We start from the raw sequence: 106,759 nt of genomic DNA on the forward strand, positions 1-106,759 counted from the left end.
TTAATAAAATATCAGGAGCAAGCACAACAAATTAGTGTTGTTTGTTTGTAATTAAGTTCAAATTTACACCCCGATCATTGAAGCTATGTTTTTAGCCTTCAGAGTTTCTACTGAGCATCTGGAAGGCTCAGAAATTAGAACAGATTGAACAGAAAGAGACCGAAAATTAGCAGAACGAAGCAGAAAACTAGGGAAAAAATAGATAGAAAAATAAAAGAAGGCGCGTGTGTGTTCATTTAGTAAAGCCACATCAAGCTATCTGCTGAGTCCACTGAGGGGAAGCGAACTAAAAAAAGGCCAAGAAGAAAAAGAAAGTTTTGTTTGTTTGGAATTTCGCGCAAAGCTACACGAGGGCTACCTGCTCAAGCCGTCCTTAATTTTGCTGTGTAGAACTAGAGGGAAGGCAACTAATCATCACCACCCACCACCAAATCTTGGGCTACTCTTTTACCAACGAATAGTGGGATTGATCGTAACATTATAACACCCTTACGGCTGAAAGAGCGAGCATGTTTGGTGTGACGGGGATTCGAACCCGCGACCCTCAGATTATTAGTCGAGTGCCTTAGCCACCTGGACATGCCGTCCGAAAAAAGAGAAAAAAACACGAAATAGCAAAAATAACTACAGAAAATTAATAATAAAATATCATGAAGTGAGAGAAAATAATTTAAGATAATATTAAAAAAACGAGACATGATATTAATAATAAAAATAATTATAATTAAAGACAAGAACGACGAAGCCATTAAAAATATACAAAAAAATTACAACAACAATATCAAAGAAGTGCAAAAGAACGGGAGATTACTTAGACACAAAAGAACATTAATGGCACCAGGAAAATGAATTAGTAAATGCAAAAATTAAACTAGCCATATCACTTTTTGCACCTGTCTAAGAATGCCAACCTAAAGCCAATTTACCACAAAATATAAAACAGGAGCATCTATTACCACTACTACTCTACCATCTATTACTACAGGACCTATTTGAACTGTTCCAATCATGTCACAACCAAATTTAGTTCTGGTATTACCAGTTTAACACCGCTTTATCAGGATGTCAGCGGAGTATGATGGAAAGGCAACATATCAGGTTTATTTGTTTGTTTGTTTTTTTTAATTTTGCGCAAAGCTATGCGAGGGATATCTGCGTTAGCCGTCCCTAATTTTGCAGTGTAAGACTTGAGGGAAGGTAGTGAGTGATCACTACCCATCGCCTAACATATCAGGTTCATTTTAAAATAATTTTCAACAAGTTGTTCTTTTTGTGGTTTATTTAAAATGACCTAATTGGTGGAATATTGAACAACAAGCTATTCTTCTTGCTGTGATGGTTAAGACGCTCGACTCGCAACCTGGTGGTCGCAGGTTCGATTCCCCATTCCAACAAACATGCTCGCAAATATGGAGACGTTATAAGTGACGGTCAATCCCCCTATTCGTTGATAAAAGAGTAGCCCAAGAGTTGGCTATGGATGGTGATAATTAGCTGCTTTCCCTCTAGTCTTACACTGCTAAATTAGGGACGGCTAGAGAAGATAACCCTCATGTAGCTTTTCGCGAAAATCGAAACAAAAACAAATCTTCTGGTACTTCTTCAACTGCCACTAGGTGCTGTGTGGCTCATTTCATTCGCAAAATTGATATAAAATCTAGAAAAAAAATGCACGAAATATTACCTTATCTAAAAGTTAAGAAGGGGAAGACCCCAGGGAACCGGCTTTTTAAATGGGCTCGGGAGAATTATATAGATACATTTAAGAAAAAATGGAAATGAAAATTTGAAACAAAAAATAAATACTAATTTCCTGCTGTTATTAATAGGATAAAAGAAAATGTGTCTTAAGAGTCATCAGAGCTTATTGACTATATCACAATTATAAGTTGGCAGAACTGGCTACTAAATAATTGAGCGTTTTATAAGTTAAAAACAAAAGATGAAGGATGGCATTTTAGCTAAGAATTTTTTAAAACCATATATAGGTTCATACTAGAACAGGCACAATACCCGTGTTTGTTACGATAAATAGGCATGGGTCTTTTTTTTTTTTTTTTTTTGCAAAATATACTTAATCAACCCAACAATTTTAAAATTTTGGAGACACATATGAGAAATAGAAAAATAACTTTTAATATATAATACTCGACCATTGTAAACTGTAAACATTAGAATACCAACAGAATAAATACTTGTTTTCTTAGCGATCCTCAAATTTCCTACTTCTTTTAGTACCGTTCATTACCGCTAGGGTCCACACATATTGCATCATAATAAGTAGTTGTTACGGTATGAATACATTTTACAAACTGTCAAAACATGGTTATTATACACTTTATTTGCGCATCATGCTCAGAATAAAAGTAAAACATCGGAACGAAGCTCTTAACACATTACGTATAGGACTATAGCAAAGAAACAAAGTCCTGAGAGACACTGGGTTGGATAAAATTGTAATTCTGTCTCAATCTAAGAGTTTGGTTGCCAAAAACATCCACGAAATGTTATAATTAACAAAGTAAAAAAAAGTACTATGTATTATTAAACAGAAATGGACTTGGAGCTACTCTTTCTGATGTAGGCCCGGCATGGCCAGGTGGTTAAAGCACTCGAATCATAATCTGAGGACCGCAGGTTCGAATCCCCCCCACACCAAACATGCTCGCCCTTCCAACCGTGGGGGTGGTAATGATTAGCTGCTTTCCCTCTAGTCTTACACTGCAAAAATAGTGAGGCTAGCACAGATAGCCCTCGTGTAGCTTTGCGCGAAATAAAAAAAACAAACAAATAAACTTTCTGATGATATTTGGCGTGACTCCTCTTAAAGATCAACCAGAAATTTGTGCAAACATTGGAGAACATAATGTTACGTGATCTGTTATAAACTCATTTTACTTTCATGCTTTCCAGCTATTACTGCGGGATTCGAAGCATCGTCTAAAGACGTAGAATGGCTTTTAAACAGAGTTTGCTGACGACCTAAAGATGTTTTAATTGTTTAATGATGAACATCGCATTGATTTATTTATTTTCTTTTAAAATGCAACGATATATTCTCTTGTTTATAAATTTAAAGTTTCTTAATTTTATCATCCATGTTAAAAAGTGTTTCTTCCCAAAAAAAATACGTGTCCATATGTGTTTCGTTTTCATGTAACACCAAAACCTAATATTGTTATTTGTGTTAACTTTCATGTTTCTAAATTTTTGAATTTGTGTATAATCTTATATAGACTTTTATTTTTGTAATTATCTAACTCGTTAGATCATAGCTGATAATTAATGGAAACGTTACTGAAGAACAAAACTTAACTCTTTTTGTTGTTGTTTCAGAGGCCGAAAGGAAAACGAGTTTGGTGACATTTTCTGTCAGGCACAGATGAATTCACTGCTTCTGACAGTTGCTTTATCATCTGTCTTACTCACAAGGGTCGTATAAAAGAATCCAGATATATTCCTGCACCCAACCCTTGTTTTTAGCTCTTCTTGACTCCGCTATTTTTTTCACTTCCAATTTTCTTCTTAAAAACGAAGTTTTTATACCAAAACCCAGGAGTAACTATTTGTCTTCTTCCTAAAAAAGGAAAGCACAGGTGCCGAAGACAGTAAGGACAGTTTGGTGAACGATATACAACACTTATGTTATCGACGATCCTCTGGAACCAAGTCAAATCGTCCAAAGAGAGAGTCGTCTGTTTCGCGAGGCCTAACTTGCACTTAGAATCATTATTTTGTTTTCACAAGTTTTTTGGTACATTAAAGATACTGAGACATTCGTTAGACGAAGAAAAAAGCCAAAGAATCACGATAACCAATAGTTTTGTTATTCAAAATATTTAGTTTTAAAATGTGGAGAACAAAGCGGGATAAATTACTTTGCACACGAATTACTTATAAGGAGTAAACGACACTTCTGTAGACGCGTAAGCCGAGAGTGGACAGTGGCTAGTGTGCCAGATAAGGGATATTTCGTGTTCTGTTTTCTGCCTTTAAAAGAAAAAAAAGAAAAAGAAAATAGAGATTAACATTTGGAATTTTAGTGTCGTGGATGTATGGTAATCCACATGAAGTATATACTATAAGAAAGACTATATAAAAAAATATAGTTCGGCCAGTCTATAGAAAAATCACTCATACTGGACTTTACATTCCCTGGAATTTGGCACTTTAATTAATACAAAAACTCAACATAGTATAAAACCTAATAAACACAGCTACAAAACTCTGCTCATCTGACAACCTTAATGATGACGTCAATCAATTAAAACACGACTTCGTCAACGTAAAGATACTTTCTACAAAACCGTCGAGAGAATTATACATGGAAACCACAACCAACGGTTCAGTTGCTTTAACACAAAAGTTAGTTATTCACTTTCTACAATCTCAGCTCAAATTTCTCTTTATGTCAGTCCCACAACAAGAGTGCCAAAATTATCTCGAAAACAAACAGGAAGATGGATAAAAAGAGCATATTCTTACCAGTATTTTTTCTTGGTTATTTTAAGTTTCTGACTGCGTATATTTTTCTCCAATAATTTCACGCACGAGTAATAAAATAAGAATAATATAACGGAAATTTATCTGATATTAGGTATATCGGCAAAACCCAACAACAACAATGTATATATCAAGAGCTATATTATGCATCAAAGTTATTTTTTATTTTTAGTCTATTGATTAAACTGTATTTCTGTGAACGTATAAATACTTCTTTCACTTCGATATACGACCAGCCATGGTCAGGTGGTTAAGGCAATCGACTCCTAATCTGAAAGTCGCGGGTTCAAATCCTCGTCACACCAAACATGCTCGACCTTTCAACCGTGGGGGCGTTGTAATTTTATGTTCGTTGGTAAAAGAGTAGCCCAAGAGTTGGTAGTGGGTGGTGATGACCTACACAACTAAATTAGGGACGGCTAGCGCAGATAGTCCATGAGTAACTTTGCGCGACATTCAAAACAACCAAACCACTTCAGTTTAGGGCAACAGCACTTATATTCCTATTATCTTTTTAATTAAAACTGAGTGACAAAAATATTAACTCCGCTCAAATGACTTTGAAAACGAAAAAATACAAAAAACCTTTAAAAAAGCACTACAAGTACAAGGTAATCTTGGTTGATAATGGCAAATTATTTTAGGAATGACATAAAGAATATACTAGCTAATTTGACCGAAAATTAAAGTCGCAACATTTCTTAACGTGAAAATCAGATATATAAGCAAAAGCTAAAATAATTAGAAGTTTTAACGGTAAAACGTCACTTAAGAAGTTATTTTTAATCTAATACGGAACACGTTTGTTAGTTTTTTATATATATATATATATTAGTTTTCCCTCCTTCTCCTTTTAAACAAATACTCCGCGTCTTTGCTGGATCAGTCGTCTTTAAACTCAGAAAGTGCATCCCGTCACATCCTTACAAACAATGAAAGTAGGCCTAAATACTAAAAGAAGACAAGTTGTTGTACGTTTGGCAGACGATCAAATTTTAGACCTTAACATCGTTAAAAGCTGTTTACTTAATATTCTGTTAATGGTTTAAGAAAATTATTTGAGGAATAAAATTTAGTATCCACGTTATTAAAAATGTCATTGTTTTAATAATATATTTATGTATTTGTAAACTGGGCAGAAAAGGTGCATTTCACGTGGACTAAGTGTCATACATTTACACTATAATTAATTTGTTAAATACTCCTTTTACAGTTAATTCACGCTTGAATAAAGAATATGTTCAAGTGATAACGTTAGCGCGAAATTTATTTTTCATATATTCTTTATTATTTTAATCAAACTATATATATATTTTTATTAGAACTAAAATGTATACTCACTAATGAGAATGGACAGTTGAATATATGTTATAAACTATTTTTTAATTTTTTTAATTTAAGCCTTTGTTAGAGGACGCAGAATGTTTAGATCAAGTAATTTTAGAATGTTAATCCTACAATACGTAGAATGTTCGTGAATATTAATGATTTAGAAGTTCTGCATACAGTTTAGAAGAATACATTATAAATACAGAATCAGTGATGCATTGAGTTTGTTTCAGTTTCTAAAGTGTCAGCCATAAAGTTATCAAATTGTTTTGTGATAGAGATGCCAGTGAAATATTCCGATCAGTGTTAGTTATTTGCATGCACTAAGTTACTCAGTAGTTCAGCCTTGAATTGGTATACGTAAGTTTATTTGTAAGTTATTCGTAATATCAGTAGCAAGTACATTTCTGTTGGAAATGAAAATGTTATTTGCGAACTTAGGTCAACAATTGCGTACAAGTGACAGCAGAATGTGTAATGTTGAAGAAGAAATAAGCTAATTGTTATTGGCTTTCATCAAACAATTTAAAAGAATCCACCCAACGAAACATTACAATACTGCTCAAATTATCTAATTTATAATCAAGGAAGATGTTAGTCATTCTGCAAATGGGGCTCCATAATGATAAGAAAACTTAGAAGTAAATTAAAAGGCATGGCATCGGGGGCTCTTCCATGTGTGGGGCCCCTGGCAATTACCCAGTTTGCCCCAGAGGTAAGATCGCCCGTGCTTATTAACGCATACTTTTGAAATTTTCTCAGCATTATTTATATACGCTTATTAGACGATAAAGACGATTAGTATATAGAATCTGTTATACACTCTAGTGATATATATTTAACTCTCTGCAAGTAACTTAAATTTTAATCTTTATCAAAATTATTCCAATTTTATATATAAAAAGTAAGGAACAAAACAAATGTCCTTACTTCACTGCTAGCCTCAATGCTATCTATCAGTTTATTAACGTCGAGTTTTTTTTACTGCCAGGATATGCTGTTGAGGGCCGTATTTTAAATATTGTAATATCTTGTTCACAAGAGAGCGTTTTTACATCATATAATACTTGAATGAAGTCCAGAAGTTTTTGTTTTTTGTTTTTTTTAATATTAGGCCTTTGTGGAATCTTGAAGCTTCAAGCTGTCTGCAGAAATCTGGTACATTATTGAAATGCCAAACTGCGTTAAATCAATTAACAAGTTCATATCAGTAACAGTTTTAATGATTTAGATATTAGGATTAGTAAATCTGTAAGTTATTGAATTATTTTCTCAGCGTGCTTGTTATCGACTAGCGAGGGGATTTATGCATCTTAGCTGTACATTAGTTTCATAATCTCTGTGTAATTGTTGTTTGTGAAATTAGGCCAACCCCTAAACACAACCCGCAATATATATAAAACCCTCATTCATAATTATTTGCACAACTGGCGTATAGCCAGACAAAAAGAGTATACCCTAATCTCACATTTTGTAGGTAACTGAAATATAAATTTTGTGAAATCAAGCATGATCAACTAAGAGGCAAAAAAGTACATTCAAACATTGGGAACTTACTATGTGAGCCAATCAAAATTAAGACCATTCATTAAATTAACTCGTGGTGTATTCATAGAATAGTTGTTGGTTAAAATCAGTTAGATTAATAACTTCATATATATATCAAAGTCAGTGCGTATTGGTAACACTATTTTCCAACAATGGCTTTTATGTCTTGTCGCTAAGCAACAAAAACATAACCTAATATTGTTGCTAGTCTATGTACTGGAAGTATAAAATGAAATGCGTAGAAAACAAAAGTGGAAACATATTTATTGATTTCTTAAATTAGTCTCCGTTGATTAAAGAGTTTCTCGTTTTTTATTACAAACGTTGGTGATATCTATATACAGGGTAGCCCGTAAGTCCCTTCCCATCCATATATCTTATGTATCCAGGGTGTCGCCAGTATTCTTGCGCTCATGTACCCACGTACTTGTCACAATACGCTCTTCAAATGTAAATAGGCTTACATCGGCCATATTTATCTGAAAAAAAAGAAACAAATTTATAATACATGCGTAATTGAATATAACATAATAACATATAGATGGGTAGGGACGTACGGGCCACCCTGTAGTTTAATTAAGAAACGATTTAAGTTTAAAATAGAGTCGATATTTTTATTTTCATGATAAATTTTAGGTACTTGGTTCTAGGTTAAGTGATCCATTGTCTTTTACTTTAGGCTATACTACCAACACTGGTTACACGACCCCCTTACACTCCCGTCACTAAAATCTTGGTAGACGCAAACAGTAATCGAAATATTCTATCTGCACAAATGCTTTTTTGAATCCTTCTATTTCGAGAAATCGGGCGAGACGTAACGTGATACACAGTGGTATTTGTATAGAGTAGCTTATTACTTAAAAACTATTTAAATGATATTGAAATGTGGAGACATGTTTGTAAAAAATTAAGTTGCTTTTTTATTTTGTTCACACTTATATCTAGAGTTGATAATTATAACCCAGCAAATATAACACAAAACTTCTTGCAAACAGACTAGAATAGACAATAGTCGGAATATAGTTAGCTTTTATTTAAGCACCAAAACTGGACCTGCGCATTTGCTTCTGCAGAAATTGAACGCTCATAATTAGAGTTATCAGCTTATCACTGAGTCTTGGGGGTGGGTGGGTGTGAATAAAAGTAATTTATAACATTTTCTAGTAATGGGTTAAAACATGAAATTATTTCGTTCACTCTTAAACCGTATTGTGTTTATCATTTCTTTACAATAACCTCTTGACGTCAATCGCGCATGACTTAGGGATCCTACAGTTCGGTTATTTATATAACTCTCCACGAGACGGCGTTGGTTGACAAGTCAACACGGCAGACATTGTGCAGAGTCGTGTGAACCTGTGCGCATGTGTAACCATACATATGTATGAAGTTTTAATTATTTACTAATCTGATTCACTTTCTTTTACTTAACTTTTGTTTTCATAGCTATATCACACCTTATACCACGAGCGGGGCAAACACCCTGGGTTTTAACCAGAAATTTCTGCTTACGAGGAAAGTACGTCAGGTTACCATTTACCAGAGAACAAGTGGGATTCACCATAACACTATAACGTCCCCACGGTTGAAAAGGTTTGTTTTATTTTTGTTGTTAATGGGCTGTCTGTTAATGTTGTAAGCCTTCAGAGTTATGACTGAACTACTGTGTGTTGGGGGGGGGGGAATAAAATGGCGAGTACGTTCGGTACCCGGGTAAAATAAATTGATCCTACCTGTTTTGGGACTTACAGATTTTTTTACTGATAAAGGACGCTTTTTTTTCTATAAGTTTATAGATTCTGATTTAATTTGGGATGTAAAATATACTCTAGATTTCGGAGGTGACTGAAGAAGTAGGATCCTCATTACGGTGGGGATACACCGTCTATCACTCTTAACCTCCGTCTGCCGGTTTCGCATGAATAACAGTTAAATAATAAAAATAACAGAAATATATCTATATCACCCTTCACTGCCTGCACCAATATCTCACATTATAGCCTGTGCAGTGGGGACCATTTCTCTTGGCGCAGCGATTTTGATTTTTCTTTAAAACAAATTAACATTAATTAGGGGTTTGGACTTGCTGTTTTTAACACAGTCCTTCCTTTTGATTTTGTTTTTATTTTACTTAACTGTTCAGTATTAATATTCTTTCTGTGTGTATATATATATATATATACGTGTGTGTGTCATGTTGATTTCTTTGTACACAGTTGAACTACTGGTGTAAATTATGATTCATTTATACAAATATTGACACTTCTAAAGATAATGTCCCCCTCTGATACAGCGGTAAGTCTTCGGATTTACAACTTTAAAAACAGGGTTACGATTCTCTTCGGTAAATTCAGCAGATAGCCTAATGTGGTTTTGCTATAAGAAAAAAAAACACACACACACACTAAAGATAATATGATTAATATCAGCGCCACCTCACTAAGTATGAGTCTTGATTATTATAGAAAATAGTTCTATCTTGACTCATTTATCTACACTCAGACTGCATGGTGACATGTCTGTAGGTCTAAAACTCATTGGTCTTTAAAAGACAGCTTTATTTAGATGGCTTACTTTTAGTCTGTTTGGAAAGTAAGTTGTTAATCCAGAAGAGTGAGGAATGAGCCAGTTTGCTTCATGTGGTGGTTGGTTATGACTAGCTGCCTTCCCTCTAGCCTTACATTGGTTAATTAAGGACGGCTATCTCAGATGACCCTCGTGTAACTTTGCGCGAAATTAAAAAAACAAAACAATTATCAGATACATCTTTCACGCAGGTGTCGCGTGCTCAGGTACTTAACACATGCGGTTTGGCTTGTTATCCAAATATAGTAAATTGACGTCATGACTGTACGTTCGTCCTATTTTCCGTGAAAGTTTCATCCTGTCATTTAACACGATGAGGGGAAAATGTGAAAATTAGAATTTTTTTCCAGATAGTTTCAGAAACATTAAACGTTTTAAAGTGAACGGAACCTTGTTTTACAATTGCGTGTTCAGAGAGACGCCCGTCCCTCAACTGACAGGGTTTCTCATGTGAGACATACCATAATTAACAGCGACTAAAGTACCATATTAAGAAAATTTCGCGAGGAACAAGTGTGATCAGTGCCCCCTTTACTATTGTAATTTTAAGGATTAAAAGTTTTAAACAATTACGTCACTGAACTTGCCGTTCAAACGTTCCACGTGATAGTTCTTGTAAACCAAACAAATAAACACGGTGCTAAACGTTGAAACAGTTTTTCATAGATACATAGCACTTTACCGATCCGTGAAATTTCATGAAAACAAATCGCAGTTGACATGGTATTCGTTTGTACATTTTAGGGTGGTTGTGACCTGACCCCTGGTGTTGAAAATATTGAGAAACCCTGCTGTTATTTGTACCATTTTTTAAAGTGTACAACACAGTTGAACTTAACTATGAAATAAGTGGCAACCGCTTATTAGTGAAACACTTGTAATAACTTGCTGTTATTTGTACCATTTTTTAAAGTGTACAACACAGTTGAACTTAACTATGAAATAAGTGGCAACCGCTTATTAGTGAAACACTTGTAGAAATATATTAATGATCATACATTGTACTCATGAAGCCTAAGTGTAGAGAATGTAGTTTCGCAAATCTACCACGAAATTTAGAATGTGTAAATACCACTACATTTCTTCAAGTGTTGCTCTTTCAGACAGTTGTCGTCCATTTCACAGTCGACTCTGTATGAGTACTTACCAAAACTACCTTTCAAAGAACGTAATTAATTTGTTTCCTGGGCAACGATAAGGAGTTAGAGCTGAATTTACCCTAAAATGTGCCCTGAGCTTTCCCGTAGCCCACGAACAGTGCTTGATGTTACATATGTCCACGAAATATGAAAGTTCAACTTATCAAATATCTGTCTAGCTCACCTCAGCCCACTTATCCAGAAGAAGCTGGCTATGTGCCCATTACGGCTATCGAAACACAGGTTATTGCTGTTTCACTAGAGGACACTTGACATACGTTAAGCTAACATAAATGTAAGGCGAAGTAATGTGAGATGTGTAAACTGGACATAGCTTTCGGTAGTTTCAAAGTGAACGTCAAAGGTCTGAGACTCCCAGATTAACCAGCCACAGCCGTCTCTAATGTATATCTGCTGTCCAGAAGGAGAAGAGTCTGCCAATAACACCCGCCACCTATATAACTACTCTTTACCGAATAGCGGGATTGGTTTTTACTTGGGAGCGTTTTAATGACATAATACAAGCTTAAACCTTGGACTTTCCGAGTGTGGTCCATTACTTAGCATAAAGAGTCGAACATCGAAAAGGTTTTTTTTATTGGCAAATCGCCTTGGTTCCAAGTGGTGTCGATCTCTAACACACCTTATCTTTAGTTGACCATAAATTTAAAATGATATACTAATGAAATTTCTCTTCTTCGAAGACCTGGAAAAGACAAAACTGTTTAATCTCATTTGTAGAAAAAACTTTAAGCCTATTTCTAAAACTGCGAACTATCTGTTAAACAAAGAGTTGTTAAACACAGACACACAGACAGACATTGTGTTTTCTTTTCCTGTTTATTGCCTAATTCCATTTGTTTCGGATTTTCGAGCAAAGGGCTGGTTGTGTATTTTGAACTGGAAGACAAGATAGAGTAAACACGTGCATCCAACACTAAACTCTTGGGGTACTCTAATCACATTCAGTAGTGGGATTTAACCTTTACTTTTATGGACTGCCCTCGAACCCAAGTGCGTTTAAGCGTAGAATTGTGAATAATCAATCCTGTTTGACGCATGGTCTGGGCAGTCGAACGTGTGAACCACACCCGACCTACTTGATTAGGATAATTTTTATATATCAAAAAAAGGAAAATATATATGAACTGTATGTGTTGAAAATTCCTTATATTCCAAGGAGTTCTTTTTTTTACTTTGCATGTACTAATTTCTAGTTAAACAATAACAGAAAATTAAGAGTAAATGATAATATTGCGACAGGGGTGAAAGTTAAATTTATACAGTGGTCGAATCTGCTCAGTATTTCGTATATTCGCAGGTGGTCACAAGAACCACGTGAGCAGGTGCATGGACAGAATAGCGCAAGAAGCACGTGCTTGTGAGTTTGAGTGTTACATGACGGATGTGCACAGGTGCAGTAGTGCGTGACCTCTCACAAACATGCGCGGATGAGTTTTTCTTTTTTCTCTTCCTTTATTTGGATGGCAGGTAGAATACAGAATGGTGGGGTTACAAGATTTCTGTTAAACTTTCCACTGTTCAGGAAATAAAAGGAAAGATAAATGCATGAACTTGTTTACTTGTTTCAGAATTCCGTGCAGAGCTGCCCAAGAGTTATCTCTGCGTAACCATCTTTACACCTGAACCGACAGATAAGAGGGAAGGAAAGCTGCTAGCCAGAAGTACCTATTTTAACTATTGAATGATCGAATGGCGGAGGTTGCTCTGGTGGCAACTGGGCCCGGCATGGGCAAGCGCGTTAAGGCGTGCGACTCGTAATCTGAGGGTCGCGGGTTCACATCCCCGTGGCGCCAAACATGCTCGCCCTTTCAGCTGTGGGGACGTTATAAAGTTACTGTCAATCCCACTATTCGTTGGTAAAAGAGTAGCCCAAGAGTTCGCGGTGGGTGGTGATGACTAGCTGCCTTCCCTCTAGTCTTACACTGCTAAATTAGGGACGGCTAGCACAGATAGCCCTCGAGTAGCTTTGTGCGAAATTCAAAAACAAACTGGTGGCAACGGATAAACCATGTTCCACAGCGTGTCACTGTTAAATATTATATCGATTTATCATTTTTTACAGTAGGGTACCTTCGGTGGATTCAGCAGATAGTCTGACGTGGCTTTACTATAAGAAAAACACACACACCCAGTAGGATCCATAGCCCGACTTTCAGATCGTAAATAAACTAGCCTTAAGCCATTCTGTCTAGCTAAAGTTACATTTGTAAAGAAGTACAGTCAGGTAAAAAGATATATTTATTTCAGATATCAAACTTACCTTCCGCTACCTTTTATGTCTTGTAATATGCAGAAGTAATTTTCTTTTCCAAACTCTTGACCACTGCGAAATGGAACTTTACGTCTATAGCCTTTTCTTATTATATTAACTGCTACCACGGAAGGACAGAGGTATGTTTATAGACTTATCGAAACAACGGCTAACAAAAACCATAAAAATTAATATAATAACAGTTAACAAAGCAGTAGTGAATAATATAACAACGGTTAACAAAGACATAACTAATAATATAACTATTGTTAAGATAGACAAACAATAATATAACAATGGTTAACAAAGGCACAAACAATAATGCAACAACAAATATTTTCTTGTCCCCCCAGGCCAGTGTTGAAACAAATGTTAGGTGATTACAAAGTAAAATATTTTAAATTATTTCTGGAATTTGTTAGTAAAGTTGTAAGTACTTTATAGTAAGATTTGTTTAAGAATATAAAAGAAGAAATAATATCTGATTTGTTTGTCTGCAGTTCTGCCATTTAGTGTTTCTAATGTCCACAGACAAGTAAAAGTTCTTTACCATTAATATATTTATATAATTCCTAGATATAAGTTTATTAATTACATTAAAAATTATTTTATTATCTCTACATAACAATGAGATAATTAAAACTCATATCCTGACAAGCTCTATCATCATTAAAGACGTAGGCTCGAATATTATTTGTTCACAGTTTTAACTTATTCAATAAATTAGTAAAATAAAAGTGTTGGTTTGATCAGCAAAAACCTTTTTTTTTTTTTTTTTAAGCAAGTCTTAGACTTACATTTTTATAGAGGGAGCAATTAAAATAAACGCGTGTATTAAATAGTACACTAGTTGCCCAGTAACAGCACGCTTCAAATGTGGGTAAAACCTAACAATTTCAAGTTTATTGGAATTGGCTCCATCTAGCAAAAAGAAGCGCTTGTCTTGGATATGGCTGTATAGAGTAGTTAGCTACTTACCATTTTACTTACTTCTGGAGGATTTGCGTGCAATCATTAAACACTGTGAAAATTTGAGGTGAAGCGACGAACTTCAACTTGATTCTCTTGTGACTTCGTAACTCGAATTTCACAATCTTTACGTCATAAAGTATTGTTACTTTGAGCAAGGAACCTCCAGAAAAAAAAAAACGTCTTTCAAATGAATAAATAAATTAATTAATATTATAAATAACATAGGTTTTTCTGAATATTCTTTAATTTCTTTTTAGAATTATTTCGATAAATATTTCTAAGTCTCTTTTTTTGTAAAATCAAAAAGAATCATTTACCCAGATGGCATCTGGCTTTAAAATAAACAGTTTTTACGTGTTTTTTTAATGATTCCATTATGCTTCCAAAATGGTTAAGGCGCTTGACTCGTAATCTGAGGATCGTGGGTTCGAATCCCTGTCACACCAAACATGCTTGCCCTTTCAGCCTTGGGGGTGTTATAATGTTATGGTCAATCCCACTATTCGTTAGTAAAAGAGTAGCCCAAGAGTTGGCGGTGGGTGGTGATGACTAGCTGCCTTCCCTCTGGTCTTACACTGATAAATTAGGGACGGCCATTGCAGACAATCCTCGAGTAGCTTTGTGCGAAATAAAACAAAAAGCGTGTAAATCCATTCATATTTTATCCCAACATAAGATTTATGTTAGGGCTAAGGCCAGATCAATGCCAATAAAATCGATTAATTCAACATGACTTAACTGAATGCATACTCAGGAAATTATATAAAAACTTTTATCTATCACATGAACTCCTAATGAAATAAGCCATGAATAGAGTGGAATTTATAAAAGTAATTTGTGAAAACTAAAATTCTAGATTAATTTAGATAACTCCAACACTGACTATTTGTACGTCATCTAGAGAATCCGTTAAGTTTAAAAGCGTGGTGTACGTTTCTTAATTAAAAAAAACAAAAAACTCTATCTACAGCGGGGTTAGAATTTTGGATTTTAGATGTTGAAAATCCACAAACTTACCACAGAACTACCAAGTAGAAGTGAATAATTGAAACTAAGTAATTTTTTTCAGCTGTTTTTTAGGTTGAGTTGAGTAGTTTTTATTTCGATAAATATTTACATATTAAAGTTGCTTATTATATGACAACTATTTACAATAAAGTGGAATACCTATCTATTTACATATCTGTCTGTCTGCCTGTACTTTGTCTGACAGAGATAACCTTTTGTATTTTCTTTTATCATAAGAAATGATTAGTTAATTTAAAGAGATTTCTTCTTTTGTTCTGGTATCATCGAAAGGGGTTTACAGATAAGTAGAATGGCTGGTCTCTGTTCATTGTTCTTCCAGTAACTACAGATAAGTAGAATGGCTGGTCTCTGTTCATTGTTCTTCCAGTAACTACAGGTAAGTAGAATGGCTGGTCTCTGTTCATTGTTCTTCCAGTAACTACAGATAAGTAGAATGGCTGGTCTCTGTTCATAGTTCTTCCAGTAACTACAGATAAGTAGAATGGCTGGTCTCTGTTCATTGTTCTTCCAGTAACTACAGATAAGTAGAATGGCTGGTCTCTGTTCATTTTTCTTTCAGTAACTACAGATAAGTAGAATGGCTGGTCTCTGTTCATTGTTCTTCCAGTAACTACAGATAAGTAGAATGGCTGGTCTCTGTTCATTGTTCTTCCAGTAACTACAGATAAGTAGAATGGCTGGTCTCTGTTCATTGTTCTTCCAGTAACTACAGATAAATAGAATGGCTGGTCTCTGTTCATTGTTCTTCCAGTAACTACAGATAAGTAGAATGGCTGGTCTCTGTTCATTGTTCTTCCAGTAACTACAGATAAGTAGAATGGCTGGTCTCTGTTCATTGTTCTTCCAGTAACTACAGATAAATAGAATGACTGGTCTCTGTTCATTGTTCTTCCAGTAACTACAGATAAATAGAATGACTGGTCTCTGTTCATTTTTCTTCCAGTAATTACAGATAACTAGGATGATTGTTCTTTGTTGATTGTTATTCTAGTGATTATAGGTAAGTAAATGGCTATTGATTTCTTTAGACCAATCGCGACGTGAGAGTCTTATCGATTATTCTAAAACCCAAATAGGATAATAAAAAAAAAACGTTCATTGTGGTAAACGAAAAAAATAATTTGATCAAAGTAAAGGGTTTTTTCCCCCGATTTGTAAAAAATCTTTACATGCTGAAAAAACATTAACATTATTTTTAAAATTTGTTGTAGTGTCAATAAAACGATTTTACAGGTTCCATGGTAATTTGTAACTGGAGGCTTGATTACATTATGAGATCATCGTAAAGATTAATTACGTTTAAAGTTTGTAAACAATGGTTCTTGGTGATACAGGACAATAATAGTAGGATGTGATTCCTCAGAAGATGTGCGCTCAAAGGATTTGTCACACTAATTTGTCAGTCTTTTAAATGTGTTGAAATATTTATTTTTTAGCTACGGCAAAATGACTCATTAAATAGTCCCGAGTTTTTTTTTAAAGTAGAAACTTTAAGCTCGTAGCTTTTTCATCTATTGACCGATTTGAGGTCTAATTACAGTTTTGGACCCAGGAAGTTAAACTCTTTCGGTTAATGTATTTGACCACGCTCAAGGTCTCATCGATTAACTTATTCTAATCTTTCCTAAAAGTATTTCAGTTTGAGGGTATGCTGGTAGATATCCTGATGAATAAAAAAACTGAATCAGACAAACGCGCGCGCCCCACGCTTGGTATTGTTCGCGTACAAAAATATAGCTATTAAATGTATCGTAGATTGATATACTCTGATCCTGCCTAAAATAATCTCAAGTGCCGCAGCTATTGAGGATTTTCTGTTGTTTTTGCTTGTCATTAAGAACAAAATCAGAGAAATGGATATGTGTGCTCTGCTTATTGCATGTATCGAAAACCGAATTTTAGCGATACAAACTGGGAGATTTACCACTTAGTCACTGGGAGGGGGCTTCTGAAATGCAATTAAACCAAGTATTAAATCTGTCTTATATATACTAGCGTCTAAATTGGTCGGTATACATACCCTTGAGGGTGGGGGGTAGCTTGATGTTTCCAGTAATCAAGGGCAGTACCCGGATGTTCTATATACTTGTTCTATAATTATAGATACGATACAGCTAAAGACATGCGTATAATACATTTTGAAACATGGTGCTATTTTTTTTTCTTTTTTTAGACTATATATCATGCCACCACACCCTCCACCCTCATTACTAGACACATGCATTGTATAGAACGGTGATGATTATGTTGGGTTTTATAGCTGTGGTTTGGAAGCTATCGATCTGGGCTCGAACCCGTGCAGCACCAGAAAATATTACACCCTAAGTTTTTATACGTGGGATACCAAGGATGCTGTGTTTATTTCCATTTATAAAACAATTACATAATAATTCATTTTACAACGTGCCTGTAAGTCATGGAGTCCGTGGAGCAAAGCTACAAGCGGGGGGGGGGCTAATTCATGGAGTCCATGGAGCAAAGCTACAAGGGGGACTGTGACCACTGTTGTTAATATTCTATAGCCCCCTACCCACATACCAAGAAGTTAAGAGAAAGGCAAAAATAAATGGGCAAAGCTCGAAGTATGGAACTTACAGCTTCGAATTTTAATAAAACGCTCAGGATATTTGTTAAAATTTAAACTTAACTATTTGAAAATAGGTTTTAAAATATACATGGTCGAGGAATGTGATGTACTTGATTAAAACATCGGCACTGGCTCGTGTTTCCTTCTTGTTTTTCTTTTGAAATTCGCACAAAGCCACATCTGGGTTTTCTGCTCTGATTTTAAGCTGATAGACTGGACAAAAAATGGGTTAGTCAGTAGATTTCTTATATACTTTGTGGTAACGGGTCATAAACCCTCTGGTTCACTAACCAGCACGTTAAAACCGTATTTCATGCACGGTAAAGACTGACACAGGGGTTTGATTTCTTTGTTGTTTTAATTCTCATACGCATGAAGTTAAAACCCAAAGACTATTTATAAACATGAGTTGTATGTTATTAGAGCCTTGGGTGCGTTTTACGTGTTACAGTCAAATATCGTCATTCGATTAGGCTTACCCAAAAGTTAAAGGTGAGTACCAGCAGAAATTTTCCTTTTGTATATTTATACGAATGCCCTACCTCTCAAAAAAAAAAAGAAGAAAAAAAGAATGCATGAGAGCGTTTATAGAAACACGGTGCAAACAGTGCAGGAGATAAAGAAACTTTAAATAATTTGTTCGTTTGTTATATAGCACGAAGTTAACCTATGAACTATCTGTGCTCTGTTCACCATGGGTACTTAAACATGATTTTAGGCATTATAGTAATCTGGCTGATTTATCGTTGAGCCACAAAAAAGAACTTTTGAAGTTTGGTTTGTTTTAAATTTTGCACAAAGCTACACGAGGGCTATCTGCGCTAACTGTCCCTAATTCAGCAGTGTAAGACTAGAGGGAAGGCAGCTGGTTATCACCACCCGCCGCAAACTCTTGGGCTACTCTTTTACCAACGAATAGTGGGATTGACCTCACATTATAACGTTCACGGTTGAAAGGGCGAGCATGTTTGGTGTAAGAGGGATTCGAACCCGCGAAACTTTTGAGGGACAAAGAATAATTTTGTGTTTGGAACGAATTTGTACTGATTTTGGAAAACCAAATTAAATTTCAATATTAATATATACCTAAGCTGGCTTTATGGTAAATCCAGATGGACATACCGAATGGTCTAAAGTTCAGTTACAAAATGTATGGGTACATTTTGTTGGCATGGATGGAACTTAAGATGGCATAAAAATAACATCTTCCACTTAATCCGTTAATCTAAAAGAAGAAAGATAATTTTATTTTGATTATTATGTTATTTTCTTAGTCAGTGGACTATCTGCACCCTGTCCACTGCAAATATTTGTACTTAGAATATTAGCGTTTTAAGTCCGAGAGCAAACAACTAACCCACCGATAGACTGAACTAATTAATCGTTATACTTAATTTTAATACATCTGTGTTTGAAAACCTACGTTGTTTTTAATTATTTTTCTATGAACCAAAGTTTATTAAGTATTATATTTTTCTATGAACCATTGATATTTTCGAAATATCAAAAATATATATTTTATTAATAATAAGATTTTACTCGTTATAGTTAATTTGAACTTTTACGCATGCATGAGATGTTTTTTTGTTGTTGTTTGAAATTAAGCACAAAGCTACACAATGGGTTATGTGTGCTCTGCCCACCACGGGTATCGAAACCCGGTTTTTAGCGTTGTAAGTTCACAGACACTGAACCACTGGGAGCAGATGTTTTTGTATTTTTTATTTAAATATTAAACGCCATCTGATGGTTGATAAAACAACTATTTTGGTGCCACACACTCAGCTATTTAGTAAATTAAAAGCGCGTTGTAATGTCTTTGAATAAACATATCTTTATTGTGTCTCTTTTAAACGTAATTCTTATAGTTAGCTACAAATTTACTTTTCTATAATAATATTTTTTTCAGAAGAACTTGTTATGTATAGGTAAACGTGAAATAAACAACTGTAACAATGTGGTGTAACAGTTATTACAGAAAGTTAAGTACGTTGTATTAATTGAAGATGTAAATTAGGTGGTCGTGTGACAGCCACAGTCGATTTAAAGTCGTGAATTAAACTGAATGTAACACGACTACGTTGTGACAGTTTAGAGTTTTGTAGGTAATGCGATGCCACCGAAGAGAGATACCTTTTTGGAAACATATGTAAACGTCATAGAAACATGTTAAAGTTAAGGATTTAGAATTTTCAAGACTGGAATAATACTTGTACTTGATGGCAGAGGAGATAAAAGGAAAATGGATCATCTTGATGAACCAGGATTATTCACAAAGCTACAACAAGGCATACTCAGCTTTGTAACAGGTAGGAATGCATATACACAAAGATCAATGGTAAAAGTCATCCACATGCTCCAGACAACAATATAAAACAGAATAATGAATGATCTGCATCTGATGAAGCGACACAAATCACATCTAAAGAAGTTGCTTCCATATGTTATTGATTCAACCGTCAAATACCTCAAGCAGTTGAAGGAAGAAATGGGTGTTAATGCAATTCCATACAACCGTATGTAAGTAGATATGGAAAGTAGTAGGGTTAGAATATTAATTTGCCTTTAAGTACTGGTGGGCTTTCTGTGCTAACCGTCCTTAATTTGGCAGTGATAGACTAGAAGGAAGGTAGCTAGTCAACATCACCCACCGCCAACTCTTGGGTTACTCTTTTACCAATGAATAGTATAATTGACCGTCACTTATGACATTCTCGTGGCTAAAAGGGCGAACATGTTTGGTGAAGGGGATTCGAACCCTAACCAACAGCCTGTGATAGACCGCCCTGGATGATAAATATAATTAAAATTATATACACATTTTTACGGTGATCATTAAGATAGCATGTTATTAGCAACTTAAAACTGTGAGCAATTATACAGAGGTTCCCACTCGACCCACTGAAGAGCCCTACGACCAACAAACATCCACCAGGTTACGTGTACATCTAGACGTTTTACCTTCTTATAAAGATTGGAAGGTATTGTTTCATGAGATGAAGAAATGTTTTTATTTTACTCTTAGTTAAAAGACAACTCTCGAAGAACGGTAACTTCTCCTTCCACAGTTGAGCACGAGCCTCGAGTTGCTCGTGAATTAGACAGAATTGGGCAATTCTTAAATTGATGCTCCACATGTATTCTCCGGGGTGTTCTTCTACCACCATTTGTTATGAACTGAATTAGAAAAATAGATGTGTGTGCTCTGTCTCATTGCAGGTATCGAAAACCGAATTTTATTGTTATAACCTGGGAGATTTACTGCTGAGTCACTGGGGGGTTGAGTTTTGAAATGCAATTAAATCAAGTTTTAAATCTATTCCACAAATTTAGTCTGAAAAAAAGTGCTCATATATATTCTGTTGGGGGAGAAGAACACTTTAACGTTTCCGGTAAGGCGTGCGACTTGTAATCCGAGGGTCGCGGGTTTGCATCTCCGTCGCGCCAAACATGCTCGCCCTTTCAGCCGTGGGGGCGTTATAAAGTTACGGTCAATCCCACTATTCCTTGGTAAAAGAGTAGCCCAAGAGTTCGCGGTGGATGGTGATGACTAGCTGCCTTCCCTCTAGTCTTACACTGCAAAATTAGGGACGGCTAGCACAGATAGCCCTTGAGTATCTTTGTGCGAAATTCAAAAACAAACAAAACGTTTCCGGTAAACAAGGGCAGTACCCGGATGTGATACGTACTCGCTCTATAATGACAGAGACCCAAATTTTATGAAAATCCAAAATATTTAGTCTTGGTATCGTGAACGTTAAAGATTGACGTCACCAAACACATAAGTCACACTCAAATATTTCAATTGGAATCTGTTTTTAAGAAATTGTTCTCCATGAGTATGGAAATCGCTGCTGATACTTTCAACACGAATAGTTGTGTAGAAAATGTGGGCTGTGAGGGCGGAGCTATGAAAGCTCTCGTAGTCTGTCTACTTTAAAACCGAGGGTGCGCGGCAGTCGTCGAGCTGTGCCAGAAACCGTGCAGTTAGAGCAAGTTCGATAGTGAACTGAGTTTCAGTCGTTCATCGTCCTCGTGGGTAGTTCGTTATACTTTCTTTGTCATTGCAGTCGATTGTTGGTGAACTTTGATCTCGTCATTGGAGTGGGTTAGTCGTGGCAATGATCGCGTGTTTCTGAACAGAAGCAGCAACGAGAACAAAAGAAACAAATCAAAGCTATCTTAAAGTTGTTTTCTACAAAACTTAAAATTCATTTAATTAAAAGAAAGTCAGTTTTTGATAACTCATCTGTTTGTTGTAACTGTACCAGTGCCATCATGTCCGAAAGTTATGTTCCACTTCACCCCCATCTTCCAGTTTCTTCTGGGATCCAACAGAGGGATACCACCTTCACCAAGATCTTCGTGGGGGGTCTTCCTTACCACACCACGGATAAATCTCTTCGACAGTTTTTCGAAGGATTCGGTGACATTGAAGAGGCTGTCGTAATTACAGACAGACAGACAGGCAAGAGTCGAGGCTATGGATTCGTAAGTGGCAAAAATTTCTTATAGAAAATTGACTTTTGTAAGTTTTTTTGGTTTTGTCTTGTTGTTAGTTTTAGTGATTTATATACGTCGTAGTAATCATTCCTTTAAATAAAAGCTTTCATTTTTGCGCCAAATGGATTATTTCATATTATCTTTAGCCTTTTAAGTGGAAAAAAAAGACCGTTTGAATAATTTTTAATAATAGTTTATTATTTACATAGTAAATTATTTATTTATTCCGAACAGCCACCAGTTGCTACATTTAGCACGACTGGTACTAATACGCCTAAGGATGCTGGTATTAACCCTAGTTTATGTTCTTCGTATTACTAGTACTATCAGGTTTAAGGATGCGAATATTAACTCTAGATTTGTCTTTTAATATCATTAACCCTAAAAGGCCTAACAATGCTCGTATTAACTCCAGTTTTGCTATACACTCACCTCATTTTTTTTTCATTATGAATCAAACAAACAATAATATGCGCACATAAATGTGCGCACACACACACACATTGTCGTACTGTTTCGCCATTAACATTTTTGAAAGTATTATGCGCGGAACGTTGATCTTTGCATTCTAGGGTAGCATGATATTTACTTCTTAGCTGAGTTGGTAAATATGTTTGTATATTTCTTTGTTTTATTATGTTTTAAAATGCAGTGGAATTTTCAGGATTATGTGGGGAGGGTCGAAACCTACTTTTAACTTCGAAGTATGTAATTGCAGATAGTTTGCCATAATTCAAAGTGCTGTTACGGCACCATTACGTCGTTATACGTCATATTCTGTTTTCTTGGTTTTGCTGCTAAATTTAAAGTGTGAAGAAAGTTCGTCTCTTTTTTTTTTTTTTTACCCTCCTCCCCCTTACGTAATAGTTTACATAGAGTAGCGTACATGGGTTATTGATTGAAAGTATCGGGTCAAGAATATTTTTCTATGTGCTACTCCCTAACATAAACATAAACCACACTCAGTGAAATAATACTCCGGCCCTTTGGGAAAGGTGAGAGTGGGAAATATGGAGTCTTTAACTTCTGACATGTAGATTTACCAAACTACTTTTGCTCCGGCTCTCTCCAACAGGTCATCTACTCGCGAGCTGCAGCTGTGTGACAGGCGTCTTCCTCCGGGCCACAAAGGGTTAGTTTTTAGTAACTCGGAAGGATAGCTTATACGAGCTGGGGCAAGATATTTAAATAATTTTTATTTATCTCGCAAGTAGACTTTTTATGAATTGGGACTAAGTTGAATCGGGAGAGGTTCCTTTGAGCAACTGACCGGGCTTCTCCTTGCATATTTAACCAGAAAAGATATAGTTGCTGGTGTTATCTGATTATACACCCTTTCATGCCACATATACAAGAATAGATCCAGGATGTTTTTGGTAGGGGAATGAAGGGGTTTTTTTCCAACCAGTGCTTGAAATATTTTGAAAAATAAATAGTTTTCCTTGAGATATTTGAAAGTGGAGGGGAACGTTCTACCAAATTTTAAAACATTTAAAGAAAATTAATTTATGAAGCCTGAGGATATCTGTTTGTTACAACATTGGAGAGAAAGTTAAAATATGTTTTGGAAGGAACAAAACCATTTGGTTGTAAAATATCTTGAAAATAAAATTTGCTTTCTTTATTGCACCCAAAGGTATCTTTAATTGGTAGTCAGTCTGGAAAGGGGACGACCCTACTCTTGTAATTAGGTTCATAATGTTCAAAATTCTTGTAGTAGGTAAGTGAATTACTATTTTGTGAGTTGTTGAAAATGGATTGGAGTTGTTGTTTTTTTTAAAGATAAATAATGTTTTTTTATGAAAGTTGAATAACGAAAATACCAATTTTATTATTATTATTATTAATATTATTTCTTCAGATGAACGTAATATGTATCACTTCAGACAAAGGTGGCGGTCTGTAAGTGTTTTTAGTCGCCACTGCAATCTCTATAACACATTGTGGACCTTAAATACAGTTTTGATTAAGTATTATTGATACTAGGAAGGAAAAAGAAAAATGATAAAAAACCAGAGTTCAGTCTAACTTGTCGCACAATATAAGAAGCCAATACAAACTAGAATATCCAATCGCGTCATTTTTCGTTTACAAAAAATCGCGTAATCAAAAATTAAACCTTTTTTTTTTCCTAATTCCAAGCGAAATCCCCCTCTCCTAGTGGCACAGCAGTATCTCTTGGGTCTTGCTACGCTAGAAACAAAGTTTCGATACCCGTGATGAGCAGAGCACAAATAGCCCATTGAGTAGCTATGTGCTTAGTTACAAACAAATCAGGCGAAGAAATAGATTTTTACACTACTTAGTCCACCTTTTGATTTTCCTTCTAGCGAAACACAACCGGATATGTGCAAATACAAGAATAAGAATAATATATAGTACAAATGATTAATGACGGCTACATTGAATCTATTAAATACATATAGACAATCTAAAACGAGTTCTCACGATAAAAAAAAATTACGGCAGTGAAAATAATGATTAATTTGCCAATATTATATTGTTGCCTCGAGCTTGTTTAATGAAGCTATTTATGTCAAAACCGGTGGAGCATAGATTAAAAAAGCAGCTGTGTGTGTGTGTGTGTGTGTGTGTGTGTGTGGAGGGGGTGTAACATAAAAGGGAGAATCTAAAATCGCAAAGGAAGATAAGCGCTAAGCAAAGCTAACGTTACCATTTAATACAAATCTGGCTTCCGCCACGGTATAGGAATTACAATATATAATGCATCTACTTTTAATTAATTAGTTTTAATTTATTTTTGTTATTTTATTATAATAATCATTCTATATTCTTAATGTCGTAAATATATTTGGGACTAACCTTAGCCTAATGGGTTGGTCGAACCTCGTAAGGCGTTATTGGATTTACGGCCGAAAATGTCGTTAATAGCAAGGGCACCCAACTGACGAAACAATACATAATAATAATTATAAGTGAGATAGTTCTAACATACTGAGAGATATTAAAAACGCAACAACGTGCATACAGTTAAACAATTTTAATATACTAGGTTAAACATAAATTTTGAATGTACATATCATGAAATCATTATTTCTTTACACTACACAATATTCAAATTTGATTAGAAACTGCACACAAACAGTTTAATCAGGATTTCAACGTCCAGAACGCTAAAAATGGGTATGTGATCTATTCGCTGCCAGAAGAACTTGGATCCTGCGTGGCATAGATATCACCAGATTGTCGATCTGCCTCTGGGGGCTGATATCCCACTCAGTCAGAAGTGCTGCACGTAGTTCAGCGAGAGAGCTGGAGGTAGGATCCCGATGACGAATGCGCTGATCCAGAATGTCCCAGAGATGCTCAGTGGGATTCATATTGGGCGAACATGGAGGCCAGTCCAGAACATTCACACTGTTCTCATTCAAACAGTTTGTACACACTCTTGCCGTGTGCGGACGTGCATTGTCATACATGAAGGTTCACCCCAAAGTGTGCGACCCTGGCTGGTGTTGTCTCTGTCATTAGCATCCCGACCCCTTGATCTCTGGTTTCTTGCGTCAGCCGTGGCATCTTTCTTTGTGGTGAAATTAGACTTTTAAAACTCGGCATTTTATAAGCTGAAGGAACAGTGTGTACTGTATACAAAAGTTTTTCCATACTCTCACATTATGTACAACAGCAAGAGATGGGTAAGTTTTGACCGGTTTAAATACTGACGCGTGATCACGCTGATTAAAATGATCTGAACTAGTGAACTGTTTTCAGAGAATACTCATGATTAAAACCCAGGCGTGTTTGCACCGTTATTGCTCAACCTGTATGAAACGACTCATTTTATTACTTGTTGCGTTTTTATTGCCGATCAGTATGTTATACTTGATTAGCTATGCCCATTACTAGGTATATGTTTAAGTTGTAAGCATTGACCAGATGGTAATGTTAATTATCATTGATAAATGTGTTTGTATGTACGTTTTAATTTTTGCTTCAGAAAAACGAATCAACATTTCAAGAAAGCAGTTTTTCTTTCAGAAATTTCGTCCGAGTATGATTACACGACGGCTATCTGTATAAAGCTGTTCCTAATTCTGAACCAATAGACTTAAAAAAAGACAAAGGGGGCGAGTGGTAAAAAAAATAAACAAAAAATCGCCTGCCACTAACTGTTGGGATTTGACAGTCGGTTTTAAATCATATTCATGGCCCCAAAGTGCGGAGCGAGATTGTTTGTTTTTTTGGCGACGGAATGTGAACCATAAATTGTTGGATCCCAAAGCCCGGGATGCTAATTATTATACCACGCCTAATCTATAAAATAAGACATACAGCGGTATATTTTTAATTCAAGAATGGTTACATATAATGAGCATAGTGGATAAAACGCAAACTAAAAACTCGTCCTTTTATATATGTTTCACTTGATTTATTATTCGATTCCCGAAGATAACGGGTTAGGGGAGAGTTGAGGCGGTGGACTACACGTCATCATGTAATATTATATATTGTTTTTATTTCATATTATCACTATTTCGTAATTTCTGTAAGCTATGATAATCAACTCTTTTTAAAGTCGATCCAGATAACGTGATAAACAACGCTGTCAGTTTCGTCCTGCTGCCGTTACTATAGCAACGTCAAGAGCGAGAAACAGCGTTGCTTTATGGTAGCGCAATCCACGTGACCAGAACTTTAGAACACGATAATGTTGATATACAAAGTAAAATGACGTTTTAACTACACGCGAGTCGGAACTGTATGCTTGATTTAATAGTAATAAGGAACGAATTGTGCATTATGAACGGCAAGTTTATTATTATTAAACTATTGTTGGATTTAAATGGACAATAGGCCTGGTACATGTCCGTAGGGTATTCTGTTATTATATATTTCATATTGGTAATTAGAACTGCAAATGCTTTTTTGGATAGTGTTACTCTTAATATCGGTTCCCCTGACAATCTCCTTCCCTCATCTTCTCCCCCCATTAAAAAAAATATAATAATTAGTAACTGGTTATTTGTCGTCTTAACAAGTTTATCTGTTCACTGTTTCAGCTTGTATTAGGTGAAAAATGGTAATAGATTAGAAGTCATTTTAACTAACTAGTTTCATCTGAAATATTTTGTAATTCCTCCTACTAAGGAGTAGGGATGTGTTGTTCAGTTATTGTTCGCATCCCGTTACTACAGGATCAAAAACAGCCGGGTTCGGATCCCCGTCACACCAAATGCTCGCCCTTTTAGCCGTGGAGGCGCTATAATGTGACGGTCAATCCCACTTCGTTGGTAGACCAAGAGTTATCGGTGGGTGGTGAAGACTAGCTGCCTTCCCTCTAGTCTTGCACTGCTAAATTAGGGACAGCTAGCGCAGATAGTCCTCGTGTAGCTTTGCGCGAAATTTAGAAACAAACAAACGATCAAAAACAGTCGCGTTCCGCCTTTTGGAGTCGTGGGTGCGTTCTAAGTGTGAGAGTGAATTCCACTTTCGATCGCACAAGAGTTGGCGGTGAGTGCTGTTCACTATCTGTCTTTCCCTTACAATCGAGAAAGGCTTGCACAGATAGACGTTGAATAGCTTCAAAACAAACAACCAGATGGCCACTGTTGAGCTCCTTTCTCCATTTCTGGGAGTCATGCTCCGAACTAAATCTTTAGTAAACTGGAAACGCATGTATGTACTTGTGATGTATAAGACTGGATGTATTCGAAATGTCTATGGTTAGGTATACTCGTGATGTGTAAGGTTCGTGTACTTGAAGTACATAAGATTGGGTGTATTCGAAATGTCTATGGTTAAGTATACTTGTGATGTGTAAGGTTCGTGTACTTGAAGTACATAAGATTGGGTGTATTCGAAATGTCTATGGTTAGGTATACTTGTGATGTGTAAGGTTCGTGTACTTCAAGTACATAAGATTGGGTGTATTTCCGATGTTTAAGTTTTTATAAAAGTGGTTTTCATTTATAATTTTTTACGGGGAAATAATATTTTATTTGGTGAACGATGTAACATGGGGCATGTGAATGTCAAAAGCAATGTCTGATTGTGTTCTAGTTGTGTGTGTGAGGCTTAGTTTATGTACAAAGTTCTCGGAAAGAATGAAATCGAATCAGTTTGATAAGATGGAACGTTGTGTAGAATGGATACGGTAATAAAACATATACGTGTAGTTTGTAAATACGTGTACAAGTAAGAAAAATACCATATGTATATATAATGACTTACGATATGTTAGTTCAATAAGCAACCATTTAAGATGAAGAACTATCATCACATACTAAGATTTTATAGTCTAGCTTATCAAACGCAAATTCCACAGATTGCGGGACGAGCCTAAATGTTGCGTGCCAAGCACGTGTTGCATTCGTTTCGCACAGAACTCTTCTAAGAGCTTCTACAAGTAGTATTCGTCAGTGAATTTTGTGTGACTCGATATTGAAGTATTGCGTTGCTTGAAGAAACTTGATATATTTATTGTTCTATGCTTCGTTCCTGTTTATAAATATTTAAGACAACCACTTAGACAACATTCAAACTTGTTTTAACCAGGGGTGTGTTTCTTAAGTGGACAGTATTTCTCTGGTTTTAGAGAGTTTTAATTCTAGAATTACAGTGAAGATGTACTTCTAATGTATATTGAACCTGCTGTTAACCCCACAGAATAGGGAATGCATAATACATTAGCAACTGATGTACACCTAAATGAATTTAGGTAAACCGATAATAGCTAGCAACACAGTTGTCTGTTTATTGTTTACAGTTAAGGGAGATATGCCAGGAAATTTGATAGAACTTTGTGTCGCTTTTTCCGGGATTCTTTTTTCTGTCATGGCGCTACTTAGCGCTATGACAAGTTGGCGTAGTTGTATTTTATGTCAGTTCCTGTGGTGCTATGACATTCAGGCGTAATTATCAATGTCAGTGTGTTTGTGGTATGACATTTGAATAACGGTCAGTGTTGTGTTATGTCGTTGTTCAGTGTTATGAAATATCGTTACGCTGTATTCTACGCCAAGTTGATATTAAGGTGTATCGAATTTCACGACATCTGTATCGGGTAGAATGCCTTTTTAATAACACTAAGCTTAATGTAAGTTTTCCAAAGTTTCTCAAAATTACTCTTCATACACTATTTATTGTTTCCGTTCCACACACGCATGTAGGGGGATCATCCCTCTCCCCGATACATGCGCCACTGAGTGTTTCAGGTAATTATCAATTAATCTTCAAACTAACGACGTATTTTATACTGTTCACTACTGGAAAGGGGCTACGTACTGTCATCATATTTCAATAACTTGTACAACCAACTAGTAGCTTGCTGACTCTTGAATCAGGGGTTCGAGTCTCACAGCAGGTAGCCTGAATCTTGAGGAGTATGTATCAAACACAGATTATATCGATACACTGAGGGAATGCGGGGCCTTCTAATTAGCCTGGTGACTTTTTCAGTCAATTTATCATGGTAATGAGATCGGATTTTTACATTAAATCTGTTACTCTGGGTCGATAGAGCCAAACGCTGAATATTGTACACGTTAATAAAAATCACAATACCCCTGTTAATCCCTTAACTCGTCTTTGCTGCAGAAATTAATGAGTGAAAATCGTATAAGAAAAGAAAGTTACTCGTATACTTGGCCGTTTATTTAGAGTAAATGAAACGAAACTGGCGTGCTATACACAGACAACTTGCTGTATATTAGTGTGTTCTGCGTGTTTGTGTGTGTAAATACACAATATAATTAAAAACTCCTAAACTATAGGAACATAGCACGGTTGATGGACTTCAGAAGGAGGGGTGGGGGTGTGCAATATGCCTCCAGTTCCACTAAGTCGTTTCCTGTTGTATACCCCAAGGTTCATTTTTTTAACAAATGACTTGTTAGTTTACTTACTGCCCTAGGTTTTAGTGCAAGAAACTGACTGAAATGTAGTACGTTTTATGTAAATACATTTCACTTCCGAAATGCCAGTTATGATGAAAGAAGTGAAATAAAAGGTGTGCACGGTATCCATGACGCGGATTAATGCCACAAGTATCGCGAATCTTGTGAGTTCATGGTTTGCCTACCCTTGTGTAAAATCAAAAAGAAAAAGAAATGCTGTACTCTCTTCTCCACACTTTGGTATTGTTGATGGCTAGTATTTGGGTGGTTAATGATTCCTGGTGGGTGGTGTTGATGTTTTTTTTCCCCTTAGTCTGCTCTTTCAAAATTAGTCCCCCCATCCCCTAGTGGCACAATGGAATGTCTGCGGATTTACATCAATAGAAACGAAACTTCGATACTCCTGGTGGGCAGAGCACTTTCTGAACAAAATTGGAGATATGTAAAATTGCGCAAATATTTTGTCCCCACCCAAAATCGTAACATAACCACCTTTCACAAAATATTTGTATGAAAGGTTTATTATACGAACGTGAAAGCAACGTACCTAAAAGTGGCTATTTGGACTTTATGTTAAATCATTGAAGGGGAAGAAATAGCTGAGATGTATGAAGTTTGGTTGATCTTAAACTGAAAAATTATAAACCCTGTCTTACTTAAACAACGCTTTGGATTCACAAATAGTTTGGTGCATACGTAGCTTAGAAAATTTTAATTTGTGTTAACTGGAAAATGTAATTTGATTATCCGGGGTTTATGGTATGATACTGGTCGCTGAAAAGCCAGAACACGTTATCTTATCTAGGTTTTATGGTAAGATACTGTTTTCTAACAAGAAAAAAAAAAACAAAACAAACTCTGAAAACCTAATTATAGCTTATAGGTTTAATTAGGGTTTAATACTTTTTAAAAGCACTTGTAAAACCTGATTTGAATGTATAGTTTTGTACTAAAGACCGTCAAGTAATCGCTAGTAGAAACGATAAACATCTACGCGGTGTTGAACTACTGACATGGAAGTGATTACAAGTTATTACAAGTTTACTTATTAAACAGACTGTAGCAATGCCCTTATTCGAAGTGCTGAGCGTGGCCAGTTGGTTAGCCTGATGTGCTGTGGTTCACTTTGGGCCGTCGTTACGTTATAAAATAGGAAGGGGGTAGATAAGATTTGATGTTTCCTTCTTTCTAGCCTGTCACTTCTAAATTGTGGACGGTTAGCACAGAGGGCTAGTTCTTAAATCTAACAAACAGACTTCCTGAAGTCGAAATTGAAAGTGTGTGACAATGTACTGTTTATGTACATGAGCTGGTACTGAGCTTGTCACCATAGTGCTTTCCATGAGTTGGTACTGAGCTTGTTATATTTTCTTACTTCACACTATATGGTTATTTTGACGTTGTAATTACTTGGTTTTTCAAACTTCACACTAAGATTACTTTGATCTAATAAATACGTAGTTTTTCTGACTTCATGATGTATGATTGTTTGGACCTCGTAATCTCTGTTGTTTTTTTTTAAGTCGCGTGTAAATATAATTTCAGTATAAAACTTGCAGTTAGGACGTACGGACTTCTGGACACTAACTCTAAGAGATAAATTAACAACCTGGTGGTCAAGGCGCTGGACTTGCAGCTCACAGGCTCGATTCATGTCACCAAATCTGTTCTTTTTAACACAAGGGAAGTTATAACGTGACGACCGATCTCGGTACTTGTTGGCAGAAGGTGTTGTTAACTTGCTGTCTTTCTTCTGGTCTATTACTTCAAGATTAAGAACGGCTAGCACAGACAACGTTCGAGTAGCTTTGCACGAATTTCAACAAAACTATGAAGTCTAGCATTTTTATGTATTAATTAGAATAAATTTCTGTTTTATATCGAAACTTCAAATAAAACTGAAATAAAATTATTATAATCAGCGAAACTTTACAATATTATTCAGTGTTACCTTTTTTATAACAATATCTATGTAATGACTGAGTCGCAAGTTCTGGGTTTGTCTGTAAATATCGTAGTAAAAGGTTTGTGTTATGTGATAGTTTCAAACAATAGTATTAACCAATATCACTGAGGTGACAGTTTCAAATGACGTATCCGCTTTTGTAATTATTATTATTATTAAATAGTATTATTTTAAAAAAATAATCATAATTCCAGTGTAAACTGTTATATCTCCTTGAAGTTTGCTTTCTTACCGAAATTACCAGCCAATAAAAGGTAAACAATAAATATTACAGTTGGAACCTCATTGTATTGAGAACTGAGTTTTATAACCTTTCTGTGTCTGTTGAAACATCGAATTAGAGAAAACGCAAGTAAAAAAACCCTCCTACATTTACTTCCTGTTTGGAATAGTTTTTCTTCACTTGTTTTTATATATAGTTTCTTTATTTAGGTTTTAGTCAATGCTATTAAAATCGCCTTTGTTGTCAGCTGTCGTGTAGTACCATGTTGTTAGACAGAGTAAACACTTCCACAGGGGCTTATTTACCTCTCTTTTGGGTTGAAAACTGTTATCGGATAAAATTGGACGTAAATATTCCATTTTTATATACTTCTAACCTAGCTTTTATTTTACATAAGCGAAGACGTATTGGTCCGGACGTGACCTGTAGATAGTGTGCCCGGACTGTAAATCAACGGTTCATGGATCGCGTCTCATTGCTGTAAAAAACGTGCTCTGCTCGCATAATTTTATGATGTCTGTAAAATCTCACTGTTCGGTGATGTAAGAAGTAAGTGTTTTCACTCTAATCCGTCAGGAACAACTATACGTAGAATACTTACTGTTTATCATAAGTACTTTAAAAATGACTAGGGTGAGATGGTTTTCTCTCTCCCTCAGTAAAACAGACAAAACCCTAGAACCTGGAACTAGGCCTATCTTGAGGTCCAGCTGTCAAAAGTACACACCAGGGGTATGTTATATATTATGATTTAACAAACTCTTTATTTAATCCCACGTGTTTCGTTATATTTGTCTACGATTATTTTCATACGCAATTTATTTTTAATTTATGTCGAAGGGAATATAACGACAATCGAGAGGTGCTTCATGGTTCTTACGTCTTGCAACATAACGCAAGCGACAATGAACAAACAAAACAACAAAATAATTGCGATCGCTTGTTAAGCCTACTGTTTTATTTTTCCTGATTTCTGATAAAAACTGGCGGTAATTCCTTTCAGCAGTTTTGTACGTATCACTTGCAACATATATAATTCTATATTTTTATTACATTTACTGGAAGAGATAACAATCATTTTTATAACTTGTTTATTCGACGCCACTTTTTATTTGTAACTCTACAGATCGAGAACTCACGCATGCACCTGCGAACATGTGGATTAGCTAACGCTCACCAAAATACTTTAAACACAACTCGCGAGGTTTCGCTGTATCGCGCTGTGCATTTGTAAAAGGAAAAATACTAAATAACTCGGGGTCCCGGCTGAAGAGGTTAGATGGCGCTGAATGAAATCTGACCTTAGTTGTTTTGTTTTGTTTTCAGTAGGTTTTCTTTGAACTAGCGTTCTTCTATTTAAAAAATATGTATATTAATAAATGGAAATTAGCATAATAAGTAAAAAAAGCTGTTATTTCGTACGTTAAAACGACACGCGAACACTAGAACGTGCTATGTTATGTTTAATAGGCTTGTTTGTTTAAGAGTCTCGTGATGTCTGACGAAGTGTGTTTACAGGTAGCGACAATTGATTCGTCTGGACTTTTCAGTTAGCTTGCGTTTACCGTTTTGGAAGTTAACCGAAACGTCGTGAAGGATCAACTGAAGCTATCCACTAAGAAATTTTAACACAAATATACGGTGAAATGAAATCATTGGGAAACAGTTTCATTTCTTCACAATGATTTTCTCAAAAGTTAACTTCTTTTTTAAATGACATATGTTTGTGTGTTTTTCTTATAGCAAAGCCACATTTGGCTATCTACTGTTTTTAAGTGACAAAACAAAAATAACAAATAGTACTTAAATCTTTATTTGTTTTGTTTGATTTTAAGCAAAAAAACTATACTATGGCATATCTGTACTCTCTCTCCACTGCAGATATTGTAAAATCGAATTTCAGCGTTATAAGCTCTTCGACTTACAGCTGAGATTCAGATGTTATAAATAAAGGAGCAACATGTACAGTAGGCTTAACAAAAAAAATAATAGTCTCTGTTAGTAAACAAAACACTTTTGTTGGATTATAATAACTTTACGCCTCGTATAATGGGTTATTTGGTGTTTTTATGGTGCAAAACAACTAGGCTGTCTGCGCCGTGCATCAGGAACATTTTTTAAAGCTACATTGAACAGATATTAGATGTGATAAGTTTACAAAATATGTACATTTGTTGTTCGATAGTGGTGGACTTTCTTGTAATGTAGTTTTCAAAGCACATTTCAGGCCTAAAAATTTACACGTGTTCATTAGTTAGTATTAAAACTACTAACAACTTTTTTTGTTTTGTTTTAAGCGGGTACTACTTTTTTATTGCGCCTTCACAAAAGTGCGTTAACAGTCTAGTCTGCTGCTGACTGACTTGAAAGTCGTTATAATATACCACAGTATCAGAATTAAAGTTTTTTTTCAATTCGTGGTAAAAAATAATTTATGATTTTTTTTTAACTTCTGTTAAAGTAATACACGTCACAATAGTATAATTCTTTAATCCGTGTCACTTTCCTGTATGGACTATTGCCACCAGTTATAACAGCAGGAAAGTCTAGATTAATACGCATACAGGTGTACTTCGATTTGAAATAATTTTTGCAGATGCGACGTTACCTAAAGGGGGAACGTAGTAGTCCAGAACACAAATAAGAAATCTTCTGTGTGACAGTAACCTTATTTTACTAGAACATAGAGGTTTTCTGAAAGCTACGTGTTACTCTTTTTTTTTTCCTTTTGAGAAACTAATATTTAACGCTATAAACATTATTACTTGTACAAGTTGACGTCCGTTAAGTGGGCGTGTTTACTTGGATACTCGCGGTAATGTGTAAACGATCGATTTATTTTTGTTTCTCTAACATAGACCTAGATATTTTATTTTGAGAGATCTAGGCTTCCTAGTTTTGAAAAACTCGACGTTGCTACGAACACAAGTAGTTTGTTTGATAAATCTACTCGCAGAATTATTATCACTGAGGGTAAACGGTGTAAACTAATGCGTTTCTATACATTAAATGACCAATATTTCGTAAGGAAAACTAATTTTACAATCAACGAGTTCCCATAATGCCACATTTAAAATTAATGATTACCGTAAAAGTAGTCTGGCCTTCCATCGTCTACTTCCAAGAAAGACGTGCCTAAAAGTGTATACTTTGATTAGGGAACCTATAATGGGTCTGCTAAGAAAATTGGGTTATCAAATACCGGGTATCCATTATCATTGCAACGTTGCGTGACCTAGTAGTTAGCTTGTCTGAATTGTGAAATTGAGAATTTACGGTTCTCTGTTCGTTCCTGTAAAAAAAATAAAATTTGCATTCCGCATTTTGGAACCTTTTTGATGTGTCATAAGAGTGACCAGTAAAATCTCAAAAGTAGCTTATGAATTGGCTGTGGGTGTTGTTCACTAACTACCTTACCATTTTGTCTGTTTAGTTCAAAATTAAGGATAGTTCTTTTGTAACTTTGCACGAATGGGGGGGAAGCAAGTAAAGAAATATCATCGTATATAACAGTGCTGTCTGTTGTATGTCCATGTAAGTACTTCACGGCGTGTGTATGGATCTGTACCAAAATTGGTATATAAGTTCATTAGTTCCATATGGGTGTACAAACAAAATTTCAATTTTGCATTTTGCAGTTTTTTTTTGGTGGGGGGTCTTATTTTATGATTACTTTACCTCCTGTTTGTGGATCTTCGCCAAAATTGGTATGAAGGTTCACTGGGTCCGTATGTATGTGGGAAGGGGGGTTTACATACAAACTTTCAGTTTTGCTTGTTTTTTTGCCCCTTGTAAATGGATCTTCACCAAAATTAGCATGAAGGCTTGTGGATTTTCGCAGAGATGCATGAAAACATGCGGTTTCACATTTTGTATTTTAGTTTTTTTTACAATTACGTATATAAGGGAAGCAACTATTCATGTCTAAAGATAACTTTTTAATCATGAATTTGCATAACTTCTATCCAGAGGACGGGTACTCCAGCTATTATATCAGTTATATGTAATTGCTGTTTATACTAGAAAACATATTGTCTAGCTTATTTGCTTTTTAGAAATCGTTGAAGTACGCGCGCGTATGCATTTAGACAGTAAGGTGCGCGTGCGTTTTTAGGACAGAAGAAACAAACTGTAATTCTATAGTTAATAGTTAGTTATTCCTGATTTGAACTATAGCATGGTGTACGTCAGATTTAAACAGAGTAACTTGTATCGAGTGTAGTCATCTTACCCGTCGATAAGTTTTATGTTAACTACGTAACTAGTAACATGCTAGACTTCACTTATGACGTAGCTCGAGTAAGTTTACCCAAAGTTAATAATAAAGTAAGCAAAAAAAAACAAAAAAAACTGCTTATAAATGTAACTAATGGACAAGGCAGTAATTCATTGTTTATTTATGGCTGTTGTTACAGTATTGACCCCGTTGTCACCAAAGTTAAGTATTATAACACGCCTCCACGCAGTATCTAATTTATCGAACATACGAACACGAGAATACGTTATTACGACATTCCGAACCATTAAAGTTTGCAATAACTGTACACTACAAATTGAACGGTTTAATAAAATGTTTTTCCTTCGCTAAGAATAGTTGCATCAGATTGCATGGATATCCCCCCCCCCCAGAAAAAACAGTAACGCTGTTTAAATGTTAATTGAAATGAGAAGTAACATGTACTTTAGAGAGATAAAGTTTATTTTAAAAGTTTTTTTTTAATTGTTCTGATTCGTTACGTCCTGCTACTTTTATGTTACAGTATGGCTGGTTTAGCCAACGGATGTTTGTTGCTCTAACTGGTTCACTCGACTGTTTACATTTTAACCTGACTTGTTTAGTCACCTGTTACGTTGTAACGTGATTGTTTTAAAGGTACGTCCATTATGGTAGCAAAAGACGCACACACAACATCTAAAAAATGTTTTCTGAAAAATTAGATAGCGATTAACCTTATAATATGAAAAGCACTATACTAGTTGAACGATAGTTTTATAATTTGTCCTTGTTATAGTATAAATAAAATATAATGTGTGGGTTATAATATTGTCTGGTTGAAATAGTTTTTTTTCTTCGTTTTCATGACAATTAATGTAAAAAATGTGTTTAAGTAGAGAAACTATAAACGGTGTGTTTTTAAACATATACAAACGGGGTTGTATGTCTGTCTTATTCAGTAAGAACAGAAACATTAGACATTAGTAAAAACATTTCAACAATAGGTTAACAGTGTTTGGTAAATGATGACTCTATAGAAACACGAGTAAATTAATGAGAGATGTTGAACACTGCATGCTGTCCTATGGAAGTATGTAAATATATACAAGTACATGTACATTGTAATCTGTGTACGTCTGTTTTAAAGTTAAGCACAAATCCTCACAATGGATTGTGTTCTGTTCACCATGGTTATCGAAACCAGGTTTTTAGCGTTACAGAAATACCGCTGTGCCAGTTTTATGTAATACATGAATATTAGTAACTGTACAAACTGAAAGTTTTGTTCGTTGACTTTAATTTTTTTTCAAATAAATTAATTCTTTTCTTGACTCGTAATTAAATATTGAACCTCGGTAGAGCTCAAACCCGTGTTCTCGTTTTTAAAGCAAGTCGATCAGTCATGCATCAACTACATAATCGGATTTATGTTTCGTTTCAAAACTGTTTTCTAAAATATAATAATCGCTCATTGGTAAATTTTTTGCAGGTGACCATGGCAGATCGGTCAGCGGCTGAGAGAGCAGTGAAAGATACCAATCCAGTTATTGATGGCAGGAAAGCTAACGTTAACCTAGCATACTTGGGGGCCAAACCAAGAGGAAACTCAGTTAATGGTAGCGTATATAATATGTGGTTAAAGTGTATAAAGCTTCTTAACGTTACGTTCCTCTTCTGCTATGCTTTTTATCAATACCAACAGAGGTCAGGTCGGTTTTTGTGCCAGTATTCAAGGTGTGTTAACATAACAGTAAAGGGGAACACAAGGGATCTTTTGGTTCATCTAAGCTGTCCTAGCCACTAAATTAAACTAAACCAATAAAAAAAATAATCAATGTTTATCAAACTATCACTTACTGCCTTGAGTTAACTGTCCATTACATCTGAAAAGAGCCTGTTCCATTAGCCAATCACCTTCTTAGAAAAATAAATGTGTTTTTCATACAGCAAAGCCACATCGGGATATCTGCTGAGTCCACCAAGGGGAATCGAACCCCTAATTTTAGCGTTGTAAATCCGTAGACTTACCGCTGTACTATCGGTGGGTAAGAGAAATAAAGTTGTCTTAATAAAGATGACGCCTACCCTACCAAAATTGATTTTATGTCCACTAGCCCTTCTATTCTCAATGTTAAATATGAAAGTATTTTTTTAACATTCTTCAACACCTCTGTCAGATCCCATGTAACCTTTCTTTTTATAACCTTCATGTATCATATTGTATTTATTATAATTAAAACCCATTTGCCATTTATTTGTACAACTCCTCAAATGATCCAAAACATCCTTGTAATTGCCAGCACTTTCATCACAACCAGTAATGCCAAAGACCTTAGTCTTATTACCTTTGCTCTTTTTGATTTTCACCAATGACAGATTAAGAAATGGTCAATAAATTGTTTAAATTTCGAGATGATAATATTGAGCTCTGAGGTCTTATGATATTAATCCAATTTGACTGAACTCCATTTGTAACAACCCTGTGCTTTATTCTATCTAGTCAGTTTTCTATCCAACGAGCGAGTTTATCTCCCAGAACTTTTCAAAACAAGCCTTTTATGTGGTACTTTGTCGTATGTTTTCTGAAATTCCAAATGCATCAAATCTACACCCTTATCCGCATTAAAATAAGCAATAACATTTTCAAAGAACGTTAAAAGATTTGTAAGACAAGATTTTTTCTGAGTGAAACCATGTTCACTATCCAGTAAAACTCTTAAAGTTTGTTAAATGGCTTTCCAAAGTACTTTTTATTCAAAATTTTCCCCACAAATGATGTAAGACTAAAGGATCTTTAATTACTGGGACAATTTTTATTACCTCCTTTGAAAAGAGGAGTAACATTAGCTAACATCCAACCCTCTGGTACCTGCCTACTTTTCAAAGACAAACAAAAAATAGTGGTAAATGGCTCACTTATCCAATCTTTAACCTCCTTCCAAACCCTTGGGTAAATATTATATGGCCCATGAACTATATCGGGGGTTGGCAATCCTTCAAAGAAGAAGAACCACCCTCTGTTAATACATATATTTCTGTTTCCCTTTTCGCCACCTTTTTCATCATCTATAATTATAAGAACATCCCATCATTGAAATCAGTTTAAACTTCTTACATCTATAATACCTTTCTGTGGTTTACCACATTATTTATGCCAACCTGGTTTTGCTCTTTCAGCTACCCTTTTTTTGGTATACAAGGAGTGGGCCTATTTTGAATATTTAATAATATATATAAATATTTTCCACATTTGAGCAACTACATTTAGTTACTTAGCTCACAGTACGTAGTGTTTGACTCACCTTTTCAAAATTTGCCTTTCCTGAAATTTGGAATCAAAACCTCTTTATTTCGGATTTCCATATGTAATAAAACATCAAATATAATTGATCAATTATCCTTTCCCAAATGTTCCTCAGTATCGATCATTTCTTCATTAGAAGTTAACAATGAATCTAAAATAGCATTGTTGTAAACTCTGAAATAATTCCCTTTAGACCACTTCACAAAATGCTTGAGGGGAGGAATAAAAGAAAACTGTCATTGCATGGAGTTCGAAGGGGGAGCCTCCAAGCTTTGACGTAATTTACGTAAACGTGTTAATTCGACTAGCAGTGTTTAACATCAACTAACATTTGTGGCTCATGCCTGAGTTAGGAGGTGAGACGATCATGACCCCGTCCCCCCTAAACTAACTTCTCTGCCCTAGATCTGTTCACAACTTCCGTGAATATTCTGAACTAGCCCTTAATTAGCTGTCTTGTCTTCATCCACTACCTGTTAAAAAACAAAAAAGTCTTAAGGATAATTTGGAACAAGTAAACTGGTGAAATGGGTTTGAGTTTCTAGCTATACGTCATTTTCGAGTTAGCTGGGGCCTTTACGAAGTAAATTATGTTCTGAATAAACTAAACAAAAACAACTAAAGTTTCTATTAGTGACCGTATAACATGTTAACCCTGAAAGTACCGAGTAAGGGACCCGAGTGGTGATTAATTTAATTAATTTAAATATTCCTCATTTATTTAACTTATAACCTGTATAAAAGCAGAAAGCTCGTAGACCTGTGCACCAGCTGTTCGTAACGTGTTTGTCACGCAGAGCATGTGGCCGTACAAAAACACTTGCGGTTTGTATGACGTAAGCACATTTCCACGAGCTCTGTGTGAATTTACACGTCACCAGAATTTCTGCGTTCCCGCCATCTTTTCTGTGTGACACATGAAAGAAGATCAGATCAAACGAGTTATTTCTAACGCTGGACGACTCGGTACCTAAATACGGTGGACGAGTGTTGTTCCTGCCTCTGTTTTTGTATTTCTTAGTTTGAGCAATCTCTCTCTTTCTTTCATTCCTTAAAAAAAATAATCAACTATTTTATGGCCACATCTTAGTATTGTGTGCATGATTTTTTACTAAGTATTTTACGGCAAACCTAGCGATGTAAGAATTTTATTGAAAGTTAAAATCTACATGTAGTTCCAGAGCTAGCCAAGTAAAATGTCAGCGTTTATTATGGTCGTCGTTTCCTTTCAGGACCTAACACTACTGAAAGATAACCATTCTTTTCAGGTTCTAAAATTAAAATTTCTCTCCCTTTTAACACCAAAATCCAGAAAGTTTTTAATTCTATACAACAGTTATCAATGTTACAATTTTCGTGTTTTAATGAAACTTCACATTTTGGTTGACCATAATTCACAAGTCCTCCGCTGGTACAACGGTAAGTCTATGGATTTATAACGCTAAAATCAGGGGTTCAATGTGGCTTTTCCATAAGAAAACGTACATAATTCACAAAGTTTAGCTGTAAATAATATAGGGATTCCAGTCATCTGCGATTCTAGTCAGTTACTAATTGTGAACAATTGCACGTGTTTTTTGTTGCTTTTTTTGTTCACCTGTGACGATCTGCTTTCAAGCAATGTCGCCGTTCACCTTCATTAAGTCAGTGTTGCTTGATTTTCTATCACTTAATCGTAAAAACTAATCTTTCTCTTCCTAAATTCAAATAACTCTTTCAAATCAAAGTAGATATTTGCCAAATTTCAAAACGTAGAAGCCTGATGTGACCTATGGTTAGCATACTAGGTTCAAATTAGGATTTGTCTACCACTGTGGTACAACCTCTGGCCACCCTTGGCGAAGGATATGCAAGTAAAACTATGTAGTGAGAATGGATATAAAACTTGAATCTGAAACGCTCCACACTCTTCGATGGGAAGACGATATAATTAGTCTTCAATTCTGCTAATAGTTAAGAATAGCATACTAAGTGGCGGATACTGCTGACTTTTGCTGTTCCACTAGTCAGTTGTTCTTAATTGGAAAGGTTTGTGCTTGAGTCTTGAGGGTCTCTGACATGGCCATTTAGCTCTTGTATCACTTTAGATGCTTTTCAGATTGGAAATACCAAAAATATTACTAAAAAGTACAAAGATGATAAAACGACACCCCAGTAGATTTGGTCAGGAGTCAGACAAGATTGTATGGCCCGCTCAACTCCTAATCCGAGAGTCGCGGGTTTGAATCCCCGTCATACCAAACATGCTCGCCCTTTCAGCCGTGACGGCGTTATAATGTGACGGTCACTCCCATTATTCGTTAATAAAAGAGTAGCCCAAGAGTTGACGGTGGGTGGTGATGACTAGCTGCCTTCCTTCTAGTCTCCCACTGCGAAATATGGGACTGCTATCGCATATAACCCTCGTGTAGTTTTGAGCGAAATTTGAAAACAAACCGGCTTGTATCCTTGCAGGATTTCTTTACCCTTGAGGCATACTTTCTTGGGTGTATTCTCCTTAATACTTTGGAGATATTTTTACTTTTTTAGCTACCATTAATATACTCATCTGATGAACCATTAGCCTCTATTAGCTTAACACTGGTGCTGTTAGTGAATGTTACGATCCTATTTTGTGGCATCAAAAAAGAAAAAAAAATATTGACACTAAGTAAAAACGGAACACAACAAATATTTAGCTTGAAGTTCGCTGATGAGATATTTTATGGATTCTGAAATATTTGCTACCCAAGCTGTCTAACTCTGAAGGCTTGTAACACTAAAAACCGGGTTTCAGTACCCGCTGTGTGCACAGTTCAGATAGCCCAATTTTTTTGCTTTATCCTTAACAATAAATAAAATCCATAGTATTTAAACGTGATTAAGGTAAAATGACATGTTTTAGAAAATGGTCCCATGCTTCATGACAATATATGTATATATACCCTAATATTTCGATCGAAAGTGTTTCGGTAGGCGTGGTTTAACTCGTAGAAAACGGTTACAATTTCCGACACTTTTACAGCAGTGTACAAAACTTACATTATTTCGTGATCATCTCTACGTTTGTGTAAACACGTGGAAAATGTCGAAGTGTTGTTGTTTTTTTAAAGATGTATTGTCGAACGTTGTCATTTATAAATAGAACACCGACAAACTGGAAAAGGTTTAAGTCTACGAAAGTTGCTAAGTTGTTACAGTTTAATATATATTTTCTATTGATTATAAATGGCGTCTTTTCGACACGAGTTCTTTCTCCGTCGTCGAAGTAAGAGATTGTTTGTTTTGTTATTGTTTAAACAGACATCTTCCGGATATCAGAATGTTTGAGGCATACATTCATTCGGTTAGAAGATAACTCCTTGTAGAAGTTGTTACGTGACTGTCTGAACCCGGGACTATTTGAACGCCATCTACCTGTTTTCGCCATAAATAGATATTTTAATTTACAATTGACTTTTATATTTCAGGACATCACAGCGAACAGTGTTTGTAAAAATGACACTCAGGATATCACTGTCACGAGCGTTTATAAAAATGATATATTAGGGCATCTTAGCCACCAGTGTTTTGATTTTAAGAAATAATGTGAAAGAAAATATTACTCCTCATATAACGGTAGCGATATGTAAAGAAAATTTTTTAAAGATTTAACTGGTCTGTAAATTTTTCTCGCGCAATTTTGTCACGGAATATTTAAAATACAACTATTTATTGTTTTTAAAATCAAAATATATGAAGTAAAATACTTCTTACACACCATATTCATAACTAACAAAGTTTCCGTTTCCTTGCTACTTCAGGTTTTCCTGTACCTGTAAGGACAGGTTTTCCTACCGTATTACCTAGTCAGTATAGGTAAGTAAATCTTGTATGTTGTATGACGACCAAGCTGAGTGTGGTAAAATGTAACGAAACTTTCTATAAACGGTTTATTTTAAAAATAAAGTTGTATTGATAAACGTTTTTGTTAATGATAAAATAATAAACTCTCTGCAATATTTCTAAAAATAGTGCTTTATTACCTCTGTCACACATTCATATGTCACTTAATTTGTATTGAAGATATGTATAACTGTAGAACACATTTGACCTTTGTGACAGAGCAGTCGTTAAGAGAGAGAAGATAGGATGGACAGAAAAAGTGGAGAATATTCTGGTAAACCAGAGATCGACTCGGTTGTAATTCGAAAAATGAAACGTTTCATTATCCATTACAATCAAGGCTGTACAAACCTTTCCACTGCTTAGTTTTAATATAATCTGACTTTTTTTTTTCGGTAATTTTTTTAATCTCATTGTTTTAAAAACTACAACAATATAGTACAAGAAATTCCATAAGTTCGTATCTCGGAACTCGTTCAAGGATTTCCTAAACTTCGTACTGTCGGTAAGTAAAAATCGCTAAAAATCCGCTAGAAATAAATTAGCCGGAAGTGACCTTGTAGCTCGCGTATCGAGAGATCCGAGGTTTGAGGCGTGATGCGATTGAACAAGTTACGCTGTTAAAATTCTAAGCACATTATAGAAATGGGAAGGCCATCAAGGAGCTGAAAAAATTCTTTTTGGCAACGGGTCCTTCCAAGTGGTTACCTTCCATCTTGTCAGAAGTTCAAAATTGCGTGAATCATAATCATCTCTAATTTGCCAGTATAGTACGTATATGCATAAGGTGCCATCTGGTTGGTAAACCCAGTTTTTGAGAACTGAATTTTCATATCTAAACTAAATCAACATGAACAGCGTTTACCGGAAGTTTTCTGAAGCTTATATATGTGAAACTCTTTATGACTCGATGGATTTTTTTCCATTCATTTTTTTGGATAAAACAAGGCCTAAAGTTGTGGAATCTGTCCTAATGATGTTACTAATCTTTAATATTTTTTATTTACTTAATTCTACCGGTATAAAATCCGGGACTTAAAAAGAATACTGTTTCAAGGGTATGCTTTGATCCAGACTTGCGTGTTGTGAGTATTTTTATAATACAAAGGTTTTAGTGCTGGTACAAACACTGTTGATGGAATAGCTCCCATAATGGTGAACTAGTGACGTCATGTGTACTCTTAGACCCAAATGATGTGACTGGAAGTAGCTACTGTAATAGTGAACTCTGCCATTAAACCAGGAGAGGTTTATGTGACCTTTTGAGAAAGGAAATTTGAATCTAATGTAATGACAGTAAAATTGAACTAATATCAAATCGTATAGTTTTGTGTTCAGATATTGTCATCAAATAAGAATAAAAGACAAAACTTAATTTTCGAGTAAATTCTAGTATTTAGCAAACAATAAATACAATTATAGTAACTTTAACCAGTAATGAAGTTGGACATCCTGTATAACCTAAACCAGAATGGATAACAATAAACAGTTTGTTGTAAGGCTTGTGTAAGAACTTGAACGAACGAAACATTCCTCAACAAACCTTTTTAAAGTTTATTTCACATAAATTGAATACATTTTTATTGGAGTTGTAATAATATTGCATTTTCACAGTTAAGCTCAAAGCTATGCAGTGAGTGAGCTGTCTGTGATCCTGCCAGCCAATAGTATCGAAACCCGGTTCTTAGTCCGCAGACTTATCGCTGTGCAATTGGAGGACGCTTTACTGCGAGTTGAATATTTGTTCGCGTATTCTGTTTATACATGGATGACAAATTGAATTCACAAATAAGTAAAATTATAGGTTTAATCTGGAAAATAAATTGCATCAAGAGAGGACACAGAATTTCCATATTGTAATCGGCACATGTGCAGACGAGAAAGGCCATTATCTAAAGGAAACGTTGCTGTTTAGAGTATTTCATTTCACAGATACTAGAGAAAATGAATCGCTGTGGACGAGAGTTAGTTAAACCAATCGACGGTAACGTTTAATGTTTGTAAATATTTTCTACTTTCAGTCTAGAACTCAATTATTTACTAAAAAACAACAACAACTTTTTTCTTGTTTAATATGTAATAATGTTAGAACTACAAATAACTCACGTTTTGTAAGGGAATGTTTTAACATGCAAATCAAACTCTTGACTACAACAATTTAACTACAGGCTTCATTAGCGTTGATAATTGTTCTCGTATGAGGTTTATTTAACGTCCACTAGAGATCGTGATATAAAATGTTTTTAGAATCTGATGTATTGATTACTGACTGCTTTTATTTCGGTTTATTCAGAGCAACTTTAACTAGACCGATCCAGGTTGTGTAAATAAACAGTAATAACGTCAGATTCCGAAGTCACGACTAAATATTTACGTTTCAGTGACCAGAACATATTCTAAACGGTTTCACTTGTTACCTGGTGTCATCTTGTTGCTATGGTATCCAAACAAATTGTTTAACTATGTTGCCATAGTCACACACTATCTATGTAACTATAGCAGTTTAGAACAGCATAAAGATTTGATTGGAAATTTGTCTGACTGCCCAGTAGAAGGAAGTAAATTTTTCTGTTTTGTGATTCGTCATTTGCCAATCTCGTGCACACGAACAGTTTCCTCTGAAATGCGTAAAGTGTCGAATACTTTAATGTTCTTTTTTACGTATCTCCAGTATTATAAAAACATAGATATAATTTGAAGTAACAATAAATTATTTACCTACTTAAATTTTCTTTTCAGGAAATAGAATCCTCTGTGTTAATCTAATATTGGTCAGAACATTGGCGTCTCCTTTCAGTTTCCAGTAAATCGCCCGTTTCCACCAGTCTAAGCTTTAACTCGAGGTTAATATTTAGTGAAGTATTGGGTTGGGGTGAGATTTTATAAACATTGATAAATGAAGGAAACTTTTATCGCTTTCTACTCTCCTAAACAGATTATAGAATATCCCCACCCTCATTGAAGAATCATACCCCAATGGCTGCCCATGTTCCAAAACTTTGTATGTATGTAGCTCCCTGCCATAATTGTTGTTCGTCATAGCGATGACGTCAAACTGTTTGTCAAGCGGTATTTTAAGATGCATTTTATTAGGTATTTTGAACACGAAGGAACTGCGTTCTAGGGCTTGTTACTGCACTATATTAAACTGATCGCCTGGGCGTTACTACTTTAAGAGCTTTCATTTGTTTAAGTTACTGATGTCAGAAGGTAATTAGCTTTAATATATTTCGTAGCGAGACTTTAAACGAATCGTATCCGTATTTTTCCATTATGTATATGTTTTGCAACTATACATGCACAGTTATTTTATTCATTTAGCTTCCTGCCCATCTGATAGCTCGGTATTAAATCCGTTAGTTTATGGCGCTAAAAAATCTGGGTTCGATACCTGTAGTAAATAGCTACGCATAGGCCATAGTTTAACTCGGTGCCTGAACAAACAAATAATCATATTAATATTGATATTCTTTCGTAAAAAGAGTCGCATTTTTAAAATTTTTTTTACACCACTGCCTTGTGTTTCTCTTACTCGTTACTGAACAGAAAGATTTAAGTTAACTTAAGAATCTAGAAAATTATTTTTATTTCGTTTCCTCTTTTTGATATAACTAAGTTTTTTTTTAATATGTAAAAAGTTAAATTAATTTCTTTTTAATTTTTTTAAATAACTTGCTGATTGCTAACTAAACTACAAAACTGTTTTGAATTAAGCACAAAACTACACAATGGGCTATCTGTGCTCTGCCCACTACGGGTATCGAAACCCGGATTTTAGCGTTGTAGGTCCGCAGACATACCGCTGAGCCACTTGGGGGCAATACAAAACTACTTTGATATATTTTCTTTACAGGGGGGTAATTGTTTTGAATTTCGCGCGAAGCTACATTACAGGGTAATAAGTTTTGTTCTATCTGTTTCCATGGTGAGAAAAAGATGGTGTAGTTTCTTCTCACGTATCTTACTCAAATACCAAGTCCGGACACTTATTAAGGAACTAACCACTTAGGAGAAGACACAATGAAGCGCAGAGAGACGAACAGGGTCGCATTTTTATTCCCCTCTTTATTGTTTGGACAGTATCTAATATTGTTACCGTCATGTTTTTCTGCGCTTATTAAACATAAATCTACACAATGAGATATCTGTGCTGTGCCCACCACAGGTATTGAAAAACGGGTTTTAACTTACAATCTTCTGTATTATCAGTACTTACTGTACATCATTAGGAAACAATTGCTGTTTAGTTTGTTCATTAATTACTGTTATATTTATAATTATTTAAATTCTAAGTTCTACCTGAACTTCCAATAAAATTTAAAGATTATTTGGGGGGGGAGAGGTTAAAAGGGACCTAATTAAAGTGAATTAAAAGGGGTGAATACTCAATTTATTGTTTCTGCCTTTTCATTATAAATATAGAATAAATTTCAAGTTAAGCACAAAACTCACACAATGGGCTATCTGTACACTGCCCAACACGGGTATCGAAAACCATTTTCTAGTAGGTGTTGGTTTGTTGTCCCTTAACGCAAAAATGTTTCACACTGAGTGCGTTGTTGGAGTGACTGTCAAATCCTACTGCTTGGTGGTTCTTTGTGGCTTATTATTTTAAAATTAAGACTAGATAAACGTAAGTAGGCCTCTGTGTATCCCTGAGCTGATCGACTAACACCCAATATTCATTTATTTTGTCGAGAAGCACATGTCTTCAGTCCAGCTGTGAATTTTTTCAAGCTGTGAGTTGTTTTCATGCCAGCTTCCTTTCAGATGTTTGTCTTCCCTTTCTTCTTTTTAAAAAGTACGACCCTCTTTTTTTTTTAGTTCAAGATGTGTTAGCCACGTGTTATATAGGGAAGAACTGCAGAAAAAGAAGAAAAAAATGGATACGAAGTTGAGAGTCTTACAAGTCGCATGGAAAGATAATCCAACCTAGCTGACAAATGAATGACAACACGAGGCTTAAGCCCTTTTTAGCGACCTAAAGTTTTGAAATTCTCTGAATTTCCTTTTGATATTTTTGTGTGTGCATGAGTCGAGGTTTCGTTTTTTTTTGTTTTTTTATATATATATAATTCTAGCTTTGTTTTAAATTTTAGCCAGCGGGAAAAATAATTTGGTAAAATAAATGTAAATGAGAAGTAGTTTGTGTTCTTTCAGAGTATTTTATTAGCGGTAAATAGGTGACTAACTTAGTGCAGACAAAAATAACGGATTCGAACCCAGGACCCGCCAAGTTTTTACCTCCAAACATTCTAGTCACGTACAAGATTTTTTTTTTTTTTTAAAGTGGAGGCAAGAAGGGTTTGGTTTGTTTTGAATTTCGACCAAGGCTATACGAGGGCTATCTGTGCTAGCCATCCCTAATTTAACAGTGTAAGACTAGAGGGAAGGCAGCTAGCCATCACCATCCACCGTCAACTCTTGGGTTACTCTTTTACCAACGAATAGTGTGGTTGAGCGTCACATTATAATGCTCCCACGTCTGAAAGGGCGAGCGTGATATGATGGGGAGTTAGAAGGGGAGCAACCATTCAACAACGTCTACCGCCAACCTTAAGATACTTTCACTTAGCCATATATTAGTTTAACCCGTATCTTAGTGTTTTGAGTCAACGAGCAAAAATCGCGAACCCTGAGATTCACAATCTGGGCGCGATAACCACTAGGCCACTCCCGGCCCACATTTAAGCAACATATCCTAGCGATAGGTTTAGATACTCCTCTTTCAAACTGTGAAACATTTGTTTTTATATCAGCAGTAAGAGAGGTCTGGCATGGCCAGGTGGCTAGGACGCTCGGCTCGCAATCCGAGAACTCGAATCCCGATCCCACTAAACATGCTCGCCCTTTCAGGTGTGGGTGCGTTATAATGTGACGGTCAATTCCATTATTCATTTATAAACTAGCTGGTGATGATTAGTTTTCAATGCTAAATTAGGCACGGCTAGCGCAGATAGCCCCCGTGTGTCTTTGCAATAAGTTTCAAAACAAGGAATAAGAGAGGGTATACTGGAACCTGAAAATGCGAAGACGTTGAATCGACAGTTTGTGTTAGAACACTACGAGTAAAAAGCGATAGCTCGTAAATCTTTACTTCAGGATGAGTGGAGAAGGAGGTTTGAAACGTAGCTAACCCTCACTAGGTCCTCAACAACCTTGGTTATTTCAGTTAGTTGTGCGCACGATATTGAACTTCGACCCTAAAAGTGTATTATATATAAAACTCAAAAACAGTTTTATCTTGACTTTATCGTATTTGTAACCACTGTCTTTCGAACTTGACTTCAGTGTGGTCGATACTAGCAACCTCTAATGCCTATAATGCGAGTTATTATTCGAAGTGGTTATAATGAGTGCCGAAACTAGTGCCAAGACCACTAAGAACTGAACCACAAGTATTGATGATATAGCCCTACATTTACATAGCGTGACTACTACAGAATCGATGAAACTTTAGTCGTAAATATTTGATACTTTTAAGTTGTAAACTCATTAGTTGGATATTGCTTTGCAACAAACATATCCATTTAAAAGAAAGATGTGTTTACTGGAATGAACTGTATTTTAGAAACACATGAATGGAAGGCCGATAATATGAATATTGGCCACCATACGATAACGCTGGTCACTCGGCTCAGTTCGGACAGCTGTATCACATTTGGTTTTAGTCGAGAGGAAAACGTCGGGAAACTTTTATACACGATAAAATATGTAATCCATCCATCGCGGGGGAAAGCAAACCCCAGATTTTAGCGTTTTATGTCCAGACACTTACTGCTGACCTACAGTTCAGAAGAGAACAGGTCGAATTAAATAGTTCTGTTTTAATCGTAAATAAAGAGATCAGAAATATTCCATCCATTGTCCACCCAATTCCACCCGCAAGTTCCCAAAGTTATGATTAATCGACATAATTTAAAATAAATTTTAAAGTTATCGTATAGCTAGCTCTCTGTCCCGTAAAATATAGAAATTCATGACGGAAACACGTTCTTGTGTAGTCTACGGGGCTAACTGTGTCGTATTTCAGTAACGTAACAATCGTCTTTGTAATTTAATTCCAACGGAAGCTAAGTGTTAAACACGTGATTTTTATTAGTTGCTGTAGGTCAAACAGGTCAAAGGTCTCTGACGTCTGTTTCCATCGTTTCAAAAGAGCAGCAAGAACAACACCATTTAGTATAGTATTTGTCCACAAGAGTCCAGATATAGTTGCTTGAGAAATACGTTGAATTGAAATACATAATTTCGAAGAAGGAAATAAACAGAGAGAGATAGAAAGGTTAATAATGGTAAAAGGGGTTGATGTGAAGTTAGTGGTGATGGTTTGTTTGTTTTGAATTTCGCGCAAAGCTACAGTCTATCTGCGCTATCAGTCCCTAATTTAGCAGTGTAAAACTAGAGGGAAGGCGGGGAGTCATCTCCACCCACCGCTAACTGTTTGGTTATTATTTTAACAACAAATAGTGGGATTGACCGAAAAGGTGAGCATGTGTGGTGGAACGGGGATTCGAACCAGCGGATCTCAGATTGTGAGTCGAGCACCCTAGCAACATGGCTAGGCCGGGACCCTCGAAATCTCCTTTTAGATCTGCAATGTTACGCTCAGACTTGTGTATCATTCTACACCTCTTTGCGTGTTACTTCAAAACCTGTTTCACTTAATTGCTCCCCCCAGTGGCTCAGCGGTATGTCTGCGGACTTGCAACGCTAAAAACCGGGTTTCGATACCCGTGGTGGGCAGAGCACAGATAGCCCATTACGTAGCTTTGTGCTTAATTCAAAACAACAACAAACAACTTTACTTAATTAAAACAAAAGTAAGTTATTGATCTAATGAAATATTTTAGTCGTTAATTTCCTTTTGGTCAATATTGCAATTTGTCTCCAATGTTGGGTGGCTCATCTGTGAGTCTGAGAGCTTATTCGCAAAAAACTGGATTTCTATATCTGCGGTAAGCAAATTACAAATATTTCTTATGATGTAGCTTTGTGCTTAACAAATAAATAAAACCTTCAAAAATTAGAAAAATAACTTGAACGTGCATCTTTTGGAATCTTGGGAGTCGTTGACGTCAAATAATCACGTGCCTTATTTTAACACCTATAGGAATTGAGCAAATGATGACGTAGTAATCTGAGAGAACATATTCCTGTACATACTAGAAAGTTAAGCCTAAATTAAGTGTTGGTATGAAAAACGAAAGTGTCTCGTTACTAAACGCATCAGTTTCTCAAGGAGTGTCGTGACGTTATTTAAAGAAGGTCAAACTGATTGGCTTTACGTATGAATGAAAACCTAGTGGCATAATGACGTCACTTACCTCAAAATGAACCAATTAAGGTTGTGTTTGTAACAACATCGTATATAGAGAGGATTGAAAAACTTACTCCTTTGGATTCAGAATTTCATTTAGCTGTTGTCAAGTTATTCTCTGATCTTCCTGGAAATAAAAGACATTTCTAGACGTCGAAGAAGCTGTTTTACAGTTAAAATAAATTGTAGTAATAAAAAATACGTGATGATTTGTCGTCGTGGATCAAGTATCAAAATTCAATTTTCTTTTACTTAGTGGCAACTGTCAGGACTAATAAATTAACAAAAATACAGCTGTCTAACAAAATCCTGAGTAATAGTAATAACTTGAACAAGTTTTCTTCATTTTAAATTTGTTCTCTGAGAGAGTTCAGTTATGATACACAAGTTTTTTTTTTGCGGAGAGAGCGCTTTGTTTAACTATATAAGGGGGTTTTATGAGGTTTAAAAGACATTATGTTAATCCTCAAACTATATACAAAAGTGGCTATCGTGAAACTTCTGATTACAAGTCACAAACTTCTTATTCTTAGTCACATATTCGTATGAAACTTCTTATCCTAAGTCACTTGTTGAGATAAGATATTTGATTTTAAATTACTCGTTCAAACTACGTTTCAGTACAATAAACATTCAGACAGAACTTCTATTTACAAGTAACTTATTTAACGTGTTGTAATACTTATTACACTGTGTCCCTGTATGATTTACATGTGTCGATACTAAATCGAACGTTAACCTTTAGATAAAGAAAACTTGAAATATTCCATTTTTAATTACTTTGTTTTCAAAAATAAGTTATATGAAACGCAAAATGTTTTAAATTTGCAGATTTCCTTTTCATGTATTTTTTTAAATCTCGGGCTACGATGCAATATAGTCAGGTGACCTCTATTCGAAGGCGACACCTACTAGCATACATGAGAACCTCCTTACCATACAAATTTGACATAAATATTAATCGGGTATTTCCTCTTACCTATATTACCGTACTTATTGTAAACTTTTTAACTAACTAGATATATATTTTGAAAACATCTTTCATAATATTATTTTTCACTTCTATATTATTTTTCTCTCCTATGTTCGTTACATATGATCCCTGCTTGTTTCTTCCTTCAGTTTTTTTTTTTCGGGGCAAGCATGAGCAGGTGGGTTAAGGCATTCGCCTCGTAGTCTGATGGTCGCGGGTTCGAATCCCCGATCGCACCAAACATACTTGCCCTTTCAGTCGTTGGGGCGTTATTATGTGACGGTCAATCCCACTATTCGTTGGTAAAAGAGTAGCCCAAGAGTTGGCGGTGGGTGGTAATGACTAGCTGCCTTCCCTCTAGTTTTACGCTGCTAAATTAGCTTTGTGCGAAATTTAAAAAAATCATTTGTTATACTGCTGTTTTATATCTCTTTCTTTCCTTAGAAGTTTAGATTTTCTCTGGCACCTTCATATCTTATTTTAGAAATAAAATATTTTCACTCTTTCTTTTGTAGTCGACTTTTTATTGCTCAGTATTCTGTTCGTTTTCTCTCTTTTATGTGCACGTTTACGTAGTCATTTGATTTCATTTCTCTCCCTGATTTTCTTTAGTGTACACTTTCGTAACTGGTTCTGTATTTTTATTTTTCTCCTATTAATTTCTTTTCACTTCATTTTGTACTCTGACAGAATTAATTTTTATTTCTCTGTGTTTATTCTGTTACACATTTCTCTATTCTCGCCTTGTTTCTTAACTCTGTACCATTTAAAATCTTTTGTATTTAAATGTGCGTTTTCTCTCTCTGTTTATTGTAGGCCTTTCCTGACTGTATGTCTACAGCTAGGTTTATTTCTCCTAAGAGACGCTTAAAAAAAACAACTATCACTGTCACATATCTGTTCTTTCGTTCTCTTTTCGTCAGAGTTGTCTTTCGTCATCCTTTATAGTTTCTTTATTGTATTTCTTGTTTTTCTTTCCTTGTAGCTTTTCGTTCTCTTTATTTCGTCCTTTATTATTCCTTTTTTTTTATTGTCATTTTCGTCATAAATTCTTTCGATAATTATTTTCTGTTTTTATTCTGGTGGACTACTTCATTCATCTATCTTCTCGTAGTTTCACGTTTTATTATTTACATCTTTATCTTTACGTCTAATGCTTTCCGTTTCATTACATAATCTCTCTGACCCTTTGTCCTTAACATACTTTTATTTGTCTATCCTGTTCTACATGCCTTCCAGTATCCGTTTGCTTTTTTGTAATTTCTCTCCTCTATTTTTATTTCATTTTTTTATTTTTGTGTCATGTTGGAAATCAAACTGGCTTGTTGCCACATGGCAATCCAACAAAAGGGTAGAGTCAGCCAAGTTCCGCTGGTGTAGGTTCAGAGGTTTATTAAATTAAAGTACAGAAAGTAATTAGTAATGAAAGAACTCTGTTTTCTGTTCTCACACTTTGGAAGCGGCTTATTTTTAACGAGTTTATTTTGGTGACACATCACGTAGTGTATACAAAGATGTAAATAATTTAAGTCCTTTAAGCCATGTGGGTTAAACTGAAAGGTCTGAGATCTCTCGAGGTTCTGGTATAGCCGTCGGTAATTTTAACTGGTGATTCGAAGAGAAGGAAACTGGCCACAAGCACCAGACACCACAAGGTTTTTGAACCGAATGATGGGAAATTAACCATCACACGTGTATAACATACCCGCGTGTGAAAGTGCGAAGCTTGTATAGTGGCATCACGTTTTGAGACTTGGAATTTGCGATACGCAACCCGATACGTTAACCACTAGAAGTATGGCTTTATTCACAGCTATACTCACGAGGTTTCAGCATACACTCTAGAAAATGAAAAATCTGTCTATTTAGGATTACTTACGTTTTTTGGTTAAGTTATTTCATTTGAAAGAACAAACTAGTTTGTTGATTTTGTTTTTGAATTTTGCGCAAAGCTACACGAGGGTTATCTACGCTAGCCATCCCTAATTTAGCAGTGTAAGACTAGAGGGAAGGCAGCTAGTCATCACCACCCATCGCCAACTCTTGAGCTACTCTTTTTACCAATGAATAGTGAGATTGACCGTCACATTATAACGCCCCCACGGCTGAAAGGGCAAACATGTTTGGTATGACGGGGATTCGAACCCGCGACCCTCGGATTATGAGTCGAGTGCCTTATCCACCTGGCCATGCCGGGCCCACAAACTGGTAAAACGGAAACAAGAAACCGGCATTTCGTTTTTTTAACGTAAACTATACTTTATATAATACACGAACCAATTATATATAAAGTTAGAAACCTCTAAAACCCAGACATATCCATATGAAACTGCTAATCAGAGAGAAAGCAACTAGTCAAACACTCGTGGTCTACAAAGCTATTTTAAACGCCTTGTTTAGCTATTCGATTACATGATTATTTTACATTTGTCTTTTATTCAATGGATATATGTATTTCAAATCATTTTTGTTATTAGGTGTACGGCTGTGAAAATAAGTTATTACTATTATGTAAACGGCCTAATATTTACCACTAACGGCCCTGAATACGTTATGGTTTTTTTTTCCCTAAAGGACAAGGTGAAATATTCAGGTTAAAGACCCCATGGAGTTCCTGGTATAACTGTGTCCATAATTCAAAAAGGCTACTAGGTTATTCAGATGGAAGGCGGTCGGTCAGTAGCTTTTACTGCCATGAAATATTTTATCTTGTATATGTGTAAACGAGATAGAAAATCACTTTTCTAACACAAAATTCTGTGCGTGTTCAGTAGCATCGCGGATCGAACCTTGAACCTATCGATATTCTGTCTTGCGTGATCTTACACGTACTTCCATCTGTTTAAGTTTATTTCCTCAGCTTCACGATAAAACAAAACGACTTAGATCGATTAGTAATAGGATGTAGGGTAATGTTAAGGTTATCGTAACTTGAATAATGCGTTCATAATAGAAAATCCACCGGTGGCCAAGTGTGTTAAGGCGTTCGACTCGTAATCTGAGGGTCGCGGGTTCGAATCCACGTCGCACCAGACATGCTCGCCCTATCAGGGGCGTTATAATGTAACGGTCAATCCCACTATTTGTTGGCATAAGAGTAGCCCAAGAGTTGGCGGTGGGTGGTGATGACTAGTTGCCTTCCCTCTCGTCTTACACTGATAAATTAGGGACGGCTAGCGCAGATAGCTCTCGAGTAGCTTTGCGCGAAATTCCAAAATCAAACAAAAATAAACAGAAAGCCCACTAAAAAGAATCTTCCAGTGGTTCTGAAGACTTAGAGCGCTAAAAAACCGCATTTCGATACCCATAGAGGGAATAGAACAAAAACCTATTGCATGTATGTTATGTGTTTAACAAGAAAGGGAAAAAACCACTCAGCAGCGTGAGTGATGAAACGGGTATTCTTGCACAGTTTTAGATAAATTACTGAAGTCATCGAAGCTGTGTCCTATTGCCAGTGGTAAAAGCTAAGTGAACTTTATAATGTATTTAACCAAAATGGGGGAGCTTTTGTTTTAGAATGCTGACCACATGTAGTAGTTTTCAGAATATTTTTAAACGTCACTCTTTCGGCTGTTTCACTTCGGTTCGGGTTTTGTTGCTTGTATGGGATTTTCACTTGTGAAATTGAGTCGTTATTCTAGTTTTCGTACTAATACGCACCCACGTAATGGGTTTATTAATATTGGTATGTAAATACGGCTTAGTATTATTTTTGAATAAGCTTAACTTATCATTTTTGTTTTTTGATTAGATCGTGAATGATGCGATTCACTTCCTGGGTAGTGTGCTACCTGTATCAACTTCTGTTTGGGCCGTAAGTCTGCAGGTTTATTACATTAAAAATCAGGTTTAGATACTCTCGGTGGGCAGAACGCGAATAGCTCATTTTGGATACGAATCGCTGCTGAACAACCGTCTAGTCTGTTCGTTTGAGTGTTTACAACATTGTCCACCAGGTGACATGGGTACGAATTCCTGCATAAATATTGTTTATAAAAATCAAGTAAACTACAATTTGGGGGTAGGGGTCTGGCGTTCCTCTCAATTTGTCCGTTGAATCAGTGACTTGTGGGTGATAAAAAGGTAAATCTGATATGCTATTTTTCCATACAGCTGATTTTGAGCTGCAATGGTCAATTTAAGGAGAATATGGTAAAAGAAAAACAAACATGGTTTCCCCGATTTCAGGGTAACTTAAAATTATTCTTTGATTTTAAACAGGTCTTAATTCAATGTTTCTCTGTAGTTAATGGTACTTAGATGCGATAGATGGATGTATATTTTAGTGTTTTTTTTTTTTTTTAAATATACATGGTGCCTAGCTCACCAAATGAGCGAATAGACCCATGAAGGTTGCTCATATGGTACAAATTGACAAAACTATTATCGCTACTGGTTTAGAAAGATATTTTTCTATTCTCCTGGTATTATATCATGAAGTTAAAATGTTAAGTTTAGAAACGAGAGCTCCATAAGTTTAATTATATAATACCTTTTTAAACATATTTATGAAATCGCCCATCTCTGTCTTCCAGAAACCTTCGTCTGAAGACAACTTCGAGCTAAGTTTAAATTCAAGATAAATGTGAACAGTCGTCGCGAAGATGGTGAAGGACCCTGAGCGATAATTGATGCGTACAGGAGCATTATTTGTGTATATTATTACCAGTGTCACTCTTTCTTTGGCACACTGCCCCCGTCAGTTTAGTGAGACATTCAGTTCGCACCGCAACCCTATTCAGAAGTCACGTGGTTTTACCCTTCCGTGTAGTCGACGGGACTTTTATCTCGAGGACACGTTAGGTGTGTGGGGAACCATATTTGATCGAATTCTATATTCAGTGTACCTTGACAGTATTTTGTCATTTGGCTCAGCACTTTTTGACATTCGACGCAATCAAAATTCCTAAAGGCGTTCATACGTTCTCTACTACAAACTGCCTCCCCCCCCCATTTTGCCTCGTGGAGCCACCCCAGCCCACACCAATGTGTCATCTCGTTATTGTCTTTTTATTTCTGCTGAGAAATTATTATTATTTCCTTTAAAAATAAAAACGACGAAGACATTTAACGACAGAAACCAAAAAAATGGATGTGGTTTTACCAACATAGAGTTTATCAGGCATTTCTGACCCTAATTACTCCTCCCAAGCACCTTACATATACCTTCAATTGCCACAGGGTTATTATGTTCTTAAAAGTTTAAATTTTCACATTTAACCAACTGTTTTTACCTATACCCCTTTCCCGCCCCACCATCACAAGTAAGCCAGATTGTTAGAACGCAGATTTGAAACATTAAATCACCATATGTTATTGTTATAAACGCAGATGATGACATTAAAACTTTTTGTTTTATTTTTACACAAAACTCGATCATTTAAAGGTGCTTGCTTTTAGAGCTCTTCTGTGGGTCCAACACAACCAAGGGCGCTCGATTCCCAATTTGAGGGTCACGGGCTCGAATCACCGTCAAACCAAATAGGCTCGCCCTTTCAGCGGTGCGGGCGTTATAACGTGACGGTCAATCCTACCATTCTTTGGTAAAGGAGTGACCCAAGAGTTGGCGATGGGTGGTGGTGACTAGCTGCTTTCCCTCTAGTCTTACATTGCTAAATTAATGATGGTATTCAGTGGTAAATCTGCACACTTACAATGCTAAAATTCGCGTTTCGGTACTCGTGGTGGCACATTATGTAGCTTTGCACATAACGACAATCAAACTTTTAAACATAACCTTATCAAGGTGTTAAGGACTCGAACTTACAGTAATTTTCTTTAAACATGTGTTATTAAACATTATTTAGGTGTTTGGAATTAATGTCTTTTTTTTTTCTCCTGCTACAGTTTATGATAAAAATGCTAAACAATTAATAAGTAATCTAATAATATCAATTTTTTTCCAGTTCGAGTAATTTCATCTGTTTTATCCATTCTGACTATAATACAGTAATGTATTGTCTGGTAGTCAGTCAATAGACACTAAAGTGACGCTACATAACAGACACTAGTGATGCCAGTAAAACGTGTGCGTGCCGTGAATCACGAGAACAATTATGTACTCTGTGGGCTACAACACAGCATGACATATGAATTACAAAAGCAACAAACAAAAATAATTGTTACACTTAATTTTAGCTTTATTTGCTCTTGAAATAGAACACTTTCAGGGAACCTACAGAAGTACACCTACTTTGCATATGTTCGATAGTTTTTTTTTCATTTATTTATTTATATAGCAAACACTTTTCATGAAATAAAATTATTTAATGAAGCCTATCCTGAAATACTGCCTGAGGTGTGTGTGTGTACAAACTCCTTTTGATTCAAGGACAAAATTATTAAAATGTTGAATTTCTGGACGTCTATAAATATAAATGACTTATCTACTTGGAGGAATTGAGTCCACTACAAGCTATTTTCAGCAAAGGGTTATAGGACGTCACACTTCTTCCACCTACATGTATTTTTTTATTCACGTAACTTACCTTACGTTTTGTGACTATGATACATGCACAACTAGATGGCAGGATGTGACCGATAAACCATAAAATATAAATTTAGGGACAGTTGAATTTCAAAGGCGAACTTTAAAGAAATTATTTATTAAACAAGTAACGGTTAAGATGATTTTATATGATTAAACATGAAGACAACATTAGAATTTTAAAGCACTCTACAACTCCTTTCAATGTGACATAAACAACTATTACACGAGTTAAGCACAGATAATTTATATTATATCCGTCCTGGCCTAATTATAAAGTTATTTTTTTCAACATTTCTGATAACTTATTAGGCAAATCAAATACTAATATAATACTTTTAATACAAGTTTAGTTTTATTTTGTTATTTAAAAATTCTTTTTTCATAAATTTTAAATTGTACTTTATAATGTCCATGAAGTTGTCTCTTTTATAATATATGCGTATTTACTGTGATGTAAATAAATTTGTGGCTAAGTAGATGTTCGGTTTGTCCGATACCTTTGGATGAAATTTATTGTATCGATAATTAACCTCGTAATTAAACTTGCAGTGAAGTATTTCTGTTATTTCCAGAGGTGAGTTTGACTGATATTTTGCTGTTTGGGTTTTAAAACTTTTGTTATTGAGACGTTTAAAAAACTTAAACTTTTGACATCACCTTCAACTGTTGTAACAAATTTATCTTATTATATTATCTAAGAAACATTAAAATCTAGTATGACGACAATTACAGTATTGCCAGAACAAGTTACAAATTTAGTCCTAACTTTAAATATATTTAAATAACAGTCATCCCCAAGAAGGACAAAAGTAGAAATTAAATACAACCTGTATCTATTTAGAATTTCCTCCTGTTTTAAACTCTTTCAAATCGCTGGCCTTCACTTGTTTAATCAACAACACGTTCGTTAAGCTGTCTTGTTGTTTTACAAAAATGCGTTAATTGAAATCTAAATTACATTTTCCATATTTTAAACTTGTTTACTCTGCTGTTGTTATCACATTTCAATTTAGGCTTGACACGGTCCGGTGGATAGGTTGCTCGACTCGTAATATGAGGGTCACGGGTTCGAATCCCGGTCACACCAAACATGCTCGCCCTTTCAGCCGTGTAGATGTTATAATGTAACGAAGAATCTCACCATTCGTTGGTAAAAGAGTAGCCAAAGAATTGGTGGTGGGTAGTGATGACTAGTTGTTTTCCCTCTAGTTTTACATTGCTAAATTAGGGACAGTTAGCGCAGATAGGGCCCGGCATAGCCAGGTGGTTAAGGCACTCGACTCGTAATCTGAGGATCGCGGGCTCGAATCCTCGTCGCACCAAACATGCTCGCTCTTTCAGCCGTGGGAGCGTTATAATGTAACAGTCAATTCCACTATTCGTTGGTAAAAGAGTAACCCAAAAGTTGGTGGTGGGTGGTGATGACTAGCTGTCTTCCCTCTAGTCTGCTAAATTAAAGGGACGGCTAGCGTAGATAGCCCTCGAGTAGCTTTCGCGAAATCCAAAACAAACAAACAAACAAACCTACACCACTAACTTCCTCTTCAACTCCTTTTACTATTTTTATTCCTTTCTCTCTCTGTACTTCTTTTTTTTTTTCTTTTCCTGACTCTACTCTGTTGCATTTCCACTATGAGCTTCACGACCACCTCTGATGGATCTTGCATCCATCATGTGATTCAGGATTCCACCTGGTGGGTTTTTCTTGCTACCTTAACGTATTTCCACTTGGCTTAAACGTTTCCCCTTTGGGGCAGCGGTAAGTGTACGAACCTACAATACTAAATTCCGGAGTTTGATTCTCCGCAGTGAACGCAGTAGGTAGTCCAGTATGGCTTAGCTCTAAAACAAACAAATATATCTTTATCCAGTAACCTTTATCCATCCAGTGACCACAGATACGATTGAGGACAGAATAATGACTTAGAAATATTTCCATATATTGTAGTAAATTTTACGTTTCTTTTTGTCGTGGTTTACAGCTTATATACAAATGATTAACATTATTTTCTCTCATTGCATACAAATATTTTGACCGCCGATATATTTATTTCAGTGGGCAACACGCCGTTACGTTCAAATAAGGCTTTCTCTTGAGCTATCATGAAAATGTAAAGTTGAGGGACCTTTTACAAATTTAAAAAACAAAAGTTGTAGATTTATACATTTCACACCAAGAGCAACAAATAATGAAATGCGTTAATTATACATATACTGAAATATCTGATTGTAGTAGTATAGAAACAATTTAATTCAGTTTTTCCTAAGTGAAAATTGTTAATACTTTCGAATTATACAGGAAATGATATGTGTATATACGTATACGCCATAAGTGTCATTATATTCATAAAGCTCTGTCAAAGGTTCTCAAACGTTTTTTCTGTCATAAGAAGAAAATCGCAAATATGAAACATAGTTGGGAATATCCAACCAAGTAACGTGACGTCAAATGTTTGACCTGGAAGGTCATTCGGTCTTAATCCCCATAAAACTCCCAGTTTGCCCCTGTAGTATGTGTATGCGTTTTCTTATAGCACAGCCACACCGGGGAATCACCCCACTTGAGGCTATAAAGCTTTTTTCTGGGAAGCCGCCAAAAAAGGGGCCGAAAACATAGATGCTGCATCAAACTTAATTCAAAATAAACAATAAGCCGATAAAAATTGCTTAATTAATTAAATGATATTGTGTATCGAAAGGAGATGTTATTGTTTTTACTACGTCACTGTTTTTTTAATTACCATGTTAAAGTTATAGGTTGAGGGTCTCAAACGCTCTTATTCACATCAAGGGAGCCTCAGAACAAAATTGTTTATGAACCACTGTTTTAATCAATGGTGCTTATAGGGTTAGTATGGCTGCCTGACAAATGTTTGTAGACCAAATAAAATTGTATGGTGAATCGGACGTGGCCTAATGGTTAGCATGTGTATCTGTGAATCGAAAGGTTCAAGGTTCGAGCCACGGTATTCCACTCTTTCAGCTGTGAATGATGTAGCGTTATTCGTTCCTGGAGCTGTACGAAAACCTAACAGGTGGCTGCTGGTTTTCCCGTGGGGTCACTAGTTCAAAACCGAAGAGGACTCTACCTGTACATTAGAAGGTTCCTGACATGATCATTTACCCATCATTTGCATATAAGATACTGTTAAGTTTTAAAATACCAGAATTAGATCCAATACCAAATTGTCTAGACAGTTGCAAGTCATTGATGGAGTTAGTTACAATGTTGAAGGCATTGTTTCTCTTTTTTTTTTTATTGGAAACCTGTAGTAAAAAAATCCATGGATCCAGAAGCAAGTTGGTGCATAACAAATGAAAAAAAAGTTTCAAATTCCTGTGGGAGACCCTCAGTAATACTGTGTTAAATGGTTAGTCCAATCAATTTAGTCCTCCGGTTTGGTCAGCGGTAACTTTATCGGCTTACACATGCAAAAATCTGGAGTTTGATACCTTGCAGCGGACACAGGAGACATTCCATTATGGTTTTGCTCTCAAATATACAAATAAATAAATAAATTTTAAACTGTAAAATAATTCAATGAAACCAATTCCAGAAATGACTGTGGAACGAGATATCAATACTATAGAATTTTACATGAAAGCATATGTGTATATGGGGGCCCGACATGGCCAGGTGTGTTAAGGCGTTCGACTCGTAATCCGAGAGTCGCGGATTCGAATCCCTTTCGCACCAAACATGCTCGCCCTTTTACCCGTATAGGCGTTATAATGTGACGGTCAATCCCACTATTCGTTGGTAAAAGAGTAGCCCAAGAGTTGGTTGTGGGTGGTGATGACTGGCTGTCTTCCCTCTAGTCTTACACTGCTAAATTAGGGACGGCTAGCGCAGATAGCCCTCGAGTAGCTTTGCGCGAAATTAAAAAACAAACAAACAATATGTGTATATATGTATATGCCATAGATGTCATAATACTCATAAAGCTCTGTCAAATTTTTTCAAACGTTTCTTCTGTCTTGAGAAAAAATCGCAAATATGAAACATAGTTGGGAGTATGTAACCAAGTAACGTGACGTCAAATGTTTGACCTGGAAGGTCATTCGGTCTTAATCCCCGTAAAACTCCCTGTTTGCCCCTCAAGTTTGAGTGTGATTTCTTGTTGCAAAACCACACCGGGGAATCTAATCCCTGATTTTAACGTTGTGAGTCCGAAGACTTATCGTTGTTCCAGAGGGGAACTGCTCCTAAAGAAGAAAAGTCCACCTTTCGAAAGCGCTTTGTTTAGATAGTTTTTATTTCATTTCTATCAAAAATCTCCCTAATAGTCTTTGTTTATGTGGAATTGGCGGGTAAGACTTCACGATACGGTATTTTCTCTGTAAGTTTGTACAACTATAGCAGATCACCCAAAGGTGTTTTTTTGGTGAAAGTGACGCCTCTGTGAAGATATGATACGACAGACTATGATCAATCTACTATACATACTCTTAAGAGAAACCATATTTAAGTGTTTGTTTCACATAGGTGGCGCTGAAGGCAACTTTCTTCATAAATTTAGTATTGTCGCAGCTTGTCTATCTCGTCATTTAAGTTTTCATTGTGCAAGGCAAGTGGACTTAGGAGCCACGTTGGTTTCTGATGGACTCGTATGTGGCTTTGTCTCTATAGTGCTGATTTGTATGTAACTTCTTCAGAGGAAGTTTTATCAATACCAAAGAGATGCAAAGCTATATCAACCCCTTTCAAATTGCTCGTTCAACGATCGTGTGATTACGAACATTAACCCTTCTTGATGAATTTGTATCTCTATGATGCCCTTAGCATTGTAAAATTTTTGCCTCCAATGGGAAGATGTTACATGGTATAACAGAAGTTCTAGAATATGAATGTTTTCACTAATAAAACAATTAGTTGTTTCCGTTTTGGCTTGGAAGTTTTTGATTCCAGTCACTTCAAAAAATTAACATCTAAATGTATGTGTGCTTGTTATAACTTGGGGAAGAGCAGCGTGTCATATCGCCTTCATTCTGTTTAAGATAGATGATACCGTTTTTGGTTAGTCGTTTCCATAGCCATGAAATGCAACAGTTACGTTTCAATATCTTCTCTACACATTATTCACTTACAGGTGAATGATAGCATCTTGTATTGATTCATGAAGTCGTATCACCATCAAGAACACGTTGAAGTTGCTAGTTTTTCTGAGGTGACCAGATTTAATTGACAAGTGTCTCTACCACGTTTGGACCACCACAGTGAGCAGCTGGGGTCTACATGAACAACGACAATATCAGTCTTCATTTCTTTGAAAATTTGGCTTAAACGTCTAAATCTGGCATTTCTAGCATAACTGTTTCATTATTTTATTGCAAATATAAGTAGTGTTTCGTACTATTATTTGTCTCTCTTTGTATATCCCGCAACCTGGCATGGACTGACGATTAGGCACTCACCTCACAGTCACTGGGTTCGAATCCCCGTCACCGGATAGGCTCATCTTTTCAGCCTTAAGAACTTTATAATATGTTGGTCAATTCCACTATTCGGTGGTAAAAGGGTAACCCAAGATTTGGCGGTACTACCTGCCTTCCTTTTAGTACTAAATTAGGAATTAATAGTATAGGTAGCGCTCGTGTAGCTTTGCTCAAAACAAATCTTTGTCTATTCCAACTGAAGGGTTCTGGAATTGAACGAAAGGCCTTATGGGCAATGACTTGTGGGAGACAAAAGATAGATTCCAAATGCTACTTTTACACGCCTTTGACTTAGAATCCTAAATGAATAATTTAAGAAGAATATGTGAATTAAAAAAACATCCTCAGCTTTTGTTACAAATTGTAAGCTTAAATGTTGCTACTGCTTGTTTCTAGCGAAGTTCAGGCTGTTTCGGGTTTTATGATACTTTAACTTGTTCAGCTTTTAGCATGTCGTATAAACATGCAAAATGTAAACGTGGTGCTGATTTACTTTGACTCCGTCGTTAAAATAAGTTGACGCATGAGTTAGCACAATTTTGAACGCTTATTGACACGTTAAGAATAACCTATTCTAAAACGGAACAATATGTGGTTTCTGGTAGCACCTTACTTATGAGATTAACAGGTATTACAAGGTGTTTTACTGACTATAATTTCCTGTAGTTTTTACTAAGCTGAGAACTTTTACATTTGTTTTTATTGCTATTTGCTAAACGTCCATTTTTACTTTGCCAATTGCGGACTTTATGAAAATAGTTCATACTAATCAGTATTAAGAATGCAACTACACAGTGGGCTTTCTAGTTAGTAACTCAAGCACGAGTCGTAATTGCCGCTGAGCTACTAGGGGGCGCTGTATGAGTGAGGACAGTAATTCTTTAATGCAGCTTCAAGTTTTGGTATGTTTGTTGTCAACCAGAAGCTACACAGTAGGCTATCTGTGCTTTGCCCACCGCTAATATCGAAACCAGATATTTAGCGTTATAAGCCCTCCAAGTTACCTCTGAGGCACGAATAAGTTTCTCGCTTTAACAAGTGGATACAGGTCGGAATAAAGTGACGAATTAGAAAAGCAAAATCAAAAGTAACTTTCCTAGAGAAGTGCCCCTTAATGGTTCAACGGTAATTCTGGTGGCTTATAATAACTCTGAAAACCGGGTTTCAATACCCATAATGGGCACAGCACAGATAGCCCACTGTGTAGCTGTGAAACATCTAGAAAGATATTTGGCATAAAACCTGTGGCATACGTATTAGTTGAATACCGCGGGAGGCCTAACAGGTGATTTAAATTTGACTACTTAACGCTTCGCTATATAATTTTAGTTTAAAAATGTATCTCAAGACAGCTGATATGGGTATTAAAACTTTAATTAAAATAAAGTGCAGAACAACGTTTTGATCTTCTTCAGAATACATTTTTACTTCAAGTGTATTTCTCATCATCATTAATGACTTTAGCTTAACATTTAAGTATACGATTTCAGTTTACTAGTTGACGTTTTTCTATGTCAATGTAGATTATTTCTTTGACTTGGTACGCTGAGAGCTTGAGGACCAATGGTCCGCCTCCCGTTTCTCCAAAATTACCTCCTCCTGCATTATGAGAGAGGGTGAGCTGCATAAGAGTGGCGGTCGTAGTCCACTATTTGGCGACAAGTGGTGTTAACTAGGTATCCACCTTCTCGTCTTTGTCCTTTTTGACATGAATATCTCATACAATCCGTCTTGCTGCGTGGCATAAATGTACTTAAAAAAAAAGAACAACAAAAAAACCTCTGCTATGTAACGTTAGGACAAGTGTTGTTCATATGGTGGAGCCCTTAGAAATTTCTAAATACACCATCAGGTGCTTCATGAAAGCGACAGTGGGTGAGTGTTGGTCATCCTTTTTGTTAGTAGTTCAAAGTCAGTAACGACGTCAGATAGTCGTAAATGCAAAACATAAACCTATTTATATCACTTTTTTGTGCGTTGTTTATTCAATTCGTACTTAAGGCAAAATATTTTATAAGCACTAAATGTTTGTAATTTAAACATAAAGATTAAATTTTATAACCCTTGTATTTAATTTAAGTAATGTTCCTTTTTTTTTTTATTATTTTTTTTTAATTTCGCGCAAAGCTAAACGAAGGCTATATGCGCTAGCCGCCCCTAATTTTGCAGTGTAAGACTAGAGGGAAGGCAGCTAGTCATCACCACCCACCGCCAGCTCCTGGGCTACTTTTTTACCAACGATTGGACATAACGTTATAACGCCCCCACGGCTGAAAGAGCGAGCATGTTTGCTGTGACGGGGATTAGAACCCGTGACCCTCAGATTAGGTGCCTTAACTACCTTGCCATGCCGGGTCTGCCATTTTGTGTATGTTAAATATATTAGCAAATATTTTCAAGTGCACATGCGTTAAAATTTGTGTTTTCTGTTTCTTTTCAGTCTGTCTCCATATTACATCTATCCACCTCCGTACGTTACGTCATCAAGTGTACTACTGCCATCCCACGTGCCTTTGTCACCTGCGTCTGCAGCTGCCGCGTGGCACGTCTACGACTATGCAGCTGCATACCAACCAGCTCAAAATGCTAGCGGTTTGGATCCCGCGAACTACACTTATCCAACTGTTACCTCAGCGCCATCTACTGGCTACGGAAGCACTTCTTATCTCCCACCTCAAGTCTATCCGTGCACCGTTCCTGGGCTTGGGACTGTTGCAGGGTTGACTCCTTACATAGGTCAATCTCATATACAGGATACGCGGCTACAATAACATTGTTCTATTGAAGAGAGATGCCACCGGGATATATTTTATAAACGTCTTATTTAACACAAAAATCACTGTAGAGGAAGAGAAAATTAATGTCTTTAACGTATAACTTCTTTAAGTCAAATTTTAAAGATATTGTGTTATTATAAGTATATCAAGTCAACGAACTCACTGTTACATTATGATGATGTTTTATATTATTGCTATTAAGCCACTGAAACATATTTTTAAAGATGGAGTTTCGAGGTATCTTTTAGAGACCATAATTCATATCGGTGATTTCTGTTCAGTGAACAAAGCATTACCAGGAATTTGTGACACTTCAAAAGACAGGAATAAGGGGATATGTATACCCTAAGACAGGAGTAAGTGGATATGTATACCCTAAGACAGGAGTAAGGGGATATGTATACCCTGTTTAAGAGAGGAGTAAGGGGATATGTATACCCTATCTAAGACAGCAATAAGAGGACAGTTATATTTTCTTTTTCTTTCTTTGCAATTAAGCACAAAGCTGCACAATGAGCTATTTGTGCTCTGCCCACCACGGGTATCGAAAGGCAGTTTTTAGTGGTGTGAATCCGTATACATGCCACTGTGCCACTGAGGGGCGACATGTATATACTGTAAGGGATAACATTAAGGGAAAATTATACATGTGAAAACGGTTAGTATGGATAGAGAAAGCACTATGTAGAGGAGCGAACAACGTTTCGACGTTCTTCGGTCATCGTCAGGCTCACAAGGAAAGAAAAGGTTACTGACCGATAGCTGACCACATTTTTGAAGGCGGTTGTGTAATTGAGTGTAGGAATGTAGAGGGCGTGCTTAGATGTTGGATATATTTATTAATACACGTATAAAGGTGTTCCTTTGTATTGTTCGCTCCTCTACATAGTGCTTTCTCTATCCATACCAGCCGATTTTACATATATAATTTTCTCTATAAGTGGGTTTTCTCGTCATCACGGAATAAGGGAAAATGTATACCTTGTTTAGGACAGCAATAAAGGGATATGTATAACCTAGGTACTACAGCAATAAGGGGACGTGTGCATTGTCAGGGAGAACAATAGGGAGACGTCTACGTAACTACTAAGTGAACGAGTCTTGGCAGCTTTATTTCTTAATAGATAAGTAAACAGGTTTAGAATGCGGAGGAAAGTGAAACTCACACTTCACAACTGGTCAGCCTGTAAGATGTCCCGTAGGAGTTACGTGAAAAGTATGTGTACACTATATATTTTAAGTGGTTCCAGGTATTACAATAATAACACTATGTAACACAATTTTTATTCCTGGATAATGTGTGTTATTTTTTAATTGCTTATGTTGTAAAAGTACAGAAAATGGTCATTATTCCCTTCAAACTTTGTTTTTGTGATCTAGATAATGAAATTTAGAAAATAACCTATTTTTTATGTAAAAACGGGCAAATTTGCACATTTTCATTTAAATAAGGTCAGAATAAAACATATGAATCAAGATTTTCATGTATTTATACTGAAGTTATACAAAAATGTATAAAAAGTGAGTAGATTTTCGAAATGGCTGCTTTCTCTCTGCCGGAGTGGGTACAGGGAGCTCAGGGCAGTGTGGCAGTGGGGCGATGGATGATGGAAGTTCCAGATACATTATAGCAGATGCATTCTTGCCAGCCCGACGTTTGCAAGGATCCACCATGAAGAAGTAGCAATTGCTTGAGTGGTCAGGGGTTCATGCCAAATTCTTGGAATAGCGAATTTTATGGCTCTCTTTTCCCCTCTGTACCATCCTGCAAAAGAGCAAAATAAAATTGTTATTATGAAGAATAAATTTCATCCACAATTAATGTGTAAGAGGTTCATGCAAAATATTTTATGAGATATTTTTTCTATACTATTGGAAATTAAAGAAATGTATATTCTTCAAAAAAAGAAAGGCAAAATATGAGACAAATTGTTAACAAGTTTATTCCGGGTAGTTCTGTATGACATGTGTGAAACTTTGCAAATTCACTGCTGAACATCCAAAGTTTGCAAAGGCGAAGTCCACGCTCACTAGGTGAAGTTTAACGTCACTCAACGTCAATAATGAGTATGTCCCCCGTGAGCATCAATAACTGCTTGGCATCTCCTGCCCATGGAAACGATGAGATAACGAATCACATTCTGTGGAATGGCTGTCCACTCAGCCTGCAAAGCTGCTGCAAGCTGAGGTAGAGTCTGCGGTTGAGGTTGTCACCGTCGCAGACGTCGGTCCAACTCGTCCTAAAGATGTTCGATGGGGTTTAAATCTGGTGACCTGGGGGGCCAGGGAAGAACGTTGATGATGTGGTGTCTCAAGAAGACAGTGGTGAGTCGGGTTGTGTAAGGACGGGCGTTGTCATGTTGAAAAACGTCGTTGACGTTCATCATGATAGGTTGCACATGGGGCCTAAGAATCTCGTCGACGGTTGCGTACGGTCTGATCGGAAATCCTACGCAACACTGGTATGGTTGAGGCAGTAGACGTCGCAGTGGTGGTCCTATCCCGAAGGTGACGTAACCGAATGTTGCGATCTTGTGTGGTCACACGAAGTCTGCCAGATCGTGGACGATCACGAGTTGATCCATGTTGTTGGTGACGATTCCATTAGCCTTGTGATGGTGCTTGGGTGGACGTTCACAGCTCTGGCAACATCTGATCGAGATTCGCCTGCTTCCAAGCGACCAATGGCGTTGTTGCGTTGTGCTTCAGTCAGTCTTGGCGTAACTGTATTGCGTGTCGGTGGCTTAACACTGAGCTATGGAAACTGAGAACCCGTCACTTTTATAGGGATTTTGCACATGTTGCACTTGCAGAACATGTAGATCTCTCAAACAAATTTATTGGACACGAATGCGTTTTGGCGAAAAATTCGATGTTTTCCTCCGTTTTCAAAATGCACAACTTTTATTGTCATTTTGGTCTGACAATCAGTGCCTTAACACGTGTATCATCACATACTCTGAGCTTGTAACGTTATTACATATATTTCTCTTTAAAATAACAGAAATATCCCTTTTGTGTTTCTTGTTTTGAAGAGTATATATTTAAATTTTAAAAGGTCTAAAATTTGTATAATATAAAATCTTACTATTCAAGGAAGCAAAAATTGTCCGTCTTCCCTTCTAGAGTTTTTTTTTGCAGTGCTTGCCGGTAAATGAGGTGCCCAAGGTTTGTCTTGATCCCCGACAGGTATGCCGAAATATGCCTTGTAGGCTTCACACATTTTAGAAGATGCTGTCACAGAGTACTTTTTCGCTCTTGTCTTGATAAATTAGTCACGCACATTGCAGAATGCGTCTAGAAAATGCTTGCAGCTTCTTGATGCCATCTCTGATAAAATCAGATAGATCTATGTGTTCACGTAGGCAGCTAGAACTAAACTGAAGTGGTGAGTGGTGAGCCCCTGTAATATATACTACTATGGAAAGTTCTAGAAAATTCTCGTAAGTTCTACAACATTCTAGAAAGTTCTTGATAATTCTTGTAAGTTCGAGAAAATTTTCTATCAGCTACTCAGCACTGAATCTACATGAAATGTCCTGGAAAATGGTTAAATTTGAAAATTTCATTATCCATGTTACAAAAGCAAAGTTTGAAGAGAAAAATAGGTTTTTTTCCATTTACTTTAGACATAAGCAATTGGGAAATACACCTTCTGCCCAGGAACAAGAAAAAGTAAAAATTTTGTAACATAGTGTAATAATCGTAATGTGGAGAAAAAAACTAAGACTTTAAAATTATCGACTTATTTAAGCCTCGAATTACTGGTTTGTTTTTACACACTTTGCTGCCACCAGGGTCAACATATGTCAGTTTTTTTACATCATGATACAACATGAAGTGTAACGAACTACAAAAATATAGTGTAAAATCCATTATTTTGTGTGGAAAATACATAGGAAATAACGAATAAGTATTTAAAATAGGTAGAACACACGTCTATGACAAAAATATATTCATGTGCAACGTTTCGAACAAAAGCCTTTCGACAGGTAGTTTAAAGATTTTTGTTCGAAACGTTGCAAATAAATATTTTTGTCATAGACGTGTTTTACGTATTTTAACACTTTGTTTCTCATTATTTTATTGTTTTTTCCACGACTTTCGATCTCTTCTACTGTGTCTTCTTTTAAAATACATAGGAGACAAATACAAATGCACTTCTTAGTACAATGAATGACTATAATCATATCCTTAGTTGTTTTCGGTTCTCATGGACCCAAAAGCAATTGCGTTCGTAAGTATTTTAGAAAAAAAAAAAAAAATGGTTGTTGACCCTACCTATCAGTTTAGGGTTGAAAAGAAATCTTGGTTATTGCAATTCCCCGAATGGTGTTAAAGCCACAGCTATATTTAATCTGTGTTGCAAATTCCTGGAGTTGCCATGTTTAAATAAATGTATGTCACTGTTGTTAGTAATCTATGTAGTAGCTTTCGCACTGTGGCGTCACGAATCATAGATTTAAACTGCTCGTCACATGTGTATATATATGTTGTCATGATAATACTTGTTGACCACAGGTTTCATGTTGTAGTTAGTTCCAATGAGGACGTATAGACGTAGTAATTATTACAATTAGTGAGTTTCGTGTCTAGAAACCATTTCGGTAAAAAACAAAACATCAATAAATCCAAAATACAATATATTAGTACACAATGGACTAAAATGCACTAACATACGTGGTATAAGTACTTATAAATTAATTGTTACCGAAAAAAACCCCAAAAAACTTGTCATTATATGTATGTACATTTATATATACATATATATATATATATATATAATGAAACACACACACACACACACAAAATCTTGATGGCTACATAAATGTTATGAAACGGCACTGAGTATTTTAGTGTTCTATTTATTAAAAAATAATGAAATTAAGTGTTTAAAAAACACTGAATTTTTAAAAGTTATAATCCAGAAATTTTTACCAAATTTTTATTTGTCGATTTTTGTTGTCTTTTAGATACCACTTTAGGTGACTTTTTTATGTGTCGAATATTTAGTAAGAAATCTATTGGGTATGTTATTACTGTATGTATGCATTTGTGTGTGTATAGACACACAATATGGTGCCCTAATTTCTCATTATTTATATATTTTTGTTTGGAATGGAGAGTCGCTGTAGTCGAGACTACAAGAGAAGTTAAGCCTCGCTAGAATTAAAACCATAATTTTTTAAATCATCGTTACAGGCTCTCGTGAATTTAGTCTCGGATCGATTAAGAAGAAAAGTTTACGAACCTGAACTAGCATCATATATACATTATCTGTTATTTCGAAATACTAATAATAAAACGCTAATTCTGAATTAGACAGCCACAAAAGTTAAATTCGGGTGAACATATTTTAGTAATGAGTAATATCAAACAACACAAAGTTCTGAATTGTTGTATCCATTTGTTTAAGTAAGGAAAATATTAGTGTTTATTTATAATAATTATTTTGCATAAAGTAGTACATGCGATACATGAAGAACACGCTGAGACCACATGATTATGGTAAAGAAGCCCCCCATTGGTTCAGTAGTATGTCTGCGGATTTACAACACCAAAAATCGGGTTTCGATACCCGTGGTGGGCAGAGCACAGATAGTTCATTGAGTGGCTTTATGCTTAATTCAAAACAACAACTTATGGTAAAGGACGTGACAACTTTAGGTCTAGCATTGTAATATTGCATTGTTGCAATGAGTTCGGTTGATAAATTTCAGATATCCATGAACATGAAAAATAAATTAGGCCTTTTTTTTAATATAAAGTTGTAAAGCGATGGTATTTAATCACAACATGATATTTTTAGGTTTCTAAATGATATGAATGATTAAATATAGATTAAAAAATTATATTAACGGTACAGTCAGCAAAAACTGCGAGTTTCCCATAGAACAACTTTCGTCCTTAATTAATGGGGCATATCTAAATTTTCAAGAGAGCATTGATGGGGTTGATGAAATTCTCGCGTGATTTACCAACAGAAATGTCACGCTGTACAAGTCATTCTATGTCTCATTCATATTGAACAATTTCTCTGGACAACATTTATTTTCAATGTGATTTGAATAATTAAAAATAATGTAAACAAAAAAAATCTAATATTCGGAAGTTCTTTTTCGTTCTACAAAGAGCAAATGAAAAACATGAAAATATGTTTAACAAAACAAGTTTTATGCCAGGTGTTTTAGAGTTATATATATATATATATATATATATAGTTGTTTTTGGATTTTTTTTCATAAACAAACTAGAAATATGCTTATTATCGACCGCTTTGTAAAGATACATCGTAAAAGTAACAGATAATATATTGCCATAAATTGTATGCGGACTCTTTATATATATATCTTAGGAATAATATATATTCTTTATATATATATTATTAATTTTTAGTAATTAACAGAGACAGTGGTTAATTAACTAGGCCGTGTGTACACAAGTATTTCATAGTGTTAATTACACATTACACTATTATAGCTTGCTTTCTCTGTGTCGAAGTATACACTTTTATATATTTTTTCCAATAAATTTATAAACGAAAATAAAAGAAAAACAGTTCAAAATGGAGCTCTATCTGATAATTATTATTGTATATTTGAGACTTTGATTCGTACGAGAAGAACTGTGATAATGATGTAGAAAGCCTTTAAAAATATAATTAAATGAAATTGTACAAAACACGATTTACTACGTACAATGTATAAAATATTTTTAAGCCTTACTGATATTCAATATAGGTTACGCTATTATAGCTCTGTTCAAACTATATTTAAATCATTTTGTTAATTCCTTTGATAAAAAAAAGGAATAGGAAACTTTTACCCCATTCTCTCATTTTTTAAATATCAAAGATAAGAAAAATATAAAGTTATATATTCTGAAAACTTCCTGTACAAATTTGCGAGCTGTTGAGGTTACGTGTTACCGCTACTCTAACTTACAAGTTGCAGGTGAAGTAAGTATAAATTATTAGGCTTACCTGTCATATGCTAGAGTATCAGACAGCCTTTTTACCAAAGAAGAGACAAGTCTTGTTGATTTTTCTCCTTCTCTCGCGTAACGTTATGTAAGACTTTTTTTACAAACTCGAAAACGTTGAGTTGAAGGGAGAGTTAGTATATTTGTAAGAACATGTCACAGATAATGATTTTATGTATGTTTGCAAGTAACTGAATTTTTAATCTGAATATATTTGCTTAGAATATAGAGATATTATAACTTTTTTATTTACTATATTTGCATTTTTTTGTATATTTTTAGAGACTTGGTTTGTTTCTAAATGTAACTTCATTAGAGCGCTAATATTATCATTAACTGAGAAGGTGACGATTTAAAATTTCACAGATTAGAATGTTTTGTAAGTTAGTGGCTTATTAATTGTAAAACTATTAAAAACCGTTTATAATACAGAAACTAAACTTGTTCTTTTTTAAAGCAAAATAATACCACCGAAAACTCGACAGCTTGTTTTGAATTTCAAGCTACTTAAAGGCTATCTGCGATTGCCGTCCCTAATTTAACAGTGTAAGACAAGAAGGAAGGCAGCTAGTCATCATCACCCACCGCCAACTCTTGGGCTACTCCTTTATCGACGAATAATGGGATTGACCGTACAATTTTAACGCCCCAATGGCTGAAAGGGCGAGTATGTTTGGTGCTACGGGGATTCGAACCCGCGACTCTCGGATTAGGAGTCAAACGCCTTAACCCATCTGGCCATGCCGGGCCGTAAGCTCGATTGTAATTAATGCCTGTTGAATTTTCCGTGCCTTAAATTTTTTTCGTACCTTTAAGTTGTTTCAAAAATTCATTTTTTTACTTTGATATTTCATGAAATAAGTGATGACAAATGTGGGAAGCTTCCAGCAGGCTGAAAGCTAAAAATAAGGGTTCGATCCTCGCTATGGACATATCGTGGATAAAACTACACACAGCATTGTGCTTACGAAGCAAACAAACAATAATTATTAACTTATTTAACAGCAAATCTGAGGCCTAATTTACTGATTATCGTGTTAGCGTTAGGCAAGAGGTTATTTCAGTATTGAAATATCAAAATACCACCACAGTCCGGTGTGTTAGTTTTAACACTTGTTCTATACATGCATGTTCAAAACGAGAAAGACTAGATAGTAGGATTTATTTTTGGTTCTTAACTTCGTTTCGTATGTAATTGGAAAATGTATGATAATCAGACCTGACACCAACAAATGTACACCAAACAGTACCTCTAAGCTATGCAATACTTTAATGTTACCATTTTTAGCAGTGAACTTCTGATAATCCTTTTTAGTACCCCCGTCCCCTCCCAGTACTTTAATAGACGATGATCTTGAGTTTAATTCCTGTTTTAGCTTGGATGTACTGGTTCAAATCTTCGTTATCCAAATTACAGTATATGGTCCATCACTGCAGCCTGTATCTGAAATTACTCTAAGTATTTGTGTGTGTTGGGGTGGGGATTTTCGAGTAGTTTTTTGGATGGAATTTTCTCATATAAAAACGTGTTTTTGAAGGTGATTAAAACAAGATATTTCCACATTGTGACATTAGACAGATAGGTGTTCAGAATTCACAACATATACCAAAACACGACAACAAAAGGAGAAAATGTTTGTTGTTTTTAAATGTTTTATACTCAACAGATGGGGTCAGATTTTGAAGTGTATGTATATTTTTAAGCCAGTTTTCACTCTCTTAAAAAAGAAGTAACCATATAAGTAAGGTTAATTAAATTACTATTGTTATTAACATGTTACTTTATTGTCCCTTGTGGAACAGAGGTAAGTCTACAGTCTTGAAAAGCTACAATCATACAGTTCGATTCCCCCCACTGGATACATCAGATAAACCAATGTTGCTCTTCTATAAAACAAACACTATATTAATTTATTATTTTGAGGAGCTTTTGATTTAATTTGCTAAAGTCAACTATAACTATTTAATGTTATAATTATTTATAAGATGTCGTATTTAAGTCTAACAGAATGTTTAATTCAAACTATTCTCGTATTTAGTATTCTTAACATTAATTGTCAGATATGGCTGACACAGTGTGAAGTCAAATCTTTTTTCTTTGAAAACTCCAAGGGACCTAAATCATTGTAGTGACTAAAAACTATATAAACATAATAATATTGTGTTTAGATGAATATAACTGACCTGTAAACTCGCACGTTATCAGCAAAAGGCATTCACGCCATAACATATTTCATTATTAGTTATATATCCACTGGCCTAAACAATATTAGCAAGGATATTATCCGAGATCGTCTACTGTGACCATCGTGTATCAAACAAAGTTTAGAGTGAAATAGTGTATGGTTTATGTTGTTATTTCTCACTAAATTTGCTCTTCACTGACATTGTCATGAAATGTTAAGATTCGCAAGGTTAAAAAGTCCAAAATAATTTTAAAGTTTCTTTGTTGAATTTCGCGCAAAGTTATTCAAGGGGAACGTGCGCTAGTAGTTCCATAATTTAGCAGTGGTAGAATAGATAGAAAGCCACTCACCACCAACTCTTTGGTAGCCTTTACCAACGAAAAGTGGGATTTGCCATTATATAATAACAAGGTTTGCGCAGCTGAAATGGGGAACATGTTCGGTGGCGGGATTTCAACCCACATATTGCGAGTAAAGCATCCTAACCAGAGAGACCAGTTTAATCATTAATCTAATAAGACGATTTGTGCTCGACAAGTATAATGTAAAGTAAAACGAAATCTGTCGAATTATCGTGTCAACTAACAATATTAACCTGAAAAAAATTTATGAAGTAACTCATAAGGCTTAGGCTGAATAAACAACAACACAAACTTTTACTGATTGAGAAGCAGCGTAATATGCACGAGTTTCACTTCTTATCTCAAAATTGTTTACTTTTGTCCTCAGCTTATGAGTAAGCAAGTTGTCTTTCATTGGCAAGTTCTGTTAACCATTAGTCTTTGCATAATAAACGAGAGAATCCTCAATAATCTTGGCTACAATTAGATATCAAATCGGTAAAGAGATAGAGCTACGATTTAATAGTTTGTACTTGAAAAAAACACAACTAACTCTCAGCTATTCCATGAGCCGATGTCCTGGGACTAAAAAAAAAGTTTAGTTTTTTTTTATAAAATAAGGCCTAAAGTAAATATTGATGGAACAAGTAATAAGTCACTTTTATTGCTATAAAAATGTAGTTTTTGATGAGTTTATTCTGTCAAAATAAGACCTGAGCAAGAAAATGAATCAAAGTTTTCCTTCCTTGGTAATCATTTAAGTGTTAAACAATTTATGTATTTTCTTATCAGATGATACACCACAATATCATTTATTTTTAAAAGTTAATTTTGATGCACGTTTTTGTTGTTACTTCATGTAGTTTGGTCTTCAGAACCTTCTTCATCTTTCTTGTACAGGTAATGATGTTGTCAGACATTGTGTTTAACATATAATACCCCCATTTATATAACTTACTATACAGTCTGTGACTGAGAATAATAATAATAAAAATTAGTCGAATATGTATCGGTTGTAAATGTATTTATTCCTGGTTGTTTCATGAGTATTTACTGCATCTTCTGCAGAGATGCTTAATTCGTGGAAATGTGAAACTTTTAACATTCATTTGTTTCATTTCATTTTTGAAAATTTGCAAATAGCCAATCGAAAGCTATCAATGATAGCTATCTATAACTTGGAAATTACAGACTAGGAGAAGTGAAGCAGTTCAACACGACCCACTGCCCACCTCTTTTAACAACTGAAAATTGGGATAGAACATAACATTTTAACACCCTCATGGCTGAAGGGGTGAGCATGTTCAGTAACAGAATTCGAACTTGCAATCTGCATAGTTAACAAACACTCTTAGCCTAGCACTTCATAATTCTAGATTAATATCAGATAAGTTTACCCTTTTAACTTAAGGAATCACAGCCCTCAGAATTAAATATTAGTTTGTTTGATTTTTTGTAAAATCACCTTACTGTGACCTGTGAGCATTTCTCAAATCTGAACATAAATATGCAATTGAAAGTAATTCTTGTATTTCAACAAGTTTATGAATTTACCTCTGGATATTTTCTAAGCTTTTTTGCTGCAATTTACATATAACTTAAATACTAATCCATTTGTATGAAGTAAGGAGACTGACCATCTCAGTTTTCAAACTATCCAAGTAAAAATATATTGAAATTGAAATTACACTCAGGCAAATGCACAAAATTTAACCCAGAACCCCAAGGTGAGCCTCAAACCCCTGCTGTAATAAGTACATTTTTTAGGTCAAACAACCTCAAAAACACTTTAAATTTGCCTCCGACACATCCAATTATTTAATAATATTCATATATTTTACAACAATCGTAAATATTGTCTATAATGTCGGAATTATTTCTAAAACATAGTGACAAATATATCTGTGAATATTTTCATAACTTCAATTCACACCTTTCACCAATAACAAATAAAGAATATGGTTTTAAATCTCAAAAATAAAATTATAGTTATTGTACATTTTTTATTTATTTCTGTCATTAACAATGGCCCACTCCCCTGCCAATCAGTGGATTTGTGACAAAATTAATTCACAATAAAAAGTGGACTAACACTGACTTTGTGCTATCGGAACACTCAAGAACACCTTGTGGTCAAAACCAAAGCCAGTGGAATCGGACGAAACAATAGAATCTTGTGGTCATAACTGAAGGCAGTCAATCAGATGAAACAATAGAATCTTGTGGTTTACAAGGTACCTTAATTAAATGACCAGGTATAAGACAACAAAGGCATACATAGAAATATTCCTGATTTAAAACTGCTGAAGAGAAGAAGAGAAACCAATCAATAGTAACATTATTAACAGGCTCACAACGATTCTTGTACAGCAGCTATGGAGTGTTATCAATGTCATATCATAGCTTGAATCTTGGACCTTCTAACCCACAGTTCACAACACTAATCATTAGCAGTGCCCTCATAAATAATACTTTATATAAAAATCAAAATAAATGCTAAAACCACATGTTATTCAAATTGAATGTTATTTCATCTTTACTCTTTAACCCTAAACTGCCAATGTAAATTTGCAGTCTTTAACACCATGTGGTGTTATAGGGCTAATAACATAAAATTTTGGTGTTTGTGTGAATGTAATACATCGGGCACATTTTTACAACAGAAGTGAAATAAATCCAATACAACAAACAACCATAGAGGCCTTTACACAAAAATCTAACACAGAGAGCAGTAATATATTCAAATTCTGACAACTCCCTCTCTAGTAACAAATTTAGTATTACTTGTAACCTGGCTCCATGTATCAAAGGTATGAGTTTCAAAATATGTGAGAGAGAATTTATATTAAAATTTAATAATACTATTTCTCTCACATTGATGGCTACACCTGCTCACACACAAAACATTTCTTAGCAACAGTTTATGCCAGTGACTGATAGACTACAAACAATGTCCCCTAGCACCAACAGATGGGGAAGTAGTGATTGTGAATAACACAAACAACTAATTGTAATATCACACATTTCTTCAATATAAATTTATGTGGTTATTAAAATGTTGAAATTTTTAATTTAACAAATATTTAATGTGAGGATTATTTTAAATTGTTATCTTAGTGTATGGATTAATTCACATTTTTTAGTCTTGTGAGATATTATTATATCATAAACAACACTTATAACTGATGAATCACTGTATTGTAAATCATTAAGTTTTTGTTTTATAATCTTCATATTCATATCTACAGTTGTTTATTAAATTAGATCTATAGATCTATGCGAGTAACTTACTTTGATCAAAAGTAATTTATAACAACAGAACAAAACACTTGTTTAGTGACAACTTCTGCCACTCACTGATGTAAATTATGCCACGATGATAACGGTGCTTATCTAAAAATGATTACATAAAGGAAATCTAATAAGGACTATATTTGTATTTTTTCTTTTTATAAAATCTTTTAATTTTCCTAATTTATAATTAATAAAAATAACAAGTACATTGTTAGAGATATAAAGTAACAATGATAATGAATTAAATTAAAAATAATTTAAATTTATTTTAACACTGCTTCTATTTCATTTCTTTCAAATATCATACAGTCTGTGTGTGAAGGGTTTGTTTGTTTGTTTTTTGAATTTTCGCACAAAGCTACTCGATGGCCATCTGTGCTAGCCGTCCCTAATTTTGCAGTGTAAGACTAGAGGGAAGGCAGCTAGTCATCACCACCCACCGCCAACTCTTGGGCTACTCTTTTACCAACGATTAGTGGGATTGACCGTCACATAATAACGCCCCCACGGCTGGTAGGGCGAGCATGTTTAGCGACTCGGATCACGAACCAGCGACCCTCAGATTCTGGCGATGCCTTAACGAGCTCGGCCATGCCGGGCCGTGTGTGAAGGGATAAAACTATCGTAACCCTGTGATAATAGTTACAAGTGAAATAATACAGTTTGAGACTAGTTTCTTTATTCATGAATACATTATATGAAATATCGTTCATTTGATCGGTTTTAATTTAAAGAGAGACAAGAAAAACCGTTGATAACATGAAGGAAGTGAAAATATATAAAAACTTCTTTCATCAAAGACATCAGTAAATGTTGGAATCTCCTTATATAATTTATTTAATAGGATAAACTCACTATCTGATCTTTTCTCACACTTAACTTAAGATACTAAGTGAATGTATAATGTAATCTTTGCTGATGAAAACCAGTACTTTATGACTCGTATTCCTTTTATTTTAAGCTCTTCATTCCACAGGAACATCAAACCTGTTGACAATATTCAAAAATTCCCGAGTAAGTTCCAACGATGTCAAGTTACTAGTTTTGAAAATAACTTTCTGTCCAGAAGCTAGTAAAAAAAGAAATTATTTATCAAAATATTTTATTACAGAACAAAAGTACATCTTCAAATTTGCAGGATTCTACAGAATAATATTAGAAAAATATTCATTTTAGGATGTATAAAAGATTTAACTGGATAACTAGATGTCCAGTGATAAAGCAGTTTCAAAAATAAGAATTATTCCACAAACAAACAAAATGTACACTGTGTGCAGCTTGATATAGTTATTCAAATATACTGAGTATTTAATGCTTATAACACTAATTTTTTTTATTAATTTTTGACAAGAGCTTTATAGTATGGGAATCCAATGCTAATTAATAACCCATTCCTACTTACAGCATTGCAAGTGAGGGATAATGTAGCAGGAGTAAATTTTTCAACTACACTTTATCCCAATACCTCAGATGCTGCATATACTTTTCTATAACTAAGTATTTAATACTATTTTTCTAAATCTAATTTGAAAAATAAAAACCTTTTGACAACTTAATTATACATTGCAGATGTTTTGTAGTGACACGTAAAAACATAACTTGAACAATCAATTTAGTGAATGTTAAACAGCAAGATACTTTATTCTGTAAGATTAGCACTTCCATATTTCAAACTAAACTGTCCTCACTATAATATTCTTTGCACTTTTCTGTAATAACTTTGGGAATATTTGACTACACGTGTTATGAAAGATAACAAAACAAATGCAGCAACTTTCAAATCCAACTTACTAAAATATGGAAATCATGTTAAACTCACCAAGTTTTAGATCCACCTGTGGCTCTGAGCGGTCATTTGTAACTTCTGTTTTTAGTGAACACTTCATGTTGCTTTCTCTCACTCTTTTTATAGACAGGAAGAACAACAGGTTTCTGAAATAACCAATGTTGTAAAGATGGTAATATTTTTATCATTAACCAAAAGAATTTTAAACAATTCTGGATAAGAACAATGAATTAGAATCAATATAAAATGAAGAACATTTAAATAACTGGTGCAATAAATAGAGAATATAAAAATATATTATTCTGATTTTGTTTGGAACACGTTAAAAATAAGCATTTAGAACTATACAAAGCCATATTTTTGTTATTACTAACTCAAGTATACAATATTTACTTATTACTAATAATTAAATTACATAATGGATAATCATATGTTGGATGTTATCAGATAAAGATAACGAATGCATTAATTTATCAAATGAGAAAATTAACATTGTACTTATACAAATTTTTGCAATAAAAAACAAAATTTCATAAAAATTTTAAACTTGGTCATAATTGTGGACTTTGGCTGAAATGGGAATTCCTTACTTTAAGATTACATTGTAAACCTGGACAGTAATACGGAAGTTAACAAATATACCCAAATGAAACATCCAACTTTCTTATATACAAATACATCTTTCTCATGAAACAAATGGTACTGGAAAAAACAACTACTACTAATTTTATGTTAATGATCTGTTTTTAGAGCACTTTTAACAAATACAAATTTTTACATTATTTATCAAGTAGAAAACTATTAGATTATGGCTAAAAACAAACTGTCCAATTCCTAAAAGAAATATTTAACCTGTGAATTAAACAGTTCAATAGTGTAGCTTTTCTTATTTTAACAAATGCTAATTCTAAATTCATAGCTCATTTGTTGACTGGAATTTTTGAAAGTTCAAAATAAGTACATACATAATAAGAGTACCATGCTGTTTTACCTAAAATTAAATCACAAGCTTGTCACATGTTTATTAGGATAAGAATAACAGAGTTGTGAAACCAATTTAAATAGTTGTTATGATTCACCATTACTTTCAACAATTCTGATGCTCTGCAAGTTGCGAGTCATATATTTAATATATAGTATTAGATCCATAAAGGCTATATTAATAATATGTAGTATTAGACCCATAATGACTATACACTACTTAAGATATTACAATTAGGGTAATTCTACCTTTCGAATATTTTTATATCAAATTTCTGTTTGGTGGGAGGTTATTCAACATAACAAACTCCTGTACTGAATTACTGATAGTAATAAACCTTTTGGTTTAATTAACACTAATAGGAATTTAAAAAAAATAAAATATCCACCTTTGAATATGCTCATATTAAAGGGTTGTTTATTTTTGTCTTTATTTCACCTTTGATATTAGGAGTTTTTCTGACTAATGAATGCTACTGAAAATGATACGAAAAAACAAAATACAGTACAGGTTCTTCCTTGCAATTTTAAATTTTAAAGTGAATATAAACAACGATTTATTTGTTAGTACTACAGCTACATCGTTCAACTAAATGTATTTATTAGAATCAGAATTCATCTGCTTTACTTCTCTCTTTAACGTGCAAAAATTTAACTGCAAAAGTCAATGTCCAGTAATAATACAAACAATAAGATTTATAAATAGTAAATTAACTATTTACTTTATTCATTAAAAAAATCACTACCTCACTGATTCAACATTAGGATGAAATGGATCAAATTTAATTTTTACTTGTTGAACTGGTCGTAAATGTAACTCTTTCACGGTTTTATATAATGCTTTCTTCACAGGATTTATTGTTGAATTCATCGCTGCCATGTTATAAAACTTATCTTACTCTCGAGCGCAGATATCATTGTACCATTCGCTCTTTTTTTTTCGAAAAAGGAAAAAAAAAAAATTTATAAATGCTGACATTTAATTTCGAACTACGTGAGTTTGATTGTTACTAAATACTTATTTAGTGATAAAAATAATAAAAAAAAGAAATTAAACGCAAATGAACACAGTATATTTTAAATTGCGAATAATATATAGTATTCTCAATTTAATGATATGAGCGAAGGAAGTTATACTGATACTTAATAACTCGAGTTATTGAGAACTTATTTTGAAAATTATTTTCTTGTTCGAGAGTTCACCATGTTTTGCAGAGATCATAATAGACAAAATAGTGAACATGGCATTCAAGGCCCGTGAAAGAGAAATATTAATTAGTTTGTTTAATATCAACAAATAAATCGAACTACTGTTTAAGTAATACAGCGATTCTTTTTTAAAGCCACTTATGGAAACATAGATAGAACTACATTAAAATATGTATCACAATCTATTCTGATGAGATAGAATTTTATTCATGTTTTGTTTTGTCTTCAGAACCGAGTTCGAGATTTATATACACATATAAGACTAGTGAATGGAATTATTAATATTTTTTGTCTATTTCAGCCTATCGTGAATAGCAAATAAGTAAGATTTGACCTGTGTTTATCTTTCTTTTGTCCTTAGGCCTGGCATGGCCAAGCGCGTAAGGCGTGCTACTCATAATCCGAGGGTCGCGGGTTCGCGTCCGCGTCGCGCTAAACATGCTCGCCCTCCCAGCCGTGGGGGTATATAAAGTGACGGTCAATCCCACTATTCGTTTGTAAAAAGAGTAGCCCAAGAGTTGGCGGTGGGTGGTGATGACTAGCTGCCTTCCCTCTAGTCTTACACTGCTAAATTAGGGACGGCTAGCACAGATAGCCCTCGAGTAGCTTTGTGCGAAATTCCAAAACAAACAATCTTTTGTCCTTATCTCGTATGCAGTACAGTGAAAATGCCCTATTTGTTGTGTTTAAATAATAGAGAGGGTATTAACCTAACTTATATATAGATTTGGTAAACAAATTCAAACTAACTTAATTTGTATTTGGTTTACTATTGTATAAGTTGACATAAGTATGAGAATGACTTGTCTAGATTAAATGCACTAACCTAAACTTTCATTATGACCCACTTATAGCTATCCCTAATTTGTAACTACTGGTTAGAAGGAGAGCAGACAGCCAGAAACAATCTAAAGAAGGGCTCTTTTTAGATCTTTGAATTCAATAACAGAATTAATTGCCATTTTATAATTCAACCATTGTCGTAAGTGTAGATCGTGTTTACGTCTTGAACCTTGGATACAAAAATGTGCAGCCTAACGCAATGCCACAATAGCGATAACAAAATTTTTAAAGAAGCTCCTTTTAAATGTTTGTAATTTCTAAATTACCTTTAAGAGCAAATATGTCACTCACAGTTCATTACCTACATTGTGTCGTCACCTATTAATTATATTACGAAATTCAGACTGTTTCTCTTTTTTCTAACTGTTTATTTCTTGAGAGGGGCATTATTTTATTAATCAACAGTGTTTGTTTGGGAATTTCGCACAAAGCTACTCTAGGGCTATCTGTGCTAGACATCCCTAATTTAGCAGTGTAAGACTAGAGGGAAGGCAGCTAGTCATCACCACCCACCGCCAACTCTTGGGCTACTCTTTTACCAACGAATAGTGGGATTGACCGTCACATTATACACCCCCACGGCTGGGAGGGCGAGCATGTTTAGCGCGACGCGGGCGCGAACCCGCGACCCTCGGATTACGAGTCGCACGCCTTACGCGCTCGGCCATGCCAGGCCTAATCAACAGTGCCGTTGTTATTATCATTGATATCATTCACATATCGACTAGTTGATAAATAGTTGGCAACATTTTCTAATATAGTTGTTTTTCCCACCAAAATATAATTGTCATGCATTACAAGATAATGTATGTTTCTACTGTTGCTCATCTTCTATCTTCTTTATTATCCATATTAAAAAGAATAGCTGAAAATCTTTCTGTTTCTCATTCGTTTTTTATGTTATAACAACAACATATTAGATTACAGGCTAACCTGTCAACTAAACAGATGGTCATGTATCTTGAACCTAAATGTACGCGTGTGTTTTCTTATAGCAAAGCTGCATTGGGTTATCTGCTGTGTCCACCAAGGGGAATCGAACTTCTGATTTTAGCGTTATAAATTAATAGACTTACCGCTATTCCACCGCTGGACACTCAAATATAATTGGTTTGTTTGTTTGGAATTTCGTGGAGGGTTACATCTGCACCAGCTGTCCGTAATTTAGCAGTGAAAGACAAGAAGGAAAATAGCAAGTCATCAATTCCCACCACCTCCCAACTCTTTGGCAATACTTTTACTAATGAATAGTAGGATTGACCGTCACATATAACGCCCTGATGGCTGAAAGGGCTAGCGTGTTTGGTAGGATAGGTATTCAACTCCCGACCCTCAGATTTCAGGTCAAGTGCCCTGACCACCTGGCCATGCTAGACTCAATGTGATCGTACCCATATTTGAAGCTGCCAGACGGAGTTCAATAGAAAATACTACACCATATAATTGTTTATTGTTGAATAGCAAACTTACTTGTCGTTTACTGGTAGTAATTAAAGCAATGGTGACATATATTGTTTTAAATTGATATCTAAGATATATCAATGGAGTATGTGAGAAAACTGAACAAAGATATCAGAGAAGAATAATCAGCCCTTGAAATTGGAGAACTAATTAGCAACGACCCCAAAATATTAAAAAAGGAGGTCCATAAAGCGATTGAAAGTTTGAAAAAACGTGGCACAAACAAAATTTCAGCAGAATTTATAAAGGAAGTGAATGTATAGAGGAGGGACAACGCTAACAAACTTTTAAAAGTTGGACATTGTCTCGATCCACAAGAAACCTAAAGCTGTAAATTGTAGATAATAGAGAACTAAATGGTGAATCATTTAATACCAATGTAAGAACTTCAAACGAAAGGAGAAAATATTTAAAATAATTGTGATAACTTGGGGTGAGAAGAATTTACATATAAAATCATCTTAAAACTTTGGGACGAGAGTAGTCTACATATGAAGTAATCACACGAACTTAAAACGAGAGGACTACATCCATTGGTGGCACTACGGGGCATTTGGTCACCTAAGATACATGTATACTTGCCCCAACTTTGACTGCTGTTTAATATGTACAACAAGATAACACGTTCCCCCACATACTGGTGTTTTAGAAGATATTTTTCTCGTTTGCTTGAAGTAAACTAAATGTAATCTAAAATAACACGTATTTACTTTAAAGCTGCGTTTTATGATATTGGTACTGCTAAAGTAAATAATTATTTGTCTAATTTAATTATGCGTAAAAAAAAGAGAATAATAACATGGAGAAAACGTAATATGTCACAATTTTATATTTCTGTCTCCTAGTTCCACTACTGTCACTGTTAAGTATGAAAAAAATGATACATCAACATTATAAGTTCCCTTAACAATCTTGAACACCTGAATAAATCCCCCCATAAGTATTCTTTGTTTTTCAAGAGAAAGAGAAATATTACAGTCTCTCCTTGTATGATGACACCTTCATCTTAGGTACCATTTAGATAATCTTCAGCCAATACTGAACACAATACTCAAATGTGGCCTAACCACTGACCTACACAATGAAATTATAACTTGTATTCAATATTCCTGTCGATTTAACCTAAAATCCTATTTGCCCTACAAGCATATAGAAGGCAACTACTCGACAGCACTTTTCAGCATCTCTTCAGATACCACTACCAACAGCACACTAATTGGATGACAAATGTTACACCAAGACCCTTTTCTGCCATGACACTGTTAAATTAAACATATAATTCAATTATGATAACTACATGCATTATCTTACATTTATTATAAATAAGGACCATCTACCATGTATATATCCAGTTGACGAGAACCATAAAAATTATTAATCACAGAGAACAACTCTTGCGGTAATAATAACTCCAGCGGTTATAAAAAGAAATGGAAATTACAGATGTTGACAAGAGCCATATTTAGAAAACTATAAACATTTCTTGGAGTCGGTGTGAAAAACATCAGATACAGTTACTAACACGGTTCTAACTTGTAATAATTTAAAGAAACCCCTTTTTGGATATCCTGTTTAATACAACTATAAAATCATTGATAGAAGATTCACATCTTCAGTCTACAAGAAAACAGTTCTGTGTTATAAACCATCTGACAATGTACAACACTGTAAACATATTAAGTATTTTGTCTTTCTTCGTGTTGACCCAGGCTGATGTCCACCATCACACAGCTTGTAATGCTGTTGGTTCACTGAAAGGAATAGTGGACTCCGTTACAGAATTAGTAGATCTGGCTAGAGAGAAGATTTCTACTTTAGAAGGTAATATATTTTACTTTACAAAAAACTTGAACTTCGATTAAAGGAACATTTAAATGTTAAACCTAAATATTATATTGTTAATCTTGTAACACTATATGTTCAGCTTTTTCATATTTCCACATTAAAGATTTTATCCGTTATTCTTTAGATGTGTTTTCTACAACCACATTTCAACGAACATTTTCACCGCTTGTTAACGACAAACAAAACCGATCCCTTCAACAATCTCTTTGCATGACACAAACGACAGAACAGAAACCACCTCTACCAGAAGACTGTGCCAGTATCTATAAACAAAATCTAAACCGAACCAGTGGTGTCTACAGGATTCAGCCACGGTTTTTAGACAAGTCGATTTCTGTATACTGTGATATGGAGACATCAGGAGGAGGGTGGACGGTAGGTGAACTAAACTCTCCTTTATGGTATAGCTTTAGTTAATTCTGGGTTATCGATTGTTTTCATGACAGATTTAATTAAAATTTTGCCATTATTTTCAAAGAAGACGAAACTGCTTTGTTATATAAATTCAGTCTTTTATAAGAAATGAAAAATAAGTATCAGAACCAACCCCACATTTAAAAAAAAAAAAATAAATTTGTTAAGAACGTGTGACGTTCTTCTTTTAAATATTTATTATATTTTTTCATTTATTCCGTTCATTAATATATGTTATTTTAACATACTAAATTTACAGCTCATTAGACGTGTTTTTACTTGGTAATCATTTCGTTTTAGTTTGTTTTTATTTATGCTTCAGAAGGTGTATTTGTGTTCAACCTGACACTTTCTACATGCTGATAAACATATAACATTGTTTAATAGCACAGAGGAATGAGTTCTGTAGTTTATCTTGATGCTACGATAATATTATCCTGAAATCATCTATGAAACAAATTCAGATCGTATGAATGAAATATGTTTTAGTTCAAAAACTTTTCGTTTTTAGGTAGCTTTTACATGTTTCATAAACTTATATCAAAGTTGAACGATAATACAGGAATGTATATTTTAAAGTTTCATTTTGGTACTGGTAACATTTCAAAACAAAGATGTTATATTTTTTCACATCCAGAAACACGTTACGTTTTTTCAGAATTTTTGTTGATTTTTTTTTATTTTAGTTGATCCAAAGAAGAGGAGATTTTGGAAAACCAGTTGAAAATTTTTACACATCGTGGGTAGAATATAAAAATGGTTTTGGAAATTTAACCCAGGAGTTTTGGTTAGGTAAAACTTTATATATTTATCTAACAGTGATAAATTACTTATTTCTTTTCATGTTATTTACTATTATTTGATGAAACTAATTATTTACTTTCTTATAAACTATTTAATTATTATGTACTGATTCTGTTCCAGGAAATGATGTTATTTTCTCGTTGACCAATCAGAACAATATGGTGCTCCGTGTTGATCTGGAAGACTTTGAAGGAAGTCGAAGATATGCAGAGTATGACGAGTTCTTGGTACGAAGTGAAAGAGAACTCTATAAAATGAGTTACAAAACGTACAAGGGTGACGCGGGTGAGTTTAAACGTTATTACAGTAAATAATATCGTACATTAGTTGTTTATATATTATTTATTAATTATTTCGATATTATTTTAGGAAATTCTTTCGCTTCCCACAACAACATGATGTTCAGTACCAAGGATAAAGACAACGATAAAAACGGCGGTAGTTGTGCTCAAAGCTACAAAGGTGGATGGTGGTACAATAACTGTCACAGTAGTAACTTAAATGGTTTGTATTACACAGAAGACAAGGAAGATGCTACCGGTGTTACCTGGTATCACTGGAAAAATAAACACAGTACCCTAAAGAGAAGCGAGATGAAAACAAGACCTATGGAGTTTATTATTGGTCAATAAATAATAACTAACATGTAAATATTTCATTAAAATTGTATTTTAATTAATATACAGAAGGAAAATACAAAGGTTGACACTATTAATTTGTTATATGTTTACTTGTATGTAAAAGTTAACACTCTTTGAACTATGAAAAATTTTTATTGCTATAAGTTTGATTTAACCATTTCAGTGAAAACATAAATTACGTGTAGGTATTAACTTTAACTAAAGTTTATAAATACAAGTGATTAGGTTATATAGAAAGATATTATATTAACAACCATATGTTAATAAAGTTTTCATGTTAAAAATAACTAAACGAATGTTTGATAACTTTACAGTTTATTGTCGTTATGTTCTGTTTGTGTAAAGTTTGTGACATAAATTATCAGTTTCTATAATCTACATTAAATTATTTCTTTATATAGCGCTGTATAAAGGCTGCACAATATCAAGTAATATTAAATTTAAAATTAATCAGATAACTTACGTTTCTTAACTCGTTAAAATATTCCTTACTATTTAAACAACATATTTATTGTTATATTAATTTTCACAATTATTGACTAATGGTCTCTGAGATAATACAAATCTTTCGAAGTTTAATTGTAAATAATTTTAATTCTTAACGTTCTCTTCTAAAATTAAAACGTTTCATAACAAGAATAAGATAATAAAAGATGTTTTAAATATGAAAAGGTTCATATTATCACAATAATGAGTTTTGTTTGTTTGTATTGTTGTTAAGCTACGCTACACAATGTTGTGTAAACCACGGGAATCGAAACCCGGGTTTGTACTGATTACAAAAAGAAAGAAACGGTATTTTAGAAGTATTTCAAAAGTGTACTCACATTTGGTTTGTTTTTTCACTTGATTAAAACATAAATAAACTTTTTCTGTTTCTATATTATTTTTCATAACATACATGTAAAATGATAGTTTAATTTTTATAGAAGTTAACTCATCTATTATTACATTTATCGACATGTATTTGTTTCGGTTTAAAAGTAGAATTATTCACAAACTCATGTCTCTAAAATATAATGTATATTACATTGGATAATGTGGTGCTTCTGTTTCCGTTACAACTTTCATGTTTCTGCAACATAAACGTTACATCTTAACAACAGCTTGGTGTTACACATAGTTTGTCGTTTGAATCTTAGCGATGAAGATTCATTCTGTAGTTGTAACTTCGTACAAGTATGTAATAAAACCTCTTTACCTAGAGAATGTATATTTGTTCATTATTTGTACCTAGGGATTATGTCTTGTAATACTAACATCTTTCATTCATTTGGAGACACAGACCACCAAGTAAGTTTATAAGTTAAATCACACCGTGAATGCATGTTATTTAATATAGAATGTGTTATAATGACAAACATTTACAACATGTGTAACAGTATTTTTAAACAGATGGGTAGAGAGTAGGTTTACGTCAACACAAAATTTAAAAATAAACTAAATATCATCATTAAAAGTATGAAGTTTTGAATTAGTATCTTTCACACAATCTAAAGTTTAAAAGTATATCTTACCAAATGAATTAAAATAACACTTGAATAAAATATGTATATACAATCAGGAGGAATACAACGTTAAAATAATTATCGCACAATAAATAATTATTAAAACAGAGACGAGCTCAAAAAAAATCTCTATATATACATCTCATTGTATTCTAGCACTATCATAACGAGTACGGTTGAACAATGGTTGGAGGTTATTTTCCCACATAAACATTACCATTCCTGTGGCTCCATCTAGACTTAAACTACACAGAATTGCAAAACATCTGCACAGGACTTTATTATATCTAGACCTGAATCAGCTTCCTTGTTTAACACGATGTATATATTTTTCTATTTCGAGACTTTATAATATTTGTAATTCAATTTTAAATTCGGCCTGTCACATTAACTCAGTGTTATTCCAGTCTATAACAGATGTCTCTATCACATGTTCTACTTATATCATTCATTAACTTTTCATATTTTACAGTTTTATATACCTTGATCCTGAATTTTATCTTTCTACATACTTAGTTAATGTAAGTTCGACCACAGAAAAAATAAATTTTGTAACTCCCACATTTATCACTTTTTTGTATTCTATCTTTAGTACTCTTGAGAGCAATATTTAATTTACAACGCGGAGAAAATGTTATACTACATTCTATATACTTGTTTCATTATAGTTTATATATTCTTGAAGATAATTTGGAGCACATGACAAACAAACTGACATGTTATATACCTTACATTTTATTTCTAACTTTGTTAATGCGAGATTTACAGTTCCTTATATCTGTGGTTGAACTTAAAGTGACCACATACACACATAAGCCTAAAATTCAAGATCAAGAAACATTAGAAACGAAGTAGATAAATACAAAGTAAACTAGTCAAGTTTAATACACATCACAGTAGACACATCTTATGTTATATACTGAAGTAATGTTAAACTGATAAATCAGGTAGAAGAGAAAGTTGAATAAATATTATGGAAATAATAAAAGTAGAAAGATATAAAATTAAACAAATATTTTATGTTTCTGAGTAGTTTAAGTAGTTAGGTTGGAATATTCTCTGTTACCGTTGTGTGTATAGTCATATTACACCGGAACATGTAAAGTTTGTTCAGGGCTAGTCATGTTTCAATAATTATTTATTGAGTAATATTTATTCTAACATTGTATTCCGTTAAACTGTATTTAGCTATTTTACCGTTTTAATCACATAAATTAGTGTAATCTGGTGCAACCAATCAGTGAACGAAAAGTGTTACCTTTATTAATGTTAATCGAGTACTAACAACCGAGGCCTAAGCTTAATTACTGACGTCAGAACTTTATATTTGAGATAGAAATGGATATAACTAGATTTGGACAGAATAATATTAGATAACAGTAATATAGCATCAATCTTTGTTACTTAGTGTAGCTATAATCTCAAATAAGAAGATAAAGGATAAGCAAGAACTGCGTCAAATAATATGATCACACGTGACGATGTAAGAAACACAATAATTTCAGGCCTCCCAGAACAGCGATCATTAGTGAGTGGTATTTTAACTATTACTTCGATTAAGGGAATTATTTATGTATCTCTTTTTCAGAACATTCATGGAAGAAGTGGAATACGTTCTTCTTACTGCCGTATTTTATTTATTAGCTATTAGATATGGAATACATTACGATACATCCTATTAACTGCATTTCCTAAAGTTATTATTTTTTGGGTATCCGGAAGATAAGTGTAATGTAACATTCAGATATGGAATATTCTATCATTTTGTTCAGTTCCGTTAGTTAAGATGTTTCAAATATGTAGAATATTTACAATTTTACATTAATGTTTGGTAACCACGAACGTAACTCAGTTTACTTTATGAATTAACAAATATGGTTACAGTCAAGATATATAACATTACTACAAATTTATACATTCAAACGACCACCTGAAGAATTTGTCTTCTGATATCACACGCTATATTTGTCTTTTTAGCTGTAATATATTGTCGAGGATATGGCGGTTCCTTTATACCTGTCAGCAGGATGTACCCTTGACCCACATCCTCTGGAGCCGTTCTTCGAAAGAATTTATATTGATACTTGTATAAATGTTCATTATATGACACAATAAATTTTATATACTGCTGTGCTTTCATCATCACAAGTCCAGAATTTGAAACATTTCACTACTGACTGTTAAAATGCGTTTGAAATATTGCTCTGAATAAATTGGTTTTAAAGTTATTATTTTCCTTGAAATTGGTAGACTAACGTTTAATATAACTTTATAACCACCTAAAATTACTTTATAGTATTGTGTATAATCGTAATGATTTATAATAAAATGATAATACTCTAACACTCTGACGGGTCCTCCAGTGGCTCAGCACTATGTCTGCGGACTTACAACACTAAAACCAGTTTCGATACCAGTGGTGGGCAAAGCACAGATAGTATTATGTAACTTTGTGCTTAATTCAAAACAACAACAACATTCTAAAAGTGTTTTGTCTCTACAGTGTTTCAGATCCAGAATATATTTGTGTCTACAGAAGTTCTATCTGTCTTAAATACTTTGTACATTTTGTATACATTTCACGTTCAAAACATGGCATCTTCAGTGTCCACAAGAAATTGCTATTTCGGAGAGTAAATGTTTCTGTTTGAAAAATTCTTGAATACCATGAGGAAGGTTTTCAAAATTTCATTGTTTCAGTGACATAATCTAACTAAACCAATAAAATATAAAAATGTATATATAAACTAAACTTTATGTACGTAGATGTTAAAAGCATTCATCTTCTTATGTCATATGTGGTACCATGGAAAGTGAATTTTAAATGTTTTGAACCGTTGTGTTGATAAAGTTTATAATACATTCATGTGAAAATAAAAAAAACGTATATAAGTGTAACCTTCATAATGATTCACATTTTTCTTTGACGAACTTCCAAACAAATATACAATCTGAATTTAAGTGTGAAAGATGATTTTTGAATAAGAAGTAATATACTCTCAACATATCAGGAAACTTAAAATAAATTACAGAACAGCAGTTCGTCACGCTAACAAGTGGGCCACGTCTGTCCAGAAAATTTGGTTTTGACTTTCGCACAAATCAACATGAGGGCTATACGTGATAGTCGTCCCTAGTTCAGCTTTGTAAGATTAAAGGAAAGGCAACTGGTCATCAACACCCACCTCCAACTCTTGGCTACTCTTTTACACAAGAATAGTGGGATTGGACGTCACTTTATAACACCCCCGTTTAAAATAGTGTGCATGTTTGGTGCGACTGGGATTCTAACCCAAGACCTAGAAATTAGGAGAGGAGTGCTGCAACAATCTGACAATGTCAGGCCAAACCAAACAGAAACAGAAGATAATATGTTATGTGTAAATTCTATGGTTATTAAACACATTTTTCTTGAAGTATTTATGGACAATAAAACTTTATAGACAAACAATTTAATTATAATACAAATATTTTAGGTTCTTCAGAACACAGTTAAAAGTAACAGTCATAAACATTCACCAAAATTACTTTATTTCTTTATGGTAAAATATCCACTAAAATATAATTACACACAGAGAAAAAATAAAACATGTTAAGAATATCTGTCTATCTTGTCTGTATATCATGACATATGAAGTAAAATATAATGTCGCATAATATATTTAGATTTTATTTATTATTTATTGACCAATAATAAATTCCACAGGTCTTATTTTCATCTCGCTTGTCTTTAGTGTACTGTGTTTGTTTACCTTACCACGCATACCAGGTAATACCAGTAGTATTAATCTTATCTTTTGTGTAATACAAACCATTTAATTTACAACGATGACATGAATTATACCACCATCCAACTTTGTGGTTTTGAGCACAACTTTCGCTGTATTTATCGTTGTCTTTATCCTTGGTACAGAACATCATATTGTGGTGAACAGCGAGAGAATTTCCTAAAATAATGTCGAAATAATTAATACATAATATATAAACAATTAATGTAGAATGTTATATACTGGAATACAGTTTCAACTCATCCGCGTCACCCATGTACGTTTTGTAACTCATTTTATAGAGTTATCTTTCACTTCGTACCAAGAACCCGTCAAACTCTGCATATCTTTGATGATGTCATTTCCTGTAACCGAAGTAGTATATAATAAATAAATAGTTTATAAGACAGTAAATAATTAAGTATATAAAATATAACTAAATAACATGAAAAGAAATAAGTAGTTGATTATTGTTATATAAATATATAAAGTTTCATCTAACCAAAACTCTTGAGTTATGTTTCCAAAACCATTTTTGTATTCTATCCACGATCTATAAAAATTTTCAACTGGTTTTCCAAAATCTCCTCTTCTTTGGATCAACTAGAAATAAGAAATACTGAGATAACTAAGTTTTATAAGTATCGAAATGAAACTTTAAAATATATATTCCTGTATTATTCAACATAATTCTGTACAAAATATGTGGAAACTCTCTTAAGAAATTCATACGTTGTTAACAAAAACAAAACTCATTTTTATAATATGACCCCCACTGGCACAGTCTGAGGACTCACTTTGTTACAAACAATGTTACGATGCCCGTGGTGGTCAGAGCACAGATAGCCCATTGTGTAACTTTGTACTCAATTCGTAATAAACATATGACCTAAATTTATGTTTGAAAGACGATTTTGAGAAGAACAAATAATTTGTTTTAACTTCTCAAGAAAGTTAAAATAATCTGTAACATAAACTCAGAGCAGATTTCTTTGTGTTATTAAACATTTTTGTATGTTTATCAGCATGTAGAAAGTGTCAGGTTGAACACAGATGCACATTGTGATATATATATATATATATATCAAAACAACCTAGAACAAAATGATTACTATGTGAAATCCTGTCTTATAAACTGTATATTTAAATATGATAAAATAACATATTTTAATGAAAGGAATCAGCGAAGAAATATGATAAAAATAAAAAAAAGTTACATGTTTTTAGAAACTTAAATATATATTTTTTTAAATGTGGGTTTGGTTCTGAAACTTATTTTCCAATTCTTCTAAATAATTGAATTTATATAACAAAGCAGTTTATTCTTCTACGAAAATAATGGCAAACGTTTAATTAAATGTTTCACGAAAACATCCACTAACCCAGAATTAACTAAAGCTACACCACGAAACAAAGTTTAGCTCACCTACCGTCCACCCTCCTCCTGATGTCTCCATATCACAGTATACAGAAATAGACTGGTTCAAAAACCGTGGCTGAATCCTGTAGACACCGGTGGTTCGGTTTAATTGTTGTTTATAGATACTGGCACAGTCTTCTGATAGAGGTGGCTTTTGTTCCGTCATATGCGTCACACAAAGAGTTTGTTGAAAGGATTGGTTTTGTTTGTCATTAACAATCGGTGGAAATGTTTGTTCAAGTGTGGTTGTAGAAAACACATCTAAAGAGTAACGGATGAAAACTTTAATGTGAGAACAGAAAAGTAGTTGAACATACAGTGTTATCAACAATAACATTGTAGCATTTAGGTGTAACTTTCTACCTTTACAAATAGTTGTTTGTAAATGTTCCTTTGATCGATGTTCCACTTTTTCATAAACTAAAATACTTCAAGTAAAACATATTACCTTCTAAAGTAGAAATTCTCTCTCTAGCCAGATGTACTAATTCTGTAACGGAGTCCACTATTCCTTTCAGTGACCCAACAGTATTACAAGCTGTGTCATGATGGATATCAGCCTGGGTCAACACGAAGAAAGACAAAATACTTAATATCTTTACAGCGTTGTACATAGTTAAATGGTTAATAACACAGAACTGTTTTCTCATAGACTTAAATAATTGAGAGTTAGAACTGTGTTAGTAACTGTATCTGATGTTTTCACACTGAGTCCAAGAAATGTTTATAGTTTTCTAAATATGGCTCTAGTCAACATCTGAATTTTCCGCTTCTTTTTATAAACACTGGAGTTATTATTACCGTAAGAGTTGTTGTCTGTACTTAATAATTTTAATGTTAAACATGACTTCATACATTTCAAACATATTTATAGACCCTAAAGTATTCATTTTTACGAGAATAGATCGAAAACTTACATCAAGAGACATCTAAGAACCACGTATTTTAGTTAAAATCACAAACAGAAAAATACGTTGTTACATAAATTATCTTATTTTTGTCAATTTAAATTTAAAGGCCAAATGAATGAAGTATTAAATTAAAATTATATTTTTAACGATATAACGACTATAATACAATATAAATTACACAAATTACAGACATTACTGTTTTAAAGGTTTGTTTACATACTTAGTCCAGAATAACCTTTCGCATGTAATTCCGGTGGTTCAGATAAAAGACTGAGGACTCAAGGTGCTAGATATAGGGTTCAGTTACCTGAGAGCAGATAACTATGAAAATGTGTAATTACTTGAGTTTAACGTTCAAACATGGTATCTGTATATCTACATGAGGTAGTTAATGTATAATCTAATTAAGTGATTAACCTTGAATTAAGAAATGGCTGGTATATCATTTGCATGTACATATTAATTACGTATATCGTTACACTTCTGTTTCCATTGTGACATACAAACTGGTGATGTCATCGTGACGAGTGCGAGACTGTTATGAACGTCAGTGACCTGTGTGACTGTATTATGCCTGTTGAACTTGTATGAAACCATTTTGAATGTCATAGAGACTGTGTGAAATTAATACGAGCGTCGGTGTAACTGGTCTCAGCTTTTATGGGTTTCAGTACAACTGATGTGAGACATTATGGGTGCCAATGTGATTCCTGAGAAATCAACACGGGTGTAAGTGTGACTGAACCGAGGCTATTTATTAGTGGTATCAGTTGAGCAGAAATTGTATTATTAAAACACACACTTTAACGAAACCCTATTGAGATAAAAATCGCGTAACAAAATCACAAAATAATGAATATCAGTGGTACAGTACTAAAGTATGTCATTGAAATTATGTACAACAGAACACAATAATGAAATACTGTAACTGAATATCATAGCCAACCAGTAAATTGACACATGTCAATGATATACCTGAAAGTAATAGATGTCGTAAAAGAAAGTAAGTGAAAATAATTAACTGGGTGTCATTAAATAAACTTACTCTAGTGTTATATCTGATATACAAACATCTTTACTGATGTTATACTTTTATTTCTTACATTAATTTAAATTGTTTCTATATTGATATTGTATTCATGTATTAAACAGGAAAAGAAATATTTTAATGTAACGTTACGTGGAAGGATGTTCGTTAGTTTTCAATGTCGTTATTTATCTTTAGACACTAACAGATTCAACAGACAATATGTAGAAGACATAAAAACACGGAGAGTGAAAATTGCAGCTGTAATATTTGTTGATTAATTATTTTATAAATCCAGAATTGTGGTAATACAGTCTAGCTGAACATCTGTCGGTACGGTGTAATTTCAATCTGTTTCTTCCACCGACAATATACTACAAGCGACAGTCGTTAATATTAACATAAAACTGACAGAATGTATAATAATGTGCTGCTCGTTACTTTTATTATGTTGTTGTCTGTGTTACGGTGGATCTCATTAGTTATACCTTAAATCCCTTCATCTGGTTACTTTGTGGTAAGTACTAAATAACAGTCTATTGTTATTTAGTACGAAAATACTTGAAACAATTGTTCATTAGACATATTTGTATCAAAACTTAGAACAGATGTTCATTTGTAACCATACTTAAGATATTGTTGACTAGATACATTTGTAACCATACGTAAAACAAATATTTCTCATACTTAACATTCTTACATGTATAGTAAACATAATTCCCATAGTGATAATTAAGTAATTATTAAATTTATGTACGCGGTTCAAACTGGATATTTTCTAAATTAACAGGTCTTTTTGTTTGTAACTCTCATTTTTTTTACCGTTTACAGTATTCTAGTTCTTGAAAATTTATAAAAGGATTGAGAACTATTCTCCAATAATTAATTAATTTAATACATCTTGGACTCTGGATGTGGTAATGAATGAATCTTTGATGTGTTCCACACGACAACGTCACCTACATATTGAGATATGAGGGTATATATTAGCTGAGGGAGAGGTATGACATTCAGGAATAGAAAGCAGAGTAGTGGGCTGAGGACAGACCTTGGAGGTCTTCTGCATTTCTGCGTACTGTTGTTGATATTATCTTCAACAGTTCTAATAATTATAATGGAAGAGAGCCACCTAGTGATGCGAAGAGGAAACTTTTTCTATTTAACTTATAATTTAGGGTATTGTGTCAGACAGTATGGAATAGTAGCATTACATCTTGAAAGGCTGCGGCTGTGGAGTGATTCTGGTTTGACAGTCGATGTTTAGATTCAACAAATTTTACCAGATGATCGGTTGTTTGTCTGTTTTTCGTACTCACGTTTTGTTTATTATTGAATACGTTACTGGTTTCTAAGTAATGTAACACTGTAATGGATATGACTTTGTCCATAAATTTTACCTAAGTTCTTCAGAAGACTTATAGGTATACAGCTGTTTGATTGGCTGATGTCCGTGTCTTTTCATTTGACTCTTTCTTTTTATCGTGAAATTTCAAATTAACGGCAAAGTTTTTGATGTTGTGTTGTTCATATCGTGTTTTAAAGATTATTTTTATTTTTATTAGAGGTAGAGACAGTATAATGATAACAGTGTTCATGTAATTGGAATAAAGGGTTAAATAAATAATAATAATAAATAATAAAGTACTGGATATATATATTGTAATTCTGGGTAGTTTAGGCCTAGAAAGAGCTACAGAAATGTAAATAATTTAACTTGGAACATCTTATAATCAAAATTACTATCACACTTTTTCTCTTCTCCGTTACTGCTGTTTATGGGATCATATTACACCGGAACAATTATGTTTATTCGGAGTTTCTCATATTTAATAATTATTTGTCTAACAATTATTCTCACATTGCACTTTGATTAATTGTATATAGATGCTTTACCGCTTGAATCACAAAAGACAGTGAAATATATAATTTAACAACAAAATGGATTGTGTAGAACTGAAAGTTTTACCCTTATTAGTGTTAACTGAGTACAAACACACTTGGCTTAAGTTTAATTAGAAAACCAAACGCCAGAACTTTAAAATGGTATTAGAAAAGGATATATCTAGTTTGGGGTATAATAATATTAGATAAAAATAATATAACATTAAATATTGTTACTTAGGATAGCTATATTTTCATGTAAGAAGATGGAGAATGTGCCAGATTGCGTCAAAAATTTGATCACAGACGGCGATATCTGTACACTATATTTCAGGACTTCCTTGTGAGTGATGCTTGAACTGTTTCTACGTCACAGAGAATATTTTAAATATCATATTTCCGTACCATTTATGGATAAGTGGACAACGTTTCTGTTCCTGGATTTTTTTCTTTTACGTGTGTTCAATATTAGTATCCTGTAGCTATTAAATATAGAATATTTCACGAAATATTTGACTTTCTGCATTTGTTACAATTATTTTTAGGTATATTGAAAATAAGTGTAATATAACATTTAGATACAGAATATTTTACGAATTTCTTCAGTACAATAAGTTCAGGTTCTTTCGGGTACTTAGAATATTTACTATTTTACTTTAATGTTTGATTACCACTAACGTAACTCAATTTACTGTATAAAGTAACCAATATGGTTACAGTCCGGATATATAACATTATATTTTATACATCCAAAACTATACGAACGTATTTTAATTCTGACATCACACGCTAAGTTTGTCTTTTTACCTATATTATATTATCGAGGATATGGGGTCCCTCTTATACCCGTTAGTAGGATGTACCCTTGACCCACATCCTCTAGAGCCGTTCTTGGAAGAAATGTTTATATTGATAGTTGTGCATATGTTCATTATATGACACAAAACATTTTCTATACCACTGTACCTTTATGAACACAAATCCAGAACTTAAAACATTTTACTGGTGGCTGCTGTAATGAGGTGCAATAATTGCTCTAAATATTCTATTTCTTCACGTTGATAGTTACACAAACGTTACTGACAATGATTTTAAACGTTTTGAACCGTTAATAAATTTTATAATACATTTATGTGGAATTTAAAAAACGTATTTAGAAGTAATTATCTCAATGATTCACGCCAATATTTCGTTGATGGGTTACAAGGAATGAAAACAGTTAACACCTCCGGCAATTCTTGAACTGTTCTTCACTCAAATGTCAATACTGGTTTTAGACCTTTACGCTAATAACACAAGCGCGGTTTGAAATGGGAACTGGACTGTTTTTTGAGTGAGACATGCATTTGTAGAATCATAGTTCGGCACTAACAAATGGGCCACGCATGTCCTTAAAATGTATGATGAATGTTATACATTAGAAGACAATTAGACAACATTAGAAGATAAAAACACAAGATTCTCGTGTATTGTTTCTATTTTGTAGTTTCAATTTTCTGAGATAACATTAGTAGTTGTTTACTAATAACTATACTAAATATGTTGTTGTTGTTTTGAACTAAGCACAAAGCTACACAATGGGCTATCGGTGCTCTGCCCACAATGGGTGTCGAAACTCGGTTTTTAGCGTTTTAAGTCCGCAGACTGGAGGGCTACAAAAATATGAAACTCAGTGTCGCAGTATTATTGATTTAAGTAGATATGTAATTTTTAGGAAAATACTAAAAAAACTTCATTATTGATGGTCATAGATTATACTTTATAGAAATACCAAAGTAATTTAAATATTCACACAAATAATTAATCTGGCTGCTAGAAAACAGTCCGTAATAAGTTGTTTTCGTACTTCGTAACAAATTTAAACCTTTTAACACGGAGCCAACTCAAGGGAAAACGTTTTATTGACTGTACAAACCACACACAAACAAAAACAGAAGACAATATGCTATTTATAAATTTTAAGGTTATGAAATACATTTTTCTTAAAGTATTTGTGGAAAATAAAACTTTATAGATAAACAATTTAATTATAATACAAATATTTTAGGTTCTTCAAAACAACTTAAAGTAACAGTCGTAAACATTCATCAAAATTACTTCATTTCTTTATGGTAAAATATCCACTTAAATATAATTACACACAGAGAAAAAATTAAACATGTTAAGAATATTTGTCAATCTTGTCTGTGTATCATCATATGACGTAAAATATAATTTTGCAAAATATATTTAATTTTTATTTATTATTTATTTATCAATAATAAACTCCACAGGTCTTATTTTCATCTCGCTTGTCTTTAGTGTACTGTGTTTACTTGTCCACTCATGCCAGGTAACCCCGGTTGTATCTACCTTACCTTCTCTGTTACACAAACCGTTTAAGTTACAACGATGACATGCGCCTTTGTGGTTTTGAGCACAACTACCGCTGTTTTTATCATTGTTTTTATTCTTGGTGCTGAACATCATCTTGTTGTGAACAGCGAGAGATTGTTGGTTGGTTGATTTAGTGTTTTATAGCACAAAGCAGCTAGGCTATCTGTGCCAAACATCCGGTAAAAGGTTAAAAGTAAATTTAATAAAATTCATAGAAGAAAATTACAGTAAAACAAAACAAAGTTTAAAAATAAATAAACAAACAGCATAAAACCAAAGTTTTCAACAGTGAGATGGAGTTGTTCACTGGTGGCATTAATTTTATATTAAAAGTGTGACACTCAGAACATAGCTCTGAGGAACCCAAGTTCCCGTAGAAAAGAACGGGAAAGTGTCGAACCGTCACGAACTCGGAATCTCCTGTCCATTAAAATATTTTAATAAAATGGGTAAATGGCCACGTAACCCACATATATGGAGGTCTTGCAAAATGTCATACCTACATGAATCATAAGCCTTCTCAATGTCAAATAATATTGATACAAGATGTTCGTTTGAGAAAAACTTCTCTGATTGACGTTTCAAGTCGAATCAGGTGGTCCATGGTGGAGCACTATCGTCAGAACCCACACTGGGTGGGTGAGAGGAGGTTGTTTCATTCGAGGAACCAAACAAGACGAGCATTGACCATCCTCTCTAAGGTCTTACACAGACAGCTCGTCAGAGCAATTGGACGGTAGTTTGAAGGAATCTTGGGATCCTTCCCAGGCTTGGAGAAAGGCATGACAACAGCTTGGTGCCAGGCATCAGGAAAACATTCTCCTGCCAGATCCGATTAAAAACAACCAGAAGGATAGCGAGAGAAGCAGAAGATAGATGGCGCAGCATCTCATAGTGTGTATCATAGTGTGTCCAACCGATGTACTGCCAGTTTGAGTTCCACCAATGTAAAATGACGATTATAGTCATAGAGACAATCAGCTCGAAAGGAAAAAGATGATTGCCATGACCAAGTCTTGATGGCTAAAAAGGAGGAAGAAGAGGCAGAAGTGCTAGATACCTGGCCATCAGATAGCAAGATCGAGAGGAGGACAGAGTGATATTGCTCACTGACCTTTCGAATCTTGTCCCAAATGACTTTGGAACAGGTGGTAGAGGATATGCTGGTTGTGAACTTTATCCAAGATTCCTTTTGGCTTTGACGTTCTTACCCATCGAGCATGTGCACGGGCCTGCTGAAAAGCGATGCAGTTCAAGAGTGTGGGATATCTATGGAAAGTATCCCAGGCTCGTTTTGCACTTTCTGTGCCATGTGGCAAAGCAGCTGCTTGTATAATATAGTCAGTTACTGCTGCCACACATTCGTCTATTGATGGCTTACAGACAATGGTAGGATCAAGTTCTGCGAGAGCAGTGAAAGAGGACTAGTTTGTCTGACCAGCTTCTACTGGGGTATGCGGGTCAGGTGGCATCAACCATGGCCAATCTCTCTCAAGATTATAGGAAAATGATCACTGCCTCGTGGATTATTGTCAACCCTCCATGAAAAATGGGAAAATAATGATGGGAGCAAATTGAGAGAACAATAGCAGAAAAGGACTGATTAGGCACATGGAAATAAGTAGAAGAACCAGTATTAAAAAGAGAAAGGTTGTGATCAGAGAGCATACACTCTACATAGCGACCCTCCTATAAATATCAGCACTTCCCCAGAGGGACTGATGTCCATTAAAGTCCCCCAGGATTAAAAAGAGATACGGCAACTGTTCAATGACAACATCAAGGTCTGATTGATAATAGGTCTCTCCAGGTGACAGGTAGAGAGAACAAACAGTGATGGATGTACCCAAGGAAAAACGGATGGCTATGGTCTCCAAGGGTGTGTCAAGTGGCAAAGACAGGGTGGACACATGCTGATCAACCAACAGTTCCACCCCTCCATGCACTCGTCCATCACACAGCATATCGTTTCTGTACAAATCAACTGCCCAAAGGTGACTATCGGCAGGTTTCAGAAATGTTTCCTGTAAGGAGAGACAAACAGGATGATACGAAGCAATCAGTGCTTTGATGTTATCCAGATTAAAACGTAAACCTCGACAGTTCCATTGTATCAGGGTGGCCATTTTATTTTCGTGCAGGCGAATTGGGCACAGAACCTTCTGTTTACGACCAAATTTTTTTAACGTACGTTCCTTATTCGAGGGAGGTATATCGACCTCCATGGATCCTGTCCTGGGTCGATTGGGCAGGTCTTACTGTTGGAAGGGGATTCCAGAGACTGAGGACGTGAATGAATCATTGTTTTGCATCTTGGGGTGAGAAAGGAAAATGGATCTGAGGAAATGCCTGTACCTGGAACCAAAAGATGTGAATCTTGGGATTTGGTGGAATGTATATAACGGAAAGAGATAGGTGTCAAAGTTGATTCATCAACTTTTTTAACCATGGAGGTCAAAAGACTTTTAATTTGTTTGGAGAACGATTCTTTTGGAGGCATAAACTAATCTGTCTACACTCCCACAGTAGCTGTGAAACAATGTGCATCAGCATTCGTCCGAGATGAAGTTGTGGACAGCAGTTTTCAAGCCTCAGGTTAAGTAATGTTATGAATCGTTTTCAAACGCTGCACCTCACTCTTTTTCTTCCAACAATTTAGGGCAAAGAACAAAAGTAGGAGTTATTATTACCGTAAGAGTTGTTGTCTGTAGTTAATAATGTTAATGTTAAACATGACTTCACACATTTCAAACATATTTATAGACCCTAAAGTATTCATTTTTACAAGAATAAATCGAAAACTCACATGAAGAGACATCTGAGATCCTCGTATTACAGTAAAAATCACAAACATTGTACAACATATTTTTCAAACAGAAAAATACGTTGTTAAGTAAATTATTTTATTTTATCAATTTAAATTTAAAGCCAAATGAAAGAACCATTAAATTAAAATTATATTTTTAACTTTAATGATATAATTACTGTAATACAATATAAATTACACAAGTTACAGACATTACTGTTTTAAATGTTGTTGTTTTTTTTCACATACTTTGTTCAGAATAACTTTTCTCATGTAATTCCGGTGGTTCAGCTAAAAGACTGAGAGCTAATGTACGCTATACAATACCTCTAAACTATGCAATACATTAATGTTACCATTTTGAGAAATGAATTT

At 34.6% G+C, this 106,759-nt stretch overlaps 4 protein-coding genes and 1 long non-coding RNA gene across 5 annotated transcripts; 2 read left to right on the forward strand and 3 right to left on the reverse strand.

Annotated features, from left to right (window-relative positions):
• Positions 1–7,634: 7,634 nt before the first annotated feature.
• On the reverse strand, positions 7,635–46,882 carry LOC143240370 (uncharacterized). The gene is made up of 4 exons (XR_013021732.1): positions 46,622–46,882; positions 14,362–14,515; positions 13,393–13,552; positions 7,635–7,859 (listed from the first exon to the last, which is right to left on the reverse strand). It is a non-coding gene; the product is annotated as an uncharacterized LOC143240370 (long non-coding RNA).
• LOC143240361 (RNA-binding protein 38-like) lies at positions 21,911–78,820 on the forward strand. Its single transcript, XM_076482677.1, has 4 exons — positions 21,911–22,462; positions 38,225–38,351; positions 43,822–43,876; positions 67,566–78,820. Exons 1-4 carry the CDS (start codon positions 22,250–22,252, stop codon positions 67,894–67,896), a joined length of 726 nt encoding a protein of 241 aa, XP_076338792.1. The 5' UTR covers positions 21,911–22,249; the 3' UTR covers positions 67,897–78,820.
• Positions 78,821–81,363: 2,543 nt separating this feature from the next.
• On the reverse strand, positions 81,364–84,375 carry mRpL53 (mitochondrial ribosomal protein L53). The gene is made up of 3 exons (XM_076482689.1): positions 84,218–84,375; positions 82,524–82,636; positions 81,364–81,773 (listed from the first exon to the last, which is right to left on the reverse strand). Exons 1-3 carry the CDS (start codon positions 84,349–84,351, stop codon positions 81,670–81,672), a joined length of 351 nt encoding a protein of 116 aa, XP_076338804.1. The 5' UTR covers positions 84,352–84,375; the 3' UTR covers positions 81,364–81,669.
• A 3,927-nt stretch (positions 84,376–88,302) lies between these two features.
• LOC143240369 (techylectin-5B-like) lies at positions 88,303–90,701 on the forward strand. Its single transcript, XM_076482692.1, has 5 exons — positions 88,303–88,805; positions 88,954–89,204; positions 89,930–90,035; positions 90,168–90,332; positions 90,417–90,701. Exons 1-5 carry the CDS (start codon positions 88,640–88,642, stop codon positions 90,677–90,679), a joined length of 951 nt encoding a protein of 316 aa, XP_076338807.1. The 5' UTR covers positions 88,303–88,639; the 3' UTR covers positions 90,680–90,701.
• Positions 90,702–96,094: 5,393 nt separating this feature from the next.
• On the reverse strand, positions 96,095–97,997 carry LOC143236252 (techylectin-5B-like). The gene is made up of 4 exons (XM_076474526.1): positions 97,832–97,997; positions 97,394–97,665; positions 96,466–96,566; positions 96,095–96,143 (listed from the first exon to the last, which is right to left on the reverse strand). The coding sequence occupies exons 1-4, from the start codon at positions 97,995–97,997 to the stop codon at positions 96,095–96,097; spliced, it is 588 nt and encodes a 195-aa protein (XP_076330641.1).
• Positions 97,998–106,759: the final 8,762 nt, after the last annotated feature.

Source organism: Tachypleus tridentatus, chromosome 13 (assembly GCF_004210375.1).
Source record: "Tachypleus tridentatus isolate NWPU-2018 chromosome 13, ASM421037v1, whole genome shotgun sequence".
Classification (NCBI taxonomy): domain Eukaryota; kingdom Metazoa; phylum Arthropoda; class Merostomata; order Xiphosura; family Limulidae; genus Tachypleus; species Tachypleus tridentatus.

What these genes read in the sequence shown, in the direction of transcription:
- LOC143240361 (XM_076482677.1), top strand. Translation starts at nt 22,250, where the DNA reads ATGTCCGAAAGTTATGTTCCACTTCACCCCCATCTTCCAGTTTCTTCT. An exon ending in AGAGTCGAGGCTATGGATTC is followed by an intron (nt 22,463 to 38,224) that starts GTAAGTGGCAAA and finishes AATTTTTTGCAG; the next exon opens with GTGACCATGGCAGATCGGTC. An exon ending in GTATTACCTAGTCAGTATAG is followed by an intron (nt 43,877 to 67,565) that starts GTAAGTAAATCT and finishes GTTTCTTTTCAG; the next exon opens with TCTGTCTCCATATTACATCT.
- mRpL53 (XM_076482689.1), bottom strand. Translation starts at nt 84,351, where the DNA reads ATGGCAGCGATGAATTCAACAATAAATCCTGTGAAGAAAGCATTATAT. An exon ending in CCTAATGTTGAATCAGTGAG is followed by an intron (nt 82,637 to 84,217) that starts GTAGTGATTTTT and finishes TGGTTATTTCAG; the next exon opens with AAACCTGTTGTTCTTCCTGT. An exon ending in ACAGGTGGATCTAAAACTTG is followed by an intron (nt 81,774 to 82,523) that starts GTGAGTTTAACA and finishes TTTTTTTACTAG; the next exon opens with CTTCTGGACAGAAAGTTATT.
- LOC143240369 (XM_076482692.1), top strand. Translation starts at nt 88,640, where the DNA reads ATGTACAACACTGTAAACATATTAAGTATTTTGTCTTTCTTCGTGTTG. An exon ending in GAAGATTTCTACTTTAGAAG is followed by an intron (nt 88,806 to 88,953) that starts GTAATATATTTT and finishes GTTATTCTTTAG; the next exon opens with ATGTGTTTTCTACAACCACA. An exon ending in CATCAGGAGGAGGGTGGACG is followed by an intron (nt 89,205 to 89,929) that starts GTAGGTGAACTA and finishes TTTTTATTTTAG; the next exon opens with TTGATCCAAAGAAGAGGAGA.
- LOC143236252 (XM_076474526.1), bottom strand. Translation starts at nt 97,997, where the DNA reads ATGTACAACGCTGTAAAGATATTAAGTATTTTGTCTTTCTTCGTGTTG. An exon ending in GAGAATTTCTACTTTAGAAG is followed by an intron (nt 97,666 to 97,831) that starts GTAATATGTTTT and finishes CTCACATTAAAG; the next exon opens with TTTTCATCCGTTACTCTTTA. An exon ending in CATCAGGAGGAGGGTGGACG is followed by an intron (nt 96,567 to 97,393) that starts GTAGGTGAGCTA and finishes TCTTATTTCTAG; the next exon opens with TTGATCCAAAGAAGAGGAGA.